This window comes from Cheilinus undulatus, linkage group 10, assembly GCF_018320785.1.
Source record: "Cheilinus undulatus linkage group 10, ASM1832078v1, whole genome shotgun sequence".
NCBI classification, from domain to species: Eukaryota; Metazoa; Chordata; class Actinopteri; order Labriformes; family Labridae; genus Cheilinus; species Cheilinus undulatus.
Window position 1 is genome coordinate 15,415,342 of NC_054874.1, and position 144,179 is coordinate 15,559,520.

Below are 144,179 nucleotides of genomic sequence, written 5' to 3' on the forward strand. Positions count from 1 at the left end.
ATGCTAACCTTGTTTAGCTTGCTAATCAGCGTTATCCCGCCGATGTTAACACAAATTTCAATGTTGGATTGATATTTTTAACTAACAGGACTCAGTACAAGGTTTGACCTCCGATTTCCATATGCAGCATGCACCCTGCAGAGCACCAGCGAATCGTACTGTGAAGCACATCGCTCCCTCTCTAGTCTATCAGAGCATTTCTATAGCCAGCGCTACAGACCAACAGCAGCTCGTTCCTGGAGTGACACTCCGCTCTGCTTCGTTTCAGACACGCTGCAGGTCTATTTTCAGCACCGGCCGCTGCCAAACCTCGTAAATTCACTGTCATTCAGAAAGCACCAACCATGGAAATCACAAGCATAGAACATCTGGTATTTTCAAAATAAAACACAATGCACAGACTCCTGATCGTAAATCCTCACTATACCAACATTACGCCTCATCCTGCAGTGAGAACAAAGGGTCACTGAGAGGTCAGTGGGTCACAGAGCTACAACGGCACCATTGATGAGGAGGAGTTAACTTTTTTGGATATTTAGCCAAAGAATTTTGCATAAAACCACAGATCCTTTAAGCCCCAAAAGGTAAAATAGTCCATTGTTGACATACTATTCCTGTGTGAACTCGCAGTTGTCCTGTGATCTCTTCCTGCTGATCAGGGCTGCGCACCGCGGCGCTGCGCTCTAGACTCGCTTCCAGTGGGTGAGGTTGCTCGCCTATAAGTCGGACCAAACCTGCGGCACTTCAGTTCACGGCGCACTCGTCCTATGTGGAAATTGCAGGTAAGAGCTTTTATCACTCTGGATAACAGAATTTTAGTTTATCAGAGAATCAGAGCATCAGAGTAACTCCATAATGACTGTTGAGTGCTCATCAGAGTCACTGTTCCATTTGGGAGCTTTAAAGGAATGCAACATCTGGTCGATGACACGACCTGCTCTGCTCATATTTTGTCAGAGGCATTCCCACATAGATTTGCAAATTTTAAACATATTTCATATTTATGACTCAAGGTCACCAAGGTCCCATTGGGATGGGGAACAGTAAAATATTAGTTTTGGCACAACAGAGGTGTGTTGTTTGAGACTAAAATCAAATCTGGCCTGAAGTTGGGTTTACAATTGTGGGTAACACTTTATTTGAAGTTTTATATGTAAGACTGACATGCTGTCATAATCATGACATGACACCTGTCATTAACATAAATAGGGCTTCATGAATGTTGCCATTAAGTGTCATTCGCCAAATTATGACACCTTTACCACAAAGTTGACATTTTTTCGGACGGCCTAATCATGATAACTTGACATTTGCAGTAAAGGTGTCATAATTTAGCGAATGACACTTAATGGCACTTAATGGCAACATTCATGAAGGCCTAGTCAGGGTAATGACAGGTGTCATGTCATGATTATGACAGCATAATGTCAGTGTTATGAATTAAACTTCAAATAAAGTGTTACCCAATTGTGTAATTTGTGGGACATATTGTTTGTGTTTTTGCCTTTGTTGTTATTTCACCCATTCCAAGAATCTATGCATTTGATCTTCTTGCGTGTTCTCTCAAAGTGTCACTTTCAACATCTGAGTAAATACAGCTGAATAGGGGGAGGTCGTAACCTCTGCCTGATTCAAGTTGTATCAAATTAAGTCTCATTTAAATAACCTTGGCACACTTAATGCATAATCTATGCACTTAAATGGCTCGTGGTGGGGACATGTTCATGGACATGTCGCAGAGAAATTAGCTTTATTTCTTCTCTTTGATGATGAAATTCTTTGCAGGAATGTGTGCGAGTGAATCGAATACAGAGAAAAAGCTAGGGGAATTAAATATGTAATATTCTATTAGTACACATAAATCCTTGTATTTGATTTTATACTGCTGTGATTCTGGGAATGAATGCTTGTCAGCACCCAGTAAAATGTACTTACCAGGGAGACTAGTTGTACCTCTTATGCTCCTTCGTGTGTCAAAGGCTTTTTCATTTAGTCACTGTAATACATGTCACCATCATGCCAGCTTTAGCTTTATTGTTTCCATGGCCACCAGAAACCCTGGAGGATGCTGGGTGCACTGTGAGTATCGATCCACTGATATTACATGTAAACCTTCGAGGCTTGGCCATGATTCGCAGGTCATTGTTTGAGTGACTGAAAGAATGAGAAAAACAATGTCGGACGGACTAGTGAGCAGTAAAGAAGATTTGTGTGAGTGCGTGCTGGAGTGTGTGGGGGCGGGTGGGCTGGGAGTGGTGGTCAGGAGGGAATCGGTAAAACAAGAAGAAGACAGAGAGGAAGAAAAGAGAGGTTGAAAAATATGTGTTTTTATTCAGCTTCTCTGCCTTCATGTCTGGCTAAGCAATCTGCTGCTCCTGCCCTCCACATCCATCACTGTTAGCGCCGCTGAGCACACTGTCCGACCCAGCGCCCGCGTGTGTGTGAATGTGGGCTTACCTTTGTGCATCTGCGTGTATGTGTGTGTGCATGTTGGCTCAAACACACACTCCCTCTCTCAGTGCAGTACATCTCCTGTGCTTACAGGTCCCAGTGTTTCTCACAGCCTGTCAGAGACATCAGAGCCTGACCAACAGAGAATGTCTGAACTTTAAAGGAGCATTGCACTGTTTTATGTTAGACTTCATTTTTAGTTTTGGTCATCAATGAAAGTGAAAGGAAAATAATTCGCACAAAGAAGGAAGTGGTAAGTTAAGTATTTCACCCACCTGGCACAAGTTGCTAACCTTGCAAATCAGCAGGATTAGTCAGAGTACAGCTGTATAGCATGGGTCAGATATTTAACTGTGCCAAGTTTGTAGGCTGCCTTGCTCGCACATGCCTCTTCAAACAAATGTTCCATAGGATTGAGATCAGGGCTTTGTAATGGTCATTCCGAAACATTGACTTTGTAACTAATTTTGCAAGATGCTAAGGGTGATTGTCCATTTGGAAGACCCAAGCAACCAAGCTTTATCTTCCTGGCTGATGTCTTGAGATGTTGCCTCAATTTTTCTACATAATTTTCTTTCCTCATGTTGCCATCTATTTTGTGAAGTGCATCAGTCCCTCCTGCAGCAAAACACCCCAACAACATGATGCTGCCACCACATACTTCACAGTTGGGAGTGTGTTCTCAGGCTCGCAAGCTTCCCCCTTTTTCCTCCAAATGTAACAATGGTCATATATGACCAAACAGTTCAATTTTAGTTTCATCAGACCATAGGACATGTCTCAAAAAATGAAGGTCTTTATCCTTGTGTGTTTCTCACTGGCGAATCCATCTTGCAAAACTCCCATCTGAACAGTTTGGGCCTGGTTAGAAAGTGACAGAACCAATCAGCATCGAGAAGCAGTACTTCCGGGCATGGCAGAATCGTGACATAAGCAAGCAGCGCCAAGAGTCTGATGCAGTTATGGCGGAAGACATTAGCGTGAATAGTGTCAGCTTCATCAGAACTTGACAACATTTCTTCGTTTAAAGAAGAACAAAGAACAGCATTAAGTTGTTTTCTTTTCAAAAATGACAAAAGTCGTGTACTGACATGTCTACAGTTGCCATGGTTGGCTTTATGCAGTTCTCTTTGGAGTTTACGCCTCTGTAGTGGCTACAACGTCATGTGTTGCTTTGATTGGCCCGTAAAGATGTGACACATAGAACGTTCATCCAATCACCCTCTGAGTTTTTTTTCAAAGGCTCTGCCCTTTCCCAAACACAGTTTATGGGAGGTTTTCCAGATGGAAGTGTGAAACAAATTCATCTGGCATGTCAGGTTCGGAGGTACTATGATCAGTAAAACATATAATTATTTACATGTTCGATGAAGCCTCCATAAACACAGGAAGTTTGAGTTTGATAAGACTTTACACAGCTGAGGTATAAATTTCCTGTTGGTGACTGAAAATCTGAGAGGTCGCCACAGCTATGCCTTTCGACTAATGAGAAAGGTTTTCCTAACTTTTCATAACCCAGGACTCATCTCATAGCATGCCAAAGTCCAAGAAGATTGGATGAACGCCCTGTATGACACTGGAACAGGCCTTAAATAACCTAATTTTGGCTAATTCATTCAAAGTGGCAGATTTCCTGTTGGAGTTAATGACATGGTCCCACTATGTTTATTTGCAGGTCTCCCAAAGATGCATCTGCTCGCAAAATTTTAGAAATCTGTGACAAAATTACACCTAAAAACTGTAGGGGGTGCTATTCAGGCAGTCTACAAAGGGTGTATTGGAGACCTCAAAAATATGAAATTGTTCACAAAGCCTGATGTACCTGCAAAATGACACACATTGTTGAGCATGTTTAGCCCCTCAAAAATCCATCCAATGACATTCAATAGATATAAAGCTAGAAAGACAATTTTAACATCTGATGATACAATGTATTAACCTGGCACGCCAGATGGATTTGTTTCACACATCCATCTGGTAAATTGCTCACACACAGCATTTGGGAAGGGTGACTGGATGAACGTTCTATGTGTCACATCTTCACGGGCCAATCAGAGCAGCAAAACACGTGGCATAGCCGCTATCGAGCTGCGCCCTTATTGAGGACTAAACTCCATAGGGAACTGCATAATGCAAACCATGGCGACTGTAGACATGTCAGTACTCGACTTTTGTTGTTTTTGAAAAGAAAACAACTCACTGCTGTTCTTTGTTGTTCTTTTAACAAAGAAATGTTGTCAAGTTCTGATGAAACTGGCACTTTAGCAGCATCCATGCTAATGTCTTCTGCCATATTAGCACCGGTCTCTTGTCGCTGCTTGCTTACGTCATGCTTCCACTGCGCCCGAAAGTACTGCCCCTTGAAGTCGATTGGTCCTGTCACTTTCTAACCAGGCCCAAACAGATCAAACTGGAGCTTTGCAAGATGGATTTGCCAATGTGAAACACGGAAAGGGGCGTATCCATCTGCTTTGCAATCCAATGGGGTTTTGTACTTTTTTTGTGTGCTCAGGCACTCATTAGCATAGAAATAGTAACAGGCTAAAGTTTGGTCGAGTCAGCAAAGTGTCACAATACTACTATACTACTATACTCGACAATGTCGTCAGGCTCAACAAGCTGAATAAAAGTTGTTGGGGAATTTGTCCTTCTCCTCTCTAGAACCTCTACTTTTAGAAAGCTGCTGTGTGGTCACAAGGTCATAAGTTAGGTCATAACAGCTGCAGAGCTTTGTAAGCCTCACTAAATCATGTGCTGTTTTCTCACTTGTATGTCTCAGTGCGTGGCGTCAAACATTTTATAAATATAGTCAACTTTCGTAATGTCAGTGAGGCACTTGACCTTCTCCCTGCTCCAAGTCAACCCATGACCCATTTTGTTGGTATATAGCTAATTCGTGTCCTAAATGCAAAGTGCCATGCTATGTTTCATTTTGTTTTCTTAAACAGTTGGAAAATCATGCTGTAATGTACTGACATAAAGGCAGCCTGACACTTTGCAGTTTTTCAGAGTGTACATAAAACATGCCAGGATGAAACAATGAATCATTTCATCATCTGAATCAGAACAAAGCAAACAAGTTACAGCTGTCAAAGCATCTTTAGTATTAATATCATTTCTTGCTGTCTGGCTCATCTTTACAGGATGTTAATACAGCACATTTGATTTGTTACTTGGTGTGATGCTCCCAGTATGCATATTGATGACACCTCAATTTGCTGCAGATCTTCAATATGCACTGTGTTTTAAATCATATATCACAATGCATGAACCAGCGGAATAGAGCCGAATATTCACTGTGTCTGTGGTGTGGAGGAGCAGTGTTTGTCCTCCTCCATCCCCCAACCACCATAAAAGCTGGTGATATCTGCTGAGTCAGCAGTCAGCCTTCAGCTTTATCATCTCACCTGCACCATCACTCAATTATTCAACTGCACCATCAATCACCTGCTCAATATATTTTACAGATGGGTGACAAATTAATAAAAACCTCACCATAAAGAGTCCAAGTCGTTGGTTTGACACCATGAACCTGCAGCTTCAGAGCTCATACACCCCGTGTTAAAACAATGGTAAGGATTAGTTCACGCTGCATGCACCACCATGTCTTTATTAAACCAAATCTTTAAGACAGATTGTCCTACATGTATTTTGAAATTAATCAGATCAGATTTGTTCATCAGAGCCGACCATCTGTGAGTTGTTGTGAAACATCAAAGGTGTCAGTTCCATGCTGTTCATCTCCTTCTCCAATCAAACTCAGCGATGAAAGAGACTGGTTTACATGATAATGTTTATGCTGGAGCCTTGACAGAATTCAGAGTAAAACCTTCAAACAAATTCAAAGGTCAGTCTCTATGTTATAGGCATGCACACAATGCTTACCACAATAGCTGAGACTGGAGACATGGCTTCAGGAAGATGTTCTGAGGTTGAATGTTAAACAGAACCCATTTCAATTTATACCAGCAAAGGTGAGTCTCTGTCTGCCTTATTTCTAAACCTTGCCAAGCCAATTGGTTGCCCAGATTCCGTGTCTGTTATCCAGCGCTTCCATCTTGCAAAGCTTCAAGCTAGTATGCTTGGTCCTTGTTGGGGAACCAATCGGCATCCTTTGAGGAGAACAATGCTGTAGCTATAGGCATTGTTTACTTGAGGTTAGACTCAAGCCTGTAAACAGTGGTGGCTGGGGAAGACAGCATGGAGGCAGCTCCATCTCTGAATGGCAGTAGATAGGGAATCAGCAGTAGCAAAGTGATTAAATGCAATTTGCATTGTGTTTCAAGCATCAGATAACTAAAAAGCAATAATTTGCCACATTTTTTTGGACTTAATTGATGAAGGAGAGTAAAAAAGATATGTGTTCTTTGGACAAAACAAGAGAGGATTATAGTGGTCAGATGTGGGACTGTTATTGGGTTTCTAATGACTAAACTAGAGATCGCTCTGTAACAATGAGAGCTGTAGTCTGCTTGCCTTTTAACAGATTCTTTCAAAATCCACCAGTGTATTAATGACATTTCAAAAGTGACCAATCAACTCATTTAACATGGTTAAAATACCTTCATACATAGGGTTTAAAGATGGGGCTGTTAGTCCAGTTTGACCGAGAGAGTGTGAACTGACACTGATGTACACCTAAAACTTTGTTCGCTCCATAAGTTTAAGATGCAATCAGTTTTCAAGTTTGAAGCTTTTAAATCACCTTTAACCCGAACTTTCATTTTTACCTCAGTTCATTTTGATGGAACTGTTTCACCCAGAAAAGAGAAGAACCGGCATCATTTGGGAAAAGTACTGGTATAGGTTGAAGCTATCAGTAGTGTCAGTTTGATCAGAACTGGACAACACTAGAGGACTCTGCTAAAACTTTTAAAAGACTTTAAACAGATTGACATTTGACATATTATATGTATATATATGTAACTTGACACACCAGATGCTTCGATATACAGCGTTTGGGAAAGGACAGAGCTTTGAAAAAAACTCAGAGGGTGATTGAATGAAAGTTCTGTCTGTCACATCTTTACAGGCCAATCAGAGCAACAAAACACGACATCGTTGCTGTGACCGAGGTGCGTGTGCGCAGCTTTCCGAGGAATAAACTCCATATAGAACTGTATAACGCGAACCATGGCAACTGTAGACATGTCAGTCAAATCTTTTGCCTTTTTTTGTAAAGAAAACAACTCAATGCTGTTGTTTGTTCTTCTTTTAACGAAGAAATGTTGTCAAGTTCTGATGAAACTGGCACTTTAGCAGCATCCATGCTAATGTCTTCTGCCATATTAGCACCGGTCTCTTGTCGCTGCTTGCTTACGTCATGCTTCCACTGCGCCCGAAAGTACTGCCCCTTGAAGTCGATTGGTCCTGTCACTCTCTAACCAGGCCTAAACTGTTCAGACGGGAGCTTTGCAAGGTGGATTCGCCAGTGTGAAACATGGAAACGGGCGTATCCATCTGCTTTGCAAGGTTAGCAAAGGCCCAGATAAAAGAAATGCTGTTAAGCTCGACCTTTTTTTAAGTTCTACACATGGCCATGCCATGAAAGTAAAGGCATTTCAGTGCTTAAAGAGAGTGTCTTGGAGTTTTCTTCCTATTTGTTATCAACAGTCTATGGGATGTTGCCCAGATGTGAAGTATATCTCACGCCAGAGATATGTAAAAATTGTCTTATATGTCGGGCTATCCCGTCCCAGCAAACATGGAATTCTGGACTATCATAACCAGTATCACACGATGAATGTTTGACCTTTGTTCATGCACATTTCAGTTAAAAATGTTCTTTTGTGTGACAGTCCTAACATTGATTTTAGGACAAGGCTGTAAAATGATCTCTTCTTGCTCATGATAATGATTTATCTATGTAGCGACCTTTGCTACAGGTCTATAAATACCACTTTGGGATGACCTGGAGCTCTGTGTGGCTGCAGAAATGTCTGACTTTAAGAATGATTGACAGTTCATCAGAATCATGAAGTCAGTGAGTGTGTTGTCCAGAGCTGCCTGTCCTCTTTAGCACCGTATAAGGCCGAGCAGTTCAGGCTGGCACTTCAGGGCTTCTGTTGACCTCAGCAGAGTGTGTGTTCCTCTGCTTTTCATCACTGCTGTCACTGTGGGTGTGTGTGTGTGGTTCAGGCATCAATCTACCACACACACACACACACCCACTGGTGTTTGGATTTCTCATATCTGCTACCTCTCTCAGTCATACAGCCGTCTGCTCTGTGTGACAGATCAGTCATGTATTCGGTCTGGTGAGCTGGTTGTGTTTGGCTGTGTGAAATACACACAAAAACACACATTTGTTTATACATACCAGAAACCCCTCTTCACCGTGCAGGATGAATGTGCGGTGCAGACATAGTGATTCTATCTTTGTTTTGTTAGTTTTTGTTGTCTCTAGTCTTTGCTCTGTGATCTAATCTTTCATATCAGCCTCAAAATAAACCTTCATGTTTAATAATGTAAACATCTACTCAGGCATGGACTCCTGAAGATGTGTTCTTATACCCAGACTCTGAGGTTGTTTAGACAATGCATTATCAGGGATTAATGATGTGTTTTGGCATTTAGATGCCAAGTTATTATTCTTTAGAATTGTGTCTATAGCCTACTATGCATTAACAACACATCTGAGTGATGACCTGATACTGCTTGCCCTCCTTTAATGCAAACAACAGCCCATATATCATACCCTTGGCTCTCTTGCCATGGCTTACTATCCCTACATGCTGTCTGCAGTAAGGCTGCTGGCAAGTGAATGATAGCAAACTAGCCAAGGGCTTAGAGGCTAGTGGTGCCTCTTAAACAGCTTTTCTCCATCATAATGTCAAACACCTGTTTTAAAGGACATGGTGATATACAGTTCAGCAAGAAATTTACAAGGGAGTTGCGATGTGTCATCCAAGGTTGAGTTCACAAGCTTGCTTTTTTGTGAGTGATGGGATCTAGTGGTGTGGGAAGTAACTAATTACATTTACTCAAACTACTGTAACTAAGTAGTTTCTTCTGGTTACTTGTACTTTTTTGGTTAGATTTTGAAATCAGTTCTTCTACTTACACTATGTAAGCTTCAACTAGAGAAACTGTACTCTTACTTGAGTAGCACCTCTGTTCACACACACAGGGCCGTTTCTAGCTTTGTCAGGGCCCTAAGCAAGATGCTGTTTGGAGCCCCGAGTTTGCTAAACCACAATGGAGAGATTTCTTATCCATTAGATGACCCACGAACATGCCAAAATCTATAAGACTTCATGAGCAAAACAGGCCATAGTCATGATTACCACTTGTATCCAAATTATTTATGCACTTAAGTTTTTTTTAAATGTTTTATTTGTTTATTTTTTTTACTGTGTGCGGAGCTAATAGATGTATATAGCATAGTATGCATTACACTTACTTGAGTTTTTGATATTATGTTGGTTTTTTAATAAAACAAAGTACTACCTCAAAAAAGCTTTATCTCAACTATAAGAATGGAGGCAGTATAATTCAAACTAGGGAGCTGTATTGTCACAAAAAAATACTCTAAAAAATGTGGCAAAGAGGGAAGCTGCAACTAACTCAGGTGAGTTAGCAATAATCCACTGCCACAGTAGTCAAAAATAATCAACAATAGGCCTGATATTCATTAGTCACTTGATAAATAACTAGTGTTTTTTAAGCCTATAAAAATCAAACTAAACTTAATAAATTGTAAGTAATATTAAAGTAGTGCTAAGTGGCAGATACCTGAGAAGTAACTCCCTGGACAATGGCATAGCACACATCTGCAAAGTAACACCTTTGGTTTATCATTGCTGCTTTTTTTATTCTGACTTATATTTTTAAGCAAGTAAGGGATAAAGACGTAATTTTAATTCTCCTCAGATGGATGTGATACAGTCTATGTGGTGTGTCAGATTAGAATGTCCTTGCAGGCTACAATCACTGCATTACTTTGACACTCATGTTGCCTCAACCAAGCCCATAGTCCGTCTGTTCTTTGAGGAATGAGGTGGACTAATAAGCTTTCTTGGGCAAATTTCCACCACAATCATATCCTCAGAGTCCAACTGGATCTATAAATGTGTGCATCATGTCACACAAATCTCCTGCAGTCTACAACACAAAGCTCCAGTTGTCCTCGGAGCAGCGACCCTGCAGTGATTTGTTAACATGTAGAAATAAAGGGTGTGAATAAGGTCAAGAGGGTGTCTGTGCGCAAAGAAAGCCTCATCCGTGGGTGACCGCTGATAAACACCCACATCGATCTGTGTGACATTTGTGGAGCCAGGTGACACTGCCTCCTGTTCCTTCTCAGAACGGGGAGCAGAGCTCGACTTTTCCTCTGTGTTGAAGTGAGACGGCTAGTGCAGACATTTGTTCAGCTCTGCTGCTCTTCAGACCGCTGCAGTGAGCATGTTCAGCCATGGAAAACTGAAAGCATAAAGCTTTCAGAGAGTGCAGGTTTGGAGCCGTGTTGAATTTTAACCGATAAAGCACGAACTGGTTTATAGTTTGAACCTTCACGACCTCACTGCCAGAGTTTGTCTGATTTATTAAAGACGTGACAATGCATTTCAGGAATGGATTTAAAAAAAAAAAAAAAAAAACTAAGAGTTTACCTGTGGTTTTAAGGTTAAATACTGATTAATGAACCTCCTGTGTGTGCTAAAATATGGGCCAACAACCTGAGTACAGCATTATACTGATTCCTGAAGGTCATTATGCACACTATCTTCTTTCAACATTTCTTCAGTAAGAACCATCAAACCTCAGCGCAAATCATTCAGTAACAAAAACCCAAAGTTTGGTCTTTCCCCTCATCATCCTGCTTGTTCTTTGATGGCTAAATAAGGTTACTTATGCTTGTATAAAGCCAACACCAAATTTACTAGACAGTTAAAGTAATTACTAAGACTGTTTTTTCAGCATTCAGGCCAGCAGTTCTAGTCAAATATTACATCTTGAGAGTATTGAAGCTGCCTGCTGCTTGTTGCCACTGCAGCTCCTATTAATGGCTACTGCCATGCTGCTATAATGCAGTTTAACCCAAAAGTAAACAACAATGACCAAACATCAGCAATAAACACCACCAAAGCTTGCACTACAAACCAGGCCAACCCCTTTCACAATATTTTCCTGCAGAAGCTGAGATCCCATGTTAAATAACTCAACACCTAAAATTTCAGTGTTTTACAAGTGTTTGCTTTACTTTAGACTGGTCAGAGTCAGTTTTGACTTAAGTTGCCTCGAAACATCCTTAAAGGGATATTCTGGTATTTTTAAGTTGGGTTGTATGAGGTACTTGGCAATAGGAGTGACATTAGCCTCCAGAGATTTTAGTGTGTGTTGCCCCTTTAAGAAGAGCATGCTGGTCGTACTGGTCAGGAAGCAAGGCTATACAGCGCTACAGACAGGTAAAGTTGTTCTGTTTAAATTAGCAAGCTTTTGGTAAAAATGGGCCAAAATCAACAATGTTGGCTCAAATGTACGTTAAATCAAAAATGCTTTGAGTTTTATTTTTCACCCTTAAAGCCTCTGTGTTTGGTACTCATTAGTGAAGAAGCTTAAAGCTACATGCTCTTCCGCCTCAGTGGGTCCTAACACTGGATCGGCTGTTTGGGTATGCGGCTGCGACAGAGCAGTGTTCATTTTGAAAGCTGTTTTCAACTTTAGTCTCAGTCTTAGTCTTTAGATTAAATGGATTTTAGTTTTAGTCACATTTTTGTAATTTCTACCTTTTATAGCTTTGGTCAACGAAAACTCAAAAACCATTTAGTCTAGATTTAGTCAATAAAAATTCCTGACATTTTGGTCTTAACTTTTAATGTTAACATTTATTCTCTTGTCAAAATCTTGTACCAAGTCATGGTAATGTGTTCTATGCACCATGCCAAACCTGGGGTCCTTGCTTTCTATAGTTGAAAGGCAGAATAGCTATTGATGCATTGTATTTTGACAGATAAAGGGGAGAAATATCCCGGATTTTGAATGTCTGATGAAAACGTTATTACATTGTAGTCATCTTGATGAAAAACTACACTTACTTTTGTCGGTGTTAGTCATCAAAGAGAGCTATATTTAGCTAGCCTTAGTTTAGTCTTTCTCATGGAAAAAAGGCTGTTGACAAATAGTTTTAGTCAATGAAATTAACACTGCAACAGAGACAATTGCAAACTAAGCTAAAACAAGACAAAAATGAGCATTTTCGACTTGTGTGATGACAACGTGCCGTTTACCGTGGCTATGGAGGGATACTTTTATGGCCCTGTGTACACAGATGAACAACTTGCGAAGATGGAGACTGGGGTGCTGAAAGCCAAAGGGGAGGTACTCCAAGGGAAACTGGCAAACAGCAGAGATCCTAAGCTACTTGGTGGTGTAGGTGTGCAAACTATGAGCCCATGTCTGTGGACCCGCAGAGCTGCTGCTGTCATGAGTGGAACTTATCAACACCTCTCCAGGACATTTCTGGATCAGAGGACAGCGGCTTACAGATGCCTGCAGCCTGCATCACTCCCCATCCAGAGTTCCTTGCCTTACTTAACGCCAGTGTTTTATGGACCTTCTTCTACTTTCCACAGATGAATTGGAACCTAATTAGAGAAGCAGAATGGAAATTTGTCATCCAAGTTTATGGCTTTGGCTTTCTTTTAATAAAAGCTAACAGAGAAGCTATGTTATGTTGACCTTACAAAGACATTTTAAACAAACCTGTTAAAAGAACCATGACCCAAAACCAAGCGTGTACCACATCACTACCTGTGTGAACTGTTAAACCCCTCCTAAGAGGTTTTAGAAATGTTAAAAAAAAAAAAAAAAATAGGTCCGAGCTGTTATATCAAGTATTTAAGGTTAACCTCATTAAATCAACATTTTTAAGTTTGGAAGTGTGGTTTGTCAACTTGGACACCAAGCCGGATCAGTGTTTTTGAATTGAAAGATAAAAAGAACCTCCACTTTATCTCTGTCTGCTGGAAATGATACAAAAGAAAATGATTCATAAACATCAAGGAACAGAAATTGGCAAACACAAACACAATATCAGGCTGAGAGAACCCGTTTAATATGGAGTCAAAGTTCATGTTGCAATCTTTAACTCATAAAGCAAACCAAGCATAAATTTAACTGGAGTTTTTAATCAAAAGTGTAATTAGAGCAGGAATATAAATACACGCTAAGCCCCTCAACACCCTGAGAAGGATTTCCTCACCCTCGTTTCCTCAAAAGGTCATCCAGTCCTCACAGAAACAGACTTGTTCCACATACATACACATTTAAAGTCTCGGCTGCAGCGCTGGGTGGGCTGCAGTCTCTCTGGGTTTGAGCAGGCTGTGTTTGAGATAGATTAAATATTGAACTGGAACTTTATGTAAGTATTTACATTTGCGGGGCTGGCTCAGCCTCCAGGGCAGCCAAACAGTCGCTAAATCATATTCAGTTTACCCGGATAATTTCATGGATTGTTTTCCCTTCCCCTCCTCTCCCTCCCGTCTCCCGCGATCCCCTTCAAAGAGCCACATCCTGCCGCCGAGAGCCCATGGGGGCCGCCTGGGCCCTCTGTCCCCTTTTTAGGCAATTTCATGCGCTGTCAGACAAAAGAGAGCTGACATATTCATACATTTCTGTTGTGTAAATGTTGAGCAAGGAACACCAGTAAAAAGGGGCCATTATTTTGATTTGTGCCAGGCGAGGTGGAGGTAGTGGGGGGAACGTCTCTGGAGGCAAATACAGCAGCCGTCTTCTTCTCGGCATGTGGCGCGGGTATCACTGTAAGCGAACGGGAGCATTACTGGATGTTTGCACAGTGAGATGAGAGCTGAAGCACAATGTAAAATAAACAAGAGAAATCCTGTGGGAGCCTGTGGTAGCAAGGACCCGGCTCTGCACGCCCGTCTGCTGGATTTAAACCAGAGTACCTGTCACCATTAGTCCTCATTCAAAACGGAGACGGAGACAGACAGAGGCTACGAAGCTGCTTACAGAGAAGAAACAAGCGAGAGTGTCAAAGATGGAGGCGCAGGGAGGAAGGCTGAGCGAGAAATGACAGAAAGGGAACAGAGCAAGACACGGAGGAAACCAGACAAACTCTGTAGCAGGGAGAATCAGAGAAAGAGGAAACAAAGCCGCTTCTTCCTCTATTGAGCAAAAGAGACAACAGTAATAAAAGCGACACATGGCTGTCGAAACGGGCTGGCCTCCGTGTACTGGCAGCCATCCGAGTGGCACAAACCACAAGTAAAGGAACCAGGAAACCAAACACGCCAGCAACAGAACCAGAGCTGCATCCCTACTTGATTCTGCCAACCACAAACATGATGCACAAATAACCTCCCCCGCCATACCAGCAGACAGCATGTGAATTAAGTTTTTTGACAAGGAATTTCTTTTTTCTTTGTGAACCTGTCATCCTGTACAGTCGACAGTCAACACATTGGCTCTTTGCCTCTCGACTCAGAGGGGAAATAAAGCAGCCGGGAACACAAAGAAAGAGCTCTTAGATAGATGATTGTGATGCAATTTCCAAATTGTGCCCATGACGTGCTCAGAAAGAGGCTTTTTATGCTTGCCAGAGCAGCAAGCTCCTCCATATGCTGATGTGTTCGAAGGCTTTCAGTAGTTTTATTATTGAACTGTCATATTATGAGAAGCTTGTGTTTAAAAGAACCCTATATGGACCACCGTCTGTCGGTAAGGTAGGCACTCTCATGCTCCAGGTTTACTCGGTAGTTTTTGAAGAATGAATTTACATTTCATAGCCAGAGTCTGTTTCCAGGCCCCATGAGCAGGTACCATCCAAATTTTAACTTTTTAGTTTGACCAACGGTGCCTGTAAGAAGTGGTCACCCCGTTGGATGGGTAAGCTTCCATAGGAAACGTTTGAGAAAAGGCAGAGGATTTGATAAAAACTCAGAGTGTGATTGGATGAACGTTCTGTCTGTCACATCTCTAACGGCCAATCAGAGCAACAAAACACATGACGTAGCAGCTATCAAGCTGCGCGTTCGCTACTGAGGAATATGGTGAAACATGGCGACTAAAGACATTTAAGTACTCGACTTTGTCATTTTTGAAAAGAAAACAACTCACTGCTGTTCTTTGTTCTTCTTTTAACGAAGAAATGTTGTCAGGTTCTGATAAAACTGGCGCTTTAGCGGCATCCACGCTAATGTCTTCCTCCATAACTGCACCAGCTTTTGCTGCTGCTTGTTCACATCATGACTCTGCTGCGCCTGAAAGCACTGCCCCTTGCTGATTGGTCCTGTCACTTTCTAACCGGGTCTAAACGGTTCAGATGGGAACTTTGCAAGATGGATTCGCCAGTGAGAAACAAGGAAACGGGCGTATCCATCTGCTTTGCAAGGTTATGTTTTACCCTTTAATTGATATAATAAATCAGTCATGGTCGATATAATTTGGCTTTATAGACATTAACAGAAATTGAAAAAAAATCTTTCATCTTAAAGTAAACAAAAATATGTAAGTAAAATAAATGATTCATAAATATTAAACCCCTTTATAGTGACTGGCCTAATTCAACCAATTGGTGCTAGTAGTCTCACAATCAGTGAAATTAGGATCATCTGAGTGCAGAAAATGTGTCTTAAGTTACTGTAGTATAAAGGCACTGGTTAATCAGTATGCCTGGCTACCATTACACCATGAAGACAAAAGAACACCAAGAAAAGAAGATTGAAAAGTTTAAGTCAGAGGATTGATACAAACATTTCCAAGGCACTGAACATCCTAGAGTTCAGTTAAATCCATCATCAAGAAACTAAGAGACTGTGCAAGAAGGAGACTAGAGAGAGAGACCATCAAGACACCTATGACGACTCTGAAGGAGTTACAAGCTTCAGCAGCTGAGATGGGAGACTGCATACAACTGTTGCCCAGGTTCTTCACCAGTCAAAGCTTTATGGGAGAGTGGCAAAGAGAAAGCCTCTGTTGAAGAAAACTCATATTAAATCTTGACTGGGGTTTGCCAAAAGGCATGTGGGAGACTCGATGGTCAAGTGGAAGAGAGTTCTTTGGTTCGATGACACTAGAGTTGTGCATTTTGGCCATCAGACAAGATGCTATGTTTGGTGGATACTCAACACGAAACACTGCCACAAACACACCATCCCCACTGTGAAGCAAGGTGGTTGCAGCAGCATCATGCTGTGAGGATGCTTCTTAGCGTCCTTCTTTGAAGGCTTGTAAAGTTAGAGAATAAGTAAATACAGCAAAATGTAAGAAAATCCTGGAGAACTCTCTTATACATTCTGCATTACAATTATGGCTTGGGAGAAGATGTATTTTCAGTCTAGACAAGGACCCAAAGCCTATAGTGATAGCTACACAGAAATAGTTTAAAGACAAACAAAATGAATGTTCCAAAGTGGCTGGGTCAAAGCCCAGTCCTCAATCCAACAAGGCATGTGTTGCTAGACTTGAAAAGGGCTGTTCATGCCCGATCCCTGTTCAACCTGATACAGCTTGAGCAGTTTTGCAAAGATAGAGTCAAACTGCAGTGTCCAGATGTGCAAGCCTGATTGAGATCTGTCCACACAGACTCAGTGCTGTGATTGCAGCCAAAGGTGCATCTACTAAATTCTGACTTGATGGTTGAGAATATTTATGCAGGCACTCATTTTGAATTACGTATTTTTATTCTTGGTAGAAAACTGTTTTCATCTTCACATTAAATATTTTTCAAAAAAGGCTGAAATATATCAACCATGGTTGATTTATGAAATCAATGAAAGGTTAAAACATCCAAGGTATGGACATTTTTTTAAAGGCCCTGTATCTGTTAACTTGGAGGAGGTATCGAGGCTCCAAATATTCTGGCTCTGGGATCAGCACCTAAAAAACAGTTGTGTCAGTAAACAGCCAAAATGGTTGACGTTTACAGCTGAAAATGTTATAATAGTAATAACAGCTAAAAGTGAGATAATTTATTCCATATTGTTGTTTTTAAATCACTGACATGAATGTCAAAATAATATTGATTAAGAAAAAGCCTTCTCAGTACTTCACATTGTTGATGTCATTGGTTGATTTGGGATTAAGAGACGGACTTTAGTTTTAAAGACTGTGTAGGATGAATGCTCTGTTTTAACCATTTATCATCACAGCATTTCAATAACAAATGGGCTTTTGAACAGTAGAAGATCCTCCCCTGGGTATAGAATAATGCTTTGGTCTCATAAACACGCCCTGAAAAAGTGGATCAAGTGGAATGAACACACTATGATGGTCTCCGTGTTGGTGCTAAGAAAGCGCCTTGAGGACTGTAACATATGCAGGGGCAGATAAGGCAGCGGGTGGAGAGGATAAAACGAGTATGGTAATTCAAGTAAATGAGATGACGAGAGTCACGCTGAAAGAGAGAGAAATAAAAAGGTGGAGCAGACTCCTTATTCTGCTTTATGTTTTTCCTCAGCCTCACTAAATGAAAGAGGACAAATTGATTTGTATTTCTCAGTAATGGGCATGCATTTCCCTGCAGGCAGCGGCCACAGTGAGGGGAAACCTTCACTGCGGTTATGATATCACTGATCTGCTGCTGCATCAACATGGGGAACCCTGTGTACATCCTAAACACGAGCCTAATACACACAAAAAGCTTCTAAATATGATTTTTTTTAAAACAGTTTTGAAATTGAAACCCCACACATGAAAGCTCAACTCTCACTTGGTCAGATGCACACAAGAGGATTCTTATCATAAATTTTTGGACATTTTATTATTTACAGTTTTAAAAAAGAGAGGCTCTGATCATCCTCTGATCAGACCAGGGAGGGAAAAAAAATCACTATTACCAAACCTTGCAGCACAAAGGAAAATAGAATCACTTTCACCAGCTACTTAATAAATACACCAGTTCAACTGCATATGAACACAAATATCTGATCAGTAATTCACATGGCAGCAAGCAATTAAGCATGCAGACATGGTCGAGACAATGTCAAAGAGAGCATCAGAACTGTCTTCCAAGAAGATCTGCTGGGGTAAAATCACTCGTAACACATCCAACACTGCAGGAAAATCTGACAAGATAATCTTCAGAACATCAAATAATCAGGGCTTTGGTGACTTTGATTGAAGGAGAGTATCAGGCCAAGTGTTGGCATGATTATCTTGTAGTATGCACCCTTTTCTGACAAATAATGGGCTAATGCATCAAGAACTGTACATGAAACTTTCTCCAAGATGTCCTGCATGACATCCAGAATGTATCCCTTTTGCCATCCTTGGGTGCAGGACAGATATTGTGACATCAGCTGCAAAACTGCTGTTTGGAATGGCTTTGAAAAACATGGTTAAGGAGTCAACACACAATCATGCTACCAATTGGATGCTTTTGACTCAAATTTAAGTGAACATACCTCATACATACAGAGCCTATAACAAGTTTTCACCCATTTGGATTTTTTGGTCGATATAATTTGGCTTTATTGACAGTCACTGGTTAATCAATATTCATGGCTACCATTACACCATGAAGACAAAAGCGACACTCCAAGCAACTCAGAGGAAAGGTTTTTGAAAAGTATAAGTCGGGGATGGATACAAAAGAATTCAAAGTTACACAACATTTCCTGGAGTTCAATTAAATCCATCATCAAGAAATGGAAGGAATATGGCACATGTGTAAATCTGCCTAGATCAGGCCGTCCTCTAAACTTAGTGACGGTGCAAGAAGGACAGTAGTGAGAGAGGTCACTAAGACAGCTGTGACTACATATGCAGCAGAGATGGGAAAGACTTTGCATGTAACAACTGTTGCCCAGTTTCTTTACCAGTCAAAGCTTTATGGGAGAGTGGCAAAGAGAAAGACGCTGTTTAAGAAGACTCACATTAAATCTGGACCAGAGTTTGCCAAAAGCCATGTGGGAGACTCCATGGTCAAGTGGAAGGAAGTTCTTTGCAGTAATGACACCAAAATGGTGCTTTTTGGCCATCAGACAAGACATTATGTTCGGCAGACACCAAACATAGTGTGCAACAAACACACCATCCCCACTGTGAAGCGCATTGGTGGCAGCATCATGCTGTGGGGATGCTTCTTGTCAGCTGGCCTAGGAAGGCTTGTAAAGTTAGAGAGGAAAATGAATGTGACAAAATATAGGAGAATGCATGACTGCACTTGAAAAGGGCTGTTCATGCCCAATCCCTGTTCATCCCGACAGAGTTTGAGCAGTTTTGCAAAGAAGAATAGGGTAAAATTGCAGTGTCCTGATGTACAGTATATACTGACTTGACGGGGGTGATGTTTATGCATTTACTTATTTTACATCACTTTATTTTCAGTGACATAACTTTGTTAAAATCTGTTTTCACTTTGATGATTAAGATGCTTTTTTGTGAAAAAATGCCAAAATATTTTGACCATGATAGATTTTGAAAATCATTAAAAGAGTAAAACATCAGAGGGGTTGAACACTTTTTTATAGGAAATGTACCTGAAGGTACATAAAAGTTAAGTTGAAGCCGACAAAGCTCTGGAGCTGGTAGTGTGACTATAACATGTTTACTGTTGGACCTTGGGCTTTGATATGAAAGGATACTGTAAGAACCATTTTTTTAAGTCGGTTATGAAACTTTGGTAAGTTTATTAAAGCGGTTTAAGTTTGAATTTGATGCTCTTCATCCTCAATTCTTATTGATAAGTATTGAAAGAGTTATACAGTAGGTATTAAAAGCATTCATTTGACATCACACGCATGAAAGTGCCCCCTGGTGGGCAAGAATGGATTCCTACTGCTGTCCTCTGTAGAGCTCTTGACAGTCTTAGTTGCCATGTATGTGTTGTAATCAGTTCCTTTTACATCTTTTTTTTTAATAAAAGATAGAAAAAAGAGGTGAAAAACCTCAGCAAGGACCAAAAGACTGTTTAAAGCTGTTAGACCTCACTAAATCCTGCTATCAAATGTGTTAACTGACTCTGAATATGACTGCCTTTAACTAACATTACAGCACCAGAACACTGACTGACAGCTGACAGTGATCCTCTAACATTGACACCAGCCCTTGGGGAGCCACCCTTAAGTAATTTAACACTAAATATTTGTTCAGCTTTTTTGAAAATATTTTTTTTTTGCTCCAAAATGAAACTGTCAACTCTTTGGAAGCTTCTCTTGTAGTGGATAAAATATGAGCTGAATCCAAGGCTTAATATCAGTGTGCAGCTGCCAGTGAACTCATTTAGCTCAGCACCTTTCAAATGATTCTAAAGTCAGCCTTGAAGCAGAAGTGGTATTATCAGTGCAGATCATTCAAACTGAACCAATTAAAGGCAGAGATGGACTAAGATTCAGCTCTGACAGAACAAACAGCTCCGGCCTCCTTGTGACTACTAAAAAACACCTGAACACTCACACAGAGAAAGCCCTTTATACTGCTCTAAAAGCTAAGAGATGGAAAAGTTTTGAGTGCTGCCAAATGCTGGCTGAGTTATGGGAGTGGAGGGATAGGGAAGGGGGGGGGGGGCTCTGTGATTGAGCTATTATACTCCCAGAGTGCAGTTCAGTGATGAATGGTGCAGAAGCATTCAGAGCAGAGACATAGCTTTGAGGGGGAGGGTCGTGGGTCGGGTTAGGATTGGAGTTTGAAGAGTTTGGATGCAAAATGCGATGCATAAGTGTGTGTGTGCTGAGTATGTGTGAGTGTGTGTGTTTAGTGGCCGTGCTCACAGGTCTATGGTGAATTCCCCGTGGAGTGAGAGCCAATCTGGGCTCGAGACCTTGAGCTATTGATCTGCTCCTGCAAGCCCATCATTCACTCCTCTTGCTGCCGCCCTCCTCCTCCTCCACACCTCCAACGCTCTCCACACCCAGCAGAGGAGCTGTGAAGACTTTCACACCAAAGTGTTGCACTCAAATCACTTTTAACAGAAAGGGGCATGAGCTGCTCTTTGGACTGAAGTAAAACCTGCAGCATAGTTTCAATAAAAGATGCTCAGACTTGGCAAAGATACGGATCAGTGATGGAAGGATGCTGACAAACAAAAACAGGTTTCTCATTCTTTTCCAGCCATTTTCCAGGACATTTTCCGAGACAGAAAGATAAGTGCAGGCTATTTCTACAACTATGAATTCTTACATGCTCATTAGGGGTGTAATGACATTTGTATTTGACCCAAATGGTCACAGTTTGGTTCAAACGTCTAAATGGAGAAAAAACAAAAACACACACTGCCCCCACATGATGTCCATACCCCCAATACAGGTGACAGTAATGCTCCTAACTGATTGTTAACTGCTTACAATGAACAAAGAAGCAGGCACAACAGAAGAAGAGTTATGAAGTTAGAATACTGATGTGCTGTGTGCATCAATATGATAAATGAGTGTTTAAAAAGATGCCCATAAATGAAGGAAGAAACAGCCAAGCACACATATTTGCAAGCACATGCCCACCACTCACAGGCAGCATTTCTTTGCTCAATCATGCAATTTTTCAGCCTGAGAGGAGAACATTGTGTTTCATACGCACAAACAGTTGTACCACATGCAGAATTGTTTTCTTTGCACTCCCTCGCAGTAATGAACATGAGACAGCAGGGACATAAATAAACCGGCCAGATTATTTATTTCTCAAACTGTTCTCATGTTACTCATGACATCCAGTCATAAGACAGACGGATTGTATCACTGTAACCGATAACATTCAGGGAGTCAACATGACGATGCCCACCCACTGACTTAAAAAAAAGAAAAAAAAAATGCAAGTGAGCAGAGTAAGAAAAACTGCAAGCAAGTTGGAGACTAATTTTTCTACTCTCAGGCTGCTAAAATCCACACTGAATCAAAGAAATGTACGTGAGTGTTGGGAAAGTGCCCTTCAAAAGATTATGTGTGCCTGACTGTTTTACTTGTGCTCACAGTATTTCTTAATTCTCATTATTTGTCTTATGTGGGCATGCACAGTCTTCAGTACACACAAAAGTTGTATGCAGAGGCCATTAGCCAGAGTCAAGGCAGTCTGTAAGGGGGGATAGAGGGTAGAGCTTTCCAAGGCCCAGCCAAACTGGATGTCAGCAAGATGATGGTCCACTTAAAAGTTAAGCTGTGATAACCACATTTATTTTTTAACCTGAATATTAACCGCTCTTATCAAAGACACAAAAATGAATTCCATTAATTTATGCTGTAGTACAATAAAGCCTTTTTCAAAATGAAAACCCATTTTCTTAAAACAAAATTACCTTTTGATTAGTGGTGGTAACAATGTGGATGGGCACATTGAACTGAATGATTAGGAAAGTAAATTCAGACTTCGTTGCTACAACATCATTGGCACGATGCATAAAGTAGAAGAAACTGAGACAACTTTTTTGAAAAGAAAAGAATTGAGAAAAGAGACAAAAAATGTGTTAAAAGTGGCAGTGACAATGGAAAAGGTGGCAAAAATGGGTGAAAAGTGGTAACAAAGTATCATAAATTGATTATAAAAAAAGGACAAAATGTGGCGAAAATGGGGAACAGGAGGTTGCAGAAATGAGTAAAAAGTGGCAAAAATGGGAAAAAATGGCAAAAAGAACTTGCAGAAATGACAAAAAAGACAAAATTGGTGGCAAAAAGGAGTGGGGTCAAAAGTGGCACAAAGTGGCAAAAATGGTCATAAAGTGGAAAAAACTGGTGGAAAAGGACAAAAAAGTGCAAAGAATAAGGAATGGAGGCTTAAATAATTTAGTTAAAAAGTTGTTGGAGAAATGGGCAACAAGAAGGCTAAGAATGCTAGAAAGCGGAAAAAAGGGCAAACAGGCCAAAAAAACGATGCAAAAGTGCCTAAAAGGGGCAAAATTAATAAGAAATGGCAACAAATTGCAAAATGGGCCTAAAATGAGGCAAGGTGGCTAAAAAACAATGAAACAAATGGGCCAAAAAAACAAAAAAGTGTCATAATTGGGTAAAAATTGGCATAAAGTGGCAACAAAAATGGGTTAAAACAGACAAAAGGCACATAAATGGCAAAAGGAGGCTACATAGACAAAAAATTACAAATGGATGTTGCAGAAAAAAGGGCCAAAAAAGGGCAAAAGCAGACAACAGAAAGTGGCAAAAATGGATGGAATATGTAAAAACAGGATAAAAGTGGCAACAAGTTCCAAAAGAGTGGCAAAAATAAATGGCAAGAATGGGCAAAAAGCAGCAAAATTTGGTTATAAGTGTCGGAAAGAAGAGGCAATAATAGATGTAAAAACATAGTGAAATGAGTTCAAGAGAAGCCAGAATAAATCATTCCAACATCAAAAGCCAATAATATTTTACACACTTTTCAGCTCCATCATGATGTAACTGTTAGCCAGGAAGCTAGCACTAATGCTACTGATACAATACACATGCATTCATCATATTCAAGAACTACACACCCTGTTGGTGTCAGATTCCTCTCAACAACAGACAACAGGACAGTAACTCCACTCACTTTGTGGCCTATTTTGAGTCGTTTGGTTAGTTACAGCCCTCTAGCGCTTAGCCATTTTCTAAAATAATTGTCAAGGGGGAACGGTCATATTGGTTATACATGAGGTGGTTGTGTGCACCCATGAGCAATCATACCTAAGCGCACTTCTTCCATCCGTGCCAGAGCAGAGGAAGAGTAGTGTGTTTGAGCACGGTACAGAGAATTCACATCAGTCATAAAAACTGGACTTTGGGGCTTAAGCTCACTTGATCATGTTATGGGTTGCCTGGTGTAAGTGTGCTCTGACATTCATTTAGAGCTGTGGCTATCCCCTATGTAGAAGCATGCAAGTGGATCCTACCTGTATGTACCCTATCTGGACAGAAGGATTTGGTTGCCTGACTGTTACACCAACAGAAACTGTAATGGCATTATATTAAAAAATACATGTAATTTAACGTGGAGTTTGCCCCTCTTTCACAGCTATAGAGTGTTAAGTGTGTTTTTGTGTGAATTTGTGCCCATGCATTCTGTAGAGCATTTATGAGGTCAGGCAATCTCCATTCCAGTTCCTGCCAAAGGTGCTTGATTGGGTTGAGGTCAGGGCTGGGGCGCAGTCATGATGGAAGAGGAAAGGGCCTTCCCCAAACTGTTGCCACAAAGTTGGAAGCATATCTTTGTCTAAAATGTCTTGATATGTTGAAAGATTCAGATTGCCCTTCACTGGAGATAAGGGGCCTAGCCCAAGCCATGAAAAACACCCCCATACCATTATCCGTCCTCTGCCAAACTTTACAGATGGCACAGTGCAGTCAGGAAGGTAACATTCTCCCTACATCCACCAAACGCAGATCATCAAACACATTTTTACTTTAGATGAAAACCAAACTAAATACAAAATGCAGTTTTTAAATGATGATTTCATCTATCAAGGGAAAAAGCCATCCACACCTACCTGGCCCTGTGTGAAAATCAAATCGCCCCATAAACCTACTGACTTGCTGTGCTGTGTGTGGGAAATACTTTCTCACAGTGTACCCCAGTGAGCTGCTCAGTTGTAGTCTGTATGAGAAACTGAGATATCAGACTGATCACCCCTGGTGTTCATGTCACACCTGCTCCCACACACCTGTGAGGACGTATGTGTGTATTCTGATATGCAGTGTTGAGAGGATCAAGAGGGAATTGGTGCACAAATGATCCAAAATCTTGCTCGTTTTCCAACATTTTCCTGCATTATGAGTGTCAGACTTGTGAGAATTTATTGCTTTGGGGCTCTTTGGTCAGTCTTCTTGGCATTGCTTTTAGAGACAGTGGGAATAAATAGTAAACTGGGATTCAATTGCTGCCATTTACTGTCTCAAAATCACTCTATGTTATCTTCTCGACTCATTGGCCAGTAGGTTGAGCAAATGTAAAGATATACAATCCACAAATCTGATTGGTCTCTTTCAGCCTCAACAATCCATTCAACATAGGCATCCGTCAGCTTTACATCTTTCTGTGACCATCAAAACAAGAAAAATCATGAGTCTTTGTTTGCATCTATGACCAGAACTTAATTTGTAAATAGCACTGTCAATAATTAATTTATTTTTTTACATAAAATTGCTCATAGGTGTGAGTACCGGTGTGCCTCATTGTTATCACTGTACATGACTGACTGGCGACCACACACCATCTTTTGCCCAGCAAAGGCTGGGATTCGCTTCAGCCCCTGCAGTAATAGATGGATGGATTAATAACTTGTTTTTTTTTTTGTATATTTTATTCTACCATGAGTTCAAATTTGGCCAAAAAAAAATTCACGTTGGCCACCTCATTCAGCTTAGGAGGGGGTCAGCTTGGTTCAGGCTTCACAAAGCATCTTTCCCTCAAATACTTGCATCTTTCCCTCAAACCTCTCCGATTGTAAAGTGAGCTCGCCTCTCGCTGTGTTCATCTCTGTTTTTAATGCATGCATTTGTTCTGCCTCATTTTGTGTCCGCATATAAAGCAAAGAGGAACAAAAGCAGCTCGTATGTGACATCAGTGTTGTGTGCGGGGGTGGAGGGATGAAAGTAATGAAAGGAAATAAAAGGAGCGGGATGAGCAGGTGAGTAAAGAGGAGAACCGACTGGAGTGCTGCTAAGCCCAGCCAAATCAGTTCTCTCTCTCTCTGATGGGAATAGCCGAGTGCCTCATTGCTTCATCAGGCAGACTTTAAAAAGAAAGAGGCTGTCTGTGCACGCCGACATGCAGCGAAGCATTCCCTCTCCTCCTGCTCTGATTGCACAGTCGAGAGTGAAGGGAGCGAACAGAAGATGGACCAGATAAGGAGATGTAATAGTGGAGGGGAGAGAGCAAATGAACACTTTTATAGCCCTCCATGAGCTCGCCAGCAAGTGTGCGTGTGTGGAAGTCCACTGCTGCACAATTATACAGGGAAAAGATCTATCACTTTATGAACATGGCTGCATAAAATGAAATTATTTAACCCCTTCGTGTTCTTTCTGCTGCTCACTCCATTGTCATGGCCATTCTCCTATCAAATACTCACTCTTTTCTAAAGGATATGAAAGACAGTCACGTACGTAGCTACAAAAGAGGCAATCTCTGTGGTCTAACAGGAAATACTCAGATGCTATATGTGGTGAAAGTTTGTCCTAAAATACAAATGTTTTCAAAGGGAGCATGTGAGTCCACCACAACTCTGCAGTCAGGGGAGGAATGTGTTGAATATCTGTTATCACTGAATTTAACCAAAAGACAGAGCCTGCACACTTTGGCTGCCCACAGACTACAGGATTTTCAAATCTTAAGTGATTTTAAAAACGTGAGAGACCACAGGCATGAGGACAACTTTCAGCAATTCCACAGACATGAGATCTAACAGAAACTTGTCATCAAATTTGATCACAAATTTCTACAAACTTATGTTAATTAAATGAAAATATGTATGACCAAGTGGAGCAAAGTTCTTTGGTCTGATGAGACCAAAATGGTGTTTTTTGGCCATCAGACCAGACGCTATGTTTGGCGAGCATCCAACACGGCAATTCACCACAGCACAGTGGAGGCAGCATCATGCTGTGGGGGATGTTTCTCTGCAGCCAGCCCTGGAAAGCTTGCATGCAGCTACCAAGAAGTGGTTTAAAGACAACAAGGTGAATGTTCTGGGTGGCCAAGACAAAGTCCAGACCTCAATCAAACAGAAATGTTGTGGCTGAACTTGAAGAGGGCTGTTCAAGCCCTGTCCCCATGCAACCTGACAGACACTGAGCAGTTTTGCAAAGAAGAATGGAGTAAAATTGCCATGTCCAGATGTGCAAGCCTGACTGAGACCTACCCAGACTCAGTGCTGTGATTGCAGCCAACTTTGCATCTACTTAACACTGACTTGAAGGGTGTGAATATTTATGCAGTCACTTATTCTACATTATATATTTTTGTTCAACTGACTTTACTTTGTAGAAACCAGTTTTTACTTTGATATTCAAGAGTTTTTGTTTTTTTTTTCAACCTTTTTCTTGTCAAAACAGCCAAATTATATCGACCATGATTGATTTATCAAACCATAAAAGGGTAAAACATCCAAGGGGCTGGATAGTTTTATAGGCACTGTTTCACTGAGCACTGAGCCAAGTGAAACGTTTGGAAGAGTAAGACCTTCTTAAGGAATCATGACATCCACATGAGTGCCTTTACAATGTCTTGTAGAGACAAACAATGATGGAGCTGACAGCCAGCTGACAACATTCATCATGCTCCATATTTGCTTTTCTTCTGAAGAGCGAGAGGCTGAGATCTAATGCAAATGCACTATTTTACACAGCAATAGAATGAAATGACTAAAACAACACCTTTGCCATGAACAAGCTGTCAGATTGTGTTTTATGGTATATTCCAGCAATTGTTGATTTTTAAGATTAATAAAAGTCTCATGTAACTATCTTTTAAATAATCCATCTCATCCCAAAACGCCTTGTGGGTTGGATGAAACCTGCTCAGTGACCGGACCAACACCACTAGTATTAAACCTCAATGTTTCACCATCAAGCACTAGTTTTAATGCTTAGTGTGCCTGTGTGGAGGAGTAAGATCATCGTTATTCTACCAATCAGGTAACCAAACGCACAAACGTCTCTCGAACAGGATCTGGATGTCTTAGTTCGCATAAAAGATACAGCTCTTCTGTAAGACTCTTTTAACCTTCTTACCCACAGGAGATCTTCAGGGACAGAGGACTCTATACCAGTTAGGTTTATGTTCAGGTTTGAGGGTTTTTAAACCCAACCTATGAACGGCCCAAGACTAATCTGCATTTATAATTTCTGAATTTAAAGTTCTTTGTTGAACACTCTTCATGAATCTCATTAGAAAAAGTAAACATTATAATCCAATTATCATTCACCTTTCATCAAGGCTACACATCATTAAACAATGTAATCAATATTTCACAAACAAACAGGTTTATCCAAAACACAAACAGGGATTACTGTTGCATTATTTAAATTTAAAATATTGAAGTCAATATGAAGTTGCTCTCTATACGCATCAGATTTCCCATGACAGTTCCTCATTATACTGATGCCTTTCAGTACTGCAGTTTGCTGTGTTTTGGCGAAATGTGTATGGTGTTTATATAAAGTATCGACCCTTTTCTATGTTTTATCTTTTTAATTGATTTCACAAATCAGTCATGGTTCATTTGGAATATAATGACAAATAAGAATATGTAATGTAAAAAAAGTGACCACATAAATATTCAGCACTTCAGTCTCTGAAGGCTGCATAGGTCTCAGTCAGGCTTGCACATCTGCACACTCCTCTTGGCAAAACTGCTCAAGCTCTGACAGGCTACACAGGGATCAGGCATGACCAGTCATACACCACATCTGTGTGGCTTTCCCTGTACGCTTCAGATCAATTGTCTTACTGGAAAATAATTCTTCTCCCAAGCTGTAGTTCTCTTTAAGGCTAAATCACATCGTCCTCCAGGATTTATCTACATTTTGACACATTCGTTTTACCCTCTACCTTTACAAGCCTTCCAGGGCTGCAGAGAAGCATCCCCACAGCATGATGCTGCCACCACTGTGCTTCACAGTGGGGCTGGTCTGTTTGTGGTTTTGTGCAGTGTTTGGTGTCTGCTGAACATTTTGTCTCGTCTGATGGCCAAAAAGCACCATTTTGGTCTCATCAGACCAAAGATCTTTCTTCCACTTGACCATGGAGTCTCCCACATGGCTTTTGGTGAACTCTAATCAAGATTTACTTCAAAGGTGGCTTTCTCTTCGCCACTCTCCCATAAAGCTTTGACTGGTGAAGAACCTGGGCAACAGTTGTTGTATGCAGAGTCTCTCCCATCTCATGCGCTGAAGCTCGTAACTCCTTCAGAGTAGTCATGGGTGTCTTGGTGGCCTCTCTCACTAGTCTTTTTGCACGCTCACTTAGTTTGTGAGGACAGCTTGATCTAGGCAGATTTACACATGTGCCATAATCCTTCCATTTCTTGATGGATTTATCTGATCCCCCTGGGATGTTCAGTACCTTGGACTTTTTTTTTTTTTTTTAATTCATCCCCTGAGTTATACTTTTCAATAACCTTTTCTCTGAGGTGCTTGGAGTGTTCTTTTGTCTTCAGGTGATCCCTAATTCACTAATTGTGAGACTAGTAGCTCCAACTGACTGGACCTCTGTTGAATCAGGTCAGTTACTTTAAAGAGGGTGAATATTTATGCAGTCACTTATTTTACCTTACGTTTTTTTTCTTTGACATCAGTTTGTAGAAAATTGTTATCACTTTGACATTAAAAAGATTTCATTTTTTCTTTTTTTTGTCAAAAAAGCCATATTATATAGGCCGTGATTGTTTTATAAAATCCGTAATAGAGTAAAACATCCAGAGGATGTTTTTTTTTTTGTTTTTTGTTTTTTTTAATAGGCATTGTTTAAATCAGATATTATCAGTTGAAGAGGACTGAACTGGAAACTGTTGAAAATACTGGAAAAATCCTGAGCGACATCAGCCATTTGGTTACTGAAGGCTTTTGAGTCCAATCCACAGGGGCCGTCATACAAAAAAGTGACAAATGCTTTGGTGGCATGACTCATGATTCTGTTCAGCCCTCTGTGTGAAAAACCTCTGGCTGAGCATGAACAGTTCCTTTGTTTGAAACCAACAACAAATCACAATAACAGGATAGTGAGTCATCACATCCATCAAATCTGCCGTCAATGAATGACGTTTTAACAATACAGTGAGCAAATGTGGACTTCTGAGAAGGCCCGTCATCTTCCAACATTCGAGAAAACAACAAAACTAATAAATGCTCATGGCTTACTTACAGTTTCAACTCCTGATGTTCAAATCTAAATTGCAGGACATTTTCCTTTTTAGAAATGTAAGATATAGTCATCATGACATCTCCAGACACTCGTCTTTGTTTACATAAAGGTAAAAATTGGTAAAACTATATCACAAAATTATGCAAATGCAAATCATTTTGTCTTTGCCTTTCAAATCATTTGATTGGATTGTTAAGAAATAAATATGTGATCTTGAGCTACCAGTCACAGAGATGCCATAGTGTCAGTGCCATCCATAGCTGCTTTATGTTGTGAATGAACATTAATTGTGGCTTCATACCTCTTTGAATCAGGTTAGGAATCAAACATCAACCTTAGCTGTGGCTGTTCTTTCGACATTAAAATATGAATATAAAAAAGTTATCTAATAAGGCAGTGCTTCTTCTTGATCTTTGTTAAATCCTCTCATGGCTAAATTTGGCTTCGGTTTGATGTTTCAAAGGTTTAGTGAGTGACTCATCTCAGCTCAGCAGGGCTGGTCTAATCCTGGGAGGATCTCCGTTTCACAAAGAACAGAAGAAACTTAAAGACAAAGACGGAGAAGAGTTCCTGCAGATGTTCCCGTCCGTCTCGCAGGAACATTTTGGTTTGACCCTCCTGCAGCTGGAGACGAGCACACAGATCCCCGCCTGGATTAGCACTTTTATTTAGCCGAACTAAAGATTTAACCCGGCCCATTAAAGCAGCGTTTGGTGGATTTGACCTCTGACGTTGAATCAGACGGCGGCTGAGACAAGCACAATTAAAGAAGAACAACAAAGAGCTGATTGTGCAGAGTTGCTCTTCTTTAGGGAGGGAACGGCACTTTAATTGGGAGAATTAGGAGAACATGAGGACATAGGAAGCTATATCAAAGCAGTGCAGAGGTTATTAGCATAAAGTTAGCTAGAGTGCATTTGGCAGAAGCGTCTCTATGTGAATTAGTGGTTTCACATTTATCCTATGACTGTCTCTGCTGCTACGATGTTTTTTACACTGGATGAGCCTTGAACTGCAGATATCGATATGGACGGGGCCCTCTGCCCAGTCTGCTTTCATCTTATTTGTGTATGCTCCCTTAAAGGTTACAGATAGGTAGCCTTCCAAATGTTGCAATACCACCAGAAATTGAAGGAGGGCAATGTTGAGCAACGTTCACCAGTTCAAACAAGAAAAGCAAAACACAACAAAGAAGAATCCTTTATCTCCTGCTCTCTGGTGGGCTAGCTAGGCTTCCTACTGCTGATATTATAGTTCAGCAGAAATAGTTTCATTTTCAGTTGTTAATGTTCACTACTGTTTATTGTTTGTGTTTGTATTCTCTTGTGTATTCTCTCATTTTCTGGGCGCACACAACAACACCTTCCTCAGAGGGTTAAGATAACAGTCAGGATACCTAGAGTTAGGAGTTGAAATCCTGATTACTAAAGGTTTAATAAAGCAGAGTAAACAGTCTGCTTTGTCAAAACATTCTAATGAAGCAAACATAGCTTACATGGCTCTGTGCAGCTAATGTAGCTATGTAGCAAACATAGCTAACATAAGTAAAGCTAAGCTCACAAAGCAGCTGTGTAAACTACGTAAGCTACAGTATCTACGTAGCTTAGATGGCTTTATCTACTAAAGTTTACGTTGTTAAAGCTAACTTGGCAATGTTGGCAGATGTAGTTTTGTTAATGACGTAGCCAGCATAACAATGTTAGCTTTAGCTAAAGCTAACAAAACTAAAGCTAACCACTGTTGGTGTAACTACTTCTAAAACATGTCTAAACACAACCTAATCCTGGATTAGATCCCTTGACCCTCTTTCTCTATTTCATTTATCATAGGTTGCCTAGTCTGTAATGTTTGCAATGTAGTTATTTCATGAATGTAACTGCCAGAGTTTGTTTGGGAATAGAGTCTTATATAAAAAGATACTTGGTACCTGTAAATCATGCTAATTCTGTTGTGAGATATATGGCGTCTCATGTGTTTGGTCTGACAGCCATTCTCTCAGAGATTAATAGTCTGAAGCCAGACTGTCTCAGGAAAAACCAGTCCTGTGACTACATCCATGCTAATCTCTTCACCTGCCACCATTGTTTACAGGTCTGCAGTGACCTAAACTCAACCATGCCTGAACTACAACCTCTTCTCCTCAAATTATTATATTATGTGTAGAGATTTTAATATTGATCTCCTAAACACATCCAAACATAAACAACAACAAAAAAAAAACAAACAAACTTGGATTTCAAAGGGCTTGAAAAATGCTTACAAGAAGAAAAACAAGTTGTATAAGGATTTTATAAAATTCAGAACAAAGCATCAGAAAGCAATACAAGGTTAACAAAAATAAACTGGCCGTAATAATGAGACAAACCACAAAAGATTATTATAATAAAACACTGCAGGAAAATAAGAGTGATATGAAAGATACTTGGAAAATTTCGAATGATATTTTGAGAAACAATCTTGTGTTCACTAATATGTCTGGCTATTTTACCAATGGAAGTAACAGGATCTTTGAAAACATGCGGTTAACGAGATCAACTCTTTCTTTGTCAGTGTTGGACCTAATCTTGCAAAATCAATTAAAAAACTGGATGACAGTCAAATTGAAGTTGGCCGAATTGAAGGAGGTAAAATGTTTCTGTCTATGTTTCTTGGAGAAGTGAATGATAATGAAATAGTTTCTATTAAAATTAAAAATTAAATTAAAAAAAAAAAAAGACATCAATTCATAGTGATGGGGTCAATATGATTATTGTTAAAACCACCATTGACTGCATAATTAAACCGTTATGTTACATTTTTAATCTTTCTTTTGGTGCAGGTGTTTTTCCAGACAGAATGAAAACAGCAAAGGTTATACCACTGTTTTAAACAGGATATAAACTCTTCTAATAACAGACCAGTGTCATTGTTAGCAGGTTTATAAAGTGCTTGAAAAAGTATTTGCAAATAATTTAGATTATTTCATAGAAAAGAATAAACTGTTAAGTGAGAGTCAGTTTGGCCTCAGAAGCAACAAGTCAATTTCTTTAGCATTAATGAAAATTATTGAAGAAATTACTGCAGCAATAGAAACAAATAAATATTCTATTGGTGTATTTATTGATTTAAAGAAAGCATTTGACACCATCGATCCTAATATTCTAATTTCAAAATTACAGACATATAGGTTGAGGGCTGTAGTTTTTTTTTTTTTTTCAAGATTTATTTTTGGCCTTTTTTGGCTAGGACACTGGACAGAGTAGAGAGTGGGGAGAGACATGCAGGAAATGGTGCCACCAGCCAGACTCGAACCCGGGTCGCCTGCGTATATGGCGCACGCCTTAACCACTGACTGCCGGCACGCCTGAGGAGTGTAGTTTTGAACTGGTCAAGTAGTTATTTAGATGAAAGACAACAATATGTTCATTTTTCTGGTTATTATTTTGAGTGTCTGAATATAGAATGTGGAGCTCCACAAGGTTCAGTATTGGGACCAAAACTTTTCACTTTGAATATCAATGATTTATGTGAAGTCTCAAAGTCACTCTAGTCAGTGTTGTTGGCAGATGTCACTACTTTCTTACAAATAAAAGATAAGATGAAAATATCTCACTGACCATAGATAGTTTTAACATTGAAAGAGTATCTAAATTTCATTTTCTGGGTGTGATTGTTGACGATAAACTGACATAGAAAGCTCTATTCGTGTAAAAACAAAGATGTCTAAGAATATTTTTATTCTAAAAAAGCAAAGTTTCTGTTAAATTGCAAGTTCATGAGAAATCTGTATTGCTCTCTTATTTTACCGTATCTTTGTTATTGTGTTGAAATCTGGGGAAATACATACATCAGCGACATAAAAACATTGTTTATATTACAGAAAAAGAGCAGTAATAATTATTCACAAAGCAGGTTACAGAGAGCACACCAACAGTGTGTTCATTAAAGCAGGATTGTTAAAACTTCAAGATTTGATTGAGTTGCAGACACTCACAGTTATGTTCAGAGCTAAAAGTAAAGCATTACCAGATAATTCACAAAAGTTGCTTGTTTTTAGTTCAGAGGATGAGAACCATAGAAGGACATTTAATTTTAAGCATCAACTTGCACCGGCAACCTTGAAGCAGATGTGTATTTCTGTGGTTGGAGTCAAAATGTGGAATTCTTTACAGGGTGATATGAAGAGCGGTGTGAACATATTTCAGTTCAAGAGAATGTATAAAGAGAGACTCTTAAGACATTATGAACATGTCGTAGGCCTCACCAGAGTCTGAAATTGTCACTGTATCTTTTTTGAATGATGCTGTGAAATCATTCTCTCAGTAATTGCAAACTTGGCAGACTGTTGAATATTTGTGTTTTGAGTGAGGGCCAGGCTAAATAAGAATTTTTCTTCTCCCTGCTCCTTTCTGGCCATAGAATGTAATTAATTTGAATATTTCTTTTTGAAAAAGTATAAATTGCTCTCTGACCAGGAACAAGTGTATCAGCTTGAAACTTTGCAAGATGGCTCCACCTGATGACAGACATTGAATCTGTACATTCTACCAGCTCTGAAAGGTCAAGCTTAGGCTAGCTCACACTACAGCTGTCATCATTCAATCCCCATCTAAATCCACTTGCTAGTTAAAACTGCTTAATTTGACACCTCCTTAACTATTATTGAGAAGCCTAAGTACTCCTGTGAAGTGATTCAAACACTTCAGTAAAAGCACATATGGTCATAAAACGAGTACATGTGACAAGACTGCAGCACGACTACAATGAAACGTTTGCATACATGCACCATCCATGCGCCTTGCTCTGAAGGCCCCCTCAGCCCCCAGCCCCTTCATCTTCATCTAAAATGGTGCAGCTCCTTTATCAGCAGTTGCTCCATCATGTGAACGGCGTCCTGCTGTAGAAGCAGAGCTGAAGAGCTGCACAGATTAATTACACGCACACACACACAGATCCAAACACTTACAGTGTACTGCAGTGCAGTGGATGACTAAACTACCTGCGTTCTCGCCATTAAAGAGACGGAGAGTGATCGAGACGGAGACTAAAGGTGATTCATACTGCTTATTTTACTCCACACGCTGGCATTTATATAAGTGCTCTAAGTTATGTAAACGCTATCATTGGAGTCTGGAGTGCAGTGAGAAAGTAGCTAGCTCCCTATATAGCCAATGATTCTATTAAATGTTCTTGTTATTTGACTCCATGTCGACATGATGGAGGAAAATAATTTCAGTTTACCATTTAAAATTACCAACAACAGAATCTTTAAACGGCCCTTGGATGTAATGATTTCCAGCAGGAGCAGCACTTAACTGCATAATGTGCATACAGATAAGCTGGTAATTGTGTACCTGCAGTAAAGATAATCACTAGGATATGATGAACAGAGTCTCCACTGGGATAATCTTACAGGGAAGATTCTGCTGACCCTCGCTGCCATCATCCGCGGCTCGACGGGCCATCACAGTGATAAATGGTGCGACAACTCTCCCAGCAGTCATTTTAGAGAGGAGACAACAAACTGGGACAAGGGAGAGAGAAAAAGTTATCTGTCGGGCTCGGTCGAGTTCCCCGTCCTCCAATGATACGGAGCGTGACTGTCGGATCCTCCCTCGGCGCTACTTAACATCATGGGTCATTAACGGGTACAAATGTCGGGGTGACCGTGGAGGCCCTTCCATCTCTGACCTTCCTGTTATCTCCATCTGTCATCTGATTTGACGCCAAGTGATGGAGCGTCCCTTCACCTGATTAAGTCAGAACCTCAACCCCGAGTGAGTGAGAGAGTGAGCAAGACAGAGTGAGAGAGAGGCGGAGAGAGAGAAGCCCCTCACAGACAGACTTAAAAGAAGATGCCCTGAAGCTTAGCAGAGACGGTATTAGCAAGCACTGCTTAATTATGAGAGCAAACCTTTGTGGATGGCCTGGAGATATTCTTTTTAGGAATTAATTTGGCACATAAAGAGATCGTCAAATCTAAACAGCCCTATGGCGTTGGAGGTTTTATCCTCACAGCAGGCAGATATCAGCACAGACTTCTCATTTCGACACTTTGTGGTGAGGGATATCAGTCCCCAAAATCAAAGAGTGATCACTAGAAAACCAAACTTCACTACAGATTAACAGCTTTCTGCAAACACTGCAGGGCCTGCTGCAAAAACTTCCATTCCATTTTTATTTCTTTTTTTTTTTCCCTAAAATATTTTCTGTCACCAGAAGTTGTGTTGGCCATCTTTACTGTTATACTTAAAACAAATCAAACCATTTAATTAAATTTTATTTTAATGAAACTGAAAATAACCTTGCAAAGTCAATGGATTGGCCAGATTCCGTGTTTGTTTTCAGGCTGGTCCTCGTGCCCAATCTGAGCTCGGACCTGATAAATCAATGAAATTAGAAAGAATGAGGAGGTAGCTATGGGCGGGCTTTATTTGAACTTGAAGCAGGCTAGCAATGGCTGCCACTGATGTAGCAATTAGCTCGAATGTAGCTTTAGTATAGCAGCAGTATTTATCAAAACTAGACCACATTTCTTGGAACAAGAACAGCATTGAATCCTTTAATGGCAGAATAGATTTATTTCCTGCATTGGCATGAGTTTGTGATAGTTACAGGAGGTTTCATTGTACTGTTATGGCTGCTGGTATAGCGGTTAGCTTGGAAGTAGCTACAACACAGTTATATCAGCTCTGGACAGCCTTTCTTTATTGAAAGAGCAAAGAACCACATTGAAAGCCTTTCAAGGCAAATATGTTTTTTTGCTAAAATGACCAAATGACACTGTTTACTGGAGCTAAGCCTGTAACTCATTTTGTCTCATTGCTGTGATAGGCCTTTAATGAAAAAATGTCCATACAATCATCTTCAGGGATTTTTTTTGACCTTCTGAAACGCTTTGTGTAGGACGTTTCCCGGATGAATGGGAAATGTATCTTATGCAATGGATATATGAAATGTATAACTACTAATAAAACTTCACATCATGAGTATTGCGTCCAAAACCATCATAGTTACCAAACACGACATGGTATTGTCAAAATGTGCTGAAAATATAAAACAGGAATAAAAATAAACACTGATATGCCATATAAAGTCCTTTATATAAAAAAATGTTTATCCAACAAAATCTATTCTGGCCTTCTTGTGAATCTTATATCTTCTGAACACGTTGAGAGATTATCTTTACAATTTGCACATCCGTTCACTCTGACTTCAGGAAGAACTGATGAGACATTGAGCTCAAAAGTTACTGAATCCTTAGATATTGTTAGGTTGCAGTGACCTTGTAACATGTCATAGCTTCTTCAGTGCTATATCTCCTTTGAAGCATTGTCCGAATAAGATAGCTCTCCAGGATTTTCCTGTATTTTTATGCATTCATTATACCCTCTAACTATACAAGCCACAAAAGGTTGACTGCTGAGAAGCATCCCCACAAGATGATGCTGACACCACCACGCTTCACAGTGGGGATGGTGTGTTTGTGGTGATGTGCAGTGTTGTTATCTTGTCTGATGGCCAAAAAGCACTGTTTTGGTCTCATCAGACCAAAGAACTTTCTTTCACTTGACCATGGAGTCTGCCTTACGCCTTTTCGTTAACTCTGGCAGAGATTTGACTGTCTCAGTTTATCTCGACTAGCCATGTGAACAAGGCTTAGACTAAGTCTGACTGGATATTTCTGTGAAAATTAGAAAAAATCCATTTGCAAGGTTTGTATTTGTGCAGTGCTTAAAACCACTACCTTGGGAAACCAAATAGTGAGTGCTTCTAGGCTGGATTTTCGTTTGAACCCTTTGGCACCATCATCCTGAACAGCCTCCTCACCTTCAGGAAAATTGTCCCTGAACATTTAGGAACCTTGGGCAAAGTTAGTCTTCCAAACTCTGTGAAAACTATCTTACTGAAAGTGCTTTGCACACAACGAAATAAATAACAATCTTCACAAAACCATAAAAAATGTTTATTTTCTGAGCTTGACACTTAAGATTAGCCTCTGAGCTCACAATTTTATTTCAGCCCAAGGTCCAATAACTCTGATGGAGTTCTTCATGAACTTCTCAAAGTTTTGATTAAGACATTTTAAATTCAGGAATAAGGAGGAATAATATCTAACCGGTGGTCCAAGGTTCATTTTCATTTGGCCAAACACTAAAGTTGAAATGAAATACGGCCCACTTTAAGCTTGTGCTCCACTGTTTTGTACTTCAGTGTTTCATCTCTATGAAGGAAGAATTTGTTGACATGTTTTCATGACAAAATTTAGACAGCAATGTAAAGGGTCAATTTTGACAACCAAAGCAATAAAATTATAGTGATTCATAACACCCTGATGAGTAAGACCAAAGGATTCTAGCAGCAAGTATCAGCATGAGTGGTGCTTATTTGCTCTGCTATCTGCTCTGTCTCAAGGTCTGATTTACAAAGCATATTAGCACCAACACTCCTCAGAAGTTTAGTGTGTTTGAATGTGGAGATGATCCATCAGTGCCTCCGCTCTGTGCTGCACATTGTGCTGTTTCATCCTAGAACTACTAAGCAATAAATGTGAAGGGTATCAAAATGGCCCTTTAGTCCTGATATTTTTTGGTATGTGTCCATAAAACTGTTCTAAAAACACTTAATTTTAGCCTGCTGGCGGCATAAAATAAATAAAATGATCATCAAACTAAAACCTGGTTTATATCTCTGCGCTACAGGCCACATTAGTGCACAGGAGAGCATGGCACTTGCATCATGTTTGAGTTAAATATTGATCAGCAGTTAATTATAATGCAGTTATTTTTAAAGAGGAAAAGAGACGACTTCACACACAATATGCCCATGAAAAATGATGATTACATCATCAACAAATCACCAGCATTCAGCTGTAAAACATAAGCATACACTGGTCAAATGATCCTCAGTTCTGATGTCAAAATCTTCTAAATGGATACATGGCTCATGTATGGCTCAAAAAACATCATAATGAGTTTGTGGAATTTCAAACATGATGAATTCATGATGTTACTCAGATTGGCAGTTATCTGATACCACTCATGGACCAATGACATGAGCTTGTGGTTGGTGGGAGGTGCACATCAGGCTTACGTAGATTTGAAGGTAAGCTAACCTCTTCACCACCTTTTCTGCCCATTTTTAACACTTTAAATATATTTTTGTCACCTGTAATCCCTTGTCACCACTATTCTGACCTTTTTGTTGCCTCTTTCTGCCATGGCTGCCTCTGTTAACCCATTTAAGCCCACCGGCAACAATAGTTGTCAAAGTTCATGCTTGTCATCTCCCTTCTATAGATACATATTTAAATATTGTGCATGCGTTTTCTATCAATGATATAAGACACCTTGTACTTGAGGGGAAAAAAAGTCTCCATGTACTTCCTGTCATATGACTGTTGAATTCCTGACCCATTTTATCACTAGCAGAACAGTGATCACTATTTAAAATGTCATTTTGATAAAATAATGAAGCTTTTTTTGGTTGACAATTATTTATCAGTTTAATCATGAAAGTCTGGAATAACCCAGATAACACAAATATTACACACAATGCATGTATATTTGCAATCTAAGGTTGCTTCCTGTTTAGATAAAACATGCCTTTATTTTGAAAGAGGATAAGGGACTTTCAGTAAAAGTTGTGACAGCGATTTCCCCATGGGAAGACAAGCATGCTGTGTGTTATGGAGCGACAGTCCTGAAAAGAAATGGCAGAAAGTCAGAGTGATTGTTTTATAACACCTGAGGAAGGATACAACTCTTGCGATGACTGCAGTGTTTTCTTGTTTTTTTTTTTGTTTTTGTGTGATTTGAAATATACCATTATATCATCAGTTAAACAGAAAGAGGCTGCTTCACGTTTTATTTCTTTTGAGGCATTCATTACTAAGAACATTCGCACACAAAACACTCTGAGGCCTCTCCTCTGCATTTCCATAGGCTTTGGTGATGTTCATGACCTCTTCTATAAATTTCATTCTGACATCACTGAAGATGCCACTCTCAGTGCCTCTCACAGTCAGGTAGTGCTCATTCACTCCCTGTAGCGTGCAATGAAGCCAGAGGGCTGCACGCAGTATTTCACTGATCTGGGTCTCTTGAAGATGAGGGAAGGGGGCGTGAGTGAAAATGACAGATCCTAAGACAACATATGGAATAAAAGTAACAATAATTCTATTTTAGGTTTTTGTTTGTCATCACATGACTGTGATGACATGAGTAAGTCAGATGGGAGGCTGAAAGTAAAGAACAGCAGTTGGGAATCAATGGAAACTGAGAAATGCTAGTCGATGTTAAAGCTCTACGTGGACCTGCATTCTGTAGTTATCATCAGAACATTTCTACTGATATTGGTTATAAGCCCTTCACTTTACAATAAAGGGATTTTTCTATTGGTTAACAGATTTTCTGAGAGTGGTGGTGATGGATATCAAAAATGACTTGGTCATGCAGACATTACATTTTCCAAATAAAGGGAGACAAGAGTCTTAACCCCTTAAAGCCTGCTGCATCATATTTGATACATACTTTTATGATACCTCTATCTAATCAATATGATCAATAAATTACTAAAAAAGAAACCTTCTGAACACAATCTGACATATGATACAAATGCCCTCAAGTGGGATTATCAGTTACCAAAAACACCTAATGTATCAAATGAGATACAAAAAATATACATGTTAAATTGTATGGAAATTTGGATTTGGGGGATTTTTGTAGAAAGTAAAAAAATCATTTCAGTCCCAAAAAATTAGAATCTTCTGGCTATAATTTGTGTTTTCAGGCTTTAATGGGTTAAGGGTAGCTGCCCCACTCTAACAGCTTTTCTCCCTTGTTTTGTCATAAATATGGTTTAAATGGAAATGCTGACATAATGTTGAATAAACAATCCTTGTAGTTAAAGCAGCTAAGTAATGATATGTTCACAAATGAGCTGATTTTAGGAGCTGGCTCCTGATTGAGAGCTGGTTTGTGTAGCTCAAGAGAGTGCCTAATTTCAGTGGTCGGCACAGAACTTTGGCATTTTGATATGCAGAAATCACTTCCTGCGCCCCATCTGTACCACTTCACTGTAAGGTGATGTCTTACAGAACAACTTATTGAAACTGAATGCAGTCATTTTTCAGGCATTTTACCTGGCCAATTAGCAACTCAATACAAATCGGCCCGTGACCTGCCCCTTCATTTAGAAAGGCCAGTGTAGACAAAGATGGTGGACCAGCTCAGAAACAATGATTTTATAATTGATAAAAGAACATTAATAGTCAAATAAGGACTACTAACAGCATCTCTGCAAACAAGTGTTGCTCTTTTCTCTCTACTTTGCCTTGTATTAAGCCGTAAGATCCTTACTGAGTAATAGTTGAAAAATAGCCCAAAAGGTTGTCTGCATTCTAACTAATGTAGTTGTGAAGCTGCTGTTTAAAATTTAATATGTATTAAACCCTTGCTAACAAATTATCCCTCAATAATTCAGCAAGCTGTGTCACTGAATGCTCTGTACTTCAATCTCAACCTTGAGCCTTCCTCACCAGGGACCTGGGCTTCAATGAGCCAGAGATGCTCAAAGGAAAGAGTGCTGAAGTATTCTCTTTCTTCATGGCCGCTCCCGATGGATGCTGAAAACATTTGCTAATATCATGTGGACATCTCTCCTGACCTTTTTCTTTGGCCTCATCTTGCTCCGCTCAGCTCATACCTGATGGACTGAATGAAAAGAGCCCGGAGAGGAAAAAACATAATCTGCCTTTAAGCATATGCTAATGCCAATGCACAGGGCTCGAGTCTACACCTCTTTATATTATTGTGACCTCATTCACAGGCAGGTGGAGGGAGACAGAAAGGGAGGGATGCTCAGGGACTGGAGGAAGGTCAGATGAAAAGGTAATAAGCATCACGGAGAGAGTCCAAAGTTATGGAAATTGTTAGCCCAGATTTTTCTTCAGTATGCTTGAAAAACTGTAGCCTTAAGTGTGTTTGAAGGTACGGATGTGGCTTTTCATACTAGGCATGATTATTGGGTAATAGTCCCAGGCACTGTTGTGTACCCCCTCCCCTTCTTCCCACTGGTCTGACATCAGGAGGAGTGTAACGGTTCAGAGAGGTTGCAGTTGGGTTCATACAGTTCATACTGGTTTTGGGGTCACGGTTTTGTGTGGGTTTGGTTTGACTAGAGAAAAGCACTGAGCAGTCCTGGATGCATATTTCTAGGTTTCTCTTCCTGCTTATTTTTTAACTGGCAATAGTGTCAGTTCAGGTTTGTTCCATCTTGTGTTTTTCAAAACTACTTGTGATAGTTGGTATGCTCTGTAGTGTCTAATATGCCTCTAAAATAGTGGGTTAAAAGCCAGAGGATGAAAGTCAATAAAAAGGGACAGACAAGGACAGAAAGGTCTTGCTTTAAAAAGTCAGGGGGCTCAAAAGAGTCATTCATCTCTAATAAAATTGCAAATAATGCCTGACCCCAAGTTGTCTTTTGTGCTTCTCCAGTTCTGTGCCTTGTTTTGTGGCCTCCTTAAACTCCACAGACACCACCACAGCTCTCGTAGGGTCGCCTGCAAGGACAGGAATGGGCTGCCCTTAATTTGTTCTACAAAACCAAAACTACAACATGAGCCAGAGTGTCAATCCTTTCCCAAAGGAAAGTGCTGACAGAGCTCCGTAGGCTGGCCACATACAACAGGGTTTTAATCCTCTGAGCCCTAAGCTTTTTTTTTTTTTTTTTTTTTTTTTTGACCATTTTGTCTCATCTGGACTTTTTGTCTGAAAAATCTTTAAAAACATCAACTCTGTGGTGCACAGTCAAGCTGTGAAAATCATTTTTTTCAGGACAACCTGGGCTCTAAAAAAATGTGTGCTGCAGCAATACCGCTTCAATTTTAAAAACATCATGGGACTATAAAGACCAAGCAATGAAAATACTAATAGGAAATTGAAACTGAAAGATTTGTATGTATTAATCACAGTAAACATTAAATGACTAAGGATTTTTTTTTTTTTTTGCACGGGCATGTTCCCCCATTTCTTTGGGACTCACAAACTAAAAAGTAATCATTCCGTGAAAAAAAGTCTTCAGAATATTCACAGAAAACAGACCTTGCACTTTTGGAAATTTGAGTCATTATTTAAAGTGCAGAGACTCTGAGGGACACATCACAGCCTATCTGTGTCTCTTTCTCTCTATTTTGAGTCACTCAGGCTCTCTCCTCCATTTTCTAAGTGGTTGCACATTGGCTGTTTGACAAACCATGAGGTAACAATGGAAATGCCTGCTCTTGGTTGTCACAGCCCAGTCACAATGCATTCTGGGATACAAACAGGAAATATGGTGACGGGCTAATCCGCTAGCTGCCAAATATACAATCAGTCTGTAACTGTGAGCGCCAAAAGAATTACAGACAAAATTAAAGCTGCAAGCAGCGTTGGACGGGTCCTCGGCGTGCCGCAGGTCCCTCATGCCCGTTTCACCTCCACTTTGAGGGTTTCATCCCTTTTTGACCAGAGCTTCGTGCGCTAACACACACACAAATGCACCATCTCTCCCATTCACTTCATATGGGTTATATGTGTGGCTGTCTTTATGGGGGACTGTATGTGGATGAGAAGCCACCCACAGTACCCATCATGCCCTTACAGCATTGTTTAAATGGACAGCTTTATTGGAACAGCTCCATGTGTGTGCGTGATCACAGCTCATTAAGGGGCTTCCCCTGGTTGCCATAGAAACTAATGCTTGCATTCCAGGTGCTTTCATCTGTCAATCAGTGGATGACATCATCCCTAACTGCTCTCTTGATCAGGAGTGAAATTGACTGAAATTTTTTTGAATCTCCCCTCACAGATGCCACAATTTGGACCAAATCTCTGTAAAAATAAGATAGTTTTGTAGTAAATTTTGTCAGGAATCCATCCATGTCATTTTTAAAGCTGTAAGACCTTTGGTTTTTTGTGTAGAGGCCCAACTGTTGCAGCTTATGCAGAGCCCTCCCTGCTGCCCCCATTCATTTGAATGGGAGCAGCAGGGAGGGCTTCTTTGGGGTTGACCAACTTTGAGGGCTTGTAATTCGAAAACCGGTTGAGAAACAACAAATTCCTACAGAACTTTTGATCAGCATGGTCTAGAGTGTCTTCTCTGCGATTTTCAAGCCGATACCATTTACGGCCTAGGAGAAGATAGATTTTGTTCGGAGGCCATTTTTCCTGGAAAATTTTATTTTGAAAGGCAAATTGCCGGCTTCCTGTTTGAGATAGGTTAGGGGTGTCAGTGCGTGATTTGTGGGTCTCGATGAGACGAACGTTTCAACGTTGGTTTGATCTCTCTACGACATTCCTACTGGCCGTGAGGGCCGTTTTAGTGTGCCTAGGTGGCGCTAGAGAGCACATTTTGGCATTTTTGGGTTTAATTTTTTCATTTTATCAAATTTTTCGCCGATTCTGAGGTGTGTGCCAATTTTGGTGAGTTTTTGAGCGTGTTTAGGGGGTCAAATTAAGGTTCAAAGAGGCGTGGGAATAATAATAATTAAAGCTGCAAGCAGCGTTGGACGGGTCCTCGGCGTGCCGCAGGTCCCTCATGCCCGTTTGACCTCCACTTTGAGGGTTTCATCCCTTTTTGACCAGAGCTTGGTTTAAATGGGCTGCTTTATTGGAACAGCTCCATGTGTGTGCGTGGTCAGAGCTCATTAAGGGGCTTCCCCTGGTTGCCATGGTAACTAATGCCTGCATTCCAGGTGCTTTCATCTGTCAATCAGTGGATGACATCATCCCTAACTGCTCTCTTGATCAGGAGTGAAATTGACTGAAATTTTTTTGAATCTCCCCTCACAGATGCCACAATTTGGACCAAATCTCTGTGAAAATAAGATAGTTTTGTAGTAAATTTTGTCAGGAATCCATCCATGTCATTTTTAAAGCTGTAAGACCTTTGGTTTTTGGTGTAGAGGCCCAACTGTTGCAGCTTATGTGGATCAGATTTTTCCTCACCCCATTCATTTGAATGGGAGCAGCAGGGAGGGCTTCTTTGGGGTTGCCCAACTTTGAGGGCTTGTAATTCGAAAACCGGTTGAGAAACAACAAATTCCTACAGAACTTTTGATCAGCATGGTCTAGAGTGTCTTCTCTGCGATTTTCAAGCCGATACCATTTACGGCCTAGGAGAAGATAGATTTTGTTCGGAGGCCATTTTTCCTGGAAAATTTTATTTTGAAAGGCAAATTGCCGGCTTCCTGTTTGAGATAGGTTAGGGGTGTCAGCGCGTGATTTGTGGGTCTCGATGAGACGAACGTTTCAACGTTGGTTTGATCTCTCTACGACATTCCTACTGGCCGTGAGGGCCGATTTAGTGTGCCTAGGTGGCGCTAGAGAGCACATTTTGGCATTTTTGGGTTTAATTTTTTCATTTTATCAAATTTTTCGCCGATTCTGAGGTGTGTGCCAATTTTGGTGAGTTTTTGAGCGTGTTTAGGGGGTCAAATTAAGGTTTAAAGTGGCGTGGGAATAATAATAATAAGAAGAAAGAAACGGACGAAATACAATAGGGTCCTTGCCCTGCGGGCAAGGACCCCTTCTAGCCTGCTAGAAGGGGTCCGAGGACCCTAATAAACACAGAGTACTGACAGAAAGCTCTGTCTGTGTCCCTATGTGTCTCCAAAGTAAAGCATAAATGAGCCTTTACTCCTCGACAACCATGAGGGAGTTCACAAGAGTTTTTACAAAAAAGCTGGACCTTTTAAAATAAAAACAGTGTTGTGGTTGTTGCTCTGTTAATGGGGAAAGCTGAATAATGAAACCAGATTTTATCACAAACTAACTCAGTGATTTTATTTCTCCCCTGCAATGATAAAGGTTAGCTTACAATTTGACTTTAAACAAATCCAGGATAAATTCTCTTTTACTAACCCAGCAAGACAGAGACCATTAATTAGAGAAAAAGGCATTTGTTCATTTTCTAAAATATAACAAATGTTTTAGGGCCATAAATTCATATGAGCATGCCAACTAGTAGAGACTAGCAGTTTTAAAAGTGGTGATGCCTTCAATCTTCACAATGCGAGCAGACACCAGCTGCACTTTGGGAGCATTAACAGCATGAGGCCTGAAGTCGTCGCCACTTTTAAACATCTTTTCACCCTCAGTGTGTGAACTTTTACACAGATACCTCAGGTATTCAGTTAACGAAGTGCTTCGTAATTCAAGCTTGTTTGAAGCTTCTTCTTATAATGAGCTCAGTAAAAAAAAACACTCCCAAGAAATATTTTGAGTAACTCCACAGGATGAAGAAAAAACACCAAGCATGTTTTCAGCGACAGAATGTGAGGCTGCCGGGGTCCACGGCTGGTGAGGTCTCACTGTGTGTGTGTTTATGTGTGTACGTGTCCGCAGTCATCACTCCTGAAGCTTTAGAAACCTGCATCTGACTAAACCATCTGATCGGAGCCAACAAATCATCCACTGATATGACACCTGTCGTCTGGGCAGACTGACTGTCAGACGTCCCTCAGAGCTGTGGTCATTGCTGTGTACATGCATGATTCACCATGTTGTGATATCTTGATATCCCACTGCTCTCACAAGATTGCAATCTAATCCATGCCTGGCTGTGGGCAGTGTGTGTCCTGGGGCAAATATCTCGGTCATTCATGGATGAAGTGCAGTGAGAAGTCTCAGTGAGTCAGGACTCAGAGGCTGACACTTGAGTCTCCATGTCTTTGCTGACATAGGCAGAATGTGAAGGACCTTGTGGAGACGGCTTCATTCTGAGGATTTTTCAGTGTATGGTGTAAATCTTGGTTCTAAGGAAGAGGATCAGGGCCATGGGTGAAGGAACAAAATAATGTGTACAAACAAACTTTGTGAAAAAAGTCAAAATGCTGAGAATGAAGTCAAAAAATAATTTCAAAGTACAATTTCAGTATTAAAGTCTGAATGTCTTAAATTCAGCTCTACAACAGGCTCAGCTGAAAGCAGTTGGAGCTGCCAGAGCCTAAACAATCTAACACTGACAACACTTAATAATGAACACGAAGCTTAAACGAGCCAGTCGTACCAACAATAAGCCGATCCCCCCCTTTCAGCCAACATCAGTAAGGCCGTTCCACTCCAAAGACCACTCAAGATTCCTGTGACAGAGAATTGATGAATTTAGCTTGCTTACACATTGATGGATGTAGCAGGTAGCTAAAAACTAGCTACATTTAGCTTGTTTAGAACAATAGATACAGCAGGTAGCTAACAGCTAGCCACATTTAGTTTCTTAACATAGTGATGGATATAGCAGGTAGCTAAAATCTGGTTACATTTAGCATGTTTAGAACAGTGGATATCTCAGGTAGCTAACAGCCAGCAACATTTAGCTTGTTTACATATTAATAGATGTAGCACAATGGGTATAGCAGTTAGCTAAACACCAGCCACATTAAGCTATTTATATATTAATGGATGTAGGAGGTAGCTAACCTACATTAAGCTATTATAGAACAATGGATATAGCATGTAGCTCGCAGGTGGCCACATTCAGCCTGCTTACCTATTGATGGTTATAGGAGGTAGATATAGCAGGTAGCTAGCAGTTGGCCACGTTTAGCTTTTTTACACATTGATGGGTGTATCAGGTTGCTAAAATGAGCAACATTTACCTTGTTTGGATCAATGGATAAAGCAGACAGCTAAGAGCTAGCCACATTTAGCTTGTGTACACACTGATGGATACAACAGGTAGCTAGAAACTAGCTGCATTTTGCTTAATTAGATCAATGGATATAGCAGGTAGCTAAAAATGAACTACATTTTGGTTTTCATCAAGGGATATAGCAGGTAGCCTACAGCTAGCCACACTTAGCTTGTTTGCACATTGATGGATGTAGCAGGAAGCCTACTTACATTTAGCTTTTTTAGAATAATGGATGTAACAGGTCGCTGACAGCTAGCCACATTTAGCTTGTTTGCACATTGATGGATGTAGCATGTAGCCTACCTACATTTATCTTTTTTTTTAGAATAATGGATGTAGCAGGTTGGCTGAGAGCTAGCCACATTTAGCTTGTTTGCACATTGATGGATGTAGCATGTAGCCTACCTACATTTATCTTTTTTAGATTAATGGATGTAGCAGGTTGCTGAAAGCTAGCCACATTTAGCTTGTTTGCTCTTGAGTGACATTTGACTGTGAGATTTGTAGTTTTAAGAGTTATCCGGTCGTCTGTGGATGAATCTGTTATAGTGTGTTGTGTTCTCTCTGTCATCTCGCTGCACACCACACACTGTAGAGATAAGACTGTTAAACATATCATAATTTTTTATTGTGTGGGGTCTCTTAAGTTTTCAAAGTACTTTAAAGTGTGTACCAGGCTAGAGGTTTAAAAATCATCATAGTGGCACTTTAACTCCAAACTTAATATTTACTTACAACCTCTCTGGGAGCCATGAAACTTATTTCACAACCTTTTCTGGGAAATGGTACCTTACTTGGCTTTAAATTGAAACTTTGGTGCTTCAATGCTTTTATATTTCATCAGAGCTTTCAAAAGAGAGAAAACCGGCTTATGGGGATCTTGTGGGTGAAAGACATCAAGACCATTTCTCGACATCGGGCCCTGCCAGCGACCATTGGTCCGCTTGTAAATGCACACTATTGAGCAATCCAATCAGCCAGGTAGTTTTAAGCCTGAAGTTGTACTGCTGATTTATTTGACATTCAGATGTGTATCGGTCTACAGAGACATCAGGGGGAGAGGTAGTGATCTGAGAAACAGTCGGAGCCGAGGCCGATGTCTTGGGTACATTAAGTTAATGGATCGGCTCTCAGATCTTCCATCAAATTATGAACTCTAACATGCGGGCAGAAAAACCTGCCTGTTCTCTTTCTTTATAATAAGTGGTCAGTAATGTAGCTTCAAAAGTGATCCATAATGGATGCTTCCACTCAGCACACAGGTACACTACAGTATCTGCATCAGTTTAGGCTTAATGTTGTATAAAATTGAAAATGTAAGCAATTGATGTTTCTTTCTCGACTCTTCAGTTCCTCTGCATGTTTTTCTCTCTGCGTGAAACATTTCTTGGTGAGCGAGAATATTTGGCCCTCACACAGGAGGAGGCGTTGTTCAAGTTCATTACCCTCCCAATGAGCCCGAGAACAACTCTTCTGTGTGTTTCCAGACTTCTTCAAACACGTATGTCATATCCAGATTACCTGCTGAAACTTGACATTCTCTGGGCGGTTTGTCTCATAATGGTCCAGGACTCCTACGAGCCCATTAGTCTTTAAAGTTTTATTAAAGGGAGCAAAACATGGATATCTGAGAAAGCTCAGCGTCCTGATAAGTTTGGCTAGTTTGCTTCTTCATGCAGCTAAGGAGCAATTTTACATTAGGCATGATTGTTGTATATGGCATCATATTGCTCCCTCTCCCCCCTGCTGCTTTTCTTGTTGGTATTCTTCACATTGTTGTGTTTTTTCTCTTTTTTTTTGTGGGGGTTTCTAGAATAAATTAAATGTATAGAGCGACGGCACTTATACTACTGAGGAAAGCAGAAATCAGCTGTTGTAGCCTAGCAACACAAAAGCTGGAGAAAGCAGTTTTAAAACTGAGGTTATGGGTGCCGCCAGCACAGGACAATGGTGGCTATGGATACCAGCCTTCAATGCTGACAGCCCCGATAATAACACAATATCCTCATGCCAAGTTGGATTTCTGCAGTGTTGAAAAGTTTTAACTGTACGTGAGGAAAAGTTCAAACTGCTGACAGGTTCAGAGCGTCTCCTGTCATAATTCAGTTCTAAAACGCTGATATACTGTATATAACAGAGACACTAAAGGCCTTATCAGACAGCATGATGTTTGCTGTATGACAGTCTGACAGAAGTGGGCCATCAGAAACAGAAATAAGCTACAGAATAAAAAAATAAAAAAAACGATTTTCCTATGTCATACACTCTGTCACTGTCAAGAATCAACCACGTCTGAATCCATGGATTTCTACTGAATAATCAGACTTTTGATGCATTCACAGATGAAAACTAGGGCCAGGTTATTTGTCCTGCCATCCGTCGTCATGGCATTCTTTTAAGCACGGCATCTCAATAACATATAAAGCAGGCCGCAGCTCCTGTAATAGCTCGGTTGCGCCTCAACTCTATGCACTGTCCTCCTGTGAAACAGAGCTGGGTGGTGTCCTGCCAGCAGTTTCCTTGTTGCACAGAGGGATCCCCTGCAGGGGGACACTGGGCTGGGGTTGGAAGAAATTGAACTTAGAAGTGGAAACTACAGTGGGAAAGCAAGATAAGCTGTTACTCCTCAGTGGTCGAACTTCCTCCAACGGGGTCTGGAGGTTGATCACAGCAGGGTCGGGAACATACGGGTACATCTAAAAAAACAGAATATCAAGAAAAAAAAATTGCTTATAATCTAGATTAATATCCTACAATGTAAAATATTTAGAGACATTTCATTTTTATCTTGATGATTACAGCTTACAGCTCTCAAAAATCCCTAATCCATCCTAAAAAGGATTTATAATACAGAAATGTTGACCTTCTGGAAAATTACGCTCATTTATGCACTAAGTAACTGGTTGGAGCTCCTTCTGCACAAATTACTGCATCTATGTGTTGTGACATGGAGCCAATCGCTCTGCGGCACTGCTGGGGACTTATAAAGTCCAGGTTTCTCTGACAGCAGCCTTCAGCTTGTCTATATTGTTGAGTCTAGTTTTGGTTACACTGCGGACAGATGCCAAGTCCTGCTGGAAAGATAATCAGTAACTCCATAAAGCTTCCCAGCAGATGGAAGCATGAAGCGCTCTAAAATCTCCTGGTAAACGGCTGATAGCATTACTCTGTAATTGATAAGGCACAGTGGCCCAACATGGCAACCCAAACCATCACTGACCGTGGAAACTAAAAACACTCAAGCACCTTGGATTCTGTGCCTCTCCAATCTTCCTCCAGACTCTGGGACCTTGATTTCCAAAGGAAATGCAACATTTAGTTTTATCTGACAAAAGGACTGTGAACCACTTATCAATGGTCCAGTTTTTTTTCCTCCTTATGACATCTGTGGTTCAAGAATTGCTTGACAAGAACACACTTGTAGTCCATCTCCTGGACCCCCCAAGTTCTTGAATCTGCTTTATGTATGAACCCTCTGAAGGCTGAGCTCATCCCTGTACATTGTGCTCTCTGCCCAAAATGCCTAGCCCCGACACAGGTGATAGACTTACAGTCAAAGTCCATGACTGAAAGTTTGTTCGCACATCTAGAAAAACACTGATTTTGCCTAAGAGGCACTTCAATGATTTACAAAAATTATAACTGATCTTGAATAATTCAGATATTACCAAACAAGTAACCAGCAAGCAACCTCACGATTTTCCACTCGGCAGCAAAACAAGTCTTCAATGTCAATATCTGCCTGTTGGACTTGTACTGTCCTCCAGACGTTCCTTTAAGCTGAATCTAGATGATACAGCGAGAAAGGAGGCTGATAACTCCCACATTGTTCTTTGTTTGAGTGAAAAACATGGCCGACCAAACACATGATGACTGCTTCTTCACTGTCACCTCACCCTCAGCTCACCCAGATGGCACTTTGTGATCCTGCTGGTCATATACGACGTATGGAAGCCATGTGTGGCTAACAATCACACAGCTGTCTAATTATCATCACACAGCCGTGTACAGTATCACCCCCCACTGTGACTCTGAGCTACATCTGCTCTAAAGCCCTGTGTCGTGTACACTCGCTTCTATCCTTTAATATGTGTTCAGCTGGCGGCTTAGCCCGCTTTGGTGTTGTCCTTTTAATCTCCACATGAAAACAGATTTTAATAAAAAATGGAACAAACACATGTGACCATAAAACCAATTTTCATTCAGTTCTTTCCTAAACAAAAGATTCCTTGTTTTCCTTGAAAATACATTCCAACTTCTTAAAAGCTATAATCCTCCACCCTCAAATATTATTAATTACCCCATCTCCCTCAGCAAATCTAACAAGGAAACACTTATATAACATTAGTGTTCATAGAAATGATCTTATGACGCACACAATTGCCCCCAGTGTCTGCACGCCAGTTGCCTGCAGAAGCGTAGCTGTTGTTCCCATATCAGACAGCTGACCCTTCCCATCCCTGCTCTCCTGAGCACATCAGCATTAGACTCACAGTCCTGCCAGTGATACCCAAAGATACACCTAAGAATTTGTCACAGAGGAGTCTAGTTGCCACCTCTGGCCATAAGTCAGTGTCCAGGCCTCACAAGCCCAGAAGGACCATGGACTGAAAATTCTGACTTTTGTCTGCATGCTCAGATACTGTAACCTTGCAAAGCAGATGGATTCGCCCCTTTCTGTGTTTCTCACTGGCAAATCCATCTTGCAAAGCTCCCGTCTGAACCGTTTGGGCCGGGTTAGAATGTGACAGGATCAATCAGCGTCGTGGGGCGGTACTTCCGGGCACGGCGGAGTCGTGACGTAAGCAAGCAGCGAGAAGAGTCTGGTGGGATTATGGCAAAAGAAGTTTTATCAGAACTTGACAACATTTCTTTGTTAAGAGAGTAAAAAAAAAAAAAAACAAAGCATTGAGTTGTTTTCTTTTCCAAAAACGACAAAGTCATGAACTGACATGTCTACAGTCGCCATGGTTCGCGTTATGCAGTTCTCTATGGAGTTCACTCCTCGGTAGTGGCACACCTCGGTTTGGGGCTATGATGTCACATGTTTTGTTGCTCTGATTGGCCCGTAAAGATGTGACAGACAGGACGTTCATCCAATCACCCTCCGAATTCTTTTTCAAAGGCTCTGCCCTTTCCCAAACGTCTGTGGAAGGTTTACCAGATTACAGATACTGGGAATGTCTCATTGTCTTGCTTAGAGAACCCATCACCTCACGTGTAAGTTCAAGTCTGCAGTTAAGCTCAGCCACCCTAAAGTATAGGAAATACAGGATCCATTAAAAGAGTGGCCTTTTTCAGGAAAAAAAAAAAAATTTTTTTAGACTATTAAGTTGTATTTTTACATGAAACCATACTAGGGATTACTGAATTTAAAAAGTCATAAATTAACAAGAAAAAGCAAAAAAAAAATCAGAGATTAAATGGTCATAATTTTGAGCAACATGAACTCAAAAATGTCAGCTTTAAAGTCATATATTCAGAACACTGTAAAGTCAAAAATGTGTGCGCAACCAAACTGATGACAGTGATAGTATAACCCCAGTATACAGAAATATCCCTTCCAGATGATAATAAGATGATTCTGTATTTAGTATTTCTTTATTGATCAGTACCAGTAAGAGGTATCATTTGATTAGGGTTTCAGCTACAGGACTTGTGTGAGTAAAGTGGCTTGATCTGGTATGATTTTCTACCACACAATCTGTTATTTTTCACTTTCTAATCTCAAATTTCTAAGGTAAGAATTGATTCTTTATGTTGATCAGAATACACCAAAAGAAAGAACAAGGAAAGTGGCATTCGGGAGCCATTAATTTGTTTTTTTAAAATACAACATTAAAAATATGGCACTGTACTGCGAAGCACAAGTCTTTGTTCTTTCTATAAAAAGATTAATGTTCATCAAATGGCACAAAATATCATCTGTTATGGTTTGCAGGCTCATAAATCGATATAAAATTTGATCATAGCAGCCTCTGTGATGTCAGATAATATTGTCTAAGAATTGATGTAGTATTGTTTTATGGTGAAATTGGTGATTTACATCCCTAATACCAGACTGTCTTTCACCTTGGGAACAGCTGATGAAATATACATTTTTGTGGCAACATAGAGCAGTAACTGTTGATTGTCAGGTGTTGGTCCATGCTACATGAAGTTTTGTGTGGGACTACAGATGGGAATTAGCATCTTGCAGGTGCAACTATGTTTTCATTCACTGAGTATGAATGATCATTATTATTGCAGATTGTTTCTTGATAAATAATATAACATAAACTGATTATTTTGCATGGGAGAAAGGGGAATATTCAACCATTGAAATTGCCATGACATTATGATGTACTCACGTTTTGCATTGCAGCATGTACAACATCTCGTTGTGTCACAAGTCTTTGTTGAGAACTGTGCTCCATCCTTGCTTTCTCATTCTCTCCTCATTTTCCTGGGCTGGTCTCCAGTCATAAAAGGCCCTTGTCTGTGTGTGTGCATGTGTGTGTTTTATTGTGTGTCTGTATTTACATCCCTGGCGTCCTGCCAGTTCCTGGGGTTGCGTCTCGGCTGGCGAGGGTCCATCAAACATCCCGCGGGTCAGAAGGGAGGCATCATAACGGTGTAACACACCATCATCACGCTGAGCTGTCTCCCCCTGGACCACCGCAGCGCTCATTCAGAGAGGAACAGTGTGTGTTTCTGTGTGTGTGCCTGATAGAAAATGCATGCATATTTGATTGCAGCTCTGATGTTACCATGATTGCAGGGACTCCCGTTAGCAGAAAAAGCAGCATGTGAGCTGCGTTTCCACTGACGTGGGATTAAGACGAGAGGACAGATAAAGACATGTCTGTTCTCCTGCTCTACTTTTTCATCAATTCCCGTCCAACACAGCATCTTTATTGTTTGCAGAAGCTCCCGCTCCTCTCCTCTGCTCGGATCCAGAACCATGTGTGACAGCTTTAAGGGCTCAAAGAGATTTCCCTCTGAAGAAGCTGCTTTCTTATGTAAGTTCGGTAATTGGGTTAACTTTGGTCGTCAGCTCCTCTCCAGTGCGTCACGCTTTATCATGGAGCCGGCAGGCCTCGAGTCCAGAGAGCGGACCACTCAGCAAGCATCATTAGACCACATTAGGAGAGATTAAGGCCACCATTTGGGCTCTGTAGTGAGGGGAAGCCCTGCGAGACATTCCTGATGACCGATTTTTGATTTGCCCATGAAGGATTAGTCAAATGTTTCCCTCCTTCCTTCCATCCTGTCTCTTTTTTTAAAGCTGAGCTGTGATTCGTCCTTTTCCCCCTTGCAGATGCTGCCCGGAGATAACTGTCCAGCTGGAGACGAGTTAGCAGGTTGTGAATCTGCTCAAAGACATAAAAGTCCTGAGCAGTGCTAATCTGCTAGCCCTGAATCTCCTCTCGGCTCCCTTTTTTTTTATCCTCAGTGTCTCTGCAGTCTTTTCAGCTTTCTCTCTGCTCTCTTCATGCCACAGAAGTGAAAGGAAAGGCACGATGTTCAGTGAATTATTCAGATCCAGGGAGCCCAAGCTGGGGCTGCTCCAGCTCACCAGGCCTGGCCCTTTGACTGGGCCCCCCTGGGGATGAGCTGAAACCAGCATGACCCTCCCCTCTGTCTTACACTGATGCACACACGCAAACACACTCTGTAGGGGTCTCACACAGCAACATATATGCACACGAGCATATGTGTATGTGCAAGGACAAGGAGGGTACAGCTTGTTTGCAAGGAGAAAGTGTGAATCAAATCCTGCAATCTTGTGTGCTAGCAAACAGAGGAATTAATCAGAATCAAGTTTTATTCCCAAATTCATTTTCACATACAAGGAATGAAGAGGTATTTGGTGCAGAAACAAAAAAACAGAGGAGAATAAAAATAGGAGTGGGAGAGGGCTAGAGTACTGTTCATGGGACTAACAGCACAGGGGAAGAAACTGGTTTTGGTCCTGATGGACTGCAGCCTCATGTCAAAGGAGAGGGCCTAAAAAGGTCCAGGGGTGAGAGAGGTTGGCCGCAATTTTATTGCACGCCTCAGAGTCCTGGAGGTGTACAGGTCGTGGAGAAATGGTTGGCTACAGCTTCTGAAGGAACCATCCCCAAACTGTTCCCACAAAGTTAGGAGCATGGAATTGTCCAAAATCTCTTGGTATGCTGAAGCATTCAGAGTTCCTTTCACTGGAACTAAGGGGCCAAGCCCAGCTCCTGAAAAAAAAAAAAAAAAAAAAAAAAACACCACAATCCCCCCTCCACCAAACTTTACACTTGGCACAATGCAGTCAGACAAGCATTGTTCTCCTGGCAACCGCCAAACCCGGACTCGTCCATCAGATTGCCAGATGGAGAGGCACGATTCGTCACTCCAGAGAACGCATCTCTACTGCTCTAGAGTCCAGTGGTGGTGTGCTTAAGACCATTGCATCCAACGCTTTGCATTGCACTTGGTGATGTACGGCTTGGATGCAGCTGCTTGGCCATGGAAGCCCATCCCATGAAGCTCTCTACACACTGTTCTTGAGCTAATCTGAAGACCACATGATGTTTGGAGGTCTGTCAGCTTATTTGCTGCTAACTGGATGCAGGCCTGCCCACAGAATTGGCTAAGCCCCTGACAAACCAAGCAGAGGGGCCCTCCCCACTTTTGATATATTGATAGTATATAGCATGTGTGTTGGATCAGTAGTGTTGGTGCTAGCGTCCTGGCCAACAATTACTTTATTTTGGGGCTGAAAAGTGAAACTTTTTACAATTTTATCCCTGTAACCCGTTTTCGCCATATTTTTAATATTTTTGCTAATTCTATCCAATTTTTGACACTCTTTAACCGCTTTACACAATTTTGCCCACCCGTTGTTGCCCCTTCTTACCTTGCTTAGCCCGTTTTTGCTGCTATTCCATCTCTGTTCCTATTGACCCATTTTGGCCCATCTTTGCCTATCATTGCCACTTTTTAACTGCTTTTCACCATTTTCTTCTGCCCATTTTGCCCCTTTTTTCCTTTGCTGCTCCTATCAAATATTTGCCACTTTTAACCCATATTTGCCATTCTGTAACTACTTTTCACCACCTTTTTCTAGTTTTTGCCCCTTGTAACCCATTTTTGCCAGTTTTTAGCCATTTTTAGCCTCTTTTTTTGCAGCTAATTACTTGATTAATAATTTAATTTTCTGTCAAAGTCATTTTATTTCCTTCTGTATTCTCTGGCATTCTGACGTTTGTGCACATCGTGCGTATAGCTGAAGTCTGACATTATTTTCCAAATGGCTGAGTTCCGTTTGCCTATCGTCAACCAATAACAGGTAATTCTGTTTTACGAAAAAGGGGGTATTTATTTTGAAAAAAAGCTTTAATGTACTACAGCATAAATAAACAAATATTGTGTTTTTATTGTTTTGATAAGATTGGTTATTTTTCATGTTTAATATAAAATATGGTTATCACAGATTAACTCTACAATGTGCCTTGATTTTCTTAACCTCCATGGGTCCCAAGTTTGGCTTTTCCCCTGAAAGCTCTCCCCTTTACCTCCATTATGGACGGACATGACTGGATGTCACAGAGATCACCATAAGAATTAATGGACTATCTGAAAAATAACCTCTGTAATCATCTGTAGGGAGACAAGGGCTTGGCTATCAAAGTTGTGGCAACAGCCAACAAGAGCTTTACTTGTTTAACATACCGTTTTGTGGCCATGGCTGACAAAGAACTGTAATTTCAGACGGTTTATGTCTTGTTGCACGGAGTTGGTGCCTGAGAGAACATGGAGAGCTTTCACTTTTCAAAGGGATTCATGTCTTTATTTCTCCTGTTGATATCTTATGTCATGGTCAGACTTTAAAAAAAATATTCAAATTTTGGCTTGAGTTATTACCTTTCTTTTAGACTTTAAACTATTCTGATGTTTTCCCTCGTAGCTGGGGTTGAATGAAGGCAGTGGAGCGTGGGCATGTGCAGGAAACCTGTAATAATGGTGAATTAATGAGAGCGAGAGGTGCTGACTGACACGCTGTTTACCTTGTGTTTTCTCTAATGCACCGACATGCTGCTCTCCCCTCCAACGTACCCGCAGGCAGGACTTAGTTCACAGACACACACACACCATGCACGCATCCTCAGAGCGAGGCAGCACGTCTGAATCGGTCCGAATGAATGACAGCGAGAGATAAACAAGCTTTTTGAAAAATCCACCGGCCTCACTTAAGGGTCAAGAACAGTGAGACGAGGAAATGATAGAGAGGATCTACAAAGGCTCTTGAATAAGCTTGAGTAGTGTCTCTAATGATAGTGATGGTGAAAGGGAAAACAAGTTATAAGCTCGCTGAACGTACAAAAACCCTGCCTGCCCTGGCTCCAGTCAATAAGTAAATCTGCCTGAGACTTTCTCCTTGCATAAATTCATCTCCTCTTACTTTGCCTTCACCCAGAGCCTCTTCCTGCACCATGTTTGTGTGTGTAAGTATGTGTGTGCTGTCAGGCTGCAGGCACTTTTCTTCTACGACATTACAAATGAGCTCCAGTGCTTGGCCCAAAAGCCCCCTTTTAATCTTTTGCCCTAAGAAGGATGACAACATTTATAAGTAGACAGAGTCGGACAGGGTGAGTAAAAAAAATCTGCTCTTATTGACGCTGCCGAGTTTCGGTCGGCCCCTGCAGCCATAACACACGCACATGCACGCACACACACAAATAAACGGGTTTAAAAGGAGCTGCGGCCTCGTAGCTCTAGGAGACGAAGAGGCGATTCCTCCTCTCCACAGTCGATTTTTCTCCCGCTTCCTCTTTATTTGTCTTCCTATTTCATTTCCCGTTGGCTCCCTCGCGTTATAAAACATGAAAGATGTTTTCTTTAGCCCTTGCCGATAATGTGGAGATGGTATCCGCGGTGGATAGAGGAGGGGGTTACCAGGAGGGTGAAGGAGTAGGAGCTGCCGTTATTCCCACTGTTGGGAAGGTTGAATCCAAAGGCAGACATCTCTTCCGGATCCCGTGTGAAGGTTTTGTTTTTCCTCACGGGCTGCCTCGCCTGCTGTGCATCTTCTGCGATGAAGGGAAGGGGGGCACAGAGGGGAAATCACTCCCTTTAATCAGAATTATAAATCTGCTCCAGCCTGTCGTGGTTATCTCCCCTCACATCGGGCGCCATAGCTCTTCAGTGAGGCCTGCAGACAGGTTAGATTAGAAAGGAGGCCTATCAGTACACAACATGCCGAAAAACACTGATTGTGTACGATTCTGCACACACACAGAATCACAAACAGCCTGGAGACTGTGAACAGACACTGTTACCTCTTCAGACTTATTGACTTCATAATGAAGTTTTAACCTGTCAACTCATAGGAGTAGCGTGTACAGTGCCAGTATATAGTACAAAGTATTCACTTCCTTGGATGTTTTTTTTTTTTAGTTTTATTGATTTTATCAGTCTTTCGTGGTAAATATTATTTAGCTTTTATGATGAAAAAGGTTTAAAAATAATCCTCTTTAATGTCAAAGTGAAAAGGATTTCTACAGGATAATGCCAATTAAACAAAAATATGTAATGTAAAATAAGTGACTGCATCAATATTTACCCCTTTAAATAGTCTTTAGTGTTTAAATATGATCACCTGAGTGCAGTGAATGTGTCTCAACTGATAGTCGTATACACCTGTGTCCAGTTACTGGTTAAATAGTATCCCTTGCTACCATCATACCATGAAGGCAAAATAACACTCCAAGCAACTCAGAAAAAAGGTTTTTGAATACATAAGTCAGGGGATGGATTAAAAGTTAAATGCATCATCGAGAAATGGAAAGAATATGACATGTGTAAATCTGCCTGGATCAGGCCATCCTAACAAACTGAGTGACCATGCAAGAAGGAGACAAGCAAGAGAGGCCACCACAAAGCTTTTTTGTCAACCGAGTATCACCACAAACACACCATCCCCACTGTAAAGTATGGTGGTGGCAGCATCATGCTGTGGGGATGCTTCTCGGCAGCCAGCCCTGTAAGGCTCATAAAGGTAGAGGGTAAAATGAATGTGGCAAAATATAGGGAAATCCTGGAATACAATCTCATTCAGTCTGCAAGAGAACTACAGCTTGGAAGAAGATTTATTTACCAACAAGACAATGACTTGAAGCATACAACAGAAAGCTACACAGAAATAGTTTGAAGACAACAAGTTGAATGTTCTGGAGTGGCTGAGTCAAAGCCCAGACCTCAGTCCAATAGAGAATTAGTGGCTTAACTTGAAATGGGCCTGATCCCGATGCATCTTGAGCAGTTTTGCAAAGAAGAATGGAGTCAAACTGCAGTGACCTATCCGAGCATATTCAGTACCAGATGTGCATCTACTAAATAATGGCATGAAGGGGGTGAAGATTTAAATAGACAGTTATGTAAAATTGTGTATTTTTGTTTAATTGACATTTCTTTGTAGAGATGTAGGTTACATTTTTACTTTAAACACAGTATTTATGCCAGTAATGTTGGTTGGCTCTGTAATGGTTTGGTACCATTAGCATGCTAGTTAAAATTAGCATCAGCTGTAAGAATAAATACAAGTTAAATGAATTCAATTAGTGGTTAAAATAGCTGTTGGGTTTAGTTGGTACTTCATTAATGTGTTTACAATTTGCTGTTAAAAAAAGAAGTTTAAAAAAGAGGTGGTTCAACCATTGTTGATTCTGGTAAGTGCAAAACAGCGGTGCACGATTTGGGACAGCACTACCCTGTCAAGATCAGTGCTGTGTACTGCACTAAAGGATACTGCAGTCAAGAGCACTAAAGGAAGTACGTGATTTAGGACGCACTACTAGTCTAGCCAGCCATCTGTGGCTACAATAGCATTCATCTGCAATCAGAGGCGTGGGTTGTGACTCTCCAGTCTCCTGATCAGTGCCTTTGTGCAAACACAGATCATGAAAAACAAAAAAGCACATAAAAATAACTGAACAGCAACATAATAAAAGCAGGAACTTGGTAAAAACACAGCAATCTATGAATATAAATGCTGTTATAAATAAACACTTTGATTAAACAACTACAAGCTAACACCTCCACTGATGAGTAAGAGAAACAAGCCCACAAGAGGCAACTTGGTTCTACATGTTTGAAACTTCTCGAGTGGAGGAGCATGCAGCTGACAAGAAAGCTTTTGCTAAACAAATCGTGTGATGGTGAACCCATTTAAACTGAAGGGGGACTTTTTGTTTACTGGATTGTGAAAAAAGAAAAAAGGCACTGTGTTTTCTATCCATGGAGGTCATATCTTGTTGAATGTAGTTTGAGTTGCTTTTGCTAGGTACACTTTAATTTAAACTGAAGTACTTGATTGAAGTATTGCTGAGACACACAACAGATTTTATTTTCAAAAGAAGCTACAAATAAAGAGGAAGTTATAACCCCCCCTATAAAAATGTCTTTCTTTTTAAAAGATAGCACAGCATTTTCAAGCATCCTTTTTTTATTTTGGAAGCTTACATTAATTACTTTGCACACAGAAACAAAATTATTTCACAGAACTAGAAATCTGCCAGGGTCTAAATTATAACCCCTCTTTAGAAACTTACTATTTTGTTCCGCAGTAGCACCAACCACTGTTGTTTAATGATGTGCTTAAACTTTCTTATGCCCAAAGCTTGTAAAATCAAGTTAAAACTCAAGGTTGTCTTTCAATTTACACACAGTATAACATCTTCAGGAAGGATCTGAGCTGTCACTGAGAAAGCATTACAACGAAAACAACAACAACAAAAAAAATAGTGTAGACTTGAGAAAAACAATTTCAGATTCTCACAAAGCAGAAGAAGGATACACGGAGTTATTACAGCATTTCTAAGAGTCAAAAAACAGGAGAGAGAAGTATCATCAATAAATCAAAGACAGCCACACAGTGCATGACAAGCCTGGCACACGTAGGAAGAAACAGATTTCAAAGACTCTGGAAAGAATACTAGTGAGAGATGTGTCTAAAGACCCAAGAACAATTGCCAAGACACTAAAGAATGACAGCCAAGTCAGGAATTGTAGTCCCAAAGACGAAGGACACTGCAGCCCCGGACAGGAATGGATTGAGAGGTTCCAGACCAAGAAAAACCCAGCTGCAGAAGAGACACCTTCAAGCCAGCCGGAAGTACGCTAAGGACAACCTAGAGAAAGAGTTTGCATACTGGAAGTATGTCCTTTAATCAGATCACACCAAACTAGAGCTCTTTGGCCATAAAGACATTGCTTATGTTGGAGAATGAAGGGAGAGACAAATAACCCAAAGAACACCGTCCCCACAGTGAAACACAGTGGTGGGAGTATTTTGCTACGGGAATGCTTCAGTGCATCTGGGTAATATGTGTGGCTCCTGGTGAAGAACTACCTCCAGAAGACCAAAGTGAACTTGTTTGACTGGCCTGCACAAAGCCCTTGGGACCTGGGTACCGTTGGAAACCCCTGGGGTGAACTGAAGACCAAGGTCCATGCCAGGAGGCCATCAGATCTGGAGGTGCTTTAGAGAGTCACCAAAAATAGACACAATTGAAATTTAGCATCAGGGAAGCTTATAATTTAAGATCCTGGTAGTTTGAGGTTTTAGTTACATATCTACCAGAGCTCCTGCTTTACAACTGTATAGATTGACCAGAACGAGGTCCAGAAAGTTTCAAAATTAAGTAGATTTCACATTTTTGGTGTCATTTCCTGGAACAAAGGAAAACTATTAAGACCATGCAACTATTCAAAACAGGCCTTATTTTACAGGAGAGAGGAAGCAGAAGTCAACTGACATAAATGTGTGTGAGAAGTGTTCTGAATCTAAGTGTGCTTTCACATTAAGCCAAGTTGTTTTGATCCACGATTCCCCCTTCCTCCTTCCCCCGCTGACATGCTCTCACACTAGCAACATCGATAGCCAGGGCTCACTTGCATATGTACTCAGTCTGAAACATCAGGTGGCGGTATTCATGTAACTGGTTTACAACCCCACCAAGGAGGAGAAAGAAGAAGGAGCTACCATGGCAACCACTCCGGCCATGACCTGAGCGAAGACTGTTATTGTTTTAACCCGCCAAAAAAGTCCATCCTGCAGCCATGGATGATCTGAAATCACTTTTTAAGATGCCAGCAACGTCACTTTTCGTATCTGCACATCTACATGCAGCTCAGAGGATTAATTGGGCTTGCGCTGCGCAGACACAGCGGTTTTTGAGGTGACAGGAGACTTTTATTGCCTTTGCATGTCATCTCATTGACTCCATCTTATGTTCATCCATAAGGTGAGTCAAAACAGACTGTTTACTGACTGGATTCTGATGATTTCCACATTTTATTGTGGAATATTGTGAACAAATTGCCACACCATGGAAAGAAGTTTAGTTTTTATGATAATGTCATAAAGCTGATACAGTCAGAACTTGACAGTTCTTATGTGCTTTATTGATGCGTCCAAGGCATTTGATCGAGTAAATCATAAAAAGTTGTTTGAAAAAATGACTGATAAAGGCGTGCCCAAATACATTGTTAGACTCTTAGCTTACTGGTATGCAAACCAGACTATGCAGGTAAAGTGGGGGCATGGTCTTTCCACCCTGTTTGGGGTGAGTAATGGTGTGAGACAGGGAGGAATTCTGTCCCCCTGTTCTTTTCAATCTGTATATGGATGATTTGTCCAAACACTTGACATCCTGTAAATCTGGATGCATAACAGGTAACACATTGGTAAATCATTTGATGTATGCTGATGACCTCGTTATTTTTAGTCCCAGTAGTGCTGGTCTTCAGCAGTTGCTGTCTATTTGCTCTGTATATGGTGTTGAACATGATATGAAATATAATGCCAAGAAGAGTTCAGTGATGATCTTCCGCACAAAAGAGGATCAGATGTTGAACTTTCCTGTCTTTAAACTGTCTAACAGTAGTCTTGAGGTCTGTAGTAAAGTTAAATATCTTGGACAGTTTATCACAGATAAAATGATGGATGATGGTGATATCTACAGACAATGCTGCAAGATTTATGCACAAGCAAACATTCTTGCTCGTAGGTTTGTTTTTTGTTCAGATACTGTTAAGCTGTCTCTGTTTAAAGCATATTGTATGCCTTTGTATACTGCACACTTATGGACAAACTATAAGAAATCCAGTATGCGGAGGCTACAAGTAGCCTACAATGATGCTCTGAGATTACTATTGAAAAGACCAAGATGGTGCAGTGCAAGTGAGATGTTTGTAGGTGCAGGAGTTAATACTCTACATGCTGTATTAAGAAATCTTGTGTATAAATTCATGTGTCGACTTGATTCCACCGGGAATGAAATTATTTTGGCCTTAACGAACATCAAACATAGTGCTGTTTACATGTCTCCACTATGGAAACACTGGTACAGATGCCTTTTTTTAGTGTAATTTTATTTTTTGTGCGTATATTGAATCTGATTCATTAACTTATTGTGCCATTACAGTAGCATGCATGTATTGTTCTGTCCTTTTTATGTGTTTTATATTGTTTTGTTTGGTTTTTGTTCTCTTTTATTCCCTGGACCTAGAGTCTGTAATAAAGTTTTGAATTTGAATTTGAGTGCCAAGTGTCCGGGTGCTGTTCGTTTGCTTTCACACTAACCAAAACGAACCAGACTTGGGGCCTAAGTGCACTCAGATCCAGAAACATTTCAGATTTGATATTTACCCCCAAAGTGTCATTTTAACTCCATTCTTGATCTAAGTTCTGCCGAATACAAGTCCAAATCTGGGGGATGTGTGGGCTAAGTTCCCTATCATGCTCTTGAGCTGAGTGCAGCTCTGTCATTCTGTAAAATATAAAAAGTGTAGTTTTAACTATATTTAGTGTGGACAGGTGCCCACTTTAAATGTGTAATGTTAAACTCCTTATGAATCTTATTAACACCATCAATGTTGTTGTGCTAATGTGTCCTAAAACTTAGTCACACCCCACAGATATGTTCTTCTTTCTAAGTAAAATGATATTCATAAATCCTTTCTATTTATCATGAAAATATTCTGGTAAATATATGGTAACAACAGTAGGAATAAATATGTTTGTCATTTTCTAGATGGAGAAAAGAAGAAAATGGAGACAGAGATCACTTGTAAACACAACAGCATCAAACAGTAGAAATTCTCCGTCTAACCCTGCAGCAACAAACAGGGTCAAACAGTAAAACAGTAATCACAAAGCTTTGCAGACAATATGCGATGGCACTGGTTTAAAGTTGTTCATCAGAAGCATAAATTATTTCATTTTAAAGAAGTGCAGCACCGTCTATTCCACTTAGGAGCTGCACACGGTGAACTCTCTGGATCCAAATGAGGTAAACAACTTTAATTGAGTATCATCTTTTTTTTCTCTTCCCACTTGTTTGTCTCCACCACAACATGAAATAAATGTTATATACAAATACATCTGATTCTGCTACAAGCGTGCAACTGAAGTCACATTGTTCTCACTGTGCAGCTTCACTGGGATATCACTTTAAACACTGAAATTCATTTTGATTTCTTAATGCGCTTAACTGAATTGTGTCTGAGTGTTTGTGGCTGTGAGAGCGAGCGCTGAAACACTTTGTGACTTAATAACTCCCTTTACAATCACGGCCATGCAAACACAAGTGGAGCTGGTGCCACAGAAGCTCCTAAAGTGTAATTTTTCTCTTCTCCTTGAGGCCCAATTAGGAGTTTGCTTACAGCCCTCAGAGTCCAGTCGACCGATAGAGTAAAAAACAAAATATTTAGATGATTAATTACCTCTAAAGTGCAGCAGGAACAACAACAAACCGAGAAGCGGCCATGTAGAAACAACATAATTGGGGTTGGAGCTCTTGAATAGCATGACGTGGTGCACAAAACGCCGTTCTCGGTGATGTTCTGCTGTCTGGCTTTGAAATATTAATGCACATTGTGTTTTCTCCAGCTGAATGCTTTGTGCTCAAACATTTGCTCTGAAACTGTTATTGCATTTGGGCCGCTTTAAAAGCAAAGTGTGATTACTCTCTGGTGATGGCGGAGAAACAACCAAATTTCTGCTGGAGCACAAACATGTCAGCTTTGTCTGCATGGCTTTAAGTGATGGGACAGTAGGTCAATCCAAACCCTCAGTCTGCTTTACACAAACATACACCAAGGCCGCTCATAATGGGGAGGGGGGGTGTTCACTGTAAAGTAAAGCTGTGATAATATTTATTTATTCAAGATTCATTTTTGAGCTTTAATGCCTTTTTAATTCGAGGATAGGACAGTGGATTGTCAGAAATTTTATCTTATCTAATATATTAAATCTATATGGCAATTATATGACCTTTTTAATTGTTTAAGTCAATCTCAGCTCAGCTGGTAGACATGTGGGATCCAGGCCAAGATGCTCAAGGTGGGTGGTGAAACCTCCTTCCTGTGGTTGCCTGCACTCATCTGCTCCATATGGAGTCTATGCATCATCCCAACTGGAAGAGGAGCATCGCTGTTCCAGTCTGGAAAAGAAAGGGTGATGTGTGAGGACTACAGGTGTATTTCAATTATCTCAGTGCTGGGCAAGGTCCTTGCACTGATGCTGCTGAACAGGATCCATGATCTGCTGCTCCAACACCAGCAACCTGGCACTTCAGGTCCCCACTGAGCACTTTTTGGAATTTCAATAGAGGGTTGCTTGGAGCTTATGTTGACTTCCAGAAGGCGTCTGACTCAACCCAGTTGATTCTGGGGTGAGGCAGGGGTCCATCTTAGCCCCTATGCTCTTCAGTACTTAAATGGAATGGATAATGGGGAGGGTAACAGGGGCAACAACCTGTGGAGTGTCATTTGGCAATTTCCAGATCACTGATCTGGACTTTGCTGATGATGCTGTGACTTTTGCTACGACTGTACATCCCGTTCCACGTTATAATGCAAATTGGATTTTAGTGTCATAAACATTAAATCTTTTTGTTTTTCAATTAAACTCATGGATAGTATTGTGTCTCAGGGCACTTTGGATCACTGAAATAAATCTCAGACACCTGTGATAATTTGTTTGCCAGGTGAGCCCAATTAAAGGAAAACTACTTAAGGACATTCCTCATTATTAAGCAGGCCACAGGTTTCACACCAACTTCTTTTTGTCTCATCTTTGGCGAGTCTGTGTGTCTAGTGCTGATGTGCTCAGGAGAGTGAGGATGGGATGGGTCAGTTGCTTGATACAGGAATGTAAGCTGGGCTTCCACGGGCCTGATCCAGCTCACAGCATACTTGGTGCCCAGGACCTTGTAAGCTGGTCCAGACGCCTGGGATGACTGCGGGCTTTGTGGAGTGGGCAGCTGGAAGGATACCTGGAGAGATGGGGCACAGGCCTGGAGGATGGCCATCATAAGGCCAGAGCAGTACAGGACCAAGGCTGATGAGGGTGGAGTGTTGAGCCTGCATAATTGTGCTGATGTACTCAGCTCACCACTACATTTATCACTGTTTTGTCTTTACAACAAGCATAAAAAGTCCTGACAGTTGTATCGATGAAAAATAGAGAGGAAGGGATCAATATCAATACATTTAAACAACCTCCATCCCTACTTACCAGCACACTTCTCTTTTAAAAGTATGCAAATAAACTCAAGCAAGGCTCTTTCAAAACTTGGATAAAAGTTGATTTTAATCTATGAAATTGCACAATGCCCAAACACAAAGCAAGATACTCAAAAATCAGATCAAAACTGGTACTCATCTCCACTTCATGGAATATAAAAGCTGAAGTTATTTTTCTCTCCTTCACATCTTCTCTGCCATCTTTTGTAACAGAGATACACCAAACACCAAAGTGACACACAACCTGACACATCAATGTGAGAACAGCTGGAGCACTCTGCCTCCTGCCACTGAAGCATGTTGGGAAATGTTGTCCGGGGTTTGTGCATTCATGTTTTCAACCATCTACAGAGTATAAACAGATGTTAAAAATGCTGCTGGCATTTCCTGCTGTTCTCCTAACCTCCACATCCTCCCCCCGCTCCCCTCCCCCATCCATCTCCCTCTATTTTTATCTCTTTCTCTCTATCTCTCCCTCCGTCGCTCCCTCTCTTTATTAACTTTCTTCCTTTGCTGTTCTCCCTCTTTGACACAGTGAAAAAGAGGAAGTCATTGCTTATCTCGCCACCAATGCAAGTGTGCCTACCCCCATCCCCCCCCGCCCCCCCTTGGGGCTTGTTATGGTGTGGCGCACGCCAATGACAGATAACGACTGGGCTAATGAATTTCTAAACTAATCTATATTTGTACACAGTTCACAAGGGGCCAAGCAGGCGAGGGGAAGGAGGGGGAGAGGTGGGAGGGGCACACAGCCAACATTAATGAAAGAGAGAGAGGGGAGGCGAGGGGAAAGCTAAACAGGCAGACTCAGAAAGGCCAGGCTCAATGATGGCATCACTTTGAGGTGACAGAGACTGCTACTGTTAAGTTTTTGTGCTCCAAATAAAAAGGCACTCTTTTTATGCCTCCGTGCCAGCGATAGCTGAGGCTGTAGACACTGTGTTTATGGGTTGTCTGTCTGTCCCTCTGCGCTTATGTCCAGACCATTCCTTTAACTACAATATCTCAAGAATGCTTTGACTGAAATGTCTTCTACAAACATCCACTTTGATTCAAGGATGAACTGATGAGATTTTCAATAGTTAAAGGTCATTGGGCTTCATTGCCAGCCCTTGCCTAACAATTCTACTTATCACACTAACAGAAAACACCCCAGCCTTTCTTTATCACCCACAACAGTACTTTATGTCCAACAATTGAATATCTCATAGAGACGTATCAACACCAGGTGGTAGTTCTGGTTATTTATGCAGTACTGACAGCAACAGAAAGAAGTGGCTAAATGTACCTGTGCAGTTCTTTGGTATGAGCTGATGGGTGTTAGGAAGGCGAGATCTTGAATCTAAGGAAAGCAAAAGATACAGATTACCAGGATTAATTAATTCCATTATTTTTCTTTTAGTAGACACTAACTACCTATCCCACAGACTCAAACATCATTGGATAGCTCACGTTCAAGAGAGCACAGTTCATCACTCACTGCTGTTGTATGTGGTGCCTCCACGTCATCCGGCCCCCAGCTAATTGTTGTGACTTGGAAATAGAAAAAATCATTGATTTTTGTTGTTGATCAAACTGTTAGACTCCAAAATAGTCTATAGATACTCAAACTATAAATTCTGCACTTAGATGAGCTTAAGTCGGCCTAATGCATAGAATTTCTGAAGGATACTCATGTTCAGTGTAAGTTGGCCCTTGATGACAGTCTGTCTGTCTGACTTTGGTCAGACTTTTGTCTGTCTGGTGTTAGTCACACATCTCTTTCATAAAGACATAATTAGAGTTGTTTTACACATGCCTTATCTTCACAATGTTAGCTGTCTTACATTGAGAGGAGCCCATGTTAGCAGGTGGCCAGGCCTGAGCTGGACTATGGCAGCTGTTGGAGATTGTTAGTCGGGCCTGTGGATCCACTGTTATGAATTGAAGAAAATAGAACAAAAGATCCAGTCACATTTTTTTCTCAAAGATATAACTAGAAATGCTTGTGTCAGAAAAATTTTCAAATATGCCCTGTCTTTACTCTGTCAGCTCTTTGAGGAGAGTCCATGTTAGCAGGTTGCCAGGCTGGAACTGGACTATGGCAGGTGCTGGAGGTAGTTAGTCGGGCCTGTGAATGCACTGTTATGAATTGAAGAAAATAGTACGAAAGCTCTAGTCACACATTTTTTTTTCTCAGTGACATAATTAAAAAATAGTATTTTACTCATGCCTTATCTTTACTATGTCTGCTCTCTTACATTAAGAGGAGTCCATGTTGGCAGGTTGCCAGGCTGGAACTGGACTATGGCAGGTGCTGGAGTTAGTCGGGCCTGTGAATGCACTGTTATGAATTGAAGATAAAAGGACAAAAGATCAATGGTATGCTTTTATCGCTGTTAGTCTTTTGAAGAATGTATAGTTTTTTTTTTATTGATGCAACACAGATCCTCTCACAGTGACAGCTGAACAAAGTCTGGTGAACATTCTCTGTATGCTTATATATAGATTTCTTCCTAATATTTTCTTGACCCCACTTACATACATGAGAGGGGCAGAATATTAGGACCACCACTCAGTGCAGTGCACTCCACACCAGCAGCCACTGACATTGTCGACAAAAGTTGAAAAGTAGCAAGTTTTGCTAAAGTAAGGTTCATGGCAAAGCCGTTGTGTTGCTTTGCATTACACTGTAAAGACGAGTCTCATAAAGTGGCCAGTGGGTGTGCATATAAAAACTATTACAATTCTGAGTCATTTTGACCATTGGTAAGGGAGGAGGGGCCGGTACTCCTTTTAAGGGGGCCACCAAGCAAGCCCACCTGAAAACCATTCCTTTGCCACCGGGCCTGCTGTGTTGTCCTCCTCAAAGACCACTATTTGGTACATATTGATCTAAAACAACAGCATACCAAAATGCTGCACAAGACAAGAGCATCATTTGCATACTCAGTGTACTTCTCCAGCAGTGCCTTGTTTGACTGTATGAACACTGATAAAAGAAGAAAGAAGTGCTGGTACACAGCAGTATGCAGAAAGTCTTTGAGGAGCTCAGGACCTGTATACAGTAGGAAATGGTGGAAATCAGAGGCTTTCCGTTGGTCGATTTGCTTCAGGGTTCTAGGCCTTCGTGCGAACTTCACAGGCACACTTGTCCTGACCTCTAAGAGCTTCTCACAGAGCATGTTCACCTGTAAGCCTGACAGCCAACAAGCTAGTGGACCCCTGAGCCGCAGATAGTCCCCTCATGACACCCAGGCAGACAAGATGCATGTAATCTAACGGGAACCCACTGACCATGCCCAAAGATGTCGCAACCAGAGGTGAAAACCTGAGATGATGCCCCTCATCAGCCATTTCTTTGAAGTCCTCATCAGTGCAGGAGCGGGCATCAATTTGAGGGAATATCACCCTCCTGTGTGCATTTCTCACACTCTGAGTAGCCTGTGTGTCCTTTACCCTTCAAATACGCTCGAGCTGGAGCATCACAGACAAAGGAGCACAGCTGGAGCTTCATGGTGATTCCTTGGAATGTAAAACCTTTCTCCGACTCAGGAACTTCAGCCACAAAATCTTCAAGGTATTCATTGAGGGAGGGTTTCTCTGTACCACAAAAAAGTGCAATAACAAATGGCTGATGATGGGGGAGGTTCTGGATGACTCCAAGAATGGCCCAGAATTGTGTGCTAGAACTTTTAACAACTGGCAACCTATCCACATTCACTTGGAGTTCTAGGGCAAGCACCACTAGCCAAGTTGAACTTATTTGCCTGTTCTTCATCAAATTCAGGATTCTGAAGTAGTGGTATGTGCCTCCAGCTTTTTTCTTGACAACACCTGACTGCCCATGCAGTCCTCAGTAGTCTTCTCGCATAAACTGGCAGCAATGGATGATGGTTCTTTACAATTTTCAGTAATTTGTTCAAAGCGCTGTGTGTTCTATGTTCTTCCAATGCACAGGTTGACAAATTACTTTCCAAAATATCTTCCTCTTCTTCAAAATTCAAGCTGTTGTGATCAGAATCTGAAGATTCATCAAACTCCTCAGGCTCAGCAAAGGATGACTCACAGTCCATGAAGTCCTCCTCGACATCAATAGGAAATTCACTCTGAGCGTCAACACACCTTCAGCTGTACTGAAGGGTTAACCCTTGCCCTTGATTTTCTCCTCAAAGTCCAGTAGGATGGTGCAGTCGCCATACTTCACAGAGAGACAAGCCAGAAAAAGAGAACACAAAAAAACCCATATTTTTTTGACATTGCATTCAAACACATCATAATGACGTTTTATTTACATTTTGTTTACATTTTATCTACTTGTCATTTTATTGAGCTGATCTTGAACAATCTATTCTGAGATAAACTCTAATTTTGCTAGCTAGCAAGCTCTTATTTTGCAGATTTCAACACAGATCGCAACATCTGACCATTTTTTTAAACAAGACTTGCTAGACTTTGGACTGCAATTTAGCCTGAGTAGGTTGCGTATAAAAACACTGTTCTTAGTTGCAATTGAGTCTTCATCGAGAATAGGATACCTAAAACTACCACAGACCTGTGTCTTTCAGCAAAATTAACTTTTATCTGAAAAAGTCAAACATCATCATTGCTTTTAATCATTACTTTGCTTATTGCAATAATAAAAATCATGTTTTTGATTTTCATCTGTCTTTTTTTCAGGTAATCACTGTGGATTAATTACTTTCATCATAACATTAATCCCACTCTATTAGCTATTTATTTTATTCGGGTCTTCTGCTCAAAATTAAACCAGCATAAACAAGCTGACCCCCCCCCCCCCCCACACACACACTCCTCCCTTTCCCTGTTACATGGCAGCTCATCCGTTATGCTTCTCTTTCTTCCTCACTGTTTTGCTGCATTACTGTTATCATCAGTAGCCTTTCTTCTATTAAATAACCTTAAAATATCTGTGAAAATCAAAGCCATTAACTGATTTAACTGAACTAAATTAGGCTACCTTTAATACAAGTCTTAAGTTAACGTTAGCTAGATTACCTAAACGAACCGTAGTGTTAATGCTAAAGTTAGATAACTAGGGCTGGCAGCCGGGATATGAGCTCTTCCCTGGCACACCTGGTACTAACACACCACTTTATGACCTGTTCCAAGAATTGACAACATTGTCAATTTCTGCTGTTTTAATTGAAATTACAACTTACCTCAAAACTGCTGGTGGGGAACTATCTTCTTCGTCATCGTCGTCATCATCGTCATCATCATCGTCTTCTTCCTCCCTTAACGGCGGGAGCTTCAGTGCATAACAAGTGGCAACCTCTGGTCCTAAAAAATGAAGTCAATACGGCCAGCTGACCCCAAACCAACCTTGCTGAGACGTTTAAGGAGCTGGGAAAATACAGCCTTTTCAACCGATGCTTGTCAGACGTTATAAATTGCGGACCGACATTTGCAAGACGTACATGTGCTGTCTGGGATGTATAATAGCTAAAAAGTAAATCTTGAAAACATGGGAGAACACATTTTTCTGTTTTTAATGCAGATCTTTTAAATTATGTGTCAGGTCATGGAGCTGATGTCACCTTTTCTTACAGGCAGACTGTATGATTGTCTGATCCTTTGCTCTTTGTTAACAAAATGCAGAACATGGTTTTCCTGAAGGTAATTTAAAGTTCATGCTCAATTTGTGGCACACGATTGGAAAAACAGTCAACAGAAAATGGTGTTTTTAATCTTGCTCCTCAGATAAATTTTTATTATTATTTTATGTAGAAATCAAAGTTATGTCTGACTTTTTTCAACTTTCTTTACACTGAAAGATTTCATTTTTATTCCATTGTTCTGCATTCTTTTCTCCAAGCACTGGAGCGTTTTGTGACTTAGTTTGAAATCCTTACATGCTTCAAGAGCAATTCCTCACTCGGATGCACAACATTAGAGAGCTGATTTATGTTTTGCATTTCTTCATTGGGCTTGGTGGGTTTGATGGACAGAACGGCAGGCTGCTGCACACGCTGTCACTGGAGCGTCTGATGGAATGACTAAGCTAAATCTACAGCTGTTTTGATTTAAATTACAATGAGCTCTGCAGGCTCAAACTTCACTTCAAAAGAGAAGAAAATGACCGCCAGAGTGTAACAAGTCTCCTGGAGGGAATGCTGTGTGATTTTTTTTCTTCTTTTGTGTTTCCAGGTGCGGTGATGGTGAGGACTGTGTTAGCTCTGAGAGTCTGGCCGGGGAAGAAAGAAAGGAAGTAAACTGAGGAAGAAATTTTTTGGAGAAGATCAAGACAAATCTGAACACGACTCAGTGTTCAAAACAACATTTAGAAGAGCATCAGCACAGCTTTGTGAGTACAGAACCAGTGTTTACATCAAAGTTCTTCTGGATCCCAGGTGGACTGGCCCAACTCTGACTAATATATGTTCCTATTTTGAAGATCTCATCAAGAAACCATGAATTCACCCATCTATCCATTTTCTTCCGCCTATGCAGGGCTTGGTCACGGTGGCATCAGGCTTAACAAGTCCACCCAGACCTCTCTCTCTCCACAGCAACATTTTCCAGCTTTTCCTGGGAAATCAAAGGCATTCCTAGGACTTAGAGATAAATAATCCCTCCAGTGAGTCCGGGCCTATTCTGGGGTCTTCTTCCAGTTGGACACACCAGGAAGACCTCGCAGGGAGGCGACCAGGAAGCATCCTGATCAGATGCCCAAACCACCTCAACTGGCTCCCTTTGAGGTGCGGGATAAGTGGCTCTACTTCAAGATCCCTCCGGATGTCTGGGCTCTTCATCCTATCTAAGGCTGAGCCCAGACCCTTTCCTGAGGAATCTCATTTGACCACTTGAACCCGTGATCTTATTCTTTCAGTCATGACCATAGGTAAGAGAGAACAAAGATCGACTGGTAAATTTAGAGTTCTGTCGTCTGTCTAAGCTCCCTCCTCACCGCGATGGTACCGACATCTGCAATTCTGCCAATGCTATGCAAATCTGCCTATTGATTTAGATACCTGATACCTGAACTCCTTCACTTGGTCCAAAGACACCCAGCATGAATTCATGTAAGTAGTGATAAAAATAGATTTATGTTAGGTAACCCAGATGTGGGTGAAGACCAGCGCTAACGAAATCTATAGGCGTCATCAATCTGAGACAAGACTAGATGAGACAAGACAGTACCATACATTTTCTTGGAAAATTTGTCCCGGATTTTAAGAGCTACAAACATCTTCGTCCTCAAAATCAGAGTCATAAATCTAAATAACAGAATCAAAATCATCTATTTCACAAGAAATATGTCACATGGTAGAAATGTCTTATTTCATTATGTCTTCAGCATCAACAGTGCCATCACACAAACAGCCTCAACTGTTCCTGAGTCCTGTAGCTGCTCCCTTGATAAGTCTCGAGGCTGTACTGTACTTTGGTGGAGAAATAAATCTCATCAGTGGCAGCTGGTGGAGACCGGCTTTGCCATCCAACGCGCTGCCAATTATCCAATTTAATTATTTCTCTTTTGTAAGCTTCAACAAACAGGCTCAGTTTTGTTTCAGGCAATGTCAAACGAGCACGCTCAGACGCTTGGAAAAATAGAAAGAAGAGATAAACTAACAGGTTGGCCATTAGCAGAAAGCGAGAGAGAAAGGGTGAGGGGTTAATTGTAATAAGTATTAAATTAGCGCGGCTTTATAAATTCATCAGAGAAATGGCATTTCTCGACTTTACAAACAAAAGTGCCTCATAAATGTTTTTTCCTCTAATGTTGTTGTTTGTCACAAGCCTGGAGAGGAAATAAATAGCCAACAGCAGTGACAGATCTTCTGCGTCTGCCCCCGGCCCAGCCCTACACCCTTCAGCTCTTTGCTATGTTGAGGAATGTTGTTTCCTTCAGGAGTGTTTCTCTCGCCCTTGACTACAGCAGAGCTGAAGTCGGTCCCCAGGCGCCGGAGAGCAACTGCCCACTCCCCAGTTCGAGTTAGGATGGGTCAGAGGATAAGGACGAGTTTTCTCACAGGGATAAATGAACTGAACTTACTCACCTCGCAGGCCTCCTCCAGACTCGCTGTTTGGTCTACTTCAGGCTCCGTAAACAACCAGGGTGTTTTACACAACATAGAAATGCTTTTGACTCACTTTCTTATCCCTCCAATGAAGAAGTCGCCCTTGTTTCTCTGTTTGCAAGCTTCGTCCTTGCCCCTGAACATGTCATTAATGATGCATTTAATGACCACACAGTATTTCACCTTTAGGCCACTTCCCTGAGCTGTTTGTAGATCATGCACACCCCAAACTTCTCAGCTCTTGTTCTGCATACAGACGCTCAGCCTGCCTCATCATTGGTAAGTCACACAATCTTTATTTCTGCTTAGTTGAGTTCACACGGTTCATTTAAAGTGCACTCATATTTTATGTTAATTCCATTAGACTTGTCCCTCTTCCAGTGCTGGCTAATGTTTTCAAACTTAACTGATTTTAAAATTTTGGGAGACAATGAAGTCAGAATACTGACAACATGCATGCACAATACTGTGGCACGGGTAGTTGGTGACGTTTATGGTACGACATTTATAAATGCATACAGTGTGTTACTGTAACTGCACAGCATGGTCCTGTGGTTAAAAACATAACTTTATAATTTCACATTTTCATAAACACATTCCTCCTGAATATAAATAATGCCAACAGAAAGATTTCCATGGTAATAATAAATAAAAATCTCAACACTTTGCAGCCCATTGTCAGCTGTAACTATGAAGCAAAGCATCAACCATGACATGAGTTCACATTGTACTGTATATCTCACTTGTGCCTTAAACCCAGAGGTGGAAAAAGACCACAATTATTCAAGTAAAAGTAGTTACTCTGATTGAATTTTTCTTGAGTAAAAGTTAAAATATTGGTTTATAAAATCTACTCAGTAAAGTTTGAAAAGCATTTAGTTCAAATTCTACTTAAAGTACCAAGTAATAACTAGCTTCTGAGGGTTTGCACACTAAAATATGATCTACATCTACAAAAAGGGGCAGAGCTGCCTCTTTTGCCTCCGATCAATAGACATCTGCAGTAAGATGCTGCAGATGTTTTATCAGTCTGTGGTGGCAAGTGTTCTGTTTTATGCTGCAGTCTGCTGGGGAGGCAGTGTAAAACACAAGGATGCAAGGCGTCTGAACAAACTGGTTAAAAAAGCTGGCTCTGTGGTCGGAATCAAATTGAACTCATTGGAGGATGAGGTGGAGAGACACACGCTGAGCAAGGTGGAGGCCATTCTGAGAAACATGGATCATCCACTTCATATCTCCCTCAATGAGCAAAGAAACAACGGTGGTGGACGGCTCCTATCCCTGCGCTGCAGGACAGAAAGATTTAGAAAATCTTTCATACCATCAGCAATTAGACTGTATAATTCTAAAGTAAACAGATGAGACTCCCAGACGATTGAATTTCCCTTCTGGGATAAATAAAGTTCTTGTATTGTATTGTATTGTATAAGCCTATTAAAGTAAGCAACTGGGAAATTTACAAACAAGCCTGTTCTACAAAACTGTTCTTTTATTTGAACCGTGGGAGCTGGCTTCTCTTTCAGAGCCAGTTTGCTTTTTTCTGTCACTGTCATTGTTTAAAACAAATTTAAAAGTTAAACTGGCACTAAACGAAGAGCTGTCTGGCAGCTTAAAGTCTGTCTCTTATTATTGAGCTGAGCCAAATGATCCAGGCATCTTAAAAAAGGAACAACAAGTGAGGCTGGACCGACACTGGCAGTGGAAACTTGAGCAGGATCATGGCTTATCATGCCAAACTGTGACAAACTTTACTTAACCAGAAAGGACTGCTGCCTGAGCGATATCTGACACATCTCGTCCAGGCTTTTTGGACACAGGCTTTTAATCTATGTCTAATGCCTTTTCTCCACAAGCATTTAAAACTTCTCTGCCAAAATGGGCATGTTGCTGAAATAATTATAATAATACATGTCTTTTTTGAATGAGCTTGCATGTATTGCACTTATTAGAATATGCCTCAGAGGTTGTCTCCGTCTTATTAAAATAGGAGCCTTTCTAAAGCAGATTTGTCCAATTTTCCTGGCAGTAATAACAACACTGTAGCCTCCAGTTAAAAGCTGAGATATCTGCAGTGTAATTGGTAAGAAAGTAATATGACAAGCAAGAAACATGAAGGGCCAGACCAGCTGTAAATAAAGCCGCTGGTAAGCCAGAGTTGTGCTTTCCATTTGCACACACACATAGAACTGGGCTTTCTGACATGTAGCAACAAAAGATCGTTCTGTTTCCTAAAAGAAACCCAGTTAGGAATAAAAAATGCTTACGTGCAGAGCATCAGGAATCTTTAGCTCCACAGCTGCTGAGGAAGCCGCTCTCTCCCACCGGGTGACTTCAACAAGGCCCCTGTCGCCTCTACCTCACCTGGCTGGGCCCCCAGCTGGCCGGGGCCACAGAGGGAGCCGCTGCCTGCAGATGTTGTTTACTCGAGGAAAGGAAAGAGTCCACCAGGCAGTCTTTTTTGATTGTGGTTGGCAGATGCTCTGGTCGTGGCTCCGGCTGCGAGTGTGACAAAACACACAAGAATAGACCTTTGAAATGTGGATCTTTCTCCTTCTGTTGAGAGCTGCAATATTTGGAGCTTTTGTTAAAAATGTTTGCTGAGCGTTAATGCCCTCAGCTGTAGGAGCGAGGCTGTGTTTACATGCGCGGAGGATTACAAGCTTAGGAAACCTGGTTCTCGGTCAACATGTGTGAACAGCAACAAGAAATTTGCTCACATTGTGTTGAATTAATTTGATTACTCGTTGGTGTCATCACTGATTCTTCCACAGCTTGTTTTCACCATCTGTGTAAATCTGCAGTTTTATGGAAACATTAAGATGTACAATATTGTCCCTCTGTTCAGACTCTTATAGACCTATATGGAGAAGACTTCATTACACAATTTTAAAAGGAGAGAAACTATAAGATCTCTGGTATGAAGGAAAACTGTCTTATTGTGCTATTGGATGTCAGAATAGGCACTCAAAAAGACCTGACTATTAGTGGTGAGAAATCCGACCTGAATCATTAACCAGTCTTGATGTTTAAAGATCAATCTTGTCCACTGAGCCCTGGATTGGTAAATGCAATATGTATTACTCAATAGCCCTTCACTAAAGTTATAAACTGGTTTACTGAGGCCTTCCTGCTTGTTAGCATAGTCCACTGTGCATACCCTGGCTCAGCTTCTCCAATCTTGCAAGACTTGTGTTGACTTTTCACCTTTCCACAAGAACTGATCCTTCACTTAGCCCCTCTCTAAAATGTCCACTGTCCAGTTCTACATTAGCAACTGTAAAAATGCAAGAGAGGCCTGTCTAGCTTTCAGCAGGAGCCAGTATATTGAGGCAGTGTGATTAAGGGGCCTGCAATCTGACAGCTGATACTCCTAATGTTTAGTGTGTCGGTGTTGATTTTTTTCACTTTCCCAAAGCCCAATAAAAAGAAGACAGATGCCAGATATAAAATCATGAAGACCATATAGACAGCAGGTTTGAGCTATATATGATATGTATGATACACAGACTTACCCTTCTGTGCAAGAGCATCGCTGTTCCACTCCATGTTTGTTATGCCTGGGTCACGTATTTCTGCTGGAACCTAACCTGAGCCCAAGAGAGATAAAAAGAAAAACAAGAGAGTGGTCATTACCCTGTTACAGCCTGACATTTTCACATATAACACGACTGAAAATTGAAGATTGCTAGAAGTGAGCTTAGCTATAGCTATGTTAGCTATGAAGCTTTTATCTACGTAGTGTGCGCAGCTAACAGAGCTATTCAAGCTATGCTTGCTGTGTTAGAATGTTTTCATGGAGGGAGAGCTTTTCTCCTGTAAGCAGACTGTTTACTCAGCTTTATTAAGTAAAAGTAAAAACACTGTTTTATAAATCTATTCAAGTAAAATTTGACAAGTATTTAATTTTAAATTCTACTTAAAGTACTGACTAGCTACTTACTACTCTTACTCAGTTGATAACTTCACCCGTGGTGCAAATGTGTCTCACATCCAAAAACAGATATAGTCCGACAGACACATGAGGGAAAGAACTCCAGTATGGATCACTGTACAACAGGCAACATCCAAACACTCTCCCCAGGGGCATAATGGGGAACTCCGCCCACACTTCCCCAGATTTGAAATCACAGTAGGCACGGCTAAGATCAATTGACTCATTACAGAGTTGAACTAAAACTAATGAATCAACACTGTCCAACACTGAAGGTCAAATTTTTGTAGTCAGGTTTTGCAGGTCAGCTTTTTAACCTTTAACTTCTGCTTTCCTATCAGTTACCTTATCCCTTACTCTAGAAGTTTAATCTGATCTTATTTCAAGGGTTTTAGCATGCATTTCTGTTTTGAGGTATGCAGTATCTCAGATGAAAGGTCTCTGAGAGTTGCCATCAGAGATGAATGGTCTGCAGCCTGACTGTCTTAGAAAAAATAAAGTGGAAGGAAAATTGTCTCAAGGGGCAAGCGGGCACTGAAAACAAGGGGTAGGGGTAGCTGTTAAAAATGGGGCTTAACCTTTCTGTTTGACTATAAACTCAGATCAGTCTGTCCAACAGGTGAATTGTTCTGCCCAGTTAAAAATCTCTCTTATGTGATACAGCAGTGAGTTATACCAGAGGGTAGCATTAAATTGATTGGACACAACAGATTAACTCTGACAACTGATATCAGTTCATGCCACATTATTTGCACATGGCTGATGGCTCGAGCGCAGCGGCCGGAACCAATATTGAGCTGATGCATGGGTGCATCCCCACTTCAATTCATCCCCAGGTTTGACTACGCTGTTTGTTATTGTGTTTTATAATTGGGGAAATCGTTGTTGCATGAAATGCTGCAGCTTCCCTCCATCTCCTTATCTCTTTGAACTATCACGTTGCCTAGCAACAGTAAACACAGACTGAAAGGATGCTTGGAAGGTAAATGTATAAAATGTTTTAATGAGATCATAAGATAGGAAAGAAAAAAACTAATGGTTAACTTTAAGAACAGGTTGGTTCATGTGAACATGGATCAGCATTCCTGGCCTCGCTGCTGCTCAGAATTAGACCTAACAAATATAATTTTTGTTTTTGATTGATAATCTATATTTTTTGATGAATCTACAGTGCCTATACATGGTATTCACCCCCTTGGATATTTTACCATTTTTATGCTTTTATAAACCAAAGTAATATAATTAAGCAAAATATGTAAGGCAAATTAAGTGACTGCATAAATATCCAACCCCTTCAAGTCAGTGTTTAGGAGATGCACCTTTAGCTGCAATCACAGCACTGAGTGTGTGTGGATAGGTCTCAATCAGGCGATTGCATCCGGACACTGCACTCAGGTGATCCTCATAAATTAAACATCAAAAGTATGTAAATTGGTGTGCAACCTCTAAGTCAGTCAGTCCAGTACAACAAATCATCTCAAAGTGAAACTAGTGCAATGTGAATAACACTTTAACTAACAGATAGAAGAACTAGTGCATTGCTTCTGCATCAAATAAAGTCAAGTCTTTGGTAATCCGATTTTAATTTTTCATTTTACCCTTTCGGCAAAATCTCTCAAAGCAACCATCTGTTTGATTCAATTAAAAGGAATAAAGTGCTATGTAAGGCACATTTAGGAATCAAACCAAGAAATATCAACAAGGAACACTCAAGTCATTTTCTGGAGAAATATCAAAACAAGTTTAGCACTCTGAGAAATTCAACCTGCATTAAAAACAGAAAAAAATGCAATTAGTGTAACCCCTGAACACTTTCAAACATTGATTATTAAAACATGAGACTCAGTAACTACAGCACCCAAACATACAGACTTCCCTCCCTGCATCTATTTTCCTCATACTCTTCTTCTTCAAGGTTAAGCTTGCGCTTTTTTTCTTCTTTTCTTTCCACCACTGAAGCAGGCTCTTATCTCTTGCTATGCATTTTTGTTCACCTAAAAACATGAGCATCATTCTCATTCCTCACGTTCTTCCTCTGGATAATTGTTTTCTCAGTGCTGTGGTACTCTGAATCCTCTGAACCAAGGAATTCATCCAGGGGAAACCGTTCACACCTTTTTGAAACTTGTGCTCCAGCATTAACTGGGCCATCCTGCTCCAAACTTGCGTGTTGCAGCTGAAGTGGCCTGAAGTGCAAGAGCATGATGTTTTACCTGACTTCATTTGAAGACAGGAACTCTAGATTGTGAAATCTCAGGTCAAGGGCAGCAGCAACCACACACACATTTTTCTCATGGTCAGGAGTGGTTTCCCCAAATTCTACTGAAAATGCGACTTATAATGATTTCTCTAGTCTCAAAATTATTCGTACCCTTCATGGCAAGCATCTTAAGTACTTAGTAGAGCACCCTTTCGAGATGCATAGCCAGACACCAGCTTCTGGCAGCGTTCCTGAGGAATCTTAGCTCCTTCCTCAGGTACAATGGCCTCCAGTTCAGTAATATTCTTGGGTCTGCATGCTGCAACTTCCTTCTTCATTTCCCACCAGAGATTTTCTGTTGGGTTCAAGTCAGGTGACTGTGATGGCCATAGTAGAATCTTACAAGACTTCTTCTGCAACTAAGCCTTTGTAAAATTTGAGGTATGCTTGGGATCTTTGGAAGGTCCAATGATGCCTGAACTTCAGTTTCCTCACAGACGGCATTGTGTTTCCTCATTGGATTTCCTGATACTTCAATGAATCCATCTTGCCCTCCACATGTTGCAGGTTTCCAGTGGCAGAGGATGAAAAGCTCTTTCAGCGCATCACCATGCTTAACTGTGGACAGTGTTCTTTTCAGCATATGCTTCATTCTTCTTTCTCCAGACATACCGCAGATCCATTATGCCTTATAGTGTACAGTTGCAAGAAAAAGTATGTGAACCCTTTGGGATTTCTTAGATTTCTGCATAAATTGGTCATAAAATGTGTTCTGATCTTCATCCAAGTCACAATAATAGACAAACACAGTCTGCTTAAACTAATACTGTACAAAAAATGATATGTTTTCATGTTTTTATTGAACAAACCATGTAAACATTCACAGTGCAGGGTGGAAAAAGTATGTGAACCTTTGGATTTAATAACTGGTTGACCCTCCTTTGGCAGCAAAAACCTCAACCAAACGTTTCCTGTAGTTGTACATCTGACCTGCACAACGGTCAGGAGGAATTTTGGACCATTCCTCTTTACAAAACTTTTTCAGTTCAGCAATATTCTTGGGATGTCTGGTGTGAATCGCTCTCTTGAGGTCATGCCACAGCATCTCAATCGGGTTGAGGTCAGGACTCTGGCTGGGCCACTCCAGAGGGTGTATTGCCATTCTGTTGTCGATTTACTTCTATGCTTTGGGTCGTTGTCCTGTTGCATCACCCGTCCTCTGTTGAGCTTCAGTTGGTGGACAGATGGTCTAAAGTTTCCTGCAAAATGTCTTGATAAAATTGGGAATTCATTTTTCCGTCAATGACAGCAATCTGTCCAGGCCCTGAGGCAGCAAAGCAGCCCCAAACCATGATGGCCCCTCCACCATATTTCACAGTTGGGATGAGGTTTTGATGTTGGTGTGCTGTGCCTTTTTTTTTCCACACATAGCGTTGTGTGTTCCTTCCAAACAACTCAATTTTGGTTTCATCTGTCCACAGAATATTTTGCTAGTCATGCTGTGGAACATCCAGGTGCTCTTTTGTAAACTTCAAATGGTTTTTTTGGACAGCAGTGGCTTCCTCTGTGGTGTCCTCCCATGAGCTCCATTCTTGTTTAATGTTTTACTTATTGTAGATTTGTCAACACAAATGTTGGCATGTGCCAGACATTTCTGTAAGTCTTTAGCTGACACTCTAGGATTCTTCTTCGCCTCATTGAGCATTCTGTGCTGTGCTCTTGCAGTCATCTTTACAGGACGACCACGCCTAGGTCGTGTTTTTATAGGGCAGGGCAGCTTTAACCAACACATCCAATCTCATCACATTGATTGGACTCCAGGTTGGCTGACTCCTGACTCCAATTAGCTTTTGGAGAAGGCATTAGCCTAGGGGTTCACATACTTTTTCCACCCTGCACTGTGAATGTTTACATGTTTTGTTCAATAAAAAACATGAAAACATATCATTTTTTGTGTGGTATTAGTTTAAGCAGACTGTGCCTGTCTATTGTTGTGACTTAGATAAAGATCAGAACACATTTTATGGCCAATTTATGCAGAAATCCATACTTTTTCTTGCAACTGTATGTGTTGGAGTTCTGGCATGGAAACCTTGGAAAAGCACCTTATTGTACTCGTTGAAACCTCAGTCCCCAAGTTTTGCTGAAGGTCTTTAGCAGTCACTTGAAGGTTTTTCACAACCTGCGTTCTCAAATATCTGGTTCCAGCCATGGATAGCTTCCTGTTTCTGTCCCGTCTAGGTAGTGTAACCACTGTTCCTTTAACTTTGAACTTGTGAACTGTGCTTCCAGTGGTGTCTTTAGGAACATTGAGTGCCTTTGCTATCTTTTTTGTATCCTGTTCCTTGTTTGTGAGGGCAATTATCTCTTCTCTTTACTTTCTGGGCCATTCTTTTGACATTGTCATATTTCTAACTTCCAGTCAAACATGACACTCAATAAACCCTTTATAGCTGAACTTGAAGCATTCATTCTGTTGAGCAGTTTCAATTCTGTTTGTTTGATTTGTTCATTGCAAATAATTGTAAATTTTCACATCAAACCTGATGTGCAATGTGGGTTGAATAATTTTGATTGCAACTGTATAACACGAGCTTTTCCGTCTTAAAAGAACATCTTTGATCAACTGTGCCCCACTGCTTTTGTTTTAACTTTCTGCTGCCAGCTCAGTCTTTTTAAAATGTTCAACAAGGCTCCTTGCTGCCCCAAGTGCCTCGCTTATCTGCCGATCCTTTTTCAGGGCACTGTTTACCACTAACTCAAGTGTATGGCCGACACATTGATGCGATGCGATCCCTCTCTACCAAGATCCTGACAGCTGCCACAACATTAGCAGCATTATCATGAACAACAACCAGCACATCTTTCAGAGATAAATCAAACCCCTCTGCCACCTTTTCCATCCAACCAGCAATGTTTTCAGCTGTGTGGTGCTTCTGAAGTGGTATTGTGGTCAGCATGTACAAAGTAAGGCTTCTATCTTGATTTACGAAGTAACTCACACGTTGCCCCAGCCTGAGTCAGAATCTGAAAAGATGAGGCAGACAAATATAAAACTGAGATTTCATCTCTCCTTTATGAACCAAAAGAAAGAAAAAAGTTTGAGAATAAATGTTGCACAAAGAAGCGATTTTCTTGAAAATAATTAAAGGTAAACTTGTTTTAAAACACCTTTTTCCTTAATGAAGTGATTTCTTTTGGACAGCATGTCCTTGAAGTGGCGTGGCACTGAGTTTCTCTTGTGAAGAATGAAGAAACAGATCTTAAGAGAGAATTTTAAACCTTGACTTGAATCACCATCACACACCAGGACGCCCACGGTGGGCTCTTCATCGGACTGTCTGCTTGGAGAGTTACACACATTGTTGGCTGCAGCCCTGTCATTTTGACATTGAGATGATGTGGGGGGGCTTCAGATGCTGCTTGATAAGCTGACAGGCTCTTCTTTTGAAGCATGTTGAGATCCTCAGGCTGCCTGTGCTGGGCAGCAGGAAAGTGTCAGAAATTACACCAAAACTACAAAACAGTTTTACCAACAAAGGAAATCAGGGAGGAATTAGACTGAGAAATGATACAAAATGAGGTTGTTTTCTATCCTTTTAACAGTTATAAATTTTTTTTTTTTTGGTAACATCACAAACAAAACCTCATTGATTGTGATGTGTGAGAACAAGATCAAACGTGGTGGACTCTCGCATGGCTGTGCAGCCTAAAATCTAAGTTCTTTAAAAACAAGTAAGTCAATTCAGCCTCAAGCAAAACAAAGAACACCATGGGAGTACTTGCTACTCCAACCTTCAATGAAAACAGGCTCATGGAAGTTCCTTGTTCCACTCAAAACAGTTATGAGTCCGCACACTTAATATCATTGTTCCATCCATACTAAGGCCAGCTAATGTTCACATTACTAACAAATTCTACTCTGCGATGTAAATGTGTCATGCTCCCATAGCAAATCACTCCCTAGTCAGTCTTTGCAATTCAACAGCATGCACCATGATCCATCTTGTGCCAGAAGCACCACTTCATTCTGCTCTGTTCACCTTACCCACTGAGTCCAGTATCAGCCAAGTCCGTTGCCAGTTCATGTCAGTTCAAACAGTAACAACATACAACGTATACACTAAGACTGATTTTTCTTAAGTCATGCACAAATAGAAAAATTTATCATTATTAGAGTAGTTTTTACCATTTGATCACGAGACCTGGAGTTAAATATGCCAAAGGATTTATAAACGCTGTCTCATTTAAACGTAAGTGATCAAGACCATGATTTTACTTCTGGTTTACATAAAATTAAATCATATGTAATAAACTTATTTGATATTTGACATTGAACTGAATCACTCACCAAAGTGAGATACGATGTCTGCATTTGTGATTGACGGACAATTACGTGGGGAAAGTTTTTGCTATCCTGAAAGCAGCTGTTTTAATCCCCCCCAAGGTTTTGTTTAACAAGGCAAAAACCTCTGATACTCATTACATAAGATGCAGAAAACTAGTCAGAGGTGTGGGCAGGACTGGACTCTATGAGAGTCCGTGCAGCTGCACACGCTGGTTCAATTCTACATCTTTAAAAAAAAAAAATCAAAAGTGGACAAAATAAATCCTTCTCCTTCAGTCTTAAAATCATGCAGTCTGTATCAGCCTCTCGTTTTTGGACACCATGTTTGCAGAGCTGAGGTGATGCTGCAGCTGCGCTGCTGTGCGTCTTTTCACGATGTTCCTCCCTGCTTTAAAGGGAGTTAATGTGCCAAACTGAACTCATTTATTGCCTCGTATTACATCCTTTCCTTGCTATTACTATAGAAAGATCACAATAAATGAGTGAAAATTTAAATTTGAAACACTTAAGTAAATATTGAAAATGAATATATTTTTAAAAATGTGCAGCTTTTTTCCCCAGATGTTTCCACAATGTGCCAGATGACACATGTCCGCCAGCAGGTTTAAAGGGATATTTCTGTGTTTTTTGCAGTTGATTTGTACAAGATATGTGATTATATCGATCACAAGAGAGTTCAGTCTGTGCTGGCCCTTTAGGGAGAGCATTCTGAGGATATTTTGGTACTTTTGAGGTTGGGTTATATGAGGTACTTGACAATAGCAGTGCCATTACCTTCCTGTGATTTCAAAGAGCCTCTTTAAACCTTTGAGACAGACGTCGTATACGAGAACAGCCACAATTTTCAAACTGTTGAACTTTTAAAATGTCCCTTTAAGTTGAAAGGTATTCATGTATTAAACAGGACTGTGTCAACCTTTGTAAAAAGCTTTTTTTTTTTTTTTTCAAAGGAGTAGTTTCTCTAACTCCAGTGCCTTGTACTTGTGATTATCCTTTTTTTATCTGATCAAAATAGAATCCCACATATTATTTCTTTCAGAATGTTATCTGGTAAACAATTCAATATAAAATTGTCCTGAGTAAAAAAAATGCTTTTGTAGGAAATTTCAGAAAGCTCATTCTGGCATTATATTATCTTCTTAAATCAATAAAATAAAAAAAGAAAATTTAAAAGTCATATTCTATCATTTCAGTGATACATTCCTTGCTTTAGACAAACAGTGCAGAATGAAAATGTCTCTGCTGCTTCATTTCTGATTTCTGTGCACTCCTGTGGAAGCTGCCACGGTGTAATGAAGGAGGAAGTGGCCCAGTGCAGTACAATGGCTCTTTTATGTGTTTTTAATAGTTTTTAGATGACAGTGCAGTCAAAAGGTGACAGAGGCATCAGTAAAACAGACCATAAACTCTAGCTTGCATCTTCAGAGCTGCACATATTGTACGTCTTCACTCAGAGCGCGCTGTGGCGTGTGCAGTCCTTGTCTGACCCCAGTGGTTTTGTGTTGTTCAAACACCTGCACAGCCAACCTTTCATTTAGCTAAATAAGTCTTGATGTGGAGGCGACGCTGCCCGCTAATGGGGCTGGAAAGGAACGAGCTCAGTGAAGTCTTTATTGGATTTTAAAGAGATTCATTAAGTGGACGTCTCTACCTGTTGTGTGAGCCGCACCGATCCCAGGCAGGGGGAGCTAAAAAATGAAATTAAGCCGCCAGGTTTCAGATGGCACATTAGCATAACCGTAGCACTCAGCTAAGTGATGCTGGCGTTAATTTGGTGGGCTCACTTTGCATAAAAGCGAATTACGGGTGGGGCTGTGGTGAAAATGTCAGCAGGGATCAGGGAAAGGTTGGGGCAAGAGGGGACAGGATGGTGTGTTTGGAGAGAGGATCAAGGCGGTCTTCACGCACGGTTGAGTTAATACCACGGAGCGGCCGTGGAAGCGAGGGATTTTATCTGCCGAACAAGTAGTTAGTGGAAAAGCCCCACTAACTCATGTCTGCTGGCCTGACAGTGACGGGCTGTAGGCTCCACTTCTTTCTCTACAAATCAGCATTCACACTCTTCTGCTCAGACATTAGTTCTCTGAACTACAGCTGCTGATATTACATTTATTTATTCATGGCTATCTTTTCTAGTGAGACACTAGTATCAAGGTCAGACTACATGTTATAACCACAATTATAGCCCAATCTAGCAGTCGTAGAATTTCAGGACCCAACTGCCCTGAAAGATGATGGTTTTATTCCTTGTGTCATAGTGAGTGACAAGGAAGGCCACATTTGGGATGCTTCGCAACCTCCTGACAGAAAGTTTAGCATGTTTGATTTTTCTTTCTGCCCTCTATAATTTTGTTTCATCATGTCACTAGGCCTCACTGGAAGCATTCTAAGGCACATGTTATTAAATCACCTTATGCAGCCATTTTGATAAGATTTGTGTCAGCTGAGTGCTGCAGTGAGGTATCAGTGAGGAGACACAAGATCACCAAGACACCTGTGACTAGTCTGAAGGCAGAGATGAGATGGGAGAGACTTACCTCACGTCATCACAAACACACCATCCCCACTGTGAAGTATGGTGGTGGCAGCATCATACTGTGGGGATGGTTCATGGCAACTGGCCCTGGAAGGCTTTTAAGTTAGAAGGTAAAATGAAAGAGGTAAAATATAGGAAAATTCTGGAGGACAATCTTGTTCAGTCTCCAAGAGAACAAGGGGCTTGGTGGAAGATTTATTTTCCAGCAAGACTATGATCCAAAGCACACAGAGAAAGCTACACAAAAATGGTTTAAAGACAACAAGGTGAATGTTCTGGAGTGGCTTGGTCAAATCACAGACCTCAATCGATTAGAAAATTTGTTGCTGGACTTGTAAAGGACTGTTTATGCCAGATCCCTATGCAACCTTACAGAGCTTGAACAGTTTAAAGATGAATGAAACACACCTCACGTCATCACAAACACACCATCCCCACTGTGAAGTATGGTGGTGGCAGCATCATACCGTGGGGATGGTTCATGGCAACTGGCCCTGGAAGGCTTTTAAGGTAGAAGGTAAAATGAAAGAGGTAAAATATAGGAAAATTCGGGAGGACAATCTTGTTCAGTCTCCAAGAGAACAAGGGCTTGGTGGAAGATTTATTTTCCAGCAAGACTATGATCCAAAGCATGCAGAGAAAGCTACACAGAAATGGTTTAAAGACAACAAGGTGAATGTTCTGGAGTGGCTTGGTCAAATCACAGACCTCAATCGATTAGAAAATTTGTTCCTGGACTTGTAAAGGACTGTTAATGCCAGATCCCCATGCAAACTTAAGGAGCTTGAACAGTTTAAAGATGAATGTAGTAAAATTTAAATGATTTAAGTCATATTTATGGAACAGGAAACAGTGTGTTGTGGTCAACAGTGTCAAATCTCCTTACCTTGACTGTCCATGGGGGCCTTCCACAAGGCTCCATACTTCTCCTTGTATATCAATGATTTCCCCAGTGCCTGTCAAAATGTTAATTTTCAGATGTATGCAGATGATGCTGTCGTTTTTACACCAGTTAAGAATGTCAAAGAAGCCAGCCTAATACTCACCTCAGCAATGAGTTACAATCAGGACTGGCTTAAAAAATCATGTCTTCTTTTAAATACTAAGAAAACAGTTTGCATGATGTTCTCTAAACATCCAAAAGAGATGTCTCATTGCAATGTATTTCTAGGAGGGGAAGAATTACAGCTTGTACATGAGTTTCAACACCTGGGGGTTACTCTGGACTCTTTCCTATCCTTTAAAAGTCACATTAAAAAAGTATCAGACAGGGGAAAATTTAACCTGAAGAATTTTTAGCAAATCAGAGCATATCTTTCTGAACGTACTGCCCTTATGTTTTTAAATTCAATGATACTCTCACATATTGACTACTAACTTGTTAACTTACTTAGTGAACCGTTCTCGTATCACCATTGTCATATCTTTCAAAAGTACAAGCTATCGAGCATTGAAAATTTTCAAAAATTTTAAATTGCCTGTCTGATATATAAAGTCCTACATGGGCTTGCACCGCCTTGTAGCACCTTATAATGTAATAATTTCCTGATAATGTAATAACGCCTGATAATGTAATAAAATTTGCACTTAACTCAATCGAAAATGTAATAAAACCCAATAATTAATTAATTATCTGTCAAGTATTACATTATCAGGTTTGGAAAAAAAAGGTATTACATTATCAGTAAAAATGTTATTACAATATCAGTCAGGATATTTTATTACATTATTGGTTAAGTTATTACATTATTGGGTTTTATTACATTTTTGATTGAGTTAAGGGCAAATTTTATTACATTATCAGGCGTTATTACATTATAGGGTGCTACACGCCTCCTCTAAATTATTACATTTAACAGAAAACAATTAATGAGTCTTCAACCAGGCTGACCAGAGCCACTGTTAGAGGCACTCTTAGGCACTCCACCTTTGGGCAAAATGTCATATCTTTCAAAGGGAGCACACTGTGGAACACTTTACCACTCTCAGTCAGGTAATGCTCCAGCTTTGCAAGTTTCAAGGGTAGTCTGAAAGCAGGGCCCAGGATAAACCAGACTTGTGACCATGTTTAACCATTTCAATGTCTTTATCCATACATACTTACAAACAGCTATGTATGCATATTTTGTGCAATATTACATACATAGTTACTCTTATGTATGCTTTTCCGGTCCAATATTGCATGCATAAACACATCTGTAAATGCAAACTATGTGCAATAAGGCTATGTGGAATAATATTGTTGCTTTAATTAACCAGGCCAAGGGCGATGTGTAATCTCTTCTTTAAGCACACCCATGATCATGTGCAATATATTAGCACAATTACACTTTAGCACTACAGCACTTTACCGTCTGCCTTATGGACTTTAACTGCAATGGTGACTTTATTCCTGGTCTGTCTTAAGCTAAGGTCATGCAGCAACCTACTGTATCATTATATTTGGGTCTTTGTATTTTATTCTAGTGTCTATGTTGTCTGGTCTCTTGGTGTTGTCTGATTTTTATATAGATTTTTAATGTACTTTTTGTTGTATATACCATCAATCTGCCGGGGACTACAGATGGAAATTAGCCTATGGCTACAATCTGGCACATTTACGTGTCCATGTTCATTAACATGCATTGTCCCGTGTAATCGAAAAATAAAATTGCAGTGTCCAGATGTACAAGCCTGATTGAGACCTATTCCCAGTGCTGTGATTGCAGCCAAAGGTGCATCTACTAAATACTGTCTTTAAAGGGGGTGAATTTTCATGCAGTCACTTATTTTAAGATAGCTTTTTTTAAACACAACTCAAGTTTTTCATAATCATGCAACCAGAAAGGGAAAAAATAGTAAGAAAAAGTTGTTTTCCTTAAAAGCACATCCCTGAAGTCATCATAAATGGGTCAATAAAACAGTAAAAAAAATTTGTCCTCAGTTTCCCCAAAGCCAAAAAACAACAAAGAAACCTTGTTCTCATCTGGAGTAGCTTTAAACCTGATGCTCTCTTAGGCTAAAACTAAAGTTCCCAAGCTTGGCTGTGTACATAATGTTCTTTATCTTGAGTTAAGTTCTTCTTAGGATTCTTTACTGAGACTATTCATTATAAGACAATAAGCTGTTTTGGTTCACACTAAATATCAGACTGTTTCTCTGTACACCAAGTACTCTTCATGTCCTGAATGTCCCAAAGTAAACTATTTTGAAAATAAATATTTAATTGAAATAAACAGATCTAAACTCATTGGCCCAGGGATGACTATGAGAGGTATCCCTATTGAATAAAACAGAGTTTTGTTAGTAAGTTTATTGGGCACATTTTGTCTGTGAGTCAGGCTTCCAGTGTATTTTAAAGTTCAAAGATGAGGCTGTGGTTTGGCCAGGCAGGTTTTTCCACACCATACTTGGTAAAAGAATTCATCTGCCGGGGTTGTTTGCACTGATTTGAATAAACAAGACAGGGACAAAAACAAACTGTTGATACAAACGTATCATCTCAATGATTTCCTGTTGAGGGCCAAATCATGTAATCTCCCCAGTGCTTAAAACCAATCTAAATCAACAGCTTTCTGTAACCTGCAGTCAAGAGAGAAGAACTTTGAGGATCTAGAAGTGCTTTTGATTTTTGTTTTTAGTCTGAATTGTATTGACCAAATAGGTTTTGAGCTGATTTTGACTAAGTAATGGAGCTGACCTCCTTGGTGGTAACGTAAAGCTCAAATCTTCACACAGTAATCAGATCAAAAACACATTGGTCCCAATGATTGATTGGCTGCATTCTGAAAGAAAAGAACGTTTCCAACTATGCCAAAAATATAACATGTGTACCCATTTACTAATTGCTTGAGTGACCATGCTTAAACTTTAAGTCAAGCAGCATTTTTTGTTAAAATGTGGAGAATCAAAGGTGAACAAGGGAAACCTTGGCCATTTTTAAACAGTCAGTATTCGACCATGAAATTTGGTGTGGTTGTGAAACGTCATCTTTTAGTGCAGGCCAAACATAAAGGGGTAATTAGTTTGGCTTTCCTTTACAAAAACAGGACTTTGGACCACTGAGCAATAGTCTAGTTCTTGGAGGTTTCAGGAGTGGAATACAACACTTGTAGTCCATTTCCTGGACCCATCGGTATGCTGTGGCTCTTGATCCACTGACTCCAGCCTCAGTCCACTCCTTGTGAAGCTGAACTTGCCTGGTTTACAGCTCCCTGAATGCTGAGCTCATCCCTGTTGCTTGTGCACCTTCCCTTCCCACAATTTCACCCTCTAGTCAACTTTCCATGAATATACTTTGATACAGCCTCTGAGAACAGCCTGCCCTTTCAGCAGTGACCATCTGTGGCTTACCCTTCTTTGGAGGGTGTCAGCAATTGTAAGTCAAGTCAGCAGTCTTCCCCCTGATTGTGGTTGTGTGTACTGAACCTGAGTGAGAGAATGAAGGCTCAGAGAAATTTTTCAAACTGGATTTTTCCTAAATATTTTGAGATAGTGGCTTTTTGATTTTCATGAGCTGTAATCATTGAGGTTATAATGAAAAAAAAAATCTTCGTATGAAATGAATCTAGAATTTATGGAAGTTTAACTTTTTGAAAGGAAGTTGTACTTTATTTGCATTTGAAAGTCTGCCCCCTGAATAAAATGACCTTACTTTTTATGTTGTTTTTCAAAGAAAATTGGTGTTAATTCTGGTTCAAAAATCAGCTTGCCCGGGGCTTTACAGCATGGAAATAAAGTTGTAAGGCATGTTAACATACTCCAGGTCATATCCTCTTTTTGTCATGAACAATAAGAATAATATAAGAGTGATTTTCCTTTCTAAATTTAACTAGGATTATCTTTAGAGCCTCATTCATCAAATTAAAAAGCTTGATGTGAACATTTTAATGATGTAAATGTGTTTTTAATAAGAAAGGCTAGGAGCACTTACATTGTAATTAGACATTTGTATTCACTGGCTGTGGCTCTTGCAGCGCACACATATGTTGTCTTCAAAAAAGGCACCAGGGGCTTAAACAGACTACAAAATTAGCTTTTATATCATTTTTTCCCCATGAAAAATTACTTTTCTCCCTTGAAGGTCTAAGATTAATCCTGTAAAATAGAGTTTTTTTAATAAATAAAACATTAATTATTTGATATTTATGTATTGGATGTTTTTGTGAGCCTTCTAGTCTTTACTATCTGGAGGTCACTGTTTCATTTAGCCAATTACAAAATGGAGAATTATTTTGGTTTGTTTGTTTTGACCCGAGGCTCTTTCCCTTCCTTTCCTCGCTCCTCATTCGACCAGGTGAACCTACAGCCTTAACCTCCGCCACCCCAGCTCTTATTTTTCCGCCTCAATGCTGGGGAGAGAACAATGCTGGGGAGAAGAGAAGGATTAGAGAGGGGGCGAGCGGGGAGAAGTGGTTTGGTTAGATGAGAGAGAGAGAGGGAGAGAGAGAGAGAGAGAGAGAGAGAAAGAGAGAGAGAGAGCGAGAGAGAGCGAGAGATTAGTTATTTCACTCTAATGGCGAAGGAGAGGGACTTCATTAGCCAGGCCTTGACTGATGTGCTCATCAGACGCAGCAGTTGATGCATGATAAAAAGCAGAGGGAGCGAGGGAGGCGTATGGAGGAGGGAGCGGAGAGAGAGGGAGCAGGAGACTAAGAAAGATGAAGAGAAGGAAGGAGGGAGAGAGGAGGCAGGTGGGCGGGAGGGAGAGGAGAGAAGAAAGAGAAGGAGAGCAGAGGGAATGACAGAGCGAGGGAGGGAGTGACAGTGAAGAAGAGAGAGAGACGCTCGGCTGATCGTGCGCGGAACTTCAGAGCAAATCTTGTCGGAGAAAGTGCTGTCAGAATTACAGCCACGATGATCGTGTTTAAAAAGAAAGACGGAAAAATGAAACTGAAAAGATCTGGATTCAATCACAGAGTTTATAGAGGAAATAAAGTTTACAAAAATATAGAAAATAATTCACTTAAAACCAGAACATAATGTCTTATAAATTAGCTCTCAGTTTCAGCATGTTTTTCCCTTTAGGGGAAGGAGGATTAAAGAAATCCTCCCAGCATCCAAAAGCTACAAATACTGGTTTAGTCAAAGCAACAAATAGAGGCCTCCTGAGTGCTGTCTTGGATGCTGTCCTCTGGTTTAATCAGCCAATCAATCAAATTTCATGCTATTCCAATTTGTAGCTTTCAGTCAAGTGAGCTGACTGTGTGGTCGACCACACAGACTCTTAATCCAGAGGAGACACTATACTGTGTTAATTTTAGGTTTAGGCAGGGCTTGGTACCAACTTTTTTTGGCTCAGCGGCCACCTTGGCTACTGGTTTTGCAGTTATTAGCCACTCAGCATCTCCACTTGCATGTTGTTTGAAACTAATATTTTATATGCTCCACAAAACATTATGTGCACTAAACGTTTGTCAGTCAGTCAAAAGGCACATCTTCCATGCCACCCTTATAGTGTTGTTGGCCTATTAATGAACATTGCAGAGACACTGAGCCATTATGCATATTCAGGGGAAAAAAAGCACCCCTTTCCATGCAAATTGACCTTATTGCATTAAGCATCTAACAACAAGGTAACAGCACAGCATAACGAGAGTAACGGTTAGTCTGTTGGAAGTGCGCTGGAGTTTTGAAGACGCACAAACTTTCCAGAGATCGGGAAACAATTTCACCTCTGTATGACTTTAAAATAAATGCTATTTAAGAAAGGTCAGAAAATATTACTTTGACATTAATATTACTAAGCCATAACCAGGAGTTTAATCAGTCCAAGACTCCCAGCTATTTTTTGTTAATATGTGACACTGTTAAGCACTCCTCCAGAAGGAAACTTATTCAGTTAAAAAAAAAATATATATATTTATTTTTTAAAATGGTGATATTCCATCAGCTAGGGTACCAGTAAATTACCATAAAATGACGGGGAAAAATTATTTTAATATTACAGCAATTTGCTGTTGTTGAATTACAGTTTCAAACTCTAATTTAACATGAGATTGTTTATTGTCAGGGTTTTTTTTTTTTTTTTTTTTTAAGATTTATTTTTGGCCTTTTTTGCCTTTATTAGATAGGACAGTGGATAGAGTCGGAAACAGGGAGGAGAGCGGGGAGAGACATGCAGGAAATAGTGCCACGGGCCGGATTCGAACCCGGGTCGCCTGCATATATGGCGTGCACCTTAACCACTCGACTACCGGCGCGCCATTGTCAGGGTTTTTAAATGTTAATAGAAGAACATTACCCGATTCAAAGCACTGAAATAATGTATTAATATGGTTGAAAACTGCTAAATTAAAGAATAGCACTATATTTACTGTTATTTACCATTAAAATGATGTCAAATTTCTGTTTTTTAACAAGCAATAGCATTACAATAACAACAATACCCTGTTACTTTGCAGTTATTTCAAGTGTAATTTTTTTCATATAAATTTACTTAAAAATCTTGAATATATAAATATCCCTAGTATTAACAAAGCATATTCACATCTGAAAAAACAGGAATTTTACTGAAAAACGATGTCCATTTTGTTATTAAACAAATAATTAGAATTAGAATGAGAATCATTTTTATTGCCATTGTACAACGTACAACAATTTTTTTTTTTTTTTTTTTTTTTTTTTGCATTACCATTTAATGCTCAAGCAGTTTCTCATATAATATTGAAACTGCTCTGGGATAGGTGCTGTTTTTCAGTCTGTTAGTTTAGTTCTTATTGTCCTGAGGGTAGCAGTTGAAGCAGGTGATGTGCTGGGTGGGATGAGTCCTTCAGGATACCCTGTTCCTTCCTGTGACAGCGGGACCTGATCAGCTCCTCTAAGGAGAGGAGAGCACAGCCTGTGATTTTCTGTGCTGTGTTGATGACCCTCTGGAGAGCTGTCTTCTCCTGAGCAGTGCAGCTGGAAAACCACACTGGGATGCAGTATACCAGTACACTTTCAATGGAGTGTCTGTAAAAGGACAACAGCAGCTCCTTGGCCAGGGAGTTGCTCTTCAGGACCCCCAGGAAGTGGAGTCGCTGCTGTGCCTTTTTGATCAGCACTGTGGTGTTGGTTTTCTAGGTTAGGTCATCATTCAGGTGCAGGCCCAGGAACTTGAAGTCTGAGACCCTCTCCACACAGTCCCCGTTAATGTGTATGGGCTGAGGGTCAGATCTGTTTCTCTTGAAGTCCGCTATTATTTCTTTAGTCTTAGTTGTGTTGAGGACCAGGCTGTTAATGCTGCACCATGATGACAGTTTTTTGACGTCATCCCTGTACACAGATTCATCTCACCCTGAGTTGAGCCCGACCAAGGTCATGTCGTCTGCGTACTTCATGATAGAGTTGCCTGGGTGGGTGGGGGTGCAGTCATGTGTATAGAGAGTGTAAAGCAGGGGGCTCAGTACAGTGGGGAGCCAGTGTTGAGGCTGAGTGCTGTGGAGAGGTGGGGCCCTACTCTGACTCTCTGTGGTCGGTTGCTGAGGAAGTCCTTAATCCAGAGGCAGGTGGAATGTGGGAGGCCAAGGTTGTTTAGTCCTGATACCAGTCTGCTAGGGATGATTGTGTTAAATGCCGAGCTGAAGTCAATGAAAAGAAGCCTGGCATAACTGTTTTTCTTTTTGTTCTATGTGGGTCAGGGTGGTGTGGAGGGCTATGACGATGGTGTCCTCTGTTGATTTGTTTTCCCTATACTGTATGCGAACTGGTGAGGGTCAAATGTGGGTGGTTCTGATCAGTTTCTCGAAGCACTTCATTATGACTGGAGTGAGAGCAATTGGCCGGAAGTCATTTAGGCTGCTGATGGGGGTCTTTTTTGGGACAGGGATGATAGTTGAGGACTTAAGGCAGGGTGGGACGGTGGCCTGAGCTAAGGACAGGTTGAATATCTTTGTAAAGACTCCAGTGAGCTGGTCTGCACAGTCTTTTACCCTGCCAGGGATGCTGTCAGGTCCTGCTGCTTTCCTGGGATTTACTTTCTTTAGTACACATGTCATGTTCCCCCACCCTGAAGGAGTGACTGGTGTTGGCTGTTGGATGAGATGGAACTGCTTCTGATGTTGTCTGTTCAAAGCGAGCAAAGAAAGTGTTCAGTTCTGCAATTATAATGTTATTCACAAAATAGACCGTTAATTTGCATTTTTTAAGTGTTAAATATGTTTTGAATGCAATGTAAAATAGAATATTTTGTACATTTCAAGGCCATTGATGTTAAAAGGACTGATCATCATAACATCGCTAAAGTTCTTAACTTGATTTTAACACTTTAATCTCTGAAATACATTTTATTTGGATGTGAAATAATGATGAATTCATGAATGTGTTTTTAACATTTTTTTTTTTCTTTAATTAAATGCACTATTTGTCATTCTGAATATTTAACCTGGATTGTTTAGGATCAGTGTGGGATGAGGGCGAGATTGGACACACCTGTTGCAGGTGTGGGTGCAAATGAACACCATACGCTGTGGGAGTGGGCGGTAACAGTCAGAAATCTAGCAGGAGCAGGCAGGATTAAGAAATAGTCCCACACAGGACTCTAGGTATTTTAATTTCTAAGCAGCTTTTAAAATTTTCTCAACACTGATGATACCAGTCAGCCTCTTGAGTTAAACTTGAAGTAAAAAGCAAAGGCAGAGTATGTAAAACACTGAAGGTTTGAGTGGAGACATTAAAGAGGTGCTTGTCTTTCTATAGTGACAGCAGAGGAATGAAAAGTGGACAAACATTTCACTTTCATGAGTTATTTCTCACAACACACAAGTGAGGCTCCAAAACTTCAACAAACCGTTTCCTCTGAACATAAATCACCATTAATTTAAGGCCTGCTCTTATACCCTCTCTCTCTTTGTCAGTGGAGCAGTTGCAATATCTAAAAGGGATATAAACATGAATCACAGTAGCAGCACCATAGCTGTCCATAGAGATGAATAGTGTTGGGGTGGGGGAGTGGTGGCGAGTGATTTGAACTCATAATCGTAATGCACGCCACCTTGAAGGAGACTTCATGAATATGCTCAGTGAGTCGGAGTGGCTGCCTGGCACCGGGTCAGATCTGATTTGCATATTGTTTACGGCCACTAGCTTAATTTGAAGCAGAGGTTTGAGCCTGCGATAACGCCGCGCCTTATCTGCAGAGTTGGCTGAGTGGCTGCAGGAGTAAACTTCTCAAAGTGATCAGCTCCAGCAGGCTGACGAGGAGCAGAGGCCCCGTCGCACACGGCGCACAGCGGCGTGTGAAAAATGCTCAGAGGATGTGCACGGTGCAGTGTTTGGATGGAGATGTAAACATGTCATTTCCTTAAATGTTATCGTGTATCACAAAAAGCACATCAGGATGTAGTTTGGAGTAAACACTGCCATACTTTTACTCGCTCAACAGAGTTTCTAAATCCGCTTTTTTAAAAGCTGATATCAATCTTTGCAATGAAATACGTGCACAGTAAAGTATATTTAGTCCTTGTGTGATAAGCAGCAGTGCAGATAAGGGTTTTTTTTAAGAATAAGAGGCTCAACTAATGCTCATAATTCACTTTTACCCTCCACAAAAGATTATTTTTAAACACCATACAGAGGATTTTCCTAGTTGTACTCAAATTTAGCTCCAGTAAGTGTTGAAGCAAAGTCCTGTCGTGTTGCTCTCCTGCAGCACTCAGTGGGAGGTTTGGGTAAATGGACAAGGATTAACCTGCAAAAATGACCTGAAAGAATTTTACCGGGAGAGAGCGGCTGCAAATTCAGATACAATCCAATCACGAAACAAATGCAAAAGTCCAAAATAAACTTAGAAAACCAAAATGTGTTGCAAAATCAATGTGGCATAAAGCAAGACAGGAAACATGCATGAATACAAATGAATACTCAATGCAAAGTCAAACAAATAACAAGAACTAGAAAAATGCTCAGAGAGTGCAGACCTTCGCCATCAGCCCTATCTCACAGTAGTAAAGAATCCTTTAAAAAATCTTCAGTATGACCCAAACTTTATGATGGGAATAAATTCAGTCATCTAATTAGCATATTCTGACATTACCAGGCGGCCTCCACCGCCGTCGGCTGTGCGTTTTCTCCTATGGCTTCAACCACATCTCTGGGAGTACATTTACTCATCTAATTTGCATATTCTGACATCACCAGGCAGCCTCCACCACCATTAGCTGTGCTTTTTCTCCCATGGCTTCTACTCTGGGTTCTACCACGTGTCTACCTCCACGGTGTTTGTCATTCCTGATCTCCTTCACTATTCGCAGTGTTTTGAACACCTCCCCCCCAAGATACCCTCACCACGTCCCCATGTGCCCCCCACCACAGTATGTGCCGATTACTCCCACCCCGGTAGGGTGGAAGCACAGTTAGGAAAAGCATTGGTTTCGCTACATGTGGACTGTCATGGCAGAAGCATTGCCTGCCAGTGCCAACAGACGCACTGACAGTCTCACCCATGGTCTCACAGGACAACTGAAAGTCATGACAGAGGGTGAATATTCCTCTATTCCTCCCAGCATTGTGAGTATCCACGCTAAAATTCACTGTCTTTCTCTCTGTTACACTCCGACTCGTCTCCTTGACCGGGCGTGCTTCTTTCAAACTCTATAAACAAAAATCCGTCGACAAGTTTTTGAGTTAAGTTTCTAACAAACAAACTAACTAACTGACAAACCCTCCTGATCACATAACCTCCTTGGCGGAGGTAATAAGCAAATGAGAGGAAATGTCACCAACCCAGGTGTAGTGATGAGACCAAATTCTGGTTCTTGAAATTTATGAAATCTAGTATCTGTGGTGTCCTTTTGTCATATCACTGGTGCAAAAGCATGCATCAGTTATTGCAAGAGGGAACATAAGCTCAAAAGACAATAGCATCATGCAACAAAATGTACCGCTGACTAAAACACAAATTCAGACTGCTGCTGCTGCTGGGAGTTGGATGCAGACTCGTAACACTGGCTTTAGCTGCAGCAGAACAGTTATCCTCCTCATTTACTCAGATCAGCCATGAGGACACCTTGGAAAACAATCCTGAGGGTAAAAAAAGTTTCCATGCACTTCTTGTTCCATGGCGCTGTCCAACTCCTGGTCCACTTTTTAACGGCAGGACGATCTGGAAAAATTAAGAAAAAATAAAAATATTACATCATATTCACTCTCCTTCAAAAGTATTTGACTGGTGGGCCCAATACCTTTATTTTTGCTGTAGACTAAAATTATTAGGGTTTGACACAAAAAGATGAATATGACATTTCAGCTTTAATTTAAGGTATTTACATCTGGATCTGATACACAAATTAGGAGATAGCTTTATTTGTCATGGAATACCACCTTTTTAGGTGAGCAAAAGTATTGGAACAGATAGACTTAAAACAGATTAAAGTGAATAAGACATAATATTGCAAATCCTTTGCTTGCAATAACTGCATCAATCCTGTGACCCACTGACATCACCAAACGTTTCCATTCTTCCATGATGCTTTTTCAGGCTTTCTCTTTCAGTTGTTGTTTGTTTGGGGGGTTACTCCCTTCAGTCTCCTCTTTTGCAGGTGAAATGCATGCTTTATATGGTTTAAGTCTGGAGATTGACTTAGCCAGTCTAAAACCTTCCACTTTTTGCCCCCTGATGAACTCCTTTGTGGTTTTGGCAGTGTGTTTTAGGTCATTTCTTGCTGCATGATGAAGGATCTCCCAATAAGTTTGGTTGCATCTTTCTTGAAATTGGCAGACAAAATGTTTCTGTAGACTTCTGAGTTCATTTTGCTGCTGCCATCATGTGATACATCATCAGTGAAGATTAATGAGCCCGTCTTAGAAGAAGCCATGCAAGCCCAAGTCATGACATTACCTGCACTGTGTTTCACAGATGAGCTTGTATGTTTGGGATCATGAGCAGATCATTTCTTTCTCCAAACTTTAGCCTTTCCATCACTTTGGTAAAGGTTCATCTTTGTCCTATCGGTCCAAAAAAATTTTATCCCAGAATGTCTGAGGGGTGTCGAGTGTGTTGGTTACACCCACGAAAGATTAGCCAGATCTTCTCTGCTAATGCCAAACAGCTTATTCTGCCATTGACTCATGTTTGGCGGATTGGATGATTAAAGTCTGAAGAAACAAGACAAACTGACAAGTCAACAGTTTAACAAACAGGAGCCTCAGCTTGTGGAAGAACTATACACAGCCACATCAGCCTGGCACCCCCTCCCCAGCTGGTCACCAGCCTGGTCACACACTGCTGTGGAATGGCCTCACATTCTTCAACCAGCATCATTCGTCACAAGTCAGCCAGTATGGTTATGTTGGTCACTCTGACATGAATGGCACACCCAAGCTGATCTCACAAGTGTTTAGTGGGGTTGAGGGTCAGGACTGCTGTCAGGCCATTCCATCATCTCCGCTCCCAAATTCTGGAGGTAGTGTCTGATCTGTTCTTGATTGTCTGGTCAGAGAGCGGTCAGCCATATTGTCCTTCAAAGCTAGACTGTAGAAGATGGTACCTAAGTGGTGACAGGGTGAGGAAATGGTCTTCTTGGGGTGTTGTTGTCTTGGGATGGCCACTTCTGCCTGTCTCTTACATCCCCATTAAATGGAACTTGGCCTTCACTTTGGTACCAGGTCTCACTCCAAATAATGCCGCAACTTGATTTTGCGGAACACCAGCTTTATTTGTTAAATCACATTGCTCATGGTGTAAATGGACAGGCAAGCCAAAATTCTCCTTAAAATTTGTCCCAATATGTGTCATTTTTAGTGGCACAGTTGATGTGTAAAGGCCTTCATGATTCGTATATTTCAAATGTTGTGTATATCTTAAATTTTGTGGAGGAGTTATGCTGAAACCAAAGCATCTTTGGGTATTTTTGCACAGTCTTCTTGGATTTTACATAATCGTAGACGGGTCATAGTTTATATTTGCACACAAACATTTGCTCTCATCGTGGGTTTTTTTGTCCTCGGGGGTTTTCTTCTTTTAAGAGCAGTCTCATAACTCGATGTAAAGTCAGCCCCTCTCTCACAACCATACTAAAGGCGACTTGGAAACTCTTCTGACTTTCTTTAAGTTGAATGTTGTGGGTGTCGACATAAACCTCGTCCAAGTGTGGGAGTGAGTGGGTTTGCGTTAGGAGATGGTGTTTGTGTTATTGCACAGCAGATTCAGAAAGCAGCATGTGGGGAGTTGGCTGCTTTAAGTGGCCGTGTTAGCTGAAAGATGGCTGCAGGATGGAGGATAGTGTGGTGACAGTTGGCGGCTCTGCTGTGCGTGTGTGTTTGTGTGTGTGTGTGTGTAGTAATAGTTGAGGGCTGGTTGGGTTGAGTGTTGTAATTAGAGAAACAGCCTCCAGAGTGTGTTCACTGACAACGTCTGCTGTGTGGAGCGTAATAAGGGACGGACGGAGGGAGATAATCAGATCGAGGCGATTTGTTCGAGTAAAGAAAGCACAGAGCGGCTTAACAGAAGCTATACATTACAGAGAGACTGAGGAGGCATGTATTGATCCCTTATTAACCCTCTGAAACTCACACTTTCTCCTTAGAGTTTTCTTTGACTCGCATAGGGAAAATACAACTCTTTATTACAAAGCACTGATGTTTATTCTAACTGGCAATTTGATGTTTAGACTTGATAAAATAAAGAAAATGTGTTTTCAAGGCTGCTTGCTTAGGCCTGATACAATTTTATAATTTTAAGCTCATTTGTGTGGCCAACCTAAGTCAGGCACAGAACACCCACGTCACCCAGTCAGTTCAAGTCTCAGTGCATTTAAATCAAAAAGAAGTCTTCTTTGCTGATTTATAATGGCAATAAAGCATTCTTCCACTGAAAAAAGTCCCATGTTTGTTTGACCCATTCGTTTTCTGTGGCTTACCAGCACATTATAACAAGAGGACGGCATTCAGACATGAAACAAGTGGAGAATCCACAGAGTCGCATCTTAAAGATGGCATTGCTTACCAAGTTCTGTATTTTGATAAGTTTGAAGCAAGAATGACTAACGCAGCCCCCAGAGCTACAATACCTTAAAACTTTAGTTTTATTAAGCTCATTAGAAAAGGTCCTTAATTAAAGGTGCTAGTACTGGTTAATCAGTATTCATGGCTACCATTACACCATGAAGACAAAAGAACACTCCAAGCAACTCAGAAAAAAAGGCATTGAAAAGAATAGGACAGGGGATGGATATAAAAACAATTCCAAGGCACTTAGCATCCCCCAGAGTTCAGTTAATTCCATCATCAAGAAATGGAAGGAATATGGCCGTCCTCAAAAACTGAGTGACCGTCAAGAGGGTGACTAGTGAGAGAGGCCGCCAAGACACCTATGATGACATGAAGGAGTTGCGGCTTTAGAAGATGAGATGGGAAAGACTGCATACAACTGTTTTTCTTCACCAGTCAAAGCTTTATGGGAGAGTGGAAAAGAGAAAGTCACTGATGACAAAAACTCATATTAAATCTTGACTAGAGACCCCCAAAAGGCAAGTGGGAGACTCCATGGTCAAGTGGAAGAACGTTCTTTGGTCAAATGGGACCAAAATGGTGCTTTTTGGCCATCAGACATGCCACTATACACCAATCACTACACATCACCACAAACACACCATCCTCAGTGTGAAGCACAGTGGTGGCAGCATCATACTGCTGGGATGCTTCTCAGCAGCTGGCTTTATTCTATTCAATCTGCAAGAGAATGATGGCTTGATTTATTTTCCAGCAAGAAACTGACCCAAAAGAACAGAGCAAAAGCTGCACAGAAATGGTTTAAAGACAACAAGGTGAATGTTCTGGAGCTCAGACCTCAATCCAGTGGAGGGTTTGTGGCTGGACTTGAAACAGGCTATTCACACCAGATCCCCATGCAACCTGACAGAGCTTGAGCAGTTTTGCAAAGAAGAATGGAGTAAAACTGCAGTGTCCAGATGTGCAATTCTGATTGAGACCTTTCCACACAGACTCAGTGCTGTGATTGCAGACAAACATGGGTACACTAATACTAAATTAAAGGCTACTACTAATATGTACTAATATGTTTAACCTTACATATTTTTGTTTAACTGACACTACTTTGAAGAAATCAGTTTTCACTTTTACATAAAGAGTTTTTTTTTTTTTGGTCAAAAAAGCCAAATTGTATTGACCATGATAAATTTATGAGATCATTAAAAGGGTAAAACACCAAAGTGGGGAAATACTTTTTATAGGCTCGGTAGCTGCATTGGATTTATGGGCCTCCTCAGGGTAAAACTGATTAAATATGCACTGATAACTGTAAGGTACAGACCTTTATGAATCACTGTGCCCATCTCCTCTGGTGAGAACTCCACAAGCTTTATCGGTGTCCCCTGTTTCCTTTACATGCATTTATTTGATTGACCAATTGTGGGCAAATGATGGTAAAAAATTGTACCATTTCCACCTGTCTGGTCTGCGTCACTTGTCATGTGGTGTTGAGAGCCATGAAGTGGATGCTTACAATCAACAGGGCCAGGTGGTGTGTTGTGTTTGCTTCATGACAGTCTCCTTTTTATACTGGTATTTTGGATGAAAAAAGCAGTATGAAAGTGCCTCTTGTCCACCAGATTTTATAGTGTTGTGTGCTGAATCTGCATCCAAGTGTGTCTCTCTATGTCTTCTATATTTCTTCATCCGTATGTAAACGGACTCGTCTGCCTCCACATTCTGTTGAAGGATTTCTTAGAATCCAAATCAACTTTCTTACAGTTTCTTTTATTGTGTTAAATTCTCGTCTGTTTATTTTCTGTTGTAGAGAATTCCTCTGTGTACCCTGGATCAATATTTATTCATAACCTTTCTTTATGAAGACGTCAGTATTATTTCATTCTGAGGATTCTGTATTACCATGATTTGATTGGTTAAAGATTTTACCCTGGCTGCACCAGTCCAAAAATATCTGTCTCAGCTCAAAGACCCACATCTGTCAAAAGCAGCATAATAAGACCCATGTTTGCATACGTACACACGCTCCAGACACCCGTCCATCCCCTGCAGCCGTTTGTAACGGGGTCAAGGGTACACTCTTTGAGGGAGCTATTGTTCCTGTTTTTTTTTTTTCTTCTGATGAATGGAGAAGCCGAAGCTGCGGCTGCATTAAGGTCTTCAGCCAAAGCTGTCTCTCCCTCCAAGGACATGACCAGACCTCGTGCCTGCAGGCCTCGACTCAGAGTTCATATAGATTATTCATGAAAGGAGAAAAATAACTGAAGAGGGAGGTGAGGACAGTTGAAACCCTGGACGTCAGAAACCCAGATATCACCAGCACAGAGCTATTTTTTGTGACAGGCCAGATTCAGGGCTGCTTTTACAGTCTGCAAAATCTCTTCCATGGCTGCAGGCCTTTCTGGCCAGATAAGTACACTAACTTTATTCTCTAGAATTGATTTTCTAACACCAAATAGGTGTGTTTGAATTCATCCTCTCTGCAACAGAAATGGCAAGGTGGAAATTAAAAACAGAGTGGTAGAGACAAAAAGCTATGAAAGCCTTTATACTTTTAGATCATGCACATTTGTATTGAGTCACTGCAACTATTTTTCTCATGAAAACTCTTCATGTTAGTCTCTGTGAGATCTGACTACAAACAGCACGTACACTGAATTGTCTACTGCAGCGCTTCCCTAAGTGTGGGCTGAAGCACTGTAGGTGTTACCTGGCATGCCAGAGAGAACTTTTCAGAGATCCATTGCATTAACATTCATCTGAGAAAGCTCCCATAGAAAGCATGTGGGAAGGGCAGGAATTCAAAAGAATTCTCAGAAGGTGACTGGACGAATCTTCTGTCTGTCACTCATTTTGAGTGATAAGACAAAATGAGGTCAGGCGTGCACAGCTGCTGTTGAAATCTGAGGCTGCAATATGAACAGCAAAATTTGATGAATAAAAGGTAAATAGTTGAGTGTAATGTTACAGTTGAATACTGGTGTGTAGCTAGCCTAGCAGAGTTGAAAAATGGGTCTATGTCAAGCAAACATCATAGATCCCTAACTGAGAAATCATGAAATAAATGTCTTTATTCAACATTCCTGTGTGGTGAAAAACTTCAATTTTGTTCTCAAAGACATGGCTCATCTACGTACTTATCTAAACACTGTAAAGCTCTCTGAATCCAAATGACTTGGAATGAGCTCAACCCACAGAGAGCAGGAAGTGGAGAGAAAGCGAGGGTGCATTAATTTAACGGAGGGTCCAATGCTCCCTCATGGAAGCGAGCCCACGGAGAGTGCTACCCAATAAATCACTGCAAAACCAGAGGCACATGCTGGGTTAGTTACAGTGTCTGTAAAAGGAAAAGTTTCTAATAGGAAAACGCTCTCTAAAGACAGCAGTGCCAGGTTCAGGCGACCCACAGTCCAAAAACTGGAGCTGAGAGCAAAGACTATCTCCTTTATTACCGGGGGAGGAGGCGCTGAAACTACGGCCTGTAAGGCCTGTGAGGCAACAAATCATACAGTCTACACCTACTGTTTTTTTAAGTGACTGGAAAAATCACTTTTTAAGGTGCTACACAAACAAAGATTGGTAAACAGTTAACTGACGACAGTAGTAGTAAATTAACAGTACAATTTTACTCCATTCTTCTCTGCAAAACTGCTCAAACTCTGTTGGGTTGCATGGGGGTTGGGGTGAACAGCCCTTTTCAAGTCCAGCCATATATCCTCTATTACTTTGAGTTCTGGGCTTTGACACGGCCGCTCCAGAACATAAACCTTGTTGTCTTTAAAGCATTTCTGTGTAGCTTTCGTTATGTGCTTAGAGTCATTGTCTTGCTGCATAATAAATCTTATCCCAAGCTTTAGTTCTCTTGCAGACTGAATAAGATTGTGTGAGGATGGTGTGTTTGCGGCGATGTGTAGTGTTCGGTGCCCGCAAATGTAACGTCTTTTCTGATGGCTAAAATGCACCATTTTGGTCTCATCAGACCAAAGAACTTTCTCCAGCTTGACCATGGAGACTCCCACATGCCCTTTGAGGAGCTCTAGTTCAGGAATATTCAGTGCCTTGATTTTTTTTTTTTTTTTTGTATACAAGCCCTGACTTGTACTTTTTAATGACATTTTCTCTAAGTTGCTTGGAGGGTTATTTTGTCCCCATGGTGGAATAGTAGCCCGGAATACTGATTACCCACTATACTACAACCACTTGAGGCACATTCACTACACTCAGATGATCTTTTGTGAGACAACTAGTAACAGTATACTGGACCTCTGTAAAATTAGGTCAGTCACTGTGAAGGGGGGTAATATTTAAGAGCAAAATTCTATTTTAGATGATTGGTTCATTAAAATGGTAAAATATCCAAGGGGTTGAATGCTTTTTATATGCACTGTAACTAATCACATTCATACATGTTCACACACCACTGACACAACAAATTGAGCAGTAAGAACTGGTTGAGATGCATTACTCAAGTGGTGTTTTCACATCAGACATGATTGTTTCATACCATACTTGCGATTATCCCCCCCCCGTCTTTTGACCCTGGCCCAGGTCGCTTTTGTTTATTTTATATCTATTTGAACTGAAAATCTTCTCAGAGAGTTGAGAACATGAATATCTGCTAAATTTGAACATTTGTTAGATTGCTCAATCTGAGCGATAAGGAGGAAGTTGCACTAAGTAGGGTCAGTTTTAGCTCCCAGAGCAACAGAAGAATTATGATACTGATTGCCAGCTAGGTGCATTTTGGATTATTTCTGTTGCAGAGCTTGGAGGGGAAAAAACTTTAAATGAAAACAGCTTTTTCTTTTAGGAGACAGAGCGGCAATCACACGCTAGATTGAAACAAGGGTTTCAAGAAAACCAATCAGTTTTTGTGCCAACATTTTCCATGTAATTGTTCACATCCAATAGTTCAACTCATCAATGTTTCTCTGACTGAACGGGGTCTTAAATTCAGAGTCTGACGCCATCTCGCCTGTGCTGGCCTTTAAGAGAGGAGAGAACATAAAATGGGACTAAAATGTTGAACAGTATTTTTCATGCTGTCCAAGTTCTGGAAAGCCCCCTTGCAGCATAAAAAACTGCCTAACATCATTGTGCTGTACATTGTGCTGTTGATGGGTGTGAGAGACATGAATCAGAATGTTCATATGAGATTTAAAGCATTTATTGTAGCATTTATTGTATCTCAGCATGGAGTTCCTGTTTGGTTAATTGCCTGTAGGTGTAAGTGTGAGAGTGAACGCGAGTTTGTCAGTTCTCTGACTGTCTGATGACCAATCCAGGAAGTAACCACGCCTCCTGCCCAAGGACAACTGTGATGGGCTCAAGTTCCCAGTGACCTCAAATGGGACAACCGGCGTTGTTAAAGGATGGATGGATGTTAGTCTGACTGTAATTATACTAGGTAGGGGAATTTACTAAAGGGGGCTGGATGCAGACCATACATCTCCGAATGCAACTCTCAGACAATTCATCCGAGATGCCGTCTCAAAACAGAACTGCATGTTAAAACTTTATGAATAAAATTGTACCAAACTTTAATTTGGGTTAAGATAAAGGTAGGGAATGGTTAGGATACCAAAAGTAAAAAGTTAAAAACCTTACCTGCCAAACCAAATTACAAAACATTTAATAAAGCAGCATAAACAGTTTGCTTGGACAAATAAAGTTTGTCGTCCGTGAAAATATGCTAATGCAGCAAGCATAGCTTGTGTCACTTGGCTAACTGCAAAGATACATGGATAACAAAGCTACATAGCTAATGCAACTACATAGCTGCATAGCTAATGTAACAATGTAGCTAATGCAAGCATGTAGCTTACACAGCTAAAGCTAAACTCACCAAGTAGCCACATAGCTATACATTCTCTTTGTAGCTTTGTTAGCTTTAGCCATGGTTCCTAAAGCATATGTTGCTAACACTCATGATTCTAAAGCTAACTTAGCCACACTGGCTTATGTAAAAATGTAATGATGTAGATAGCTTAGTTTTAGTTAAAGCTAATGAATCAAAACGGTCTATACATAATTTAATTCCAAGTAAGACTGATATTTTTCGGTTTCGGTTTTATGAAATGTTGATAAGCCTGTAATAAACTACAGAGCTAATGTAGCTATGTAGCTTAATTAGCTAAAGCTAATCTCATAAAGAAGCCACATAGCTATGTTCTCTATGAGCTATGTTAGCTGTAGCCATGTTGCCTAAAACATACGTCACTTAAAGCTGACTAGGCTACATTTGCTTATGAAAAAACGTTAAGTATGTTGTTTGCATAGCTATGTAGCTACTGAAGCTAAACAGTCTATACATTTTTTAAATCCTGAATTAGACCCTGATCTTTTTCTTTCTTTTCTTTTTTATGAAATGTTGCTAATTCTGTAATTTTTGCTATTTGGTTATTTCATGAATGCAACTATGAGGGTTTGTTGACGAATAAAGTTGAATGGAAAAAAGAATCAAATACTGGAAATTCATTGTACTGGAAAATGATGGCACTTCTGTTCTGAAATAGATGGTGTCTCAGATGTATGGTCTGTGAGAGTGGCTGTCAGAGATAAATGGTCTGCAGCCAGACTGTGGTGTAAATGACTGCAATGGCTGTACTATAATGCTCACTAATCATATTTTACCATTAAAGCAGATGTGATAGGCATGGGCCTACCCACTGTGATTTCTGTGCTGTGCTGCCCATCACTACTTCAAATCTGAGTTTTGAATGAATTAACAGAGCTGAAAATGAACTCAGAGGTGACTAACTGTATAAATATAAAGATTTAAGGCTCAGTATTAGACTTGGTATTCATCTCACTTCCTGACGTGGACCATCTCTTCTTCATGCGCACACAGTACATTTGTCTGCTGGTATTTATTATCCTCTAAGCGGCGATAGGTCGGCACAGCTGTGCTGGAGGGAACTTTTACTGCATTGTTGAGCATTAATCACCATTTTGGATTTACATCTCCCTACGTGGAGCAGCCCTTACTGGCGTCTAGTGTTGATTGTTTGTTGTGAAGGACGCCACATCAGTCACTGTGATGACACCGTACATCATTACGCCTCTTTCATGCGACCATAGTGGCTCCAATCAATTCGCAGAGATAAGAGTGCCAGGGAACACGGTGACGGATTTACAGCGCCGTTATGTCAGGAACACTGCAAAGCATCTGTAAGAGCATGAGCAGATTTCTCATTTCTCTAAACAAGCCTCACTTTTCTCCGAAACACACACTTCACTTTTGTTTGTTCTCATTTTCCCCTAATCCTCCCACCTCTCTGCATGTTTTACTTCTGTCCATAGTTTGACCAACTCTGTTCTTCTGTTTCTGCTTCCTGCATGCCTCTATTTTCCAGAGTGCAGTTGTAAACTATGTTGATCAATGAGAATGAGCCATAAATCTAAATGGAAATGCAGCCATTGCCTTTTAGTCTGTAAATGGATGTATTTTCCCAGGTCTCTAAAAGCAAAGCCAGGTGAATTATAGGATCTGCCGGCTGTGTTGCTCAGGGAGCACTGCCTTGCATACTGAGCAGGCCGCTGTAATGCCACAGTGCCTGGACATATGGCATCACTTGTATTGGCGAGTGGACGCTCATGCTTAATGAGAGCCTTATATGACAGCCAGACAATAAACATCTGGTATGGCAGGCTGCCTTCATTTAAAACTCCTAATTCAGATGAATTTTGACAAACAACATGCGTGCATTCGGTGATTGAGATTAGATTTTCAAACTGCACTGAAATTAACTCAAAGCAGCGACTTAAAGACCTGTTTGGAGTAGACATCTTGATTACAATATGTCACAGCAGTTATGCATATACTGTGGTGACAGAGGAAGCAGGTCAGTGTGGACAGTCCACCATAATAGTTAATCAAAACTAGCCCAAAAAAGACCTTTAAAGTACAACAGTATTAGTAATGCCCCAATGAGGTTTGAATGAGATTGGTTAATAATCAGCATCATACTGATCATATTTAGTGTTGAATATACAAGCTGGTTTAGTGGTTGGTTAATGAACACAATTACTGACAGACTGGAAATATTATTAAACCTCAAAACAGTGCAGCTAGTCCAACTAATAAAGGCAAAAAGACTCAGAATACTGACTCAGCTGCATTATCTCCCTAAAGCAGTTAACTCATGTTGCTTTGAAAGCAAACAAATTTGACCTTCAAATAACCAAATATATCAAGGTTTCTCATCAAACCCAAAGGTCTGTTTCTTGTAGGTATGTTTCAAATAAATCAAACTGATTTTTTTACTGATCTTTGCCTAGGACTCAATTTAAGGACTGGGCACTAAACACATAACATCAACTTACATGCTAACAGCTATTATTAAGGGAGCTACCAACCTTTAATGGGCTGGTGTCCACAAGGATAATGTTTTATATCCTTGGTGACTGATCTGGATAGGGCCCATGCAATGGGAAAGCTTCAAGCTGGTGTTTGCAAAACCAAGCTGTGGCATTATTTGCATGCAGACACCTATGGGACTTTCAGACTGTCAGGGCTACGCGCCGGTTCTGGTTCCCAAACCTAATTTTTTAAGTGCCGGCATGGTAAATTAAAAGAAATTGGTTCTGAACCTGAAAAGTTGGCTCTCAGCTGGAACCTACCAAAAAAAAAAAAAAAAAAAAAAAAAAAAAAAGGTCCTTCCTTGTGAACCGTGACGTCATCAGTGGATGTGTCATATTCTAGGTTGTGAAGACGAGCAGAAATGGAGTAAAAGTTGGTCTGCTGAGGAGACAAAGTGTTTGGTTGTGATCCGGGCATTGAGAGAATTCCTGGTAAAGCTGGAGAGCAGTAAGATGAAGAGCAAGTTATACTGTAAGCTGAAGTTGCGAAAGAGGTGGCAAAGGCTGGGTTCACATGAATGCCAGACCAAATAATTCATAATAATAAATAAGATAATAAACAGATAATCAATGCAATTCGGCATTTTCTGTTTACTTCCGCCTGAGTAAGTAAGAAACATCCTCTCACTTTCGTTCCACTTAGATTGGTGTGATGAACGTAGGCTGGTTCGCCTGAAAGCACCATGGTTCTGAAGCACCAACAGAGCCAGACCCAGCACCTGGGGGAGTAGTAGAAGCTCAATTCAAGAGTCAGTAGGAACAGCAAAGTAAGCTGGCACAACCCACATACTTAGCTCTGCTGCTCATCTCATAAATGCATGTTTCTTACTTCCTTTAAAAGGGTGATAATCTCAAATGCCTTCCCTGTCCCTTTCAACACACTTTGGTTAAGCCACATCAGTATCTCCCTGCAGCCACAGTGATGTAAAATAAGTCCACCACCGCTTAGTAATGTCTAACCCTAACCCTTTTTCTCACTTAAAAAAAAAAAAAAATCTCACATGCAGTTCAGTGGACAAACCAAAAGTCATCTGCACCTTGTGTTATAAAACATTTAACCATTTCTGCCCTTTATTCTTTTTCAATCCATGAAAACGTCCTTTTTCCATGGTTAAGTCCATATCATAATCTTTGATCCACTTATTTAAGCAGGTCTCTCTCCAAACAGGAAGTCAATTACCTTTAGTTTAAGACAGAACTAAGATCCAAAATGACACAAACCAATTTTGAATACAAAATACTACAATTTTAAAATACAATTAAAGAGTGCGAATAATCCTGAATAACTACAAAAATCCTGCTATTAATCACAATTAAAAATAGGGTTTTTTTGACAGCCCTCACAAATATATACTGATATGAAAGGGAACAAATCATTCTGCATGGAGATCTTAGCATGGTGACCTTAAGTGTCTTCAAATGTATGATGTATGAAGAAAAAACAGAATCAAATTAATCAAACAGGTTCACTGTCATGCAATGCAAAGATTTTTATCATATTAAGTACTCATTTTTGAACGAGCTATTTAACATCAGACATTTGTTTGGCCTCAGGTTCAGCAGTTCAGCTGCTTACACTGATTTTTCTCAGATATTTAGTATAATTCAGCCCATCAGCAAGTCACTGTTAGAGGTCCAGCTGGTCTCAAAGCTCGAGCTGTTATGATGGATATGAGTTGGAGCTGACATCTATGACCCGGTTGTTAACCGCACTCATATAGAAACCCATTTATGGGAATAAATAAAAACCTCCTTTATGCTCCAGTGGCACAGCTTTGGCACCAAAGCAGCATTTAAAGCAAATGTGTTCACCCTTTTTTGCTCTCTTCATGCTCTGTTTTGTGCTTACAACCAAAGCCTGCTGAAACCCTGGTGGCTAGTATAATTTAACCTTCTACATGAACTACAATGGGAGCTGGAATACATCTGAATGCTTCACTGTCTACATTCATACGCAGAGATGTGATAATAAAGGTCATAAAGGCGGCAGACTGATACATGAAACATTGAAAATGCTGTTCTGTCTCGGTGGGATCAAAACCTTTCAGATAACAAGGAAACATAAACGATCCAGCCAGAAACTATTATCAGCAAATTCATTGTTAGTATTTGGGATTAGGGTTATGGTAATGAGAAAAAATATATTGAAAATACATAAATCGTTATTCTAAAAAAGTTGGGATGTTGGGTAAAATGTGATTATAAAGAGAACACACTGATTTTAAAGTTTGTCTTAAACCTATCTTCAACTGAATACAGTACAAAGAAAGATACTTAATAACCAAAATAATATTTTGTAGGTCTTAAAAAGTTGGGCTTTTGCTGCAAAAACAAACAGTGTTTTGAATTCTAAACACCTCTCGCCTCAGGATTGCTAAAATATTTTTATTCAATATCTTGAATTCCTGCTCTTTCAGATGTTATTTTGACATTATTTTAAGCTAACTTTGAACCCCACTGAATTCATTGTTCTTTTTTTTTTTGGTGTAAATTTCATGTTTTTTGTTATGTGAAAGGGCTTCCAGTACTGCTGAGACTTGAAACCATTTTCCATCATGTTTTGTATGTCAGTCTGCTACCTTTATGACCTTTATTATCACATCTTTTGGTATGAATGTGAACACTGAAGCATTCGGATCTATTCTGATCCCCATTTTAGTTTAGGGTTAAATCGTGTACAGTACGTGGTGAAGAGGTAAAACCAGTCAGGTCTGAAAAGGCTTTGGCTTAAGAAAGGCCATGCAGAGAGCATAAAGAAGCACAGCACATCGGCAAAAATGCTTTATTGCTGCCAAACCTATTAGGCACTTAAATACTTCTCATTATAATTACCCCCCCACTCATCAACACTTTACATCTTAGTTCTGAATGAAATAAGCAGAGATGATAATGTAACTGAGTGTTATTAACCTTGTTCTGGCTAACATTTCTAACAAGTTAGAAAGCAGCCAACCAGTTTAATCTAGAACAGTAAAATAATAGACTAACATTATATATTTTTCATTACTTTACTTTGCACCAATAGGGTGCACACTATCCCTCTAGCTTATTGTGATATCCAATGTGATAGAATACTGAAGACACCTGTGTCTGGAAGGTCCAGTCACTGGTTAATCAGTATTCATGGCTACCATTCCACCATAAAGACAAAAGAACACTCCAAGCAATTCAGAGGAAAGGTTATTGAAAAGTCCAAGTCAGGGGATGGAGACAAAATTGCACAACTGCAAGCACAGGAGATAAATTAGTTGAAAAACTGAGAGAACATTTACATTTACTCATTATTAGGATGTAAAAGAGCAAAATAACATGTATGGATGCATGCCCACTGCCGTACTTTTCAAGCCTTTCGCCACCATTTTTTTTTCCAAACATTAGTCACGACCCACTGAAAACAGCTTCACGACCCACTTTTGGGTCCCGACCCACCAGTTGAGAACCACTGTTTTTACATGACCATATGTCATTGTTTAACACTCATGTATGCCGTGGTAAGTCTACCTTAAATGGTTAGGACATTATCGCATATTATCAAATCTAAACAGCATGGGCTGAATGATGTTGTGGCTGATAAGGGACAGCAGGACGAAGGAGTGGGTGTGGCCTATCACTACCTCCCACTCCTGTCCATGATGTTCTAAAGGCATTCATATAAAGTCTAGGGCAGATGCGCCTCAGCTGAAACTCTTTAAAGAGCCAGCGCAGGCAGTTAATTTTTTTTTTAATATAAACACATGCTTGTTTTGTTGCAGGTCCCCATGCAGTCTTTCAAGATGGTTTTGGATGTGTATGAGATGCACAGTTAAAAGTAGGAAGGACTGTAATGTGTCTTGGTGAAATCACACTCATTTTCTTAATTGTAATCCTTAATATTGCTTTAAAATTGAGCCACTTGAAGTTTGCAGTTATTGTGATCATTAGCATACTCATCCCCCAGTGTTTAAAGGATGGAGGATGAGAGGAAGAGGACGAGGAGCCAGTGAAAGGTAAGATCTTTAATCACCTGTTGACCTCATTGTTCCTTTCTTTGGTTCTTTACTTCTGCTGTGATGAGATGTGTTTATACACCATCACCGTGGTAACAGACATGTAGAGATCAGCTGTCACTCTGCTTTGACAACACAGTAACAGTTTAAACCAGCATGTCTGAGCACACGGTGACAAAGTGACTTTATCAGCCAAACACTCACAGATCATTAGCAGGTAATGGATATCAGATCATGGCACACCTCCAACATCACAACACAGACCTGAGCGGACATTACACTGAGGGGGGAGGGAGGCAGAGTCTGAGGAAGGCTGATCTGTGCAGAAGGCTGTCAGAGAGGAACTTTTCAATCTTCATTAGTATCCAAAACCTAACTTAATGTGAAACCACCATAAATATAAGAAACAAGAAATGTGCATCTTTAGCATCTTTCTGATCCTCATTTCTTGGTGGATAAGCATCTGCAGAGCCTCACGATGTGTAAGTGTGTTAAAATATTTGTACCGTTCTCTCTGTTTGACAACACGTATGACATGTTTCATGACTTTAACCAATAACAGTCCAGATGGCTGCACTGGACTCCAAATGTCAGTGTGAATCAGGAGCCATGCTGTCATCTCCGACAGTTTTAAGACATCTTTATTTTTCTATCTGGTCCCTTTCTGTCCTCTTTGCCCTTCTTTAATTTGTTTCTTTCCTCGTCTTCTCGTGGAGGCCAGCCTGGAGAAAAGAATAAATTGATATGTCATATTTCTTTCTGTGACTTCACAGGAACAACTGATCAACACAAAGTGTCCTCTAAATCAGCGTTTGACAGCCTTGTAGGTGATAGAAAAACTCTCAGAGCGTCCTTGTAACATTTAATCAACAGTTTACAAGGTTCTCATCGATTTGCCGGCTCCAAAATAAAATCAGCATGCACAGCGTATTGGTGTGCTGCGTGATCAATCTCACTTCAAATAGAAATTACAAAATAACACAACAAACAAATTGGAACATAAGCACGATCTTTAAACACTGGTCTCTGGTTCTTGGCTGAGGGTTTAGAGCTCCCACGGAGTCGTCATGTTTCTTTGAGGCTGACATTTCATGGCAGCTTTCACCGTCTGCCATCCTGAAACTGCTGATCAAAATCCTCCCACACCGCAGAAGCTCCAGAGTCTGAATCCTTCTCAGGAATCAAACAATCTCTGCTGATTCTGCATCAAACTGGAAAAAACATGAGATGGTTTTCAGATATTCACCGGGTTTATGATGTAGGAGGCCACAAGGACAGTTTCCACTGAACATTAGAATCATCTAAAGTAGGGGTGTCAAACTCAATCACAGCTGGGGCCAGATTCTGGATTGAGGTCTGACCTGAGAGCCTAACAGGGTCAACATTTAACCATAAGTATCAACTTCATTTTCATCAGTAATATACTGTATTTTGGGGAAAAAAACAGCACTAATGATAAATGATTTTAAGATTTAGAAAGTCTAAATGATGCATTTAAAGACTCAAAATCAGACATAGGAAGTCATAATCAATGGTTTAAAAGTTCAAAATATAAGATAAATTCAAAATCAAGAGTTTTAAAGGTCAAACTAAGAGTTAAAATTTGAAATTGTGAGATTTATAGGTCAAAATTTGACATGGAAATCCAAATATGTTTTTAACGTCATGAAATATGTGATTAATTCAAAATTGTGAGTTTTAAAGGTCAAATTTTGAGATAAATGTCATGAACTAAACCAGAGACAGGACCCAAATGCATGACTCAAGACAAAGGCAGTTCCAAAAAAAATGTAGTTTAATCACAGTCAGGTTCGGTACACCGGAGAGCAGTCCAACAGGCAGAGGTGACCATGAGGCAAAAGGCAAGGTCGAAAACAAACAGGGTCGGAACTATGAGACTATGAAACTACGTAGGAGTGCTGGAACATGACAATAATGTTCAACGAACTGGCAACAAGACAGACTGAGACAAGAGGTAAAATACACGAGGTAATGGGGAGTGATTGGACACAGGTGAGGGAAGGCACAATCAGGAGCAGGTGCACACATGACGGGGGAAGGGACAGGACACGAATCTGAAACAGAGACAGGGGTGAGTGATCTTCAAAATAAAACTGGAAATGCAAGACATGAAACATGAGAAATAAATGACCAAAAAGATACTTAACAGACATGACAATAAAAGTCGAAATAATACATTTTAAAGGTCAAAGTATGACTTGTAAGCCAAAATCATGAATTTTAAAGTTTAAAGAATGAATAAAATAAAGTTTTATTTATTAGATAGAAGTCAAAACTGTGGGTTTTGAAGGTCAAACTATCAGATAAAAGTCAAAATAATATATTTTAATGGTCAAAATATTAGATAAAAGATGAAATAATGTGCTTTTAAGATCAAAATATGAAATAAAATTTTAAATCCTGAGTTAAAACGGTAACAGCATGGGTTTAAATTTTAAATTGTAAGTCTAAAGGGTCAAAATGTGGAACTAGAAGTCAAAGTTTGAGTTTAAAAGGTCAAAATGTGACTTCAAATTTTAAATTATGAAACTAAAATGTCAAAATATGAAATAAAAAAGTCAAAATTATGAATCAAGAAGGCAAAACTGTAATAAGAAGTAAAAATCATAAGTTTAAGTCATTATTGTGAGATGCAAAATTGAAGATATGAATTGAAAACATATTTTTTAGCCCCTTCACATTCCTGACTTTTCATCCAATTATTTTAACTCTTATAAAACAGGATAGTTTAGATTGTCAATGTTAAGTTTACATTTTTATACCGGAGGAAATATGATGAAAATATGATCTCATGGATGGGTGTAACTGTACCATGGGCCAGATTTGGCCCCAGGGCCTTGAGATTGACACCCCTGCTAAAAAAAGCACACACTGTAGATGATTCAGCCAGACTGTGGGACCACACACCTGCAGCTTGTAGGAATGGTTTCACATAGAATAGTCCACAGACATGAGCTTTCACAGAAACTCAGGGTCAGATGTGACTTCAGAAGGAAAAGAATCATGGAGGATGATTGTTGTCATCAGCTGGCTGCCCTGGAATATGGGTGACATCCTGGCTGAGAAGACTGTATGGGTGGCTTCACTACCCTTTACAGACTTGTACAACAGGCCTGTGCATAGACCTTCAGAGCGGCATGCACTCAGATGCTCATAGGAACAGGTGCTGTTCTTATGAGATGCTATCGATGCTATCAGTCCATTGTTCTTCTGATTGAAGAGCATCATGGCAGTAGTCTTTAACTGGAGCTACTGTGGCTAATAGTAGCAGGAATCTGCCTTCAAGTTTGGAGAGAGCATTTGAACCTGACTGCAGCCCTGAACTGGTTAAGTTGTGATTCTGGTGCAGACTAGCAAGAGGCCAGGTCTTTTATCGTTCAGCCAGCTAATCACATGAAGACCCGCCTCTCCCTATACGCAGACCCTGCACAGCGGGTAGGGCCTCATTACCTGGGGGAGCCTCACTTTGGTCAGACACATCCATACTATTTACCATTTACGATCAGGAGCACCATCCTGAAACTGCTCCCTAATCCTCCCTCACCACAAAAGCGCCAACATGAATCTAAATCCCAGCGGATCCCTGCTGTTTCTGTATCTGCAGGCCTCTCTGAGCTGAATCAAGGGAGCTAAATGGACTCCCTTTCCTTTCAGGAGCATTTATGTCCCCTTAATCCCCACTGACGGAGGTCATTGCCTTACCTGTTCCCACCCAGTGTTGCCACAAAAAGGCCTGTCTCTAGACATAATGGGGTGCAGATGGGGCTCCACCACCCACACAACAACAAGCATTCAGTTGTGTAGTGAAAACAACAAAGGCAATGAGAGAAAATGAGGGACAAAATTGGAAGGAGACAGAGGGAGATATAAAATGAAAGAGAAACAGGAGGGAAAGGCAGAATCACAATGAAATATTCAGAAATAAAGGCAAAGATAGAAGAGGATGAATGAAGGGAGAAGAAAAAAGAAGATGAAGAAAAGGGCAGACAGTGGAGGTGGTAATTGGTGGATCCAGACAGCCGTAGTCTGAGGAGAGGCTTACAGGCTTGTCAGAGGGTCTCCTCAGGGTCCTGCGGGCCCCTCTGAGGACAGCTCACTTTCTGTTACCACATCCCGGATGGCTGGGCCTCAACCCACCAAAAAGGACTCTCAATTAGGAGACGGGACGCTGACAAACGGAGAGCTGGCCTTCAGGGAGAGAAAGCCGGTGTTTACTGCGAGTGCAGTCGCAGCCTTTGGTATGTAAATAACCTGCTGTTCTCTCTCCCTGACCCCTTCCTCTCCCTGGCTCACACACACACTTTAAATCCACCACTCCACACTCCCTCCCAGCCTCTGCCACCTCCAAAGGGTGTCCAATTTACATTGTTGCAAGGAGTGTTAAACATTTCAGAGTACAGGCACAAGCAGATACGCTACCGAGGTGGAAGAGGCTGAGTTTTCACACATTGAATGTTTTTGAAGCTTTTCCCAGCCAAGCCATGAAATGGGATATTGTGTTGAGCCAAACCAAGAGTGTATGTGTTTGTGAGTGTGTATATGGCACACATTCTTGTGTCTTTACTTCCAAACTGTGCCTTTATGTATTCACGTGGGATGTAAAAATATAAAATGTCTCCTGAATTAGGAAAAAAATCAGCACTGATATTGATATTAGTCATGTGCTAAATGTTGGCTGTACATGTATGTAGCATTTGCTACTTTATCAACGATTGGCTGGCTGACCTGCAATCTCAACATACTCTGTGTGTGAAGCATCACATGGAAGAATTCTCAGTTTAAACTTCATTCTACAAGCTTTGAGCATAACACAGTTAAAGCATGTCATTACACAAAAGTGGCTATGGCTTGACGAAAGCTCAATTCTAAAGGGGGCATTTTTTTTTTTTTTTTTTTTAATAATTTTGTTTCTCTGTGCAAAGTAAATAATGTAAGCATCCAAACTAACATGAGGATGTTAGGAAAGCTGTGTTAAAAAATCCTTGCTATGTTTAACAGCACTTGAATACTTTAAAAATGAACTTTTCATAGGGGGGCCAATAATAAAGTCCTCACCTGTATGTTTTCTAGAAATGATGTGTGGTGTTAAATAAAATCCTGTGTTTTTCCACCTTCAAAATTCACCCGTGTTGTTGTGCTACCTCTGTGACCCTCTGAGCAACTGATGACCTGAGGTCAGGGCAGGACTGACAGTCTGGCACACTGAGTATTTTTCTTTCTTTCTGTCTTTTGTGTTTTTTGCTGTCTGTTCTCACGTTTAAAGGTATCTTGGCCTAACACTGCTGCTCCTAGGTTTGGATCAGGGTATGAGAGTTAATGTGCATTCATGATTTTTTTCATATCATTCATTTGTGTAGCTGCAAAAGGCCTGCGTGTGGACTCGTGCTGACAAAAATACCATCAACAACTTAGGCTAGCCTAAGTTGTTGATGTATTGTTTCATGTATGCTGATTGCAACAGATGGGTGGCATAATTAACCCTCGCCAAACTCAAAGACTTTATTGATATTATCAATGCTTTTGTATTATTTGGTGGAAAGATGAGACAACTCTCTTGTTGGTAAAACAAGTACATTTCTACAAATACATTTATTCATGTTTCTTTTCAAAACATAAATATTCGCACAGGATTAGTATTACTTATGGAGTTGTAATTTTTGATAATCATGCAGAATGTCTGTGTTTTTTAGTCCCATGCGACTTGACCAAGTCATTAACAGGCAGACTAAAAATACCAGGAATTTTCCTACCATATTTCAGTGCACAGGTAATACTAATCCTGTGTTAAGCATCTCTGTAAGCTAGGGTGGTATTTGTTTTTTACAGTCTATGCAGCTTCGTCTGCTCCTTTTAATGACCATAAAAATAATAGAGGCAGAGAAGGAGATTGTTAAAGTTGTTATCTGTAAAAAATGGTTTTATTTTACTTAATTCTTTTAAACTCTGCTGTCCAAATGTGCATTCCCACAGTCCTCTCTTCATACTCAGATCTGCTCTGCTTCCTTGCAAGCGCGTGATCTTATTTCAGTATTATTTAGCCGTACATTTCATGCATAACTCGATTTATGATTTGAACTTTTGCCGCTCAACATTCAGTGGCGAGGCTGTAACAGCTGATCTGTGCAAGGAGGGTTGATGTGGATACATAACAATCCCAAATGTATAAAGTGCAGAATAACATCAACAGCCTCAACTGCAACTAACAGGAGAGGTTCGTATTTAGAATTAGTAGCTCCCTTCCTTATACATTAACAGGAAAGACGCTCCTCTTTCTCTCTCTTACTCTGGTCAGCTGCAGAAACATACAGGTGACTGATGGGACCTTGACCTGTAAGATGAGAGTTAGAGGAGATATTTCATTAGTTTATTAGTCAAGGATTGCCTGCTACTGATCTAAACATCTTAAAATATAAATAAAGAGAGAGGGAAAAAATCCTTAAGCACATGTTGTCTATTGGAAACAGGTTAACAGCCAGTATAGGACACATGCAGGAAACATCACCTGCAAAACTGGATTTTTAGAAACAAAAACTTACTGGGAGTTTGTATTACTGCAGCCATGCAGCACCCTTCTGTTTTCCATTAGAAATGTCTGTAAATTTGAGTTCATTATAGACTTTGCTTACCCCGTGCAAATACACTGCACCAAACACTGACGTCAAGGGGTGATTCCCATATTCCCATATTATCAGATGTCTACTGGTAAAAATGGTCCCATGCAAATAGTTCTTTACTCTTTATTAGGCTTTACAAATCAATTACCTATATTAGGGCTGCACGACGGCACAGAGGTAAGCTCTGTTGCCTCACAGCAAGAAGGTCCCTGGTTTGCCTCCCGGCCAGGGCCTTTCTGTGCTGAGTTTGCATGTTCTCCCCATGCACACATGGGTTCTCTGGGTACTCTGGCTTCCTCCCACCACCAAAAACATGCTCATTAGGTTAATTGGTGACTTTAAAATTGGCCTTAGGTGTGAATATGAGCGTGTCTGGTTGTCTGTCTCTCTAAGTCAGCCTTGCTACTGGCTGGTGACCAGTCCAGGGTGTACTCCACCTCTTTTACAATGACAGCTGCACAGGCCATTAAAAAAAACAGAACTACCACCCTAAATTACAGAGATGCTGATTCGTACAGGAGTAGATTTACCCATGAACCTCTGTGTGTACTGAAGTATGGTAGGAAATCACAGACATGGTCGATTCATGCTGAGATTTAAAACACAGACTTCCTGCACGATTATTACAAATTACCATAGGTCCCTCAGTAGCACTAGTCCTGTGTGAATGGGGTATTATTCTTCCTCACTGAAAAAGGCTGTTGATTAATATTTTTAGTTGTATTTTCAGTCCATAAATGAAGCACTGCTGTGGCCCTTGTTTTTGAACTGAGTATACTGGCCTACTTTATGTGAATCCTTTGTATTAAAAAGTCAAAACTGTGGATCCATGCGAGACACAAAAATGTAAACTTCATCCTGAATTCAGCTTCATAACAATCACCATGAGATGTTAATGTGATTAGTCTGAACAAATTTAATACCATTAGTGCATCATGTGCTCGCTGTCGGCTGGATGTGTGTGTGCGCGCGCTCTGTTTTGACCTTTAATGTGTGTGTGAGACGCAGCAGCAGGCTGCTGTATAAACCCATGACTTCTTCGTTCATATGATCTGTCCTCGTGTAATTAGGAGGAAATTGGATGTTAATTTAATAACCTCATTATAACTGGAGTCAATGAATCCCATTATGAGAGGCTCCTGCAGCACAAAGAAAAATACAATCGACGGTGCAGATACTTTGTATAACTCGGTGACATTTCTACGTCTTTGTGTAATGAAGTTTTGTTTGCATAAATATCAGTGAAGTGTTTTGTTCCCCTGAAGATCTTTACCTTAGCTGACTTTGGATTGTTCTGCTCCATGGAAAAGATGACTTACAGCCTTTTTTAAAAATGGAGGATGAAATTGGTTTGTTACTCTCAGGGGAAATAAGGAAAGTGATTAAAAAAGAGCATCAAACAGTGACTGTTTCTCTTTTTGGTTTCAGCAGTACGAGCCATCCATGCATAAATCCCTGTTTAATGAACTCTACCTGTGTATTTATCTGCTTTAATTGATGACCCCAGAAGAGCTCTGCTGTTTCTGCTACCCTTAAATATTCGGAATTAAAAGTTATAAAACAGAAATTTGGGTAAAGGAAAGTTTTCTTGTAGTTTCAGTTTTGCTGAAATTGCCTAAATACAGCTTGATAGAAGTTTAGAATGGAATTGGAATATTTTGCGAACAAAGACCAGTTGAAAAGTAGAAATGCTTATTATATTGGAGAACAAAATGATCATAATAACCAACAGAGGTTTAGTAGACGATCAGCACATGTGATCTTCACAGTTAAATTTCTGGTGTTTTTTGTTTGTTTGTTTGTTTGTTTGTTTGTTTGTTTGTAGAAATAATACACTTTAAAAAAGGATGTTAGAGCTGCCTCTGAGTGGTAAAAAGAATCATCTTCCTCCTTAACAAAAGTTTGATCTCTTGAAAGATCCTCTCAGTAATGTTACAGTGTGATTTGATACGATGTGATATCATACAATACAATATGATAAATTATGAGACAATATGATGCCATACAATCCAAAACAATACAATCTAATATGACACTACATGATACAATACGTTCTGATACACCACGGCACGATACAACACAATTTAATGCAATCCAAAACGATACAATATGATAGTATACAATATGAAACAATACCTCACAACATGATACGATACAAAATGATATATTCTGATACAAAACAAGACGACATGATACATACAAAATGATACGGTATAATTCAACACAATCTGATACAATGCAACCCGTTACTTTACAGTGTCACATGAAACAATTTAATGACTCCTGTTGAATGGAAAGCTCTCTTCTAATGGATCCTTTCTTCAATGTAACAAGGCAATACAATACAGTGAAGGACAACATAATTCAGTGCAATATGATAGAATGTCATACAAATGGATACAATGGAGTATGATGCAGTGATTAGGAAATTATATGATGTTTATGTTACTTAGTAATATATAGTAGAAGATTACCAGCTGAAGAACCAAGAGCTATCATCTCTCCAAAAAAAAATTAAAATTACTGACAAAGAAAACTAATCTAAATACCCTGAATATTGGCAAAATAAAACACAATCCTACAATAAATTAAAATGTAATTGTCAGCTAAGAGGAAGGTACTCTAGCTGAAAATCTTATGAGTGTGAGAACCAAACAAAGGAACATTTTAACAATGTACAGACTCAGCGACCACGGATTAGAAATTGAAACAGGTCATCATAAAAACTGGAAGACCAAAGTAAACATTGTAAATTGGGAAAAACTGAAGATGAAGTCCACTTTTTTCTCATCTGCCGGCTGTATAAAGCTGTAAGAAAGAACTTTTTGAGCCAAGTTACAGCAGCAGAATGACAGGAAGAACTAATGAGACTAGTTCTTCCTGTCATATACACCTAGCTGCACATTTTGTTTCTGAATGTCACCACATTAGAGATACAGTTTGTTGACAAACTTTATTAGATATGATTTCATTCCAATGTTTTTTAGTTAGTTTGTTTTGTCTGTGATTTTGGGACAGTACCTCTCTAGAGGTAAATGGTTGTGTGTAGATGATATTAATTTGTTCTATTAAAGTGAAAAACTTTGTTTTTTAGTATATTATTATAATTATTGTCTTTCTTATTATTGTTATTATTACTATTATTGCTATTTTAATAGTTCTTTGTTTTGATGTACTCTGCTTTGGCAACAAAAGTGTTAAACCTTCATTCCATGAAACCTTTTTTTAGAATTTTGAACTTTTTTTGAATAATGTAATATGAAACAATGCTAAAAGATGCAATGTAACACGATGAAATAACAGTATGCAGTGCACAACACGTGCTCAGACTCACAACAATACACAATTAATATAAAAACTTAGAATTACATTTGGTAAAATGATACGATACAGTATGATGCAGTATGATACACTATAATGCAAAATGATATGATAGAAAAATGATGACATTGTATTCAATGCAATGATTCCTCTTATACGAAGGCTGTCTCTCTTGTAGGGACTGTGTCTGTAGTATTAACATGGAGGCCACACTCCAAACCGAGTGCTACAGGAAATCTCCCAGAACGCCTCAAGAATTATCATCAAGATTTGAAAAATCGAAAGTCTTTTACCATGATATTTCAGTGTTTGTATTTTGTATCTTTGAGAGCAAACAAGCATTTTGCTGGCATTGGGCCAAAACCTTGTATCTCCAAAATCACCACCACTCTCAGAAACCTGAAGACTCGTACCACTACATAGAGAAAGATTTCACCATTAGCCCTTGCAACTCTGTTTTAAGGGGTAAGGGGACACTCTAAATTATGCAACAGGGGTACAAATTAAAAATGGGACAAGGGTTTGATAAAGGGTTAATTTAGCCTCTACAAGTTTAAGAATTAAATAAGAAGATTAAAACAAAAGAAAATTAAGAACTATTTTTCCTTTGAGGATATTTCTGAAGCAGCCCTTTGATAAGTTGTTATCATCTGCTCTTCTTCCCAAAGTGCAGTTTTAATCAAACTTTACAGTTCCCTTGGTACAGACGGGTGTAAATATGCTAACAGTCCTTCAGCAGCTCAGTTTTGGCTTGATTCAATAAGCTGCACTGGTAATGGATTATTGGTCACTCTGATAAAACAGATGGTCTCTTTGTTTCCAGTAGTCCTGACGCCTAGAAACATTTTTTACTCGTTTATTCTTCTTCATCTCTGAGTGCTGCTCAAAGCAGATGGTAACTTTTAGGCTGAGACGGCACATATCGAGTGCCAAGCGAGTGTTTTATGCCTTCATAAAGGATGGCGCACATGTGCTCACGATTAATTTCAATCACATCTCTAAAGCAGGAAAAATAATCCTGTGAACTTGACTTTCAGACTCGCTGTTAAAAACTGATTTTTGCACATAAGCAACAAGAGTTTTACTCATCCACTTCATCCCTGCACCTGTTACACACTCAAGCACTCAGTGCTGCCTGACACACTCATGTTCAGCCACAGACACGCATTTTTATTCAGGAGGTTGCTAGGGAACCTGTGTTGAATGGCGTGCAGTTTTAGCGTGTTAGCACGGCCTGCTTCGCCTCTAGGTATGGCTGGGATTTGAGATTTTGCCGGCGAGGTGCGAGCGGCTGAGGAGATAAGGCTGGAGAAAGCAGTGCTCGGCTCTGAGGGGAAGCAGGGATCAGGCTGAAGGGAGAAAACAGGCGCAGAGCTTGATCCTATTCTACCCGTCCAGATGTGTTTCCCTTTTTTTCCAGCTTTCTGTGAATGTGAGCGCTGGCTGTAACCCCGACACAGATAGTGTTCCTTCTCTAAAGCCGAGGAAATAATTAGACGGACCTAAGGGGATTTGGAAAAGTGTAAAGAGGAAACTGCTGGTGTTGGAACCAGGTCAAAGAGGTGGATATGTTTAAGATGCAAACACACAAACCCTTTCACACAAAGACTCAAAGCAACAATGGATAAACAGCTGTGAATTTAAGAAAAATTATCAAAATGTTATAGTTTAGCGGAAAAATAAGAGTCTGAAATGATATTTTAGAACATTATAACCATTTCTAAATTCAGACTAAAACTTAGATAAACATCACAGAACTCAGGAGTTGGTTGGTTTAGTGCTGATTGTATTGATTTGTCTCAACTGTTATATTTGTTTGTGTTGGACTGGAGCTTGCTTTTAAAGGCCACACCAGGCCACCGTGTTTTGATGACAACTGAAAATGCTGCAGTATCTATGCCAAGCCTCGTGTTGTCATCCTAGCTGTTATCTATAATCTTTAAGTCAACCCTTATTATCATAGTTCTTCTTAATAATATGAAGTCAATGTGATCTTGATGACAAAAGTCAATTTCTAAGAAATGCATATTCATTTTAATCAAGGTTAATAATTTTAATATCAACACTGCAATTTCACTCCATTCTTCTTTGAAAATTTCTCAAGCTCTGCCAGGTTCAAATTCTCTATTAGATTGAGGTCTGGGCTTTGACTTGGCCACTCCAAAACGTTCACCCTGTTGATTTTAAACCTTTCCTGTGTAGCTTTTGCTGTATACTTTCAGTCATTTTCTTCTGGAAAATAAATTTTCTTCCAAGCCGTAATTCTCTTGTAGACTGACTAAGATTGTCCTCCAGGATCTTCCCATATTTTTCCAAATTCATTTTACCTTCTACCTTTACAAGCCTTCCAGGACCAGCTTCTGAGAAGCACCCCCACAGCATGATGCTGCCACCACTGTACTTCACAGTTGGGATGGTGTGTTTGTAATGATGTGCAGTGTTTGGTGCCATTCAAACATAGCGCCTTGTGTGATGGCCAAAAAGCACCACTGTGGTCTCATCTGATCAAAGAACTTGACCATGGAGTCTCCCACATACCTTTTGGTGAACTGCAGTCAAGGTTTTATGAGTTTTCTTCAACAATGGTTTTCTCTTTGCCTCTCTCCAATACAGCTGACTGGTGAAGAACCAGGGCAACAGCTGTATGCAGAGTCTCTCCAATCTCAGCTGCTAAAACTTTTAACTCCTTCAGAGTTGTCATAGGTGTCTTGGTGGACTCTCTCACTAGTCTCCTTCTTGCAGGGTGGCTTAGTTTTTGAGGAAATCCTGATCTAGGCAGATTTACACATATGCCATAGTCCAAGCATTTCTTAATGATGGTTTTAACTGAACTCCAAAGGATGTTCAATGATTTGAGTTGTTCTGTTTCCATCCTCTGAGTTATACTTTGCAATAACCTTTTCTCTCAGTCTCTTGGAGTGTTCTTTTGTCTTCATGGTGTAATGGTTGCCAGGAACATTGATTAACCAGCAACTGGACCTTCTAGACATGGTTGTTTTTATACCACAATCCCTTGAGACAAATTCACTGCATTCGGGTGTTCCCCATTTCTATAATTGTGAGACTACTAGCAACAATAGGCTGGACCGCTGTTGAATTAGGTCAGTCAGTTTAAAGGAGGTGAATTTTTTTTGTGCAGTCATCTTTTTTAAATTACACATTAATGCTAATTGACATTACTTTGCAGAAATCTGTTTTCACTGTAACGTTAAAGAGTTTTTTTTCTCTTTTTTGTCAAAAACAAATGACCATGATCATACATTTTTTACTCTCTCTTAGTACTCTCATAATACTCTGTTTGCCATGACAACGAGCTCTTAAAAAACTCTGAAAAACAACCAAAATCTTGGTTTTTACATGGTACATGGTACAAAACATTTACAAACATTTTTAATCAAATACGTTTGAGTGGTTTAACATTTGGGAAATTAGGGTTGTGATTTCTCCTTAAGGATGTGGTGAAGGGTCCCGACAGTAGACAACCATTGATTTAGACCACAGACCCTTCATATTTAAAAAAATCTATATAATCAAAATGAGACAGTAAAGCAAGTGTACATCAATAACATGAGACAAAATACGTTAACACAAAGTAAGTAAGCTTTAAAATTTCCCGGTGTGGAACGCTGGAAAAGCAGATTTAAAGCTGCTGTCATCGTCTGCTCTCCCATGCTCCCTCAATCACAGTAAAGGAGCTGCATGTGTGTGTGAGCATGGCATATGTTCAGGTGTGGGGCTGAGCTAATTGCTGGTAATTAACAGTGTTAATAGGCACATCAGGAGCGGCTTTGAGCTGGATTCTCTGGGATGATGCGTGAAGCCGAGCTGCAGCAGCTTCTATTCATCAAAGCTCTGCAAAGTCACTCCAGGCTGTTGGCTCGTGTACAAAATACTTTCCAAACTAGTCTTTTTTTCATCTCTTGACTTTTTGGAGCTCTTGTGAGCGGGGGTTGTTTCTGCTTTGTGTAACGGGGAATTAGGGGCTTTAGTGTGAGCGATGGATGTGGAATTGTAATCCCAGTGTCTGGCTTGTCGGGGAGGCAGAAGGCGAGATTTACGACACCTGAGGGCCTGAATGGTTGGCCTTTGAGATAACTGGATGTGGGTGAGAGTGAATTTACAGCCTCGGGAAGCTCATAGATTTCATGTCTGGACTCTAAACTCTGACCTGGCTGACCCGCTGTGCAGCGAAGAACACAGGTGAGCTGAGTTTTACACATGTGCAGCGCAGCGTGTATCAGATATGGAGAGATGAGCTCCATTTAACATGATGGAGAAAAATCACCCCTGGAGGTGCAATCAGAAGGATTTTACTGGCACAAGGAGGCCGTATTATAACAGCATGGGTTTGTTAATGTTGCTCTTTAATGCTGGTCACTCCTCTGTTGCCAATAAGTGATGCTGAGATTTTCATGCTTTTTAAACAGGCACACTGTTTTCTGCAATAGACACACTGGCTTTAAAAACCAGGATAAAACCTAGCATTAAGAAGAGCTGTCCACACATCCATTGATCAATTAATCACTGATGATTGCTGTTAAGATTTTAGGACATTCCTAATGTGGACATAAACCTTAAAATCAATTAACAAAACCTTTGACTTCCCTTAAATTTACTGTCCTTCATTTTTGACCACCTGTACTTTGAATAACAAGCCAAAATGCCCATCCCTTATGCTTATGTAGTATGACCATTTGATGGGGATTCTCAAATCACATTTCTGCTGCTGATATTGATTATTTATGAGTGACATTAGCCAGTGGTCAGTCAGTCTACTTAGCTTTGCAGTGTACTGGGACCTCCTGCAGGTGGCAGCATAACCTCATACCAAAGCACAAAAGTCATCCTTGTTCAGGTTTTTTAAAGGAATAGGATATGGTTTTTTAACATTTAAAAAGTCCGTTTAAACAAATTTATAGATTTCACAGAACTTTTATCTCAGCCTATTTTTTATTTCCCAATCATTTTTTACCAGCAGCTGGTTTTAATGCAATGCAAAAGGTGCAAATACAGTTTGCTAGCCACCATTTAATGGCAAAAGAGGAAGAAAGCAGAGACACAACTTTAATATCACAGATGCTAAGAAGCCAATCTAGCATCTCTTAACTTAATAAATGATCTTTTAAACTTCACATTGTTGAGTAAAACAGATTGCTTTTTGAGGTAACAGCAGTTTTGCCCCCCTTGCATTTTTAGTGTGAACCAGCCCTTTACTCCCGGTTAAATACAACATTATAACGCTGTTCCTTCATCCCCTTTAATACTTTCACCAAATTATTTCCCCAAATTATTACAACACTTAGAAGTAGATGCCATAGATAAATAAATAATGTTTATTCCTCCTTTTTTTTAATGATTCTTTTGTTGTCAGAGTTAATTATGGTGGACACAATATTCTTACTCAAGTGAAACTACATTAAATTTAAGAAATTCAACAACAACAAAAGATATATTCATACTGGCCCCCAAGTATATTCGCCCACCGGGAAAATTCCCAGTATACAAAAGTACCGGTTCAGACCTGGCTATAAGGTCAGCTGCTAAATCTATTAGCCTGTTGATAACACTTTCCAACGTGTGTAACTAAGTAAGACTTGCACATTGGTTCTTCTGTGATTTACATTGGCAAGCGTTTAGGACACTGGTGTTTCGTAATGTAGACTCTAATTCTACAGATCTTTAATCCATTTACCACCCTTCCCACTGTGGGCATCCACTATTATATGAAAACCATACACATTTATGCATTTCTTTCTAAAGAACAAATGTTTTTTATTTTTTTAAAGATGTATTTTTTGGGGGCCTTTTCATGCCTTTATTAGAGAGAGGACAGTGGATAGAGTCGGAAACAGGGAAGAGAGCGGAGAGAGACATGCAGGAAATAGTGCCACGGGCCGGATTTGAACCCTGGTCTCCTGTTTACATGGTGTGCGACTACTGGCACGCCCCAAATGTTTTTTATTTTAAGTTACAAAAAGTTCAATCCAGTGTTTTAATAACACCTGCCATGCATACAGATCTGCAAAAAAAAAAAAAAAAAAGAACCCTAAAATGCCCATTAGTTGGTGTAGTTGGGGTTTTAATGTTAGATTTAGGTAATCATTACAATTTGAATAGCCGTTATCATAATCATTAATATGAACAGATTAAATCAATCAAGATTAATAACTAATGGGGCACCACCCTGAGGAAAGGGAACAACCAAAAGGGGGCAAAAAATTAGTCCCTTGAGTTAAAATTTAAATAATAATAAAATTTTAATAAATACTTTTATTACAATAAATTGAAGTTGCAAGAATGAGCACTGATCTTCTCAACAGGAAATTATTACAATATATATGAATGATAGCCCCTGACAAGTTCTCTTTAAATCTATAATAGCATTTATTAAACAAAGAAGCATCAATGACAATCAGACTTTTATGAGACAAAGCTATAACAAAGCAAACTATTTACAAAGCTAAGCCCTATAAATGTGGGGGTGTGAGGGAGAGAGAGAGAGAGAGAGAGAGAAACAGTAGTGAGAGGGTAGGCTGTTATTTTTGAAATGGCTGGCTAGAACCAAGGAGACCAAGGACACAGCAAGGAAAATCAACGACACCTAAGCCAGACAACTGGACAACAAATGTAGCTTTTGACAAATTCACATTAAACACTACCTACAGCTGTTTCTGCTCAGATCAAAGCATCTTACTTGTGACCAATGTGTTTGATTACAGTCTGATGTCCAACTAGATCCAGAAGTTAACAACGGTCAGTCCATTAAGATAAGATATACACGGTTCCAGCAAGTTAAAAGTCTTGTGGCATCAAGGTTCAGCTTTAGGAAGAAAGCAGAGCTCGCATAATCCTTCTGAGTTGGTGTGTCCTTCTTTGGATACAGGTGGACTTTCTGCAGCACACCTGTCCAGATGGTGTCAAAGGAAGGGAAGAAACTCTTTGTACTTGACCTGTCTGTTGCTGACTGTGCAAAACTTTCAGGCAGAGCTGCACAGGGCACACAGTGGAAAGCAGCTGGCCTGTTGCTGGAATAGGGAAGATGAGTCTGACTGGGCAGATGACTTATTGTTTCAAAGTTTAAACTACAAAACAGGCCTCTACAATGTTTGCTGGGCCTGGTTTGGTTGTCCACATGGCTGATTTCCAGCAGTGTTGTAACTTTAGCTAACATAAACATCTGTGTTGACAGACAGTGAGTTGGGGTTGTTGCTCCACGTGAACTTAAACTACAAAAAGAGTAAAGTCCAAGAAAATGTCAACTCAGAAGGGAGCAGTACAGTCACTGATGTAGCCACTCTTTGTAGAGTCAATCTGTTTGGATAATTATTACATTTAATTTTCTATGCTCATTTGGGATGAACAGAGAAAGTTGAAAACATTTAAATGTCCTGAAAATGTCTAGAAATAAAGTCTTCAGCTTGTGATTCAAGAGTTTTTTTTTATATAACGATTTAAATAAAAACATTTTTCTGTATCCTGTATGATGGTGTGTGTTTGAACGGGGCATAACTTGGCAAACATTTTCAAATTTATTTTCCAAAGAGCCCATAAACCGCTCAGACCCCTTGGAGATATCTCTGTGTTTGGACTGAACATACAGAGCACTCTGCTCAGAGTTTAGTTTGTTGAAAGTGATGAGGAACATCAGCACTGGGTGAACACTCTAACTGAAAAAGATGTAATCCTGTAATGGAAGAATTATTTTGCCAAGTGTTTATGTCATCATAGCAAATTAGAGCCTCACTCCTGGAACATCAGGGGGCTATTTTGTTACAGCCCTGGGTCTCACTAATCATGTTTACATTCTGCATTAACAATGCATTTAGGGCATTTGGATACCAAGTTACTCAATTTCAGTATGTGCTTCCATACTATACATTAAAAACACAAGAAACCTGAGGAATATTTTGTATTTACCTCTTGTACAAACAACAGCCCATACATTATTTCTGGCTCTCCTAACGTGGCTTGGTGATGCTGTGTGATGGTACTTAGAAGAATGAATGGTGGACGTGTATGCCACGAGCTGAAAGGCTAGCAGTGACTCTTTAACAGCTTTGTTTAACAGCAGATATCCCTGCATATGTGCAGTAAGACCGCTGGAAATACTAGTACATAGATGGGGGTGAATTAGCCACAAGCTAAGAGGCTAGCTGGGACTCTTTAACAGCTTTTCTCCCTCATGTTGTCACAAACATGACTTTAAAGGAAACAGTGATGTAGTATTTTTAGAAAATAGCCCTTGTGAAGCTCTGGGTAGATGAAAAATGACAATCAATAATCAGAGAGGCTGGATTGACACATAAGGAAGCCACAGTAAGCCGGACAGCCATGGGAATCATGCATGGGCTGTTGTTTGCATAGTGAAGTGAGAATTTAATGCATAGTGTGCATGGATGTAAAATGTAAACAGGGTTTCATACAGTTCTTTTGATGAAGACCAACTCTAAATAACAACTATTTGTCTTTGGCGTAACTCCCTAGTGGAATATTTCTGACCCAGATTGATCCTTCCCACACACACACTGACATATTTTCTGTGGCTTGGGGACGGCATAACTTGCCAAAAACTTGAATTCAATAATCAGCTAGTGAAAAACATGACAAAGTCTCGGGGTCGCTGTTGGCACACGGTCAACATTTCCTAATCACATGAGAGTCATGAGAGTCATACACAAAAACACTGAAACACGAGCACTCTGCTGTGTGAGGGAGGAGGATGAAAGATGTTTTATCTTTTTATGAATAAAACAGTGTTTAAAAATCTTAATTTAAGTGTGAAAATCATTCTTTTGTTATTGATTAAAAAGAACAGAAGCTATCTCTAACACTGGAGCTGCGCGAAACATTGTTTTCAAAGTCAGATACTTCTTTTATACAAAATTGATTTCATTAGTTGTAATAATGAGAAAATGCATAATTCTAAAAACCTCACAACTTTCATAATGTGTTTGCCGTCATTTATGACCTCATTAAAAATAAAAGGCATCCCCCTGAGGAATGTTGCTCCAAAATATTCAAATTTACTCTCATCTGTGATAATGGAGGAATCAGAACAACATTGTTGTTTGTTGAAGTGACAGCAGCAAAAATAAGAGATTCAGCAGTGATAGAAAAATACATTTAGGCTGTTTTATTTCTGACAGGGAACAAGGCTGGATCATCCATAAGGGTAGCTAGGAAATTGCCCAGGGGCCCAAGATCTGTAGAGGGCCCAGGGTAGTAGGTGCAAAACCAAAACATTTGGTTGGCTCTCTCTTTACTCAGGTCTGTCCACTAGTGCCACTGTAACCTTTTCTAACAGTGAGCTGATGTACCCCTCCTCATTGGACAGCCAGTTTGCTGTGGGTCAAAGGTGACGCTAATCAACTTGGCTAGCAACACTCTGCATTCACAAAGTGCCAAATTAAAGAACTGAGGAGGACTATTAAGTGGAAGCTCCAGATGGAGAATGACAAAGAACAGGGACATCAGAAATACTGAAAACTTGAGATACATACCAACCCATCAACACTTTTTCACAACAGTTAATCACAACAAGGTCTTAAAAGGGTGTGGAAGAACCATACACAGCCACAACAGCCTGGCACCTCCTCCTCATTCTGGTCCTCAGCCTGGTCACACACTGCCAATCAGGCACCTGTTTGTGAGGACCTGGGGATACCAGGAGCTCAAAACCAGTGTCAATAGCAACAGCAAAAAAAAATCTCAGATTCGGATTTAGACAACTTTGTTCATCCCCAAAGGACAAGTCGATTTTACATTCATCCACGCCAACGCCAAGCTGTTTGGTATTGGCATTTGATCATACTTGCATCATGCACACAATGTGCCCAACCCTCATGGGTTTATAAGTCAGCAGAAATACTGTACCAGTGTTCCAACAGTTTAATTCACCAAGCCATTAGTTGTATGCTCCTTTTATAGCTCAGTATCCTATAACATTTTCTGAATTTTTCCAGCCTCCGTAGTTGAAATCTGCTACATAAAAGGTTTCTTTTCTAAAACCCAACTCAAGTTTTTCATCATCATCCAACCAGAAAAACATTACTCAACATAAAAAGAAGACATTTTCCTATAAAGTACATCCCTGAAGTCGTCATAAATGGGATGGCATTAATAAAGTTGGTCCTGTTAGATGGAACCATTAGACAGAGGAAAAGTTTGTCAACTCTGACAACAAAATCTCTGTTTATGAAGTGTTGTTGAGGGATGATCTCTGCAGATGGAAAAAAAAAAGAAGAAATGCTGGCGGGAAATTCCTAGCTTTATCATGATTTCACTCTTATGAAACCATGTCCTGGCAGGCCATAAAAGCTTCCTATAGTGCTGTACACTGAAGAGAAGATAACTCTCAGTTGACTGCAGCTTGTTTTAGCACACTGTAAAAACATAAAACATACTTTCATCCTGCTGGTGGTGTAAAAAGAGGGATTCTCTTCTGTAGATAAACCTGTAGGTCAACATCATCAATGCAGAGTTCAGGCTAGAACTTTCCTGGTTTCAAAGATTTGAGTAGCGCCCCTGTGCAATAAGGTCCAACATGACAACAACTTATAGTTTGAATTAATATACTTTTTTTTTTTCTATGGTTATCAGTTGTGTTTGACAGAGATGGGGAAATAAAATGCCTGGAGCTGAAGAGTGACATAGTGTTAAGTACTAGCTGCTACGCTGTCCAAAGCTTTGTTTATCTTCTTCTGTCCAGTCACGTGACTGAAAGCTATGATTAGCAGATGCTCTTCAGCCCGTAACAGTAACTGCTGTATGCAAGCCAGAATGCCATTCATTTCAATGTTATATAAAATATCTAGTCCTTGTCCCTCTTTTCTAAAACAAAATGACCTTTTATTGGTAAAGTTAATGTGGATTGGCACACTGAACCATTTGGAAAGCAAGTTTAGACTTCAAAGCTAGGCCATTATGTGAAAAAACACCAAGATAACAGAAAATAAACCAGGAAAAAACTGAGACAACATTAATGAGCAATAGTTACATAATTGAGAAAAACAGCAAAAAATAGTAGGCAAAAAGTGGTGAAAGAAGTGGCAGAAATGGCATAAAAACCCAGCAAAAATGGATAAAAACAGGAAAAAGACATGGCTACAAGGATTAAAAAGCAGCAGAAATGGTATGTAAATGCCAATAAGATGTGGCAAATGGGTGTGAAGTGGCAAAACAGTGGGACGAAGGGTGTCAAGCTGCAAAAGAGTGTCAAGGTAAAAAAAAAACAAAAACAAAACTTAAAATGGTTAAAAGTGGCAATAATTCACATAAAATAGCAAAAAAAATGTCAAAAGTGGCAAAAAAAGCAAAAATGGGTTAGACATGGCAAAAGAAATGGCAAAAACAGGGCAGAAAAAGAGTAGACTAAATAATCCCAACATCAGAACCTAGAAATAGTTTGTTTAGGTACAAAATGATGTAACTGTTAGCCAAGGCGCTAGCACCAACGCAGCACATGCATTGATATCAATAAATCACAACTAAGAAGGGACGATTTTCTGGGTTTTTCAGGTGCTCAGACAATTCTGTGGTTAGCTCGGTGGTAGTCAGACCTTCGAGGGAGGCCCAGTGGCATTCTCCCATGGGGGAAAAACACTGACAAACAAATGACGACAGCAACACTAAAAGCTCTCTCTAACAGAGAGGGTGTTTCTGCTTTTCTGCCAAACCGCTTCAGCGTGAGTGTGTGATAGTTAAAGGGGGAAAGGGTTACTTGTTGTGCTTGTATACAACAGCTGCTAGCTGCACGTTAGCTCGGCCTTAGCCAGACCAGCACATTTCTTCTCCACAGTTAGCGCTGAGAGCAACAGAGGAAATTTTCTGCGACAGAAAACGATTTTGTCGCTCTTCTGCCGCCCCACTTTGACATGATTATGTGGTAGTTACAGGGAAAGGGTTAGTTGTTGGATACAGCTAATGAGTTGTTGTGTCCCAGCTAATGACTAGCAGGCCTGCTAGTCATTAGCTGGGACTGAGCCACAGCGATGCTTTTCTCTGAACCACACAATGTGTCTGAATCCAAACAAGCGCAGAGAGCAACACTGAAAGCTTTCTGTGACCGTAGAAAATGTTGTCGCTCATCTCGGGGTCTGTTTCAGCATGGCTTTCCAATAATGGCGGTGGGCTTGTCCGGTACAGCGTTAGCTGTTAGCTTGGATGTCGCTGTAGGACCGCTGCAGATTTCTCCAAACTGGACTGCTGTTCTTGTTAAATCCAGAGTACAGAGCCACACCGACAGCTTGTCTTGAGCAGAGGAGAGTTTTTTTCCTGTTTCTTGTATTGACGTCGCCGCTCTGCGCACTAACAGCAAAGAATACAGAGAGCATATTTTCCCCCGTTTTCCAACAGCAGCTGAGTCGATGTGTGTCTGTTTGTGTTTAACCAATCAGATGCAGTAGAAGAAAAGCAGGAGGGGAGGGGGGATGATGCTGCTAAGGGCTTCATTACACACAGAAAGAGAGAGGGCAACATGTAGCTTTTTACATTTCAGTAACCACTTACTATAACTTTGCTTAAAAATAATAAAATACTAACAATCATGACAAAATCACTCTGCCAGAGCACACATCTCATTCAGACATTTCAACAGGCATCCCAGACAGATGTGATCAGCCATATACTAGGTGTTAACCTTGTTTCGTCTCTCTGCCTTATTTGCTGGTGCACAGAGTTTTTAACATGTTTTATATCCATTATAAATATAGCTCTTTTTTCATGTAAAGTGATACACCTAAATGAAGCTCAGTCACAAGCTTGCACACTAAGGTTTTGTCACTTTAGATGAGAATATTACTGGAATATATATTAAATTAGACATTGAGGTAGCAGTCTACGCAGCCTGCACTCATGTGAGAGAACACATAAATCCATGCATATGCTCAGATCCTACATGCACATTGGTAGGGAGGAACAGATGCACTTTACCTGTCAAGATACAAGGCCTATTCTGGCCTTTGCATGACATGAACTATGATGTGTAGATGCCAGAGATAAAAACATTTCACATTCCTCCATTACAGGACATCACACAAAGCAAAAGAGCCCAAGGAGGCTGTGATGGAGTGTTTTTTAATAGTTAAAGAAATGAGAATTGTTTGTCTTTTTTTGTGAGTCTGGATAGCATCACATGTGTTGAAACATACTGTTAAAGTATTTTGCAGAGGTGTCAGGTGTTATATCAACAGTATTTCAGCAGATGTTCCTTCTGTAATGAGGGAAAATTACTCAGGGACTCTTTTTTTTGCATTCTACACACGGCCAAATAAATTACCTGTGGTAAATCCTGGGAGGCAAGATGCCCAGACACACATTTACTTTCTTGCTTACATGAGAGTTTAACAACAAAAACAAAAAAAAACTAATTTAGGTTAAGAAAAGCTTGTTATTTAGGCTTATTCAGTTTGCTGAATGAAAAGTTCTTACAAGCAGCTTCTGTTTCCGTAGTGATACCTGAGGGTCTGGCTGTTTAAGGAAACACAATTGCTAACATCCCATAATTAACATGAGATTCTCATTGAATATTCACAACCCCAGTGAGTACAACAAACCTCATTAACACTGAGATGGTACGCAGTCCCACTCAGCTTCAAGCCAGGCTGATGGTTTTACAGTCTCTACCAATATCATCTTCATCTTTAGCCAGTGCTGAGAATCAAAAATGGGTGTCATGTGAGTTGATCTGCTGGACCTGGTTAGAAGTCCAGCAGCGGCATTCTGTATCTACTATAGGCTGTCAACAGAGGACTTACTGAGACAGGGGAAGAGGGAATTAGAGCTGTTAAGACATGAAGAAACAAACATTTTAACTCAGCTTGTGAGACAACAGATTTGATTCAGCTATGTTTCTTAAATGATGAAATGTTAAATAACAAGGTTAATGATTTGATATATTGATTGGAAAACACTGTCCAGTCAAAAATTACTCCAAGATTTTTCAGATTTGCTTTGACTGAAGAAGAAATGGTCCCAATACACTTTACCTTTAGGCAATGCTGCATGAGGCAACAACAAGGACCTCTGTTTATCTTTGTTGATCTGAAGAAAAGTATCGTCCATCCAGTCCTTAATAGCAGACAGATAGTTGAGCAGAACATTAACCTTGTTTGTGTCCTTAGGCTTGAAAGAAATTCCCAACTGAATGTCATCAGCATAGAAATGGTACGATAATTCCCTGAAATCTGCTCTAATAGCAGCACATACATAGAAAATGAAACAGGGCCCAGGACAGAACCTTGGGGTGCACCGCAGGACAGAATACAGAACAGAACAATTGTGGACTTGTCCCTATGTATCATAGTTAGAGTCCTCTTTCTCATATACTCACATGTTTTGATATGACTATCAGTATTAATTTTATCATCTAAATCTATGACTAAAAATGTTTGTTGACACACTTTGTTTCCGATGAGAAACACTAGACAAAGACCAGCCGAAAATAGATCTTTGATGACAAAAACTGATAAAGAGTAAGTTTAGTTTTCGCAAATATGACTAAAACAAGACTAGAATAGAATAAAGCCAGAAAAGCCAAATTTACATAATTTTACACAACACTCAAAACATGGGCCGGACAAAATTGTTGGCACCTTCAACTTAATATTTGGTTGCACACCCTTGGGGAAAATAAAATAACTGAAACCAATTGCTTCCTATAACCATCAACAAGCTTCTCACACCTCTCAACTGGAATTTTGGACCACTTTTCTTTTGCAAACTGCTCCAGGTAGCAGGTAGCAGACATGCTTTTTTTCCCTTGTGGCTAGCATTATGTAAAAGTGCCAGAATAAAAAGTTCCAGAATTGATGGACTGTGTAACACCAGTTGGTGGTGAACTCATTTTCTCATGTGGGATAGGTGAATTACCTTAAGAAAGCCTGCTTTTCATATCAGTTTTGTAAGTTTTATTGTCCAGATAAATTTAAACAGAGTGAAGGACACAAGTATCACCTCATGATGTCTGTTTTCAACAAAACAAATAAAATTCCAAAAAGAAAAACATGATGCATTAGTGATGCATGATGGCTCCTCACTGATAGCTTGGATGTCCTGGTGGATGATGGGTGGTCGTTATCTCCAATCAGATAACCAGTACATGAGAGCATTCATCTGTGTGACCTCACTGCGATGACTCACAACAAGCTAACAAATCATTTCACTTCCTGTCTGACGTGGCTAAGCTCCACATCAAGCTGAGAGAAAAATGGTCAGCCTCAGAAAGCTTTCTTAATCCTTCCCTTGCATTCTTCAAGGCAACTCCTCTGTGCCTCTCCCTGTAAAAGGATATGTTATCTATCCGAGCAGTAAACCTGCAAAAATACAATCATAATGACATCTACAGCGAGGATGGAGGGATGGAAAAACACAAGAGACGTGGGGAGAAAAAGGAGGAGGGATTATCAGCTGGCAGGTGGGCTGAGGGTTTTTACAAGGACAGCTACAGGTTCATTGAGGGTTGGGCAATGTATGATGTATCCTTATATTTCAAATGAGATAAAGGGATGCTTGGATAATGCTCAGTTCAAAGATTGTTCCAATAAGAACCACTAATGCTAATCAAGATAATGTGACACTTTAAAGCTCAGTAGGGAACTGAAGGAGTTCAAGTATCTTGTTCTTGGTCTGGTTCATGTGTGATGGTAGAGCTGTTTTCTAATCTGGTAGAATGGATTTGTAAAAGGGCGAGGAGCCTGGACCAACAGGGGGAGCTTGGAGTGGAGCTGCTGCTCCTTACCATTGAAAGGAGTCAGTCGAGGTGATTCAGGCGTCTGATCAAGGTGCCTCCTGGTTTCCTCCCTGTGGAGCACAATCTTCCTCCAGACTCTGGGACCTTGAAAACTTTGCAAATGTGACTTTTCCGCAATATTCTAATAGTGGATTTTTGATTTTCATGAGCTTTAGGGATTGAGGTTGTATGTGTTAACCTTTTATTTCTCCTTTCATCATGTGACTGTCTCTGACCATTCGAGACAAGTAAAAATACCTTCACATCCCGAGTGTCTAAGACTTGTCAGATCACTCTGATATTGTCAACCACTTGTTATTTACTGAAATAAATATCCAGATTGTGTATCACCATTCAGCTGAAACATATCCAGATATGTTGTTTTTCTGCACACTATCCCGCTCTAGATGCTCTCAGTAATCCCCCTTACTCCCTCCACCATTAGGAAATCCATTAGTATTAAATAAACAGTCACCCTGGCCTCTTCTGCTCTGTTTCGTGTGTCCATTAGAGCGCCTGCCTGCTTCACAGAAAACATTAACTTCACTTTGCAATGATCTAAAGCAAACTCCAACACCTCCTTCAGCGGGTCAGCAGATACAGAAAGGCTGCGTACGAGTCAAATAATATTCAGTGCTACATTTTATCTTGGACCAGCTCTAAAAGGTGTTCAACATGGGCAGGGTCATGTTCCCCTTACGATAAACGCTGAGGATGGATGCCTGGCTGTGAAAAGGTCAGAGGAGTGTGTGAGGGGTTTAACTGTTCCTGTCTGAGACGGCGACTTACATCTGCCATCATGGTCAGGATCAAAATAAGAGACCTTTTCATGCATATGCACCTAAAAAAGCCTGTATTTCAGGCATATAAATCCCTTTACTTTATACACCATCGTCCATTATATTCATCAACACTGACATCTAGTTTGCTTGGCACTCACTCATCCTTAACCCCACCCAGGCTTTTCAACCACACTGCTAAAAGTTTCCATAGCTTGACTTGCATAAAAACAGACAAAAACATAATTTATCCTTACTAATCTTCCTCTGGGATGATAATAGGTTCCTTTATGTTCAGGTGTTAGCAGCACCTGTAGACCTGGAAACTTTATCCTCGGAAAGATGTGTCTGATGTTTCTTATGGAAGCCCATTTCCACCAAATTGAAAAAAAAAAAAACAAAAAAAAAACAAAAGTGTGGAATTAGGCAATTAAAAAAAAAAAATCATTATTAGGAGATAAAAAACATCACTACTATGAGATAAAAAGTCAAAATTATGAGATAAAAAGTCATTATAATGAGATAAAAGGTCAAAATAATGAGATAAAAAGTCAGAATTATGGGATTAAAAAGTCTAAATTATGAGATGAAAAGTAATGAGAAAAAAGAAATTATGAGATAAAAAGTCAGAATAACTAGATGAAAGTCATAATTATGAGATTAAAGGTCAAAATAATTTTGACTAATCTCATAATTTATATTTTTTAATCTTATAATTATTAATTTCTTCTTTATAATTTGGACTTTTTATCTCATAACTTAAATTTTTATCTCAATTTTGACTTTTAACTTCATAATTAGGAATTTTTATCTCATAATTATTATTTTTTGTCTCATAGTTTTGATTTTTTTTTTATCTCATAACTATGACTTTTTACCTTATTTTTTTAGTATTTATCTCATAATTGTGTCTTTTTACCTCATAATTTGGACTTTTATCTCATAATTACTCATTTTATCTCATATTTTGGACTTTTTATCTCATAACTTAAACTTTGTAGGCTTTTTATCTCATAATTTTGACCTATTGACTCATAATTATGACTTGGGATTTCTTTTTTTCAAGGACTTTTTTTTTTTTTTTTTTGGTGGAAATGGGCTTCCATAGTTTCTCCCCTTATCACTGTTGGTGAAAGAGCTGGAATCTAACTTCAGCCCCTTCTTGATTGTGATTGGCCAGGGAGGGGGAAGTTACACATGCAAAGGTGCTGTTATAGAAGTGTTTTTATCCACAAGCACTGTGGGTGCAGCAACAGCAAACGCCGAAGGTCTTTAGCTTTGAAATCCCAGGGTTGGCTGCAGAGAAGCACTCCCACAGCATGATGCTGCCACCACCAAAGAACTTTCTCCCACTTAACCATGTCGTCTCCTGCATGCCTTTTGGTGTAAAATGTGCTTTCTCTGATCGTAACTTTCTCTTTGCCACTCTCCCATAAAGCTTTGACTGATGAAGGAAACAGTTTTTGCAGAGCCTTCCATCTCAGCTGCTGAAGCTTGTAACTCCTTCAGAGTAGTCACTGTGTCTCGGTGGCCTTTTTTCACCAGTCTCCTTCTTGCACAGTCACTCAGTTTGTGAGGATGGCCTGATCTAGGTAAGTTTATACATGTGCAATCCCCTTTCTATTTCTTGATGATGGATTTAACTAAACTCTGGGGGATGCTTAGTACTTTGGAAATCTTCTTGTATGAATCCCTAGACTTTTTAATAACCTTTCCCTGTGTTTCTTGGAGTGTTCTTTTGTTTACATGGTGTAATGGTAGCCAGAAATACTGGTTAACCAGTGACTAGACCTCCTAGAAACAGGTGTCTTCAGTCTTCAATCACTTGAGACACTGCACTCAGATGATCACCATTTCAGTAATTCTGAAATGACTGGCACCAAGTGGCTGGACCTTTGTAGAATTAGGCCAGTAGCTTTAAAGAGGGTTAATATTTATGCAGTCATATTTTCAAATCTCCACCACACTGATCCCCATAAAGGCATAGTCTCCTTGATCTGGAACAATAAATATCGAACATATTTGTTTTTTTATGATTCTGGGTCATGCTTGCTCTGGCAGA